Source organism: Gobio gobio (genome assembly GCF_949357685.1).
Source record: "Gobio gobio genome assembly, chromosome: 8".
NCBI lineage: Eukaryota > Metazoa > Chordata > Actinopteri > Cypriniformes > Gobionidae > Gobio > Gobio gobio.
In genome coordinates, this window is record NC_137114.1 from 7,162,158 (window position 1) to 7,306,336 (window position 144,179).

The 144,179-nt window shown below is 38.1% G+C and overlaps 5 protein-coding genes across 7 annotated transcripts; 2 read left to right on the forward strand and 3 right to left on the reverse strand.

Annotated features, from left to right (window-relative positions):
- Positions 1 to 9,817: 9,817 nt before the first annotated feature.
- On the reverse strand, positions 9,818 to 22,487 carry nudt8 (nudix hydrolase 8). 2 transcript variants are annotated; one of them, XM_079823557.1, is made up of 6 exons: positions 22,394 to 22,464; positions 21,815 to 21,955; positions 19,086 to 19,844; positions 14,531 to 14,663; positions 11,779 to 11,856; positions 9,818 to 11,663 (listed from the first exon to the last, which is right to left on the reverse strand). In XM_079823557.1, the coding sequence occupies exons 2-6, from the start codon at positions 21,838 to 21,840 to the stop codon at positions 11,433 to 11,435; spliced, it is 1,227 nt and encodes a 408-aa protein (XP_079679683.1). In that variant the 5' UTR covers positions 21,841 to 21,955; positions 22,394 to 22,464; the 3' UTR covers positions 9,818 to 11,432. The 2 variants fall into 2 exon arrangements, with proteins under 2 accessions (XP_079679683.1, XP_079679684.1); XM_079823558.1 differs by lacking the exon at positions 21,815 to 21,955 and having other exon boundaries at positions 22,394 to 22,487.
- Positions 22,488 to 23,749: 1,262 nt separating this feature from the next.
- ftr86 (finTRIM family, member 86) lies at positions 23,750 to 57,077 on the forward strand. The gene is made up of 10 exons (XM_079823420.1): positions 23,750 to 23,883; positions 31,085 to 31,589; positions 34,860 to 34,955; positions 35,032 to 35,265; positions 43,781 to 43,940; positions 47,437 to 47,532; positions 47,609 to 47,725; positions 52,828 to 52,893; positions 52,983 to 53,185; positions 56,657 to 57,077. The coding sequence occupies exons 1-10, from the start codon at positions 23,873 to 23,875 to the stop codon at positions 56,990 to 56,992; spliced, it is 1,824 nt and encodes a 607-aa protein (XP_079679546.1). The 5' UTR covers positions 23,750 to 23,872; the 3' UTR covers positions 56,993 to 57,077.
- A 2,136-nt stretch (positions 57,078 to 59,213) lies between these two features.
- Positions 59,214 to 106,326, forward strand: pcsk7 (proprotein convertase subtilisin/kexin type 7). 2 transcript variants are annotated; one of them, XM_079823941.1, is made up of 16 exons: positions 59,214 to 59,353; positions 69,403 to 69,862; positions 69,962 to 70,096; positions 72,123 to 72,288; positions 74,262 to 74,352; positions 79,223 to 79,277; positions 79,466 to 79,604; positions 79,786 to 79,886; positions 82,815 to 82,982; positions 85,508 to 85,612; positions 85,745 to 85,847; positions 89,378 to 89,534; positions 89,621 to 89,715; positions 94,739 to 94,832; positions 102,879 to 102,996; positions 105,624 to 106,326. In XM_079823941.1, the coding sequence occupies exons 2-16, from the start codon at positions 69,449 to 69,451 to the stop codon at positions 105,849 to 105,851; spliced, it is 2,169 nt and encodes a 722-aa protein (XP_079680067.1). In that variant the 5' UTR covers positions 59,214 to 59,353; positions 69,403 to 69,448; the 3' UTR covers positions 105,852 to 106,326. The 2 variants fall into 2 exon arrangements, with proteins under 2 accessions (XP_079680067.1, XP_079680068.1); XM_079823942.1 differs by having other exon boundaries at positions 59,217 to 59,353; positions 79,792 to 79,886.
- A 1,208-nt stretch (positions 106,327 to 107,534) lies between these two features.
- On the reverse strand, positions 107,535 to 117,025 carry tagln (transgelin). The gene is made up of 5 exons (XM_079824626.1): positions 116,875 to 117,025; positions 113,925 to 114,116; positions 110,682 to 110,850; positions 108,777 to 108,879; positions 107,535 to 108,688 (listed from the first exon to the last, which is right to left on the reverse strand). The coding sequence occupies exons 2-5, from the start codon at positions 114,102 to 114,104 to the stop codon at positions 108,541 to 108,543; spliced, it is 600 nt and encodes a 199-aa protein (XP_079680752.1). The 5' UTR covers positions 114,105 to 114,116; positions 116,875 to 117,025; the 3' UTR covers positions 107,535 to 108,540.
- An 11,321-nt stretch (positions 117,026 to 128,346) lies between these two features.
- cbln18 (cerebellin 18) lies at positions 128,347 to 138,669 on the reverse strand (the record flags this gene model as incomplete). The annotated part of the gene is made up of 6 exons (XM_079823240.1): positions 128,347 to 128,645; positions 129,209 to 129,340; positions 129,425 to 129,604; positions 129,693 to 129,736; positions 136,258 to 136,317; positions 138,569 to 138,669. 6 exons carry the CDS (start codon positions 138,667 to 138,669, stop codon positions 128,347 to 128,349), a joined length of 816 nt encoding a protein of 271 aa, XP_079679366.1.
- Between the last annotated feature and the right edge of the window lie 5,510 nt (positions 138,670 to 144,179).

Consider the following 144,179-nt stretch of genomic DNA (forward strand, 5'->3'; position numbering starts at 1 on the left):
GTCGATATGTTGTCTAACATCTCCCTTCCCCGTTGGTATGTTTTAGAGTTGTTGATTTTCTTGATTATATGTTTTCCCCCTCGTGGGTTTTGTTTTGTAATTATGTTTGTTTTGTTAATAAAGTCCTCACCTCAGTTTTCCTTTGTGTTGATCGTAATAAAGAATCAATTGCAGTGTAATTGTACAGTAGAAGAAAAGTACTAGTAGAAGTAATATTAGTAAATATATAAAGAACAAAAAGCATAACAGAGGCAAGGTCACAGACAGTAACTACTGTTTGTCAGCAAAAATGCATGACTATCTGGGCCAGCATTCAGTTGCTGCTGTGTTCACACAGACCGAAACAGGGGGTTTCACACTGCATGACTACAAGTGGACGAATCACGGACAACTCTGTCCCATCCACAAACAACGTTTCACAACCAAACACACGTGAGAAGTGAGAAGGAAACAACGCAAGATCACACAAACGTCAGACCATTCTTGCACGAGACTGGAATTGTTATTAAAAATGATAAACTGCAGAAAGTTTGCGATCCAAATTGTCTGTGCGCTGATTTGCAGCGAAAAGGAGAAAATAAAAAAAGATTATGGTTGAGGAGCAGTGTTGGGCACGTTACTTTAAAAAAGTAATTAGTTATAGTTACTAGTTACTTCTTACAAATAGTAACTGAGTTACGTCATTATAAAAGTAACTAATTACCAGGGAAAGTAACTACTGTGTTACTTTTTTTTTTTTTTTTCAAATGTTCAAATATGTCAAATAACTTGGATGCCCCCAATTTTGAATATGTTAAATGAATGAATTGGACACTAAATAGAATAAATTGCTATTATAAAACATTGTACATTAAATGTACACTATTGTAATGTTGCTGTGGGACAATGTGAGAGATACCTATCAAATTCAATATATTATTGTAAATATTATCAGTAGTATCACTACTATAGTGTAAATAGTATCAGTACTTCTTTACTACTCCTCTGGTAGTGGAGCTCACGTTATTACCTGGGTTTTTAGCCAGTAATGTTGTGGCTGTGATGATGTGAGGCTTCATTAGATTAGAAATACTGGCCACCGACGAGGAGAGACTCTTTCTCCCTGGGCATAAGCTGCATGTTACATAAACATTATTACCTTTCACCTCAACGAGGGAAAAGTAGCGCTTATACTTCCAGTTTGCGAAAACTACCTTTGAAGTCGTTGGACTGCCATCGCTGACTGCGCATATGCATGTGCGTCATAGGTGTGTGTGTGTGAACTCAACCTATCAACCTCAACCTTGTCTCCCACCCACCAATCATCATCAGTTATGTGTAGCAACCTAACCCACCCCCCAACACGCATGGCTGGCGCGCGCGCGCACACACACACACACACGCACGTTGCAGGTCCAACTGACAGAGAGCCTGTTGGGATGAAAAACGCTTCAGTGAGCTCAATTATAGTAACGCCACATTTTTTTTCTCAGTAACGCTAACGGCGTTGTAATGGAAGAAACAGTAATTCGTTTGATTACTCATTACTGAAAAAAGTAATTCCGTTAGTAACGCCGTTTATCTATAACGCCGTTATTCCCAACACTGTTGAGGAGACACAGGGAGCAAGGATTGTGTTCTGCAAAGAGAGTTTGAGGTAAATAAATAATTTTGCAATGTGCTACTTCTGCGGCTGGTCTATCATAGGTACTCTTCAACTGTGAGAGACAGAATCTAAAAATCCAGAAAATCACATTGTATGATTTTTAAACAATTAATTAGCATTTTATTGCATGACATAAGTATTTGATCACCTACCAACCAGTAAGAGTTCCGGCTCTCACAGACCTGTTAGTTTTCTCTAAGAAGCCCTCCTGTTCTCCACTCATTAGCTGTATTAACTGCACCTGTTTGAACTCGTTACCTGTATAAAAGACACCTGTCTACTCTACACACTCAATCAAACAGACTCCAACCTCTCCACAATGGCCAAGATCAGAGAGCTGTGTAAGGACATGCTCAAGGCTGGGATGGGCTGCAGGACAATATGCAAGCAGATTGGTGAGAAGGTAACAACTGTTGGCGCAATTATTAGAAAATGGAAGAAGTTCAAGATGACGGTCAATCTCCCTCGGTCTGGGGCACCATGCAAGATCTCACCTCGTGAGGCATCAATGATCATGAGGAAGGTGAGAGATCAGTCCAGAACTACATGGCAGGACCTGGTCAAAGACCTGAAGAGAGCTGGGACCACAGTCTCAAAGAAAACCATTAGTAACACACTACGCCGTCATGGATTAAAATCCTGCAGCGCACGAAAGGTCCCCCTGCTCAAGCCAGCGCAGGTCAAGGCCTTGGTCTAAACTCCACTCGCCATGTTTGGAGGAAGAAGAAGGACGAGTACAACCCCAAGAACATCATCCCAACCGTGAAGCACAGAGGTGGAAACATCATTCTTTGGGGATGCTTTTCTGCAAAGAGGACAGGGCGACTGCACCGTATTGAGGGAAGGATGGATGGGGCCATGTATCACGAGATCTTGGCCAACAACCTCCTTCCCTCAGTTAAGAGCATTGAAGATGGGTCATGGCTGGGTCTTCCAGCATGACAACGACCCAAAACACACAGCCAGGGCAACTAAGGAGTGGCCCATAAGAAGCATCTCAAGGTCCTGGAGTGGCCTAGCCAGTCTCCAGACCTGAACCCAGTAGAAAATCTTTGGAGGGAACTGAAAGTCTGTATTGCCCAGCGACAGCCCAGAAACCTGAAGGATCTGGAGAAGGTCTGTATGGAGGATTGGGCTAAAATCCCTTCTGCTGTGTGTGCAAACCTGGTCAAGAACTACAGGAAATGTATGATCTCTGTAATTGCAAACAAAGGCTACTGTACCAAATATTAAGTTCTGCCACTGCATGAAAAGTGGGATTTTCGTCAGTATGTGGCACTGTAGATTGCAGTGAAACTTCAGGTTTACGACTGTGCACGGCAATTTGCAGGCAACACCGAAAACTGCCGTAAATTGTCGGAAATTGACGTGGGCCTTGCTTGGCAGTTGTCCCCCCATGACCCCCCCTCCCCTTAATTCTAGGGGAGGCTTTAACATGTAAATGAACATGCTGTGAGCTACACAAATGCAAATCAGAGTAGCAGCAGGGGGAGTTTTATCTAGGTTCTGAATTTTTTTAACTAAAACATTTTAAGTTAAATGTACTCGTTTTAGTTCACATTACTAAATTTTTAGGGCAACCAGTTTGCTCCAATTTTTTAAGTAGATTCAACTTGTCCGGGCTAACAGAGTAGATTAATTACTCTGTATGTCATTAGCAATAACCAATGTTATGTAAAAAAAAAAATTCACACAAAATAAAAAGTTACGGTGTTATGCCTATATGTAATTGAAGCACTTTTGCCACACCCATTAACTTAAATAAAGTGAAAATAAATATAATAGGTTTTTCTGGAGCTCCTTGGTGGTCTGAAACCTCAATGAGGTTGAAGAATATAGGGATAAATTAAGCCCCTCTGTGGACTGATTTCCGGACTTTTGTGATTCTCTATCTCTCTCTCTCACACACACACACACACACACACACACACACACACACACACACACACACACACACACACACACACACACACACACACACACACACACACACACACACACACACACACACACACACACACACACACACACACACACACACACACACACACACACACACACACACAAAATACATTAAAATTCTTTTATTTTATTCACCTCTTAACATTCTTTTGTTTCATTTTCTTGTTAATTTAATACATTTCTTAAAATCAGTTTGTTGTTAGACTTCCTTCTTTGTAAATTGTCATAAACTGACTATATCAAGACAATCAATCCTAATCCCATCAAATTTGTGAGCGAGAACTGTAGTCTGTACATGCATGTGGTACTAAATACATTTTCCATTCTGTCCACGAAAATGTATTAATACAGAGTTTTTTCATTAATTCTGGAAAACTTCCTTATAACAATGACCTCGCATGTGATTGGAGGAGCCCGACGAGCTTCTTGCCCTCGTCCAATCACGTGCGAGGTCATGGCCATGACGCGTACAAAACTTGAAGAGGAGCTTTAAACAGATGTGTTTTGGACTCTTTTTTTTATACATTTCCTGTGTTTTTGCTGCTTTGCTTTTTCGTGATCAACAATGACAGGACGCCGTCTCGCCTTCAGCTCCCCTTCAACTCCTTTGCATGGACGCGGGCAACTTTTTTGACTAATTTTCAGATGTCCGGCGTCTTCACAACTCTGAGGCAAACTGCAGGCGCTATGAACCAGAGCATGGGTAATGTAACGTTACGATTTAAGGAATATGCTTTTATTCAGCTGTATAAGGAAATGGATGCGTTAATAGATCCGAGCTTAAAACTGCACATTTTGTTTACACAGACTATCCTCGCCTCATAACGAAGCCGTGAGCTCTTATCTGCTTGGAGCGATTTCCGCGAGTCCAGATTTAACCGCTGATCACGACGACATTGTGTGTAAGTATAACTTATAATGTTTTTCTCATTCCTTGTTTAATTTTACCGTGACTGTTTTTATTAATACCAGTCTCATATAATTGTTCTCCAACTGCCTGTAAGACGTATTATGAATCGACACGCCGGAGCTTCAGATACAAACAACCTGAACTTACATCGCAGGCGGAAACTGCGAGGTTTAGCTCGGAGTCGATCAAGAAGAAAAAGGGTAAGATTTATTATATTAGATCCGTTTTTTGTCAATGTGAGTGTTTTTCAGGTTGCTTATTGTCTTTATGGATTGTATTACAGTTGCTGGAAGCGAGACGAAGTGTGCTGGCTGAGGATGAGATGGACATTTGGAAGTGCGCAACCATTGAACTCATATCTGAGGAGAAAGACGGCATTGTTGACGGGGTGTCTGGATGGATTGTGCGACCACCGCCCTCTCGCAGCCTGGAGCTCTCTGAACTCTGTGCCACTTTGCAATCCAGATTAGAGGCGATACCGAAATACAGGGCAACTCGCCATATACGCCTGTGTTTCCCGAATGTGTTGGGCGCTTCTTTTTGACGTTTTTGGAGGACAACATAAAGAGACATTACTGCTGCACTGTACATAGTTGTGTGTTTAACAATAAAGCTCTTTCTTTGAATAAACGGCACGGTCCGGGCAAATTTTCCCATATATTCCTTGATGGTATGAATAGTGTAGTTCATAGCAAAATAACATTAATATAAAACATAAATTATTACAACATAAATTATATATTTATTATTATTATTATTGGGGTTTACATTTATAATGAGCCAGGGGGACCAATAATGATTGGTTTGCAGTGATCTGCCAACCAATCACGAGGGATTTTTCTTGTTTAAAAGTAGTGGCTTCAGCCAATACTGAGTGAGTAAATTCAAGTCTGGCCGTTGACTCTCTGGTAGAGGTCTTCACGGAGCCCCCGAGACCCGTGGACCCGGGACCCGACCCGGGACCCGTACGGGTTCGGGTCTATATTTTAAATGATCAGCCGGGTCCGGGTCGGGTCCCAATCTATTACTACGGGTCCCGGGTCTGTTTAACATTGTGTGCAATACCCGAGTCGATCCGGACTCGGAGAACACCTGCCCGTGATCAGAGTCAGTCAGCACTGCTTGTGTGTTTTTTGTAACTTGCAACTGTAAAATTAGGATAAGAAAAGTGTGAGCCGGGAAATAAGGTTTAAAAAAAAGAAAGAAGAAAAACACTAGCGATCTCTCTCTCTCTTGCTCGCTCGCCTCACGCGCTCGCTCTCTCTCTCTCTCTCTCTCGCTCGCTCGCTCTCTCTGCAAGCGCACGGTAATAATAATGGTTACCATGAGTGATGTGTGAAAAAAGCTAAAAAACAACGAATATAAAGAAGTTAAACCCACGGCACCTCTTCTGTCCGGGCATCCTTCATGCATATTGTGGACAAACATGAGAAAAAAGTAAGTGCTGTCTACGTGTGACGCACTGTTGAAGTTTGATTTGAAATTATATTTAAATAATATATTTAAAATCAGCAACAAAATCTCAGTTGAACTGTCACAAATGTTTTCTATGATGCTCAAATTGCGTAAAAAAGCTCATATTTCAGGTTGCTCCAGCCACCGCGCATGTGCGCAGTATCAAGCGCGTGTCATTTCTATGGCAACCCGAGCTTCCGCTGTGATTGACTTTAATAATAATATGAATGAACCGTCTTATTTCTTAAAGTTTTGGTGGTCAGGCTCGCTCACAGAGATTATAGCAAATAAATAATGCGGACGTCAGCGGCCACCGAACGAGCAATCGTTATTATAGTTCAAAAAGGCAAACAGTCAAAGTTATTATGCGAGTTAACTCGAGTCGAAATGCAAATCTGCAAAGACGCATTTGTCATCCGTCACCGTGACATAAAGTGGACTTTTAAAGCTGAAATGATGAGTGAATTAAGCATGCTTGGAATAACAAGAGAGGAATAACATGGATTTAACTTTTTGGCAAGGATGTAATGCATCACAAGTAAGGAAGGGAGACGACGGCTAGGTAAGACAAAAAGTTATAATTTTCATAACTTGTTTATTGACTTGTTAATATCAGTTATTGTGGAATATGTGACAAACGGGTCCAGTCGGGTCTGTGTCTTCACGCCGGGTTCGATTCCAGCTTTTAAATAATAGACGGGTCCAGGTCGGTTCCGGGTACTACGTTTTTGGCATTTCTCGGATCTTCACGGGTCCGGGTCCAGCTTTTGAAATAATAGACGGGTCCGGGTCGGTTCCGTTAAGCACATTACGGGTCTCTTCGGGTTCGGGTATGAATTTTTGGACCCGTGAAGACCTCTACTCTCTGGTTTCGCTGCTATTCATATGCAAATTAGAGGTGTCGCACCTCCGCTGTCTCTCAGCGGGGGGCTCTCCACCTACGTCATGGTTCGTTTACGACAATTTGTGGCACAGACGAACGCGACGTTCGCTGCCTCAAAATTTTCGAAAACTGCCGAAAATTAGGGAGATTTCCGGGAGTCTACAGGCGTTTAAGGATTGGATTGTTTCCCCCCGGTGTGGACGTGGCCTAAACACGCTCTGTCTCTATACAATATATTGAAAATCCTTAAATCATGTAGTTTTAGTAATGGCTGTTAATTTACAGGCTATGTCTATGAAGGCCTTCCTGGTTTCACTGAAAGTTGGTTTAAACGTTTTCCTTCCATTGCACGTTTTCCTTCCTTCCATCATGAAGCTTCGAAGCGTTATGAATCAGTGAGTCGAATCATGATTCGGATCGCGTGTCAACCGCCAAACTGCTGAAATTTGGCGATCCAAACTGCTCATTCGACTCACTGATTCATAACGCTTCGAAGCTTCATGATGCCGTGTTTTGAAATCGTCATCACTATATAAGTCGTTATTTAGGGTTTTTTTGCGCACAAAAACTATTCTCGTCACTCCATAAAGTTATTATAGAAACACTGTAGTGAGATGGACTTTGTATCGACGTCTTTAGTACCTTTTAAGGGTCTTGAGAGTGAACCGTGCATTGAGCAAATGGAGGCCTTAAAGAGCCATCAGATTTACACTAAAATATCTTAATTTGTATTCTGAAGATGAACGGAGGTCTGACGGGTGTCGAACGACATGAGGGTAAGTAATTAATGACAGAATTTTCATTTTTGGGTGAACTAACCCTTTAATAATCAAGACATAATTAACAGGTTAAGTAGAATATAATGAATATATAGGCTAATATAGTGCATATATTTAGTGAAAGAGTTCATCTCTCTAGTGAACTCACAGCTGTGGACACTGAACGACTGCCTGAGGTAAATGTGATGCTACATGACATTGTTCTCAAGCTGTTTTATTGACGCCTTTCTGCCGTTGAAACACTGATTGAGCGATTACACCACATTTGATACGTTTCAGTTGTAATGTATCCTCGACATGCCTTCAGATATTAATTCATGTTTATTCTTTGACTATGAAGATTTGATCACCTTCACTCGCGCGCCTATACAGTGATCAGTTACGTCACATTAAAGAGCATCAAAACAGCAATTTATCAGTTGAATTTTGTGATAAAATGGACAGAATAATGAATATGTTCGTATCCCCGGCTGAATTACATACTGTTGAATCCACATAATAACAGTTTAAGAATATATCACTTCAAAATTCACTGTTTCTCATTTTTGACCCCTGCAGAGCACCGTACGGTTGCGCTTCACTGTAATTTGGATGCATTTTAAAGATCTAGGCTGTGTTCGAAATCGCCCCCCATACCCTCATTCACTATCCCTACATTGGTCCACTGATATAGTCCACTTGACGGACTGAATGAAAACGAGTGAGTGATTTCGGACACTAAGTGCACCAGAAAGGCTGCCATTTTTGCAGATTGTGCTTGCTGTTTATTTGAAACTTAGCAAGCTGACAGATCCAGTAATAATGAAAAGATTTATCTTGAACTCTGCCGCGGAAACTCCCATGTATAAACCTTAATCAAACAATATAATAATCAATTAAACAGGAATTTATACCTGTATGCATGATATTGCGCTGGACCAATGCGGTTCGGAAGATGGATGGATTGATTCAGCTGTGGGCACTATTTGAAAGAACAGCCATTTAGTGGTGTCCGAAACCCTAGTGGACGTTATTAAGTGCACTCATTCAATCCCACAATGCACCGCAATAACGAGTTTACAACCGATGTATGCTTGACGGCTAGAGAATACCCATAATGCACTGAGAGTCGCGCCGTGCATTGAATGAATACCTGCGTTTCGCCAGGAGATGGCATCGACCCACACACCTTTTAAGACCAATGATATTGGACCCACTCACTTTTATCGTCTCTTTAAAGGGCACATGTCTGTTTACAAACCCTGAACACTGATTACACGCATTAGATGCTTTATTTCCACTTTTCTAATATTTTCTTAATTTTCATTGAAAATAAATGCCTTTCCAATCTGATATGTGATGGGAAAAAGGAGTAGAGCGAGTTCGGCAAAAGGTGGATTCGAAGGGCGGGTCGATTTGCGTCAAAACTTGAGTTTTCCGTAGTTTTGTCTGCCTCAACCAGACGTTTAGTAAACATGCCGATATATTTGTCCTTGATGTAAATTGCATCTACTTCAGTAAAATTTTTCTGTGAAAGGACCCATCCATGCAGTATGCATATACTATACTATATATACATTATACTATAAAATTTGTACATAAAAATATTAAGTCTTTATTTTTAAATGAAATGAGTTACTTTATTATTCATTACCCTTTCACAGTAAGTTCAGTGCCACACAAGTAAAGAGCTCTAGGGTTAACTTTAAGCTTGTTGGCTCGTTTTTGGAGTAGTGGAGTAATGGAGAATGAGGGTACATAGGGCGAATCGGACAGCGGTAAGTTCATACATTCAGGGCGCGACTCTCACAGTGCGTTGAGAGTACACCGTCTGGTTGAGAGTGAGAGCGACTCAAAAGCATAAGGAGTCTTTTCTTGTTTGCTCTCGCGAGACTTTGCTGTCATACGCCGATCGGTCTGCGCCGCGCTGGTGCATCGAACAAGCATATTCTCCAGCGCGTACATCTACTGTACACTCGTTATTGCGGTGCATTGTAGGGGTGGGAATCTTAAGGCGCTTAACGATTCGATCCGATTCTGGGAGTAACGATCCGATTCCCAAAACGATTCTTAACATACATTTTTGGTAACTAATTATCCTGCTGTGCAAATACATGAACTTTAAATTTTAATGTGTTTTGTTTTTAGTTAGAATATCTGTTTGACAGTATTGCCATATTAAACATGATTATGAAGATTTCTTTCAATACTTTTATTTTATTAATAAAGTTATATTCAAGATTAACAAGCTCTAATCAAACAGTAAGACATACAATTGCAAAGAACAAATCTTTAAAACATCGGCTAATGCAGAAGAAAAACAACTTTAGCACTCGCTGAGAAGCCAAATTCAGTGTGTGCGCATAACATCTCACATGAGAAAACCTGCCGAGCTGCAACAGTCATGTTAGAGACATTTAACCAATCACTCATTAAAACGAAGTGTTTGTTCAAAGTTTTCCATTCGTTTGAAACATTGTGCAGTAGTTCAGCAATATTCCATAAGTCATTCCAAAAATGATGCCACGGATGTTGGTAGGTTTATGTTCCGGCCAACGCATCGGAGACATAGGAGTGTTATTAAGCATTAATGGCAAGGAAAGCGCCTTATAGCCTAGTTGAGCACCACTTCGTTATTTTGGCTCAGAATTTCGTTTGTTGGAAATATGAACTTAATTTAGAAATGCTTTTTTTTAGAAAAACTAAAAAAAAGCTAAATAAATTTTTGAAATTTGGAGGCAGCCGCAGCGAGCGCAGGAGGAGCGACTGCTGTAAGGCATTTGTGCAAATCTGCGGAAAAACTGCATAAAACGTGCGGGTGTTGAACCCTCTCACCGGGAAAAGTGTCCCCACGGGTGCGACGCCCCTGAGCTGGTCGTAGTTTGTCCATTTTATCTTAAACGAGGCCAATTCACCAGCCTATCAACGTTTGGCCGGCGCGCACGCGTTGAATTGAACACAGAATCGATTCTAAATTTTTGAGAATCGATTCTGAATCGTTGGATAACGAATCGCGATGCATCGACCTTTTCTCCCACCCCTAGTGCATTGTGGAATTAAATGAGTGCACTCAAAAACGTCCACTGTGGTTTCGGACACCACTACAAATGGCTGTTCAATGAAATAGTGCCCTATTTAAGAGTAGAGGGGGGGCGTTTCCGAACACAGCCCTACACTTTTATTACTAAAATGCTGAAAAGTATTTACTGAGTGTTCACTGGACGAACAGGTTACTTGATTGTCACTGTAGGGTAATGTACCATATTACCTCAGACATCTATTGAAAGGAGATTTTTGCTGCTGGTGAGAATTTCCTGTGGTCATCGACAGCAACAGATGTTGAAAACTACAGGAGCACAGACTTGTAGTGGTGGGTAAATTTGATAAAAGGTAGAATTGAACCGCAGGAAAATGGATATCCATGTGCTGGATTGAGAAATAAACATTTTAGTACAGTTACAATGAACCTTTAAAGCCTTTTAACACTTTTATTATAAGCATTGGTGTTAAATAAATTGACAGACTCACATTTAAAACAACCATCTATGTTAAGATGATGAAAACAAAACTCAAAATGCTAAATCCCAAAAACACACTCAAGTATGTTGTGTAAATGAACACTCTTCATTCACTGGAGTCATGACGTCAAACAACTTGACACTTTTCATTCATTAACCCTAAAGCCTAAACACAGCAAAGGGTGAATCTCAGAGAAATGGCCGGAAATAAAACCAACTTTAAAGACCCAGACATTTCTTCACAGTTTTCCATGAGATTCTTCCGAAAACGAAATCTGTGATATGACAGAGCTTGCTACGATTAGCAAGCAGCTTCTGTGGTGAAGGTGCTGTGGTCCAACAGTTGCTTTGGCGGCACAATAAGTTTGAGTGCATGATCTAAGGCCACTGCTGTGAGACCCCACACTCGGTACTTAGGACTGTGAAACACAGGGAGTGTGTACCCGTAACGATCACCAGTGCGAAAGTGTGTGTAGCCTCTGTTTTGGGCTTGACATAAGTGCTCAAGTGTCAGGGTAAAAATCTCTTCCACCTGTCAAACAAAGAAGTGGAGTGTTACTCAACCCTTATCTGAAGAAGACAAATACTGGAAGTGAATAGATTGTGATGGGATGTGAATTGTCTGGTCTGCCACTGCTGCACTGTACCTCACTTGGATTGGGTCGAAAAGAGAGCTTCTCCAATGGTCCAAGATTGGCTATTACAGGCGCAATCATCATTCCAGACTGCAAATTAGGAAACACATACAAATAAATAGATGAAGAATTGCACTGATCTTTACTTCAGAAATAGTTCAAAGCTCTAAACTAGGCAAATACACACATGGGTTTGTTGATGGACACACACTTGTTAGGAATTACAGCTGCAACATCTCATAATGTACATCAAACTAGCGTATCCCGAGAAACGTCCTGCTCAAGTCGTCCTTGTGATGGAGGTTCAGGTTGAATAACTAGTTCCTCAGTGTTTCATCATAGGACTTGTGTAAGCGGTAGACCAATCACAACAGACTGGGTCATCTGACCAATCAGAGCAGAGCAGTCCGTGGAAAGGAGGGATTTAGAGAGACTGATTCATCCATCGAGTCGTTTGAGAATCATTGAACAATGTGGTAATGTGCAATGACCTTTAAAGGGATAGTAAAATGGGATGTTTATCTGCTTACCCCCAGGGTTTCCAAGAAATAGGTTGGATCAGTAGAACACAAATTAAGATTTTTACAGTCAGTCATTCGTATAGAGTATGAGAACTATGAGTAAAAAAACATGCACATACAAATCCATATTAAACCCTGCGGCTCGTGACGACACGTTGATGTCTTAAGAAACAAAACGATCGGTTTGTGCGAGAAACCGAACAGTATTTATATCATTTTTTACCTCTAATACACCACTATGTCCAACAGCGTTCACAGCGTTCACTGCATGATGACATCAAGTGAGTGAGGTCAGGACACGATGGACAAACATGGACATATAGCGCCGGAAGTGATCTCTCGTGCGTATTTCTACACTACATCGTGTACAGACCTCACTCACCGGAAGTCATCGCGCAGTGAACACTGTTGGACATAGTGGCATATTAAGGTCCTTTCACACTGGATGCGATTTTGTTTATGTTTATTATTTTCATTTCAATGTTGATTTTTTTTAACTCTCGCAGTGACAGAAAAGGCTTAAACCAAATCACATACAAGGAAACAAAGGTGACGAAATGTCCAGTTGATGTCATTAGCTATTCAATCAACATTAACCTTTTCCAGGTATGGCATTTCTCATGAGATTACAGCAGTAGTTGTAGTTATAGCTGTACAGATGCAGCAGCGTTTGCCCACTGTAGACTACAGACAACGATATCATAACCTTCTGAGTTAAAACTCGTTGATTTTTTTCTAAACCTAATTGACCGTTCGCAAAGACCCGCCCCCTTTAGTTACTGTTGCTATGTCCGACAAGCTAGATGGCGCTCTCACACCACACGTTTTCACGTAGAGAAAATACATCGCGGAGCAAAGAGGACACTGACAACACGCCGACAGACAGGACAGAGCAAGTTACTTTTGATATGAAACAAAGTGTCAACTTTGAAATAGTTTTTAAAGAAATGTAAACAATAAATACCGTTTTGTGGCTCTTTAAAGGGTTAGTTCACCCAAAAATGAAAATTCTGTCATTAATTACTTCCCCTCATGTGGTTGGACACCCGTCAGACCTCCGTTCATCTTCAGACACAAATTAAGATATTTTAGTGTAAATCTGATGGCTCTGAAAGGCCTCCATTGGCACAATGGCACTTTACACTCTCAAGACCCTTAAAAGACACTAAAGACGTCGTTACAAAGTCCATCTCACTACAGTGGTTCTACAATAACTTTATAAAGTGACGAGAATAGTTTTTGTGCGCAAAAAAACCCTAAATAACGAATTATATAGTGATGACCGATTTCAAAATAATGCATCATGAAGCTTCAAAGCGTTATGAATCAGTCAGCCATCAGCCAAAGTCAACAAATTTCAGCAGTTTGGCGGTTTGACACGCGATCCGAATCATGATTCGACTCACTGATTCATAACGCTTCGAAGCTTCATGATGCATTATTTTGAAATCGGTCATCACTATATAAGTCGTTATTTAGGGTTTTTTTGCGCACAAAAACTATTCTGGTCACTTCATAAAGTTATTGTAGAACCACTGTAGTGAGGTGGGCCCATGGCAACAGTTCTTTCGCACACCACCCGCGTTTTGGCCGTGATTCCGCTACTTTTGATTAGCAATCAAACTTTTGATCCGCTGCCTTCACTTTGGGACACAGCTAATGACTCGCTCAATCAGACGGTCACCTGCTGCCACCTACTGGTGAAGTTTCATGTTTAAACATTCTTTCCAACTTTTCTTATTTGTATATTCAAAAAATATTTTTAAAAATCTCATAACATTATTTAATGCAGTTGTAATTTCTCAGTGTAAATAATTTAATTTGATTGGTAACAGCCCTATAGTGTCTTATTCTAATTAAAGTTAAAGATCAAATTTAAAAATATAAAAGGAAAGCTGAAGCATAGCCTATATTTAATAAGATAAGGGGGGAAATACCCTTTATAAAAAGGTAAAAATATCACAAATATGCCGATTTAAATATGTCAAAGCTGATTGAACACTGGTGAGAATATTGCTTCAGAATAAATTACAAAAAAATCAAATTTTTTACTCGGACAAGTGAATGCCAGATTTACTTGTCCGAAGCACAAGCACGTGAACCGGCTTAATGTCGAGCCCTGATACCGGATAATGGAAATACAAACGGGAGAACACAACGAGCGCAGCGCTGGAAAGGGGCGGGGCTACATAAGGTCTAAACTCAAAAGCACATGTGCTGTGCTAACAAAAGTGCAAACTCACCATATCACGCAGCGGTTTCATCACACCCCACACTTTATCTTCAGTGACGTGGATTCCCAGCTCCTCACGAGCTTCTCTGAGAGCCGTATCTACAACAGATCTGTCAGACGGGTCTTTCTTTCCCCCTGCAAAACTAACACAACAGGGATGAGAATGGCATTTAAAAGGCACAATATGTAAGATTTTTGGATTAAAATATTTAAAAACCACTAGAACAGTGTTATATATTTTGTTGACTTGTGTGCTTACATTATCACAAATGTCTCCAAGAATGTTTAAATCCAGAGAAATAAGCAATTTAACCAGGACACGGGCCGTGCGTAGGCCTGTCGTCATAGTCAATAAATCAATTAATTGCACGAGAAAAAAAAAAAAAAAAGAGCTCGATAATTTTTCCGGCTGCGATAATTTCCAGCGTCCGTTTTTATCTCCATTTTTGACGAGGGTTACATCATATGATCACGCTCTTATACATGTAAATGCTTCTGAGCGCGACAAGACACAAGTGAACACGCTGTATGTCAATGTCCTGTCTGTGTGTGTGTGTGTGTCAATGTCTTGTCTGTGTGGCTGCGTCTCATGTCAGCTAATCGAGGGACACTCTGACACACACACACACACACTCGACGCACAGACAGACTCGCGTCAGTCTCCTGCTCACATCGAGTTCTCTTTTGCTCTTGAACAAACAATAACAACAACACAGAGAATTTTGAGTATTCTCATTTTAGGAGTCTTAAATTAGTTAAATAGCTTCTTAAATGAACTTAAAGAGTTGTGAGGAAATGAGATGCGCGAGACAGCGCGTCAGATCCGCGTCATGTTCGTCAGCGGCCGTTCTTAAAGTGACAGTAGCACTGATGATGCCTGTCATTAATGTTCATCAAAGAACAATGGGAACAGAGAATAGTGCAGCTTTAATGATGATTAATCTATATTTCATTTATTATTTATGCAGTTAAGAAATGTGTTTGATAACTATTACATTTCTGTATAACAGGGAAGGCCATGGGTAAAAATAACATTTATTATAATGGGGTTATGTAAAGATTGTTTTAAGTTCACTTAAATTAAAAGTAGTTTTTTTTAAAGTCTAATAAATGTTGAAATTGGGAGCTTTCAGTTATACTGTAATGTAACGTCATTAATGTTTCATAGACATTAGTATCAGTGATACTGGCCTTCATTCATAAAAACATGACAATAAAACATATTTAAAATATGCTGTCAATAAATTGTTTCTACATTAATTTGGAGAGTAACTGAAATTATTTCAATATCAAAACATTAAAAACTTATTAATTGTGATTTATTACAGAAAAAAATGTGATTAATTAGTTAATTTTTTTAAACGATTCCCAGCACTTCCTAAAACACAATCATCCGTTGGAGTTTTTCCAGCTGTTTATTCAAGAGCATTTTTTTGTTAACAGACTAAGAGTCCATTGCTTTTATTGTTTTGGTTGTTTTGTTCATTTATTGTGGATACTTAAAATGCTTTCCGTTTTCAGTGTTAAATAGTCTTTAGAAATCAAAGTTTATTGATCTTTGAAAAGGTGTACCTGCATTATTATGCCATTGTCATTATTTTAGATGAAAATGGTCTTAGAACGACAATATTATCGTTTATCGCAATAATTTCTTGGCCAATTTATCGTCCAGCAAAATTTGTTATCGTGACAGGCTTAACTTGACAGGCGTCGCCTATCAATGACATCATACCCGCGTTACCCTCTGGTTTTATTTTGTAGAAACCAAGGAAACACCATAGATGCTTTAATACATGTTGTGTTTTATTAGACAGGTGAGCAACACAGTTAGTCTTGTTGTTTAAATCTGGTTTTACCATGCCTAATATCGCTCTAGCACACTGCAGTGTGAACAAGTGTCTCAGTTGCTGCAGGGTGAACGCACAGTAGCATTAAATTATTTCAAATCAAAGTCAATTTAAATCAAGTCATCAAGACACGCCTTTGTTTTGAATAAGCGACCTCTAGTGGTGAAAAATTACATACTGTGCCTTTAACCCTCTGGTGCTCTTCGGTCATTTCTGACCGGAAAATTTTCTGTTTTGAAATGTTAAAAATCACAGCTTCATCAGAATGATATGAAACTTGGAGACTTTTCTAGCATTAGGTATGTAAACACACAAAAAAATCGAGGGCATGATTCGAGCATGCTAATTGGTCATAAAATAAATACTCCCACTTGTGCTCTTCGGTCAAAAATGACACCATAGGAAATGAATGGGAAATCTGCAAAAACACAACTTCACAGAAAAAAAAACTATATTTCTAACAAAAAGAAAATTTCTAAAACTTTATAATAAATAGTCTTTGAGATTTTTGTAAATATATATTCAAATAAAAATTTTTTTTAAAAATCATTAAATGTGTTCAAAACAGAACTAGTGAATTCTCCATAGAGGCCTCTAGTGGTTACACCCATGGCCGCATGATTTCTTAAATAATTCCAAAAGAGGGGCTAATCTGCCTTCAAAAACATATATTTTGAAGGCCTGGGGCCCGTTCTTCGTACGTCGCTAACTCAGTTAGCTGGATTTGATTGTTGACGATTTGGCATGATCTCGGATTGTTTGGTTCTTCGAAGCTCATCCTGGACTTGCTGTCATAGCAACAGGTCCGTAAGCTTAAACCTGCTCATGAGCGGCTTATTCCATGTAAACAGGATTAGATTGCATCTTGAGGTGATACTTAAAATCTGTCCCAGCCACTGCTACTTTATTACAAGAGTGCATTACTGAACCAGGGGCAATAATAATAATTTTAAATAATAATATAAAAATGTTATATTGTATATGTACATGAGAATGTATAATGTTGTGTATAATACTATAGACAGCCACTTGATTGAGCGATTTATTTGTGATGGAATAATTACTTTATATAATTTTATTTTTATTGGTTTACATACATGTTGTACAGTTAATCTGAGCCGTGCATTAAGTGATCACGGATATTATGGGAGTGGCTTGATGCAGCGCAAGAGAGGATAATTTGATCTTGACCCATAAGAAACTTGAATACTTTCACGTTACAAATCTGCTTCAAATGGAATTAAAAATTAAAGGGTGTACAAATACTGTATAAAATCGTGAATATAAATAATTGGTAATCATGTTAAAAAAACAAAACATTTATCATTTATCTATTATAACTTTTATGTTGGTTTGGTCGTTTGGCTGTTTCCTTATAAGGTTCAGAAATTCGTGGGTTTTTGTGTAATTTGTCAAGTTTTTTGCCAGGTGGCTTTTTAATTATATGATGTCATTACGTTGCTGTCTTGACGCCAGCCAATCGCTGCATTGCTGATCGTGGTTTCGAGTATCGATGCATCTGCCCTCTTCAGGGAACACAAGAACGCGCAGTGATCTTAGATCATTTAATCCAGATATTTTAATCCAATCTGCAAATTCGTTTGAAGAACCAAATTAGCCTGAGATCAGTTATCACGATTAAAAGATCTGGGATCTGTGAAATCATCTTAGATGTATTAAGCGAGGTACGAAGAACGGGCCCCTAGTCTCTATTTTAACCTGAAATACTGCAATAATTAAAAAATAATAATACAAAAAAAAAATTTGGTATAATTTTCAATGGCAAAAATAGACCATAATTATTGCATAAATATTAAAAAATACCATCAAATCATCTCAAAATACAAAATTAAAAAGAAAAAATATTATTGAAGAAAAATAAATTACATTGGTTTTACTGGGGTGGAGGAAGTTTAGTTTTTAGGTGTCCGGGAAGACAACCAATGCAACCCTTAAAGGAAGAGCAGCAGAGGGGTAAATGGTTAGTTCACCCAAAAATGTAAATTCTGTCATTAATTACTTACCCTCATGTCGTTCGACACCCGTAAGACCTCCGTTCATCTTCAGACACAAATGAAGATATTTTGGTTGAAATCTGATGGCTCAGAAAGGCCTCCATTGGCACAATGGCACTTTACACTCTCAAGACCCTTAAAAGACACTAAAGACGTCGTTACAAAGTCCATCTCACTACAGCGGCTCTACAATAACTTTATGAATCGGCGAGAATAGTTTTTGTGCACGATTTCAAAACAAGGCATCATGAAGCTTCGAAGCATTATGAATCAGTGAGCCGAATCATGATTCGGATCGCGTGTCAAACTGCTGAAATTTGGCGATTCAAACCGCTGAATCGACTCACTGATTCATAACGATTCGTAAAGTTATTGTAGACCCACTGTAGTGAGATGGACTTTGTATCGACATCTTTAGTGTCTTTTAAGGGTCTTGAGAGTGAACCGTGCATTGTGCCAATGGAGGCCTTTCAGAGCATCAGATTTACACTAAAATATCTTCATTTGTGTCTGAAGATGAACGGAGGTCTGACGGGTGTCGAACGACATGAGGGTCAGTCATTAATGACAGAATTTACATTTTTGGGTGAACTAACCCTTTAAATTAAACATTATTAAATCTCAGCGGAGGGCCGACACATAAGCTACTCTCCACACCTTTTAGCATTAGAAACCACCTTTAGAGCTGGACGCGAGGGCCTACCTGACATCCCCTTTGTGCCGACCCTTCAGCTTGGCTGATCTGAGAGTGAAAAGGAGTCCGGGATGCCCGCTCTGAGCACACAGACACACCAGCACAGCGGCCCAGCTCTTCCCTGCAGGCTCGTACAGAGCAGCGTTGGCTAGCAGGGAGCGTCTGCAGCGCGCCTCGTTTCCTGCGGACAGACACTGGTCCGCCACGGTTTGCTGATGGGCGTCTCTGTGCAGCCCGCGAGTTTCAACTGGGAGAACCGCACGGCTTTTAAAATGCCTCGACCACAGGCCTAGGCCGATGTTAGCCAACCACTGGAAGCGGCCTGTGCTATTTGTGCTGCGCTTTAGGATAAAGTGGCATGTTTGACTCTTAATATTGCTTTCAGGAGAATTCTGGCATTTCTCCATTTTGCTTTTGGGCAGAAGGCACTTGCTCCGGTAAGTGTACTGTGATGGAGATCCATTCAAAGAGGCGTGTAAAAACAGGAAGAGCGTCTTTGGTGTATGTATACAGTTCATACTGCTAAAGTTCATGTGCGTCGATAGAAAATGAGTGCTAATGCATATCCGTCTCGGAAGCATGTGTTCGGAAGTGTCCAAAACGACAGAAAACCCAGAATTGGAGCAGAAGTGCCTGTGTTGATGTTCATCTCCTCGCCGGACACTTGAAGAGCGGCTGCAGACGGCCCGAGTGTCACGGCGCATCAATTCCAATCTGTGAAACCTGAGCTGATGTACACACGTCTTCATGTGTGGAGTCCGAAACATCCTGTAAAATCACAGTCGAACATTAACAACATTCTGTGAAGCCTAAACAGGGAAGACACGGGGCCCGTACAATGAACTAACTTAAAGGATTAGTTCACTTTTAAATAAACTTTCGCTGATAATTTACTCACCCTCATGTCATCCAAGATGTCCATGTCTTTCTTTCTGCAGTCGAAAAGAAATGAAGGTTTTGGATGAAAACAGTCCAGGATTTTTCTTCATATAATGGACTTCAATGGGCTCCAAACGGTTCAAGGTCCAAATGACAGTTTCAGTGCAGCTTTAAACGACCCCAGATGATGAATAAGGGTCTTATCTAGCCAAACCATCAGTTTCTGAGAGAAACCCAGCAGTATTTATGCTTTTATTTTACCTCTTATCAGGAGAAACGCGATCGTCTCTGAGCTCAGCCATAATTTTGACCTCACTTAGCGGAAGTTATGGCGGAGCTCAGAGACGATCACATTCGTCTGATAAGAGGTAAAATAAAAGCATAAATACTGCTGGGTTTCTCTCAGAAGCTGATGGTTTGGCTAGATAAGAGCCTTATTCATCATCTGGGGTCGTTTAAAGCCCTTTGAAGCTGCACTGAAACTGTCATTTGGACCTTGAACCGTTTGGAGCCCATTGAAGTCCATTATATGGAGAACAATCCTGGACTGTTTTCATCCAAAACCTTAATTTCTTTTCGAATGCAGAAAGAAAGACATGGACATCTTGGGTGACATGGGGGTGAGTAAATTATCAGCAAAAGTTTATTTAAAAGTGAACTAATCCTTTAAAGGGATAGTTCACCCAAAAATGAAAATTAGCCCATGATTTACTCTCCCTCAAGTCATCCTAGGTGTGTATGATTTTTCTTCTTTCAGACGAATAAAATCGGAGTTATATTACAGAAGTCCTGGCTCTTGCAAGCTTTATAATAGCAGTAATAGTAGTTCTGTTTTTGAAGTCCATAAAAGTGCATCTATCCATCATATAACTGCTCCACACGGATCAGGGGGTTAAAAAGGCCTTCTGAAGCAAATCAATATTGTAGCCAAAACTTTACTTTATAAAGTTTTAAATATGGTTATTTTTCTCACACAAACGGATCGATTCACTTCAGAAGGCCTTTTAACCTCCCGGAGCCGTGTGGAGCAGTTATATGATGGATAGATGCACTTTTATGGACTTCAAAAACAGAGCAACAGTCACTGTCATTATAAAGCTTGGAAGAGCCAGGACTTTTTTAATATAACTCTGATTGTGTGGGTCTGAAAGAAGAATGTCATACACACCGCGGATGACTTGAGGGAGAGTAAATGATGGGCTAATTTACATTTTTGGGTGAACTAACCCTTTAAAGGAGAAGTTCACTTCAGAATGAACATTTCCTGATAATTTACTCATCCCCACGTCATCCAAGATGTTCATGTCTTTCTTTCTTCAGTCAAAAATTATTAAAAGGGGGGGTCTAAATTAACATTCTCATGCTAAACATGGCCAAGTTGGACGTTAAGTATTACCAAATATACTCCTTCAGTATTCAGAACAAGTTTCGGTAGAAACTTAAAGCGCGTGCGGCAGAAAAAAAGCTCCGCCAAATCAAGTCATCAAGACACGCCTTTGTTTTGAATAAGTGATCTCTAGCTGTGAAAAATTACATATTGTGCCTTTAAATATTATAAACACATTTACACAGCAAAAAGAAAAGTGTTGTCCTCAAAAGGGGACATTTAAAAGAAAACATCTGTCTAGGGAAACTAGTTCATTTTTATAGTTCATATTTATAATATGCATATTAAATAATCATCTGCAGAAGCTATATAGAAACAAAGTTTGGGTTTATTTTTAGAAAGACAAAATCTTCCAGTAGTTTTTAGTTTGAGTTCAGCAAAAGCAGAAAACGGGACAAATTGATTGGCTTTATATGTGAAATGAAATGATAAATGGCACAAGGTCTTTCTGAAAACATTGATATTTTCTCACTGTAGCTGATGTAAGGCGTTATCCATCTGCTTTTACGGGTATCTTCTAGTCATTTATGGTGATTTTTAGTTGGTCTGAACTGATCAAAATGATGGATGAGCACAAATAGGACCACAAATGAGCCAGTTCATCTTGATCAAGCTGTTTAGAACCAGAAACAGAAAACCAATCCATATATAAACAAGTTTGCTGATGATATGGGGAGAAACAGTTCAAATGAAATCATTTTACTGCATTATTATAAACATATTAGACTCAACATCTTACATTAACTGAGACCTTGAGGCAGTTGGCATGGGATCCAAACACTTATGTATTGTTAAGGATTAACAACCTTTATATTAATAAGGTTTTCGTTTGAAATATAACGAACACGTGAAGAACATAAAGGGGACAAAAACAGCATCAAGCAAGTCGTTACACGTTAATTGTTGAATAAAATGTATCACAACAAACTCCTCCTGGTCAGTCATTTATATTCATTTAATATAACGTTACGTGGAAACGTAATCATTATAATCCACAGCAAACATCTGTTTTAATTGTGAATAAATTATGATAAAACATTTAAAAACTCACCTTAAAATAACCCACAATCAGTACTTTGACGGTGAACGGATGTTGTGACAGAAACAACTTCTTCTGTGTGTGTGTGTTTGAATGTTGAAGAGGCGCATTTCGCCACCTATTGGACACGGACACACACACACACACACACACACACCACTGCTCCTTACATAAACAGCGACTAAACAAACACATTCTTTATTATATTAGCCTTTTACGGTAAATTATTTAAAAGAGCATGTTTGTGATGTTTACTGCAGTTCATCCCTACTCACAACAACCGTCTTTGTTGCACAAAGGTCAAGACTAAATACTGTTTAATGCCATAACCAGAGCAGCACAACAAGACATATTGTTAGGAGGTGATGTTGTATAAAACAGCACCCTTGTCCTTTTGCTTGTTATAATTTTGTTCTTGTCCTCTGGCACTGTTTCATTTTATTTTACTTTAGTTACTTTGTGTTTTTGCTTTGAATGAATACGCTCAAATTCCCTTTTACTTGTGCAATTGCACAAAACAGAACAATAAAGCTTGAAATCATTTAGCTTGAAAAGTTAGGTTTAGAGTCTGACCATTTCATTTTATGAATGTGATATTTTCCCATATTACCTAATAATTTGTATGAAGTATGCCTTTCTCAATACCATGTCAAATCCACTCAGCTGCAAATCAATGAAAAAAATTGTCTTAATTAAATGCTCCACATCAATCCAAAATATTTTGTATGTAGGCCTATGCAATGGAAAAATAACTGAAAAATAGTTTCATTTTCACCATTACAGAAATGACAAGAGTAATCAATATCTAATTTAAAACGTTCCAGCACACATTTTACTGGATATATTATATACATTATTTTAAAAGAGACTGTTTTACTTTGTTATTAATATAGAAAATCCACTGTTCACCAAGCTTTACGCCAATTCACATCTCCAAACACAGAAGAGCAGAAAAAGCGAGCTGGAGGATAAACAGTGTTATTAAGTATATTTATAATGTAGTTTTTTGAGACTACCTTGTAAAATATTTGTATTACCAATAAATATTTTACCCTTGATATCATAATATAGCAAGACTGGATACTGTGCAGGCTAAAGCTTTCATAACATGACATATTATATTATAAGCATCCTAAATAATATAATCATTATAAGTCAATTATATAATTCTGTTCTTTATTTTTTTGTGTAAAAAAATACTTTTATTCAAATTATTTAAATCATTAATTCATACACATTTCAAATCTTATGATTAATAATTTACTGTTGTTCTCTTTTAGCAGCGTTTAAAGTGTCGTTAATTTTTTGTTTTCATTTCAACGAGTCTCTGCGTTGAGTCTCGAATCTTCATTCGGTTCGATCGACTCATCAAAAAGATCCGAATTCACAGAACGATTCAATGCCTATCAAACGCCTCAATACCTTCAGAAATGCGTTGTTTTGATCGCTGATGTGCTGAATTCACACTCAGACACAACTGAATTCTGCCTCATGACTGCTAAGTAAGTACATTAAAGTGTTTCACATCAGTTAATATCTGTTGATTTTGTAATAGTTAAGCTAACAGCTACACACGTGTAAACATAGCAGACAAAACTGAAGTTAAAACTCAAAATGGTATTGGGGTGAATGGGGTCAATATTGTATATCTATACAGTGTGCTAGCGAAATTTGAAAATGTACTGTAAATATGAGATGGTTTAAGACAAAAAAAAAGTTTTGGGAAGAAGGCCAGTGGGCCGGTGTTGTTGTTTTAAGTTCTTTTATTATATATATATATATATATATATATATTTATATATATATATATATATATGAGGCCATATATTTTTTTTTTTATAATGGTCAGGTCATGAAAAAGACTGCATAGGACTTTTGATATCACTACTATAATATTTATAATAGCTTTTTGCTCATTTTATAAAATTCAGTGACATTCAGAGCCTGACTTTGGTCCAGACTTTGATTTGACCATTTCATCTTTAAATAAACATAATACCAGGTTAATTAGCCTAATATTAAAAGGTATATGTTTTACTGTTTTTTATTTTTATTTTATTTTATTTTTAAGTATTGAAATGACCAGGGGACTTTTGTCCAGAATATGGTTCAGGTTTCAATAAGTTAAATTTAAGATCTTCTTTATTTAGACCAAATTACTTTATTATGAGCTGGGCCATCCAACCAGCCTTGCCCTCAGCCTCTTCTGCAAACGTGTCAAACACGAGACGTCACCATTTTGATGTCCACATCAAATTAAATTGACTAAAGTCATTGTATATACATAATAAAATACAAGTATTTAATTTAATGTTCAAATAAAAACTTTCGTGACAAAAAAAAAGCTCAAAATATGGGTGAAATAATGTTCCAAAGTGTAAAAATGTCAATCGGCATTACGGTTACCATTTTAACTTTACCATTACCATTTCGGTCCAGACTTTGATTTTACCATTGCATCTTTAAATAAACATAATACCAGGTTTAAAAAATATATAGCGGGTCTCTACCTGCTTAGCTAGCTACTCTCTAGCCTTAGTGGCTTGTTCCTGTCTATACTGAGCTTCTCTAACAATGCACAGTACACTCTCAAGACCCTTAAAGTCCCTGTAAAGTCAAAACTAAACATGTGTTCTGAGTTCCTCACACCACAGATAAATGTGTTATTAACCACCCAGCCAAATTTGAATCATAAAAAAATCCGGGAAGTACATAAAATAGCTTATCAAAAACTTGAAAAAATGAGCAGCATTCTCTGCTCTCAAACGCTGGGGGTGTGTCCGCTGTCGGCGCCGAAACCACGCCCACTCGCAGGAAAGCGGCAGTAGCACACAAGACAACACTCACTGATCACGAGCGTCTATGATCACGACGCACCAGATGTCGGCGGGACGGGAGGATGAAGGCCTGGGCGGGGGATAGTCGGTTCTGCAGCGGATTATCAGTGAATCCCAGTTGTCTCCGGTGAAAGTTTGTAAAACGATCCGGTGTAAAGTCACCGCAGAGGCAGGTGTCGGTGATGATCCTCAGCTCTCGGAGCCAGGGGAGGAGCCAGGCTCGGGGGCTCCAGTGCGTCATCGAGCCACCGTTTTAGCCCCGCCCAGAAAATCCTGAATACAGCAACGGTGAAAAACTGTTTAACGGTCTAACTTCTGAATTCAGTACTTCATAGTTCACAGTCTTTGTAATGTGTTTCAGCAATACATTTCTAACATTTATAATGTGTTTAGAAACAAATCTCAGAATTGCCTTTACAGGGACTTTAAAAGGTACTAAAGACGTCGTTACAAAGTCCATCTCACTACAGTGGTTCTAAAATAACTTCATGAATCGGCGAGAATAGTTTTTGTGTGCAAAAAACCCCTAAATAACTACTTATATAGTGATGACGATTTCAAAACACGGCCTCATGAAGCTTCGAAGCGTTATGAATCAGTGAGTCGATTCATGATTCGGATCGCGTGTCAAACCGCCAAACTGCTGAAATTTGGCGATCCAAACTGCTGATTCGACTCACTGATTCATAACGCTTCGAAGCTTCATGATGCCGTGTTTTGAAATCGTCATCACTATATAAGTCGTTATTTAGGGTTTTTTTGCGCACAAAAACTATTCTCGCTGATTCATAAAGTTATTTTAGAACCACTGTAGTGAGATGGACTTTGTAACGACGTCTTTAGTGTCTTTTAAGGGTCTTGAGAGTGAACCGTGCCATTGAGCCAATGGAGGCCTTTCAGAGCCATCAGATTTACACTAAAATATCTTCATTTGTGTTCTGACGGGTGTCGAACGACATGAGGGTAAGTAATTAATGACAGAATTTACATTTTTGGGTGAACTAACCCTTTAATGCCTACACCCAAAACCTACCCTTACAATAATGCAAATACAGTAATTAAATGATGCAGTATTGATGTGCGCATGCCCAGTGCCCCAGTAGTTGTATCCCTTTCTAGTCTTTCCCGTGCACGTCGTGGTATGATGACATCACCGTTTCACAAAATATACGGATTGGCTGTACACACGAAAACGCAAGGGTGTCGTTTTCAGATTTATCCACTCTGGGACCCGGTTTAAAAAAATATCAGTTTCATGCTCCCAAAACGCCGGATCTGTGTCCTTAAACAACCTGGGTGATCTGTAACTAGTAAATGAATAGAATATTTATATTCTAATAGAAATACAATTATTCTGGAGCTCAAAGTCCCACATGAAAATGTTTTAGTTTCACTTTGTGAAGCAGATGAAAAATGTGTTTGTCGGTATTCAGAACAATAATGGAAATTACAAAGGCAAATTATATATGAAAACTCACCCGTAATCATTTATGCACTGGAAAAATATATACAGAGTTGATTAAACAGTCCGATTTGTATCTAAACTGCAGATTCTGCATGACTGCGCTGTGAATATTACGTACCACTCAAGGGGGCGGAGTTCAGGCTTTCTCACGCATAGCCTACCTATTCAGTTGCATCTGCTTGAGTTTATTTGCGATTACAAGAATGCACAAAGAACCCTGTTAAGGTCTTCAAGTCCAAAGGCTTACACATTTAGAAAAATATTGATAAAATATCATGTTTGTCACATTTCTTCAGAAAGAGTGAGCTTTTATTAATTTTCCACAAAATTGTAAATTTTGATAATATAATAATATTATTGTAAAATTATAATTTTGATAACCTGCCTTCTCTTGATACTCCCCTGCTTCACAGCATAGTAATGATATGCTAAAGCTCGCCCACACGTTGACTTGATGGATACAAGGTAGTTAGTGGCGTAAGAAACAGCGAGCGGGTTTTTAACTATATCATATAGAAATATAAGACAACAACTCATACAGGGGGATTTTATTCTCAATATATTGATTTTCGGGGTCCTTCTAACTGTATTCTACTAGCAGTATGTTTTTTGCAAAGCCAGTGACATACTCGCTAATGTCAGCTCGCACATCGTTAAATGAACAATTACGATATTATCGTAGACGATATAGCCTTAAGTCCTCACATATCAAAAATCACTGATCACATATGAGGCATTAGAATCACCCTAGATTGAGGAAATTCAGTGTAGCTATACAATTAAACATTCTGGTTTAACAGAGTCCAAATGTCTATATTTAAGTTTCTATGTAAACATAAACTTACTGACGAATCGCCATTTCTGTGTGAAATGTTTTCCAGAATGAGAGAATTGCCTGTGTAGTGTGTTCCTATTCAGTCAGGATGATGTCTTTTGTCCAAGTCAAGTTTTAAAGGGGTGGTAAAACACATTCTTTTGAAGGCTTGACTGTGTTTGTGGGGTGCACTGTAACATGTGTTCATGCTTCGTTTAAAAAAAAATTGCCTTATTTTTCATATATTTGACCTTTATTCTACACTGCTCTGTCCCTCCTTGTAAAACGGTCTGATGCTTTCCGGGTTGTATGAAGCCAGTCCCTCAAAAATACGCAGTGGGCTCAGATTGGTTAGCTGGCCGCTGTTGTGATTCGCTAACCGCAGTGCACGCCGGAAACGTCACGCCCCTTACCGGAGGCTGTTCAGTATTAGAAACAACGGCGTCAATAAAACCATATGAGCTCGAATCAGACCCAGAACATTTGAGTGAAGATGATCGAGCAGAACCTGTTCAGTCCTCGAGAGTAAAGACTGCGGATCTATAATGATCGCTACTGAATGGCACTTTAACTTTTGTATTTTTAGAACGATTATAGCCAAATATCTGTCGCAAGAACTAACCCAAAACGAACACTAAGCACTGGCTTTAACTAGTAAGTTAGCCAAATCACACACAGAAGCATGTTTAGCAAGCCTGTAGATAAACAATACATAAAAGCTCTAATCAAAGAATCATTTACACTAATGCCAGGTTCGCTGTTGAGATTTTAACGTTAATGTTTGTAACGTTAGGTGTTCGTCGGATAACGTTAAGTATGAATGAGCATTTAACAGACTGGTTTGCAGAACAGCGTTGTCATCTGTTTACTTCCTTGCTACAACGTACAATTAACCTATTACAGGAAAACACATCGATGAAAAATAAATCAGACTTACAGGTTGTGGCCCGTAAACAGCTTCTGTTTGTAAATCCATTTTTCAGGACAAGCCGTTGTGCATATCCTGTATTGAACTCGCGAAGTTTGTGGAAGTTTGTGTTGTCCTCCGTGAAATGTGCAGCGCGCGCGTCGTGCATCCACGCACCGGCAGTGTTTTTTTCACGCAGCTGACGTTGTGCAAATCTGGCATTGAAATCGCGAAGACGGTGGATGTTTTCCTCTGTTAGATGTGCTGCAGGGAGCCCTGCGCGCGCCTGATTCCCCGCTGACTCAAACACACGTGCATATAACATGCTGTATGTTAAACGCTCTGCAACGCACCCCCGTCCCTATGAAGGCTGAACAGAGCAAGTACCCCAGACCTGCAATCCGGATGAATATAACAGCGTTTCCTCTGCATCGCGGCAACAACACTCCAGCCTACTAACCACAACAGCGCCGCGATACAAAATGGCCTCACCCCCCCCCCTTATTTAATATTCTCGGAGGAGGGGTTTATGTAAATATTGAGCCTGTTGATGTCACCAACCCTGGAGGAATGTGTGTAGTCGCCTACTGGCCGTTTGCTGTAGTCCTTAAGGCCAATTTATACTTCTGCGTCGAGTGTACGCCGTAGGCTACGCGTGTAGCCGCCGCCGTCGTGAGCATTTATACTTCTGCGCTGTTGTCTGCGTCAATGTGCAATTCCACATGCAGACGCTAGAAGGCAGTGTCCTCGGGCATGTTGGTGTAATCAAGAGAACAGCCGAAGAAGAAGCAGGTTGTTGTGTAGAATCTGTACATTCATGTCGGAGTATCAGCAGCAGTGAGAGAGCGGCTTTTCTTGCAGCTTGAGTTGTTGTATCTAATACAAATTAAGCATCTCTAGTTGATTAGTAAAGTTAAATAAGGCGATCTGGTGCTGGAATGGGTTTGTGAAATCATGCAGAGCTCGTGGCCGCTGTTTTCAGCAGCGGTGGCTCGAGCAATCGATTGCTGTTGTGGAGACTTCATTCACGAAATATACCCTAATGTGTCCCTGTTCTTGATATACAATTACTGATTAACATCTTTGGTTTTAATGAGAAAATAAATAAACTATACTCAGCGGATCTATGTATTTATTTACTACCATAAAGAATCGCTGGACTGCAAAATATTGTGTTATAGCAGACGTAAGGAACTATCATCCAATTTTTGGACACACACTCACACTCCTATCGCAGATTTTTTATTTATTTATTGACCTGAGGGAAGGGTTCTGGCAGACCAATCACAGCGCTTGCGGTCCGCGTAGAATTGACGCGTTGTTACATTTTTGGAGAGGTGCGCGTCAGGCTACGGCGTAGGGTACGGCGTATCCAACGCGTCTATGCGTAGGGTACGCCGTACCCTCTGCGTGCACTCGACGAAGAAGTATAAATTGGCCTTTAGAAACTGATTTCTTTAAAAGCAAATATCTCCCTTTGCTTTAAACTTTGAACGTTGTAACTTTGCAGATGTTGTTTATGCTCAAGCAGCAACATTACACGCTAGCTAAAGTTAGAATAGTGAAATCGTTGTTTACCACCCCTTTAAACTCTCTTGTCTAGTAGTTTTGGTGATTGTATAGTATAGTATACATGTATAGTATTGAGTTGGGTGTGGTAAGGAGGTTCTGTCATGATAGGGAAATAGAAAAAAAATGCTAGGTTAATAGTTGTACTACTACCAGGCACAATAGGGGCTTTCACACCGGAGGAACCTTTCCTACAACTAGTACCAGGATTTTGGTGTGTTTGTACTGCAGGAAGTAGGAATTTTAGTCCGAGGAACTCCTTTTTGGGAAACTAATTTAGCTCCTACTTCAGAGTAGGGTCTAACCCAGCAGAATAGGAACTACCAGTGATGTAAGTGTACACTGATTGGCCGAACACACACAACACACCCGTACTCGCCATAAAAAAAGCTGTTTACACACACATATTTATTCCAGAAACGAACTCTACGAACGTGGAAAACAATGGACCTCTCAACCTTTACCCTAAGGAGAAAATCCAACACAACATAGAGGGGACCAAGCGAAACATGATTATGTGTTTCTGCTCTGCTAGCGACACTGAATATCAACCACACGGCAAACGCTAATACTTTTTCATAAACTGTCTGCTTTCTTTGTGTAACCGTTCTATCTAATAACGTATCAGACATGCCTGTTAAACAGATCATAAACTAATGAAGATGGAGATGTGTGTGTTCTCAGAGCCATCAAAATAAAGGTCACAACAAACGTGGCTTACATCACTTCGGAGTTCCTACTGGTGGTGCGAATGCAACCAGGAAAATAAACCTAGGGGAAATTTGGTGGTTACCCTGGTGCGAAAGCCCCTATTGTGACACATTATCATAGCATTTTCATGACTTCACACGCATTACAGCATTGTTTTGCTAGCTGTACAGATGCACTTCGAACCCTCCAGATAGACAGGTTTGTCAGCCTTCCTTTCATTTTTTCCCCCACTATGTCATTTTGGCCATGGAAAATGTGCGTGGTGCTTAGCTAGAACCATCCAAAGAACTTGTATTGCTGGTTTTAACCACGCCCGTTCAGGTTTAAAAGGAAATGTACCTCAGTTCGCGAAGTCATCGTCTACTTTTGCAGAAACCTTGGATTGTCCATCTGCCTACAGGATCTCCGGTGTCATGGCTACAACTGCATGGGCTCCAGATGCGTTTGCTTGCCCTATATGCTTGGAAATACTGAAAGACCCTGCCACACTTCCCTGTGGGCACACATACTGCCTCCTCTGTATCCAGAAGCACTGGGACCAGCCAGCGACTAAGGGCTCCTGTGAATGTCCTCAATGCAGGCAACACTTCAAACCAAGGCCCGTCCTAGCCAGAAGCAACGTGCTTATGGAAGCGATGGAGAAACTGAGACTGAGTGGGCAGGATGTCCCAGGTTCTTCTTGGCGTCCAGAAGTGCCCTCCTCTACTGATGCGGTTGGATCTGCGTCCCAGGCCGGACTGTATCCCGCTCTGCCCTCGAGCTCCCCGCAGCTCTGTCCTCTACATCAGCAGGTGCTGGAGCTGTACTGCTGCGATGATAAACTGTGCATATGTGACGAGTGCAGCCTTCTGGGACACAAAGGTCATCAGGTGGTCCGTCCGGATGAAGAACAACACAAGATTCAGGTGCGTGACTGAACATTTTATGAGTGAATCTTACAAAACCTGTCAAAAACAAGTCATATTTCACCCCAAACTTTAAAAAAAAAGGGTTTGATTCTCATTAGACAGGCTGACCAGTCACATAAACACAGCCACTTGTCTTGAGAACTTGTCTGACCAGCCAGTTAGCCAAGAGGTAATCAGTCTTACTTTACAAATTGGACCAGGCTACGTTTCTGATGTGTAAAGGTTAAAAAAATGACTAAATGTAAGAGTAGGTAAGCTGTTTCCTAAATCCAACCAGCCACATGACTTAAAAGATAAGTTCACTTTAAAATGAAAATAACCCCATGATTTACTCCCCCTCAAGCCATCCTATGTGGATATGACTTACATTTATAATGGATGGATGCACTTTTTTGAGCTTCAAACTCAATGGATCAATGGATGTTCATCTGATAGAAGAAAGGGTAACACTTTAGAATAATGGTCATTAGTTAACATTAGTTAACTACATTAGTTAACATGAACTAGTAATGAACTACACTTATAAAGTGCTTATTAATCTTTGTTAATGTTAATTTTAACATTTACTAATACATTATTAAAATCTTGTCAACATTAGTTAATGCAGTGTGAACTAACATGAACAAACCATGAACAGCTGTATTTATATTAACTAACGTTAACAAAGATGAACAAATACAGTAACAAATGTACTGCCCATGGTTTGTTCATGTTAGTTAATACATTAACTAATGTTAACTAATGACCATTATTCTAAAGTGTTACCGAAGAACGTAATTTACACCTAGGATGGCTTAATGGGGTAAGTTTAATTTTAAAGTGAACTAATCCTTTAAAGGATTTCATTTTGTTTTCATTTGCATCCTGTTTTATTTAATGGCTGCTTACCAAATAAATACATAGATGGGCATAAAATATTGATTTGAATATAATTATTATATCATGTGAGAAAAAAGAGCGTGAGAGAGACATAAATGAGAAAAAAATAGCACAAAGTATGAGATACGTTCCAAGGGACAACGAACAAATCATATGTAGTATTATAATGCTCATTATTTGCCTATTTTACACCACAAAACAGAACGAAAACTAGGGCTTGTTTCTCAAGTTCTTAATTATGCTGTTGTATTGAGAAACTTGATGCAGATATGGTATACGCTATACGGCATTAAAGATTTAATTAAATGTGGTTTTGCAGACTAATATTACAGTATGTGCTGTTTATTGTGTGCAAATCAATATGTAGTAAAGCCCAGATATATGCTCATGTTTAATATTTTCATAATTACACAGAAACACATTACCCACAACAAATGTAGACACAACCAACTTGACGACTTCTATATTGCTTGGAGTGATAAGATCATTGAGTTTTCTTAACATGTTATCTAAATCTAAATTAGTTTAAAATAATTTGTGTTTCAGAGCACTAATGTTTTGAGTAATAAGTGGCAGAACTGCAAACTAAACAGATAAACCCCCTCTTTTTTTCTTAAGGCACATTCACACCAAGAACAATAACTTTTAGCATCCACACCAGCGGAAGATATTGTTCTGTTTATTATAAGTGCACTGTAGTTTTGTCGTCTGCCATTTTAAATGCTCGAGCTCTTTAAGTGTCCTTTGTATAGCAGTCCTTAATTGGTCCCTCATGGACAGATTTGGACACGAAGGTCTCAGGTGTGATCCCGTTTCTTTTTTAAATAAATGTATCAATTCATGCATTTATTTTGTGAATTTATTTACCTAAAAAAAAAAAAAAACGTATTTTATGTAAAATATGCTTATTTTTGTTATATTTCATATTTCTTTTGCTCAGACAGCTAAAACCTACATCTGGTAACATATGTTGGTATAAAAATAACAAAATTGCTAAATTATCAATAGCCACTATTTTGCTGTAATCAATGGCTGCATATAGACTGAACTCAATAAACCAATGTTTTAAAGAACGTGAGTAAGTTTTAGATTTTGTCACAAGTTACAATTGTAGAATGTTTTAAAAACCAGTTGTGTTGGGTGAGACACAAGTGCCTGACTAGCACCATTTAAAAAATAATTATTTAAAAAAACTCTGTTATTGTCTCTTTTAAGTTCATGCAATTCCTTTTCTGATATGTGTGACTTTTTATTTGACAAAATAAAAAACACTGTTATAGGCTCATTCATTGGCTTTCAATGCAATGCTTTTGTGTGTGTGTGTGTGTGTGTGTGTGTGTGTGTGTGTGTGTGTGTGTGTGTGTGTGTGTGTGTGTGTGTGTGTGTGTGTGTGTGTGTGTGTGTGTGTGTGTGTGTGTGTGTGTGTGTGTGAGTGAGTGCAACATTGAGAATGTTGTATAGGCTCACCCCTTCATTTATGTGTATGTATGAACTGCATTGTGTTCGCCATTTTTATTTATTGGCCAAATTACAAAATTGCTCTGAATTATAGCATTGCTCATTCAATTCCTATGGGTCCCCACTTTTGTCCACAAAGGACCCGGACTTTTATTGTGGCCAGCCTAAGGCACACCTGAGCAATAATCATGCTGTCTAATCAGCATCTATGCCACACCTGTGAGGTGATGGATTATCTCGGCAGAGGAGAAGTGCTCACTAACACAGATTTAGACAGATTTGTGAACAATATTTGAGAGAAATAGGTCTGTGTACATAGAAAAAGTCTTCGATCTTTGAGTTCAGCTCATGAAAAATGGGGGCAAAAACAAGTGTTGCGTTTATATTTTTGTTCAGTGTATATTAAAAATTTCCCATAACTTTTTAAAAATCATTATTATAACTCGATTTGAGGTCAAAATTACTTCTGTAAATCAAAGAAAACAAAATGGAAGAAAGAGACTGAACACAATCTTGCTGCTCAAACTGTATAGAACATTTTTGAATAATGTTTTGCTCCTTTTGTATTTTGCATTTACTTGTACTTTTACTTTCAATACTCAAGTATGTTTAACGTCAAACAAATACTTTTCATACCTAAGTACAAAAAAATAACACATACTTTAAAACTTTTACTCAAATACTATTCTAAACAGGGACTTTAACTTCTACCAAAGTCATTTTCTGGTAAGATATCTATACGTTTACTCAAGTATGGCGTATAACCACTGTTAGATTGTTGTAAGCAGGTGGAAATGCGTCAACTTTTCCTGAAACTTCAATTTCAAAACCATTTACTGCCACTTGACTCTTATAATAAGACTGAACAATGGTTATTTTGTCTTGGACTTTGGCACATTGACATTTATATAAATGTTTGTGATTATACAGCAAGAGCTGATCGAATTGAATGCCCGGATACAAGGGAGCATTGCAGACAGAGAGAGGGTTATTCAGAGCCTTCCCCAAGCTTCTCAAGCACACAAGGTAAAAAGATTGCTTCATAACCAACTTTGTGTTAATAATGTACTGGACTGTTAAGACCTGAGTTTCTGACTTGCAGAGCTCAATGCAGAAGCTGATCGTGGACAGTCAGGCCGTCTTTATGGATGTGTTGAGGAGCGTTGAGCTCAGCCGCTCTCAGGTGCTGGAGCTGCTTCAGGCACAGGAGAGTTCGTCCTCTGTCCGCATACAGGCCCAAACCTACCAGCTACAGCAGGAGATCATGCAGCTACACAAGAAGCAAGAAGAGCTGAAGAGACTAGACAGCATTCAGGATCCCATCGCATTCTTGAATGTAAGTTCACTTTTAATAATGGCAGATATTAATAGAGCAGGCATATATCAGTGGTCTATGCAAACAGATGTTAGTGTATGAAAACATTGCTCTGCTTGTGTTGTTTAAAATTGCTTCCTCTGGAAGCAAGAAATATGAATGTATACACTTCTGTTTAAAAGTTTGGGTTCGGTACGAGTCTCTTCTGCTCACCAGGCTGTATTTATTTGATCAAAATACAGTAAAACAGTTATATTTTGAAATATTATTACAATTTAAAATAGCTGTTTTCAATGTGAAAATATACGTATATGGGTCAATGACATGACATGTATTTTTGTGTCCGAATTCATTATTTTCCTAAACAATTTTTTTTAAATAAATACATGTCACATATCAAATTGATCTACAAAATTTCATTTAAAAGATACTCTTTTAATCTTTTAGAAAAATTCAATTGACTTTTTGTTGTGGTGTTTCAAAGACCTAAAATGTCAGGTGGTGCGACCAGCAAATTTCAAGATTCAAGATTCAAGAGTTTTATTTGTCACATACACAGTTATATACACAATATACAACTGGCAGTGAAATGTAAACAGGTCCGCTCCATGGACAGTGCAAATAACAGTTACAAGAAATTAAAATAGAAATAGAATAAAATTAGAATAAAAAGTATTAACATAAGTAGAATTATAAATAAATCAAGTAAAAGATAAAAATAGGAAATAAGATAAAAATAAAAATATAAAAATTAAAATATAAAAATATAAAAAAATAAGTGGATATGATAAGTGAGCAACTGTAGACTTAGAAATAAGTGGTTAACATAAATATATATATATGTATATATAAAGAAGTATAATGTGCAAGGTTTATTACAGGTTGTTACGCAGTAACAATAGGAAAGTAAAGTGCAGTGCAATGGCAGTATGTGGATGTTAATGTTTAAACTGGATGTTTATGTGTGTGCGGGGGTGAAGTGAAGTCACGTGACTGAGTTCAGGAGTCTGATGGCCTGGGGGAAGAAACTCCTCCTGAGTCTTTCAGTCTTTGCCATCAGGCTACGGAAGCGCTTACCAGATGGCAGCAGGGTGAAGTGAGAGTTTGCAGGGTGATTAATGTCTCTGATGATTTTGGTAGCTCTACCTCTGCAGCGTTTGGTGTAGATGTCCTGCAGAGACGGGAGAGCTGAGCCTGAGATGCGCTCGGATAAGCGCACCACTCTTTGCAGGGCTTTGCCATCGTGACTGGTGCTGTTCCCGTACCACGCTGTGATGCACTGAGTCAGGACACTTTCTATCGCCCCTCGATAGAAAGTTTTCAGGATGGCTGGTGAAACCCTGAATTTCCTCAGCTGGCGCAGGTGGTACAGTCTTTGCCTGGCTTTTTTCACCTGTGTCTGGATGTGTGTAGTCCAGGTCAGATCCTCGGAGATGTTCACACCCAGGTATTTGAAGCTGCTCACTCTCTCTACCGGTGTCCCGCTGATCATGAAAGGGGAGTATGACCGATGCTGTCTCTTCCTGAAGTCCACAATCAGTTCTTTGGTCTTGTTAACATTCAGAGAGAGACAGTTGTCCTGGCACCATGATGTCAGTTGCTCCACTTCGTCCAAGTATGCCGTCTCATTGTTGTTGGAGATGAGACCCAGGACAACAGTATCATCAGCAAACTTGATGATAGAGGTGGAGCTGTGTGTGGACAAACAGTCATGGGTGTAGAGAGAGTAGAGCAGGGGACTCAGCACACAGCCCTGTGGAGCTCCAACACTCAGGGTGATGGAGGTGGAGGTGAACTGGCCTATTCTCACCGCCTGGGGTCTGCCAGTGAGGAAATCTTCAATCCAGAGGCAGAGAGAAGAATTCAGGCCTAGATCCAGGAGTTTGTGTGTTAGCTTAATGGGAACTATGGTGTTAAAGGCTGAGCTATAGTCAATAAATAGCAGCCTGACATAGTTCCCACTTTTGCTGTCGATGTGAGTGAGGCAGGAGTGAAGGACGTGAGAGATGGCATCTTCAGTCGATCTATTGGGACGATAGGCAAACTGAAGAGGGTCCAAAGTGTCAGGAATGGAGGAGCAAATGTTGTTTTTAATGAGTCTCTCAAAGACCTTCATGACTAAAGATGTGAGAGCCACTGGACGATAGTCATTTAGGCAAGAGGGTTTACTGATCTTAGGTACAGGGATGATGGAGGATCGTTTGAAGGAGGTGGGGACAACAGATGTAGCAAGGGACTCGTTAAATATGGATGTAAAGAGCCCTGCGAGCTGATCAGCACAGGACCGCAGAACACGACCTGAAATACCATCCGGCCCAGCAGCTTTCCTGACATCCACACGTTTGAGTGCCCTCCGAACCTCGTCCTCCGAGACAGAGATCACGTGACCGTTGCTGCTCTGAGGGACTCTCTCTGACGCGTCACTCGCCGGAGTCGCGCTGCCGCGATTACCATCAAAGCGAGCGTAAAAAGAGTTTAACTCGTTCACCAGCAACGGATCAGCTCTCACCTCTGCAGAGGATTTAGTTCCAAAAGCACAGATGGACCTCAGTCCCTGCCACATCCGCCGGGAGTCGTTGAGTTGGAAATGAGATTCCACTCGGTCTTTATAGCGGAGTTTTGCGGCTTTAACGGCGCGCCGGAGGGCGTAACATGAAGCTTTGTACTCCCTCATATCTCCCGTTTGGAGACCGGCATTGTACGCGATAGTGCGCGTGTTAACTGCAGTGCGGATTGAACTGTCCACCCACGGTTTCTGATTAGGGAAGGACGTTATAGTTATTGTTTGTGTGGCTTGCTCTGTCAGTGTGTTGATAAAGCAGAGCGCCACTTCTGTGAACTCGCTGACGTCTTCAGAACTCGCGCGGAACATGTCCCAGTCGACGTCATCAAGAGCTGCCTGTAGCGTGATCTCTGAATGGGATGACCAGCGTTTGACTTCCCTCCTCACCGGGGGCTCTTGAACGAGCCTTTGTTTATATTCCGGTGTGAGGAAAATGGCGGCATGGTCCGATTTGCCAAAAGCTGGCTGTGAACGAGCTTTGTAGGCGTTCTTAAACGGAGAGTAGCAATGATCCAGTGTGTTTGCTCCTCGTGTGGGACAGGAGACATGCTGGTGAAAGTTTGGCAATACTTTCTTTAGGTTAGCTTTGTTAAAATCACCCGCGACGATGAAAGCAGCGTCGGGGTGTTTGTTTATGAAGCCGCTGGTCACATCATGGAGGGCAGATAAAGCCAGCCCCGTGTCTGCCTGCGGTGGAATATAAACGGCAGTGGCGATGACCGAGGAAAACTCCCTCGGTAGGTAGAAAGGCCGGCACATGAGAGATAAATGTTCCAAGTGAGGCGAGCAGGATCGCGAAAGAATGGAGATGTTCCTAGGATCGCACCATTTCTTGTTTATCATGAAACACACTCCACCGCCTTTAGATTTCCCGGCCTCGGCTGTTCTGTCCATCCGAAAAACAGAGAAGTTCTCGGACGGCGTCACGGCTGTATCCGGGACCGCTGGCGTGAGCCATGTTTCGGACAGACAATAGATGTTGCAGTCTCTCATGTCCCGTTGAAAACTTATCCTGGCTCTAAGATCGTCCATCTTATTCTCCAAGGATTGGACATTTGCGAGCAAAATGCTCGGGAGAGGAGGACTGAATGCTCTTTTTCTCAGTCTGTTGCGGATCCCAGCGCGTTTCCCGCGGTGTTTTTTGAATCTTCGCCGTCGACTCGAGTGGCCATTGTTCAACTCGGCGTCCCGGCGAATCTCAGATGGAAGATTGGAGAAAGTGTCCTGAAACAGGTCAGTGTAGCGGTAACCAATTTCCAGAAGTGTTTTGCTGTCGTAACAGATCAAAGCAGATGATCCGTTGGAAAAAATAGAGAGTAAAAGAGAGTAGAATAATAAATAAAAGCAAAGTCTTAGCGGAGCGACCTGAACGGCGACCGAGCACGGCGGCGCCATCTTAAGCATCCATTTTAAATTTACATTTAAAAGTAAATTTACATTTAAAAGTATCAATTCCCACTGCAATTGCAAAATGAAGTAAGAAATATAAATGTAAACCATTATATAATGTGTACAAATAAAAAAAATAAAAAACCAAAAACTTCTTATTAGGGCTGTCAAAAGATTAATCGCGATTAACCGCATCCAAAATAAAAGTTTGTGTTTACATAATATATGTGTGTGTACTCTGTTCATTATTATTTATATATAAATGCACACACATTCATGTATATATTTAAGAAATATTTGCATGTATATACTGTATATACATTTATATAATCTATAATATATATAAATATAAATGTTTTATATATAAAAATAATATTTTTTCTTAAATATATACATGCTTGTGTGTGTATTTATATATAAATAATAATTAATAGAGTACACACACATATATTATGTAAACACAAACTTTTATTTTGGATGCGATTAATCGCGATTAATCTTTTGACAGCCCTACTTCTTATGGAAAATGGTGTTCTGAACACATAGAAAAGTGTCTGTTTATATGAATTGTACTAAAAGGGCAATACATAGAAAAGGGAAAGGGAATTTACCATGTGAAAGGCATTTTACAATGATTCATATGTATATTGTATATTCAATTCAATTCAATTCAAATGTATTTGTATAGCGCTTTTCACAATACACATTGTTTCAAAGTAGCTTTACAGAAAGTGCATTTCATAGATGTACAGTAAAAATGTTAGAAAGACAATGTTAAAGAATAATGTTCGAAAAAGTTAATCAATCGTGTATTAATTTAGGCCATAACAACGCTGGCGTTGAGTCGTCTCTTCACAGGCGTGGAGTCGTCTCATCACAGGTGTCGGGGCATCCGAAGTCTCCATGAGAGGCTGAATACAAACTGGAGCTGATGAACTATTTACCTCAGGACTAGTGTCCCGAGATAACAACAGAAAAGCAGATGGGAAATGATTAGCGTAGCTGCTGTTCAGAATATTATATTAAAGCTTTTGATCCGATTTAACTGTAGTATAAAAAGATAATTATAATGTGAATGCTTGGCTAAAGAGATGTTTCTTTAATCTAGTTTTAAACTGGGACAGCGAGTCTGAACCTCGAACAATATCAGGAAGACTATTCCAGAGTTTAGGAGCTAAATGTGAAAAAGCCCTCCCTCCTTTAGTGGACTTAGATATCCTAGGAATGACCAGAAGCCTAGAGTTTAGTGATCTTAAAGAGCGCGATGGATTGTAGGGCGATAGAAGATCCGTTAGATACACTGGAGCTAAACCATTTAGGGCCTTATAGGTCAGTAGCAATAGTTTGTAATTGATACGGAACTTCACAGGTAACCAGTGTAGAGATGATAAAATTGGTGTTATATGATCATATTTTCTTGACCTAGTAAGAACTCTAGCAGCTGCGTTTTGGACTAACTGTAGTTTGTTTATTGAGGATGCAGGACAACCAGCTAATAAAGCATTACAGTAATCTAGTCTCGAGGTCATGAATGCATGAACTAACTTTTCTGCATCAGAGATAGATAGCATGTTACGTAGCTTAGCAATGTTTCTAAGATGGAAAAATGCCGTTCTTGTAACATATGAAATATGATTTTCGAATGTCAGGTTGCGCTCTAATATAACACCCAGGTCTTTTACTGTAGTGGATAAAGTGACAGGACATCCTTCCAAGGTAAAATTGTATTGCGAGAGGTTTTGTGGGCAGTTTTTTGGACCAATAAGTAACACCTCCGTTTTATCTGAATTTAATAGCAGAAAATTACACGTCATCCAGTATTTAATATCTTCAACACACGCTGTCAGTTTAGATAATTTAGCGTTTTCATCCGGTCGTGATGAAATATATAATTGAGTGTCATCAGCATAACAGTGGAAATTAATTCCATGTTTTCTTATAATATTACCAAGTGGCAGCATATATATTGAGAATAGCAGAGGGCCTAACACGGATCCTTGCGGCACCCCATAGTCTACTGACGTCAGCTTTGATTTTTTCCCCATTTAGACAGACAAAATGGTAGCGGTCTGATAAGTACGATCTAAACCAGTTTAATGCCTGTCCCTGAACACCAGTATAATTTTGAAATAAGGTATATGTATATTATTTTAAAGGAATAAATGGTCGCACCACCAGACATTTTCTGGGTGGTAAAATCAGAAATCTTGTCTTAAGTCTTAAAAGCTCCAAAAAACAATATGAATCAACACCATACATTTTTGCCAAATGCACTTGGTTCATCCAATGTAATTATGTCCATGTCAATTAAATCTAATAAATAAATAAACCATAAATTTTTTGGACATAAAAATGCATTTTTAAACTCTTTTGATTAAAATTATATTATTTTTATTTGTTGTTGACCCATATATATATATATATATTATATTATATATATGTATAGTATAGTATAGTGTAATTTATTCCTGTGATCAAAGCATCATTACTCCAGTCTTCAGTGTCACATGATCCTTCACAAATCATTCTAATATGAGGATTTGATCAAGAAACATTTCTGATTATTATTAGTGTTGAAAACAGTTGCTGCTTGATGTTACCGACCCCAAACATTTGAACAGTACCACAGATACATGTGTATATACTACATTTATGCATTTGGCAGACGCTTTTATCCAAAGTATATACGTATATACTAACACGCGCCAACCCATCAAATGTGCTCCTACTAGACACTTTGGCGGGTTGAATTTTATATATAATACATTTTTCGATTGTAGTCGTTTAAAAAGGATATCTGAAATAATAAACTAAGTGCAATGTAGTGTTGTCAGAAATATAGATTTTTCGATACTGAAATATCTGAAACGCTTCCAAAACTCATTTTCCACAGTGTAGTGACCTTTACTTGATTTAAAAAGTGCCTTGGTCACTTCTTGGGTCGACTGGGGAAATTTTAGACACCTCTTTGTTGAAAACATACAAGTAAAGCCCTATTCGGAAGGGGTTAGTTTTATAAGGGTAGATGGAGTAATGTAATTTTACCACAGGACGTCTATCCCCAGCACGGGATAAGAAATCTCAGTAAAACTAGCAGAAGTGGGAAGGGTAACTCGATTTACACACCGCCGTCTCCTCCCTGTCGTCATGTGTGTATTAATTTGCTTCCTGATATCACGTGCGCAAACAAATATAATCTATATATAACCTATCTATAACAGTTAGATTTATTCATTAAATTAATTCTATTCTGATGGGATTCTGTTGGTAACAGGCACTTACCTAAAGCTAAAAGAAGTTGTGTGCCTCTGACATGTGCTTTCTTTCGACCTTTTTTTATCTGACTGGTAAGCAGAAAACGCTTGAGGTTTGCCACAGACACAAATGAATGCTTCTTCAAGCACCCTTCATACTTGAAAAAACTACATTTAAACAGAAAATGACAGAATATTTATGTCCATATTTACAGTGGGTCTATTTGGACGGGATTAGTATTACCTGAGGTAGTTTTCCCGGACCTTTTTACAGAAGGTAAAAGTCGCCGTAATCTTTACTGACATTAGCCCTATTCGGACGGTAATTGTTTCTCGTGGGGGTCATAAGGTATTTTCATCATTGTCAGTGTTTTTCTCCCACCACCTGCGTAAAAATCCCCGGCCGTATTTCCTACTGTGTTTAGACAAACACCAAGGTCGTGTGGTGATTCAATTGCCGTCCGAATCCACATCTCTGAGTTTAAGAAGAGATCACTTAAAAATTCACTGTTTAAATCCTTTTTGACCACTGCAGAGCACCGTACGGTTGCTTTTCGCTGTAATATGAATGCATTTTAAAGATCTAGCCTACACTTTTATTACTGAAATGCTGGAAAGTATTTACAAGAGCAATCTTTTATTCCCGTTCAAAAGAGAAAGAGAAGAAAAACGATTTGAAATGGGCCGTTATTACGACATTAATTTATGTTATATATGTTAAATTAGCAGCATTATGTTTACCTCATGTAAATAATTGGCAAATTATTTTATTTATTTATTTTTAATCTAGACTAGTTTATGAACAATGTTGAACTGCAGGTAACCATTTGACCAACATGAATAAAGAGTTATTTTTGTTTTTTTGGACTGTTGGCTCAGCACAACCACATTTGGTCTCACTTGTATAGTTAATGGATTTATGAAACCTTTATGAGATAATGTAAACAATTGTTGAATTGTTTACTGGTTATTTGATTTGTACTGATATCACAGGATTGTGTGGGACAGTATTTTTAATGTGTATGGGCCAAAGGATGAAAGCGTCGGGTATCGATCCATCTATCTTGATCTGTTCTCACTTAACCAGGTCTTTCATAGCATGGCATAATATCTGAGGCGACTCATAACCCAGCAAATCCTGTAGGAAATCTCGTTTTCACATGACAATGTTACACATTTATCATGAATAATTGTGTTAATGTCACCTTGGGAATGTGCATTTGTTTATACAAACATTCATAAAAGGAGAAAAGGGGACATAATCAATAATACCGAAAGGTTAAAAGTATGAAATTATCATTGTAATAATTCGCACTGACACCTTCTGCAGACATTCATGGCCGTGGGTTGTACGGATCAGGCTGGAGATGTAGCGATGGACATCCGGACTCCAGAGACGGTGATATCGGGGGTCAGATCGTCTCTGGACGCTTTCAGAGAGGCGGCAGAAAATCTTACCAAAGCCAGCCTGGCCAGTATCTTCAGAGTCGGTGAGTTGTGCATGTTTTGACTGGGCTACAATACTTTCTAGCAAAATAATCTTCCTGCCATGCCGTCAGCATTTCCCATTCTTTGAGGTTGTTTGTTTTTGAAATAATGTCTGTTTAGAGTTAGACCACTGATCTATATAAATGACTGGATTGCTCATGACGTCATAAAAAGTGAAGCCGCCATGTTGGTATTCCCTAGTAAGCTCACGCATTCTATTAAATCAATAGGACATTATATGATTTTACCTGAGAAAACATTCCCTAAGGAGACACCGTTTTCATATCTTAAGTCTCCCTGTACATTCTTACAACACAAACGTCCTGAGCAGGAAAATGGTTATTTGTTTATAGTCAGGAATATCCCCAGCTTATTAAAAAGTTACGTTCATATTCTTTACAGTAGTGAACATCAGCTCGACGGGCGGACGAGACACTTCAGCGTATGTAGGCCTATTACAATTGTCAAAGCGCCCATTTTGAAATCAGAATAAAGATTTATGCCTTGTATCCCGAAATGGCCTTGTACTGTTGTGTTTATGCATTTATCTTGTGCTGTAGTATTGTTTTTATTCATATAGTAGTAGGCTAACTGCAAATGTTTCAGCAATGATTCCCACATGAAAAAATACTATAGTATATTATAGTAAAATTACAGTCTACTCTAGTAAATACTATAGTGTTTTTGAACCATAATATAGTAAAGATACTACAGTAAATTGTAGTATATTATAGTATTTACTACACTTTGTTAATTTACTGTAATATATTTACTATAGTACGGTTCAAAAACACTAAAGTATTTACTAGAGTAATTTTACTATAATATACTATAGTATTTTTTCATGTGGGTTTCGTTAACAGCGTGCATTTTGAAGCAGTTAATTATTTAAACTATGATTTAAATAAATATTTAATTCAACAACATGGCACACACAACACTTATATGCAATACTTATACTCCTATAACACTTATAATATGGAAACTGTAAACAGTCTTTAAGAGTCTAAAATAGATTTTGCTTAATCAGGAAATAAAATACACACATCATAACTTATTCAGCCAGATAACACTGGCTGATTTATTCCGAGATGATGCATGGCTAACTTTGAATAGTGAAATATAGTCCATAAACATTACAGATAACATCTGAAGTAACTATTAATTTACATACATATATCGTAAAACTAATCCTGTGAGACTGAGATGCTGCAAATCGTGTGATTTTAGGTCAATGTTTTGGCTGTACGTCAATGATGCCCTCAGCTGGTAGGGAAGAGTAAGATGGCCGCTCTGATGGCAGTTTAGAACGCGATGAGCAATCCAGTCATTAATACAGATCAGTGGTTTAGAAATTAGTCATTTGAAAGGCGACAAACTCTCTGCTTTCACATAATCATGGTAAAACCCCTATAATGCATGGTCCTTCATAGCTCATTCATTTTAGAGAAATTAATAAATTGCAATAAATAAGTACATACAATTTATTAATAACTAGAATAAAGTTTATGGTTGTCAAGCAACATAGTAATATTGGGCCAGATTTACTAACAGCTCCCGTCAGCGCAAACCCTCTTTTAGCGTTAAAAAACTACTGTCAGGGTTTACTAAAGACACGCAGTGATAGATGAGCGCAGAAGAGCCGTGGTCAGGGCTATTTTTGCGTCTGACCTCATTGCATATGCATTTGTAGAAGTTTCCCTCTTCAGATGCAGTATTTATGGGAGGAGAGTATTTAAATGAATCACGCAAGGTGATTTGCTAAGGTTTGCGCTCGTCATTTTACTGGTGTTTGTGCCATTATTTACCACCCCAAGAAAGCAGATCTTAAACCAGACGCTAACTGTAGATTGTGTTGGTCATTGTGGAAATGATCGTCTGCGTCTGTGTTCATTAATGTGTGTGTTGTCAGTATATCACGCGCAGAACTGTCCACTCCCATCAGCGCTATTATTTTTATTACGCTCTCACACTAATTTGCCCTGTTTAGTAAATCTGGCCCTTTATATATTATTATTACAGAATATGCATCACACACATGCAGTGTTGGGGAAAGTTACTTTGAAAAGTAATGCATTACAATATTGCGTTACTCCCTTAAAAAGTAACTAATTGAGTTACTTAGTTACTTTTTAAGAAAAGTAATGCGTTACGTTTCTTTTTCTCACCTGGGCTGGGCTTGTTTTAGTTTTTTTTGTAACAAAAAATGTATATTTTTGTGCAACGGTAAAGACCTCTTCATACCAAAATTGAAATAGTAAGGCTGAGGTAAAAATGCAGATTCCCGCATGGACACTAGAGGGCGCAGCTCTGGATAATGGAGAATAGGATGCAGGAGAAACAAGTTTTACCAATAAAAACAAAAAATCTAGTAATTTTCATCTTCAAAGGTCAGCAGCAAGACATTGGTAAATTAAATATAAAGGTAGATTATGCATAGAAATAGTTGTTTTATTTAACATTTAATTATTGGAGGTTTGCATAGTATTCAGATTTTACATTTGACTGATTTTATTCCTTTTGAGGAGAACAGAATCTTTATTGTGCAAGTGAGATAAATAAATGCTCACATTTAGTCTAGAACTACAATAACCATCATGTTCACACACACACACACACACACACACACACACACACACACACACACACACACACACACACACACACACACACACCTCTGCACTAACTCTCAACATGAGGACAGGAGAGCTGTCAGTCAAATAAATGTGAAAAAGTAACTCAGATATTTTGTTGTAAATTTGAAAAGTAATGCGTTACTTTACTAGTTACTTGTAGTAATATTATTACGTAACTCAAGTTACTTGTAATGCGTTACCCCCAACACTGCACACATGTATACAGGGTTTGTACAAGGTGCTTGTGCTTCAATTTGACTTTTTTGGGGAATTTAAGTCCTGGAAAACCCTTGAAAACAGACATTTATGAAAAGGTACTTGAAAGTGCTTAAATTATATGTGTATATAGACAATATATGTGAAATTAGTGTTTAATTTTATTGATAAAACAATCTTTTCACACAAAATTAACGCTGCAGCCCATCTGATATAGATATAGATATAGAGCCATTTCGCATGACTATGAGCGTGATATTGCTCATATAAATATCCAAGTATATGATACAGCTTTCATTCTTCAGGTCAATCATATATTCATGAGGAAAATAAATCAGTTTGAATAAGGAAAGCGATATCTTTGTCATATATTTCAATGGTTAAAGTTACCACAGTTATTGCATGTGCTGCACTTTATTTGTACCATTTTGTTTTATTAGTTTATTTTTTAGATTTTGAAAGATAATAACGATATTGTTTGATAAGTGAAATCTCTGATTGTAGAAAAAAGGTACGGCTTGAAAAGTCCTTGAAAGTCCTGGAATTTAATTTTACAGTATGTGTACGAACCCTGTGTATATTTATTTGTATTTTACTATAGCAGAATATAGTGTCTGAATTATTAGTTTTTTTATTCATATCACAGTCAATGATGCGGCCGCAGTGGCACAAACCTCCAGTCAGTCGTGTGATGAAGGCAGGGTCATCTCCAGCGATTCACAGCCGCCCTCACAGAACCCAGGTAAGCACACGTTATTGTTAGTGTACAATGAACTCCTTTTGCCAGACTGTTATTTTTGAAATCGGCTTCTTCTCAGCTTCTCAGAGTACAGAAGTACAGTCTGACCCTGCGAAACCGGATGTTAAACCCAAAGTCAAAGCTTCATCTCCTGCAACACAAGAACATCGCAAGAATCAAGGCCCTGCCAATCCTGGTAAGTCATTTCATTTCATTTTGTGTCTTGCAAAAACTAATTTTTTAATATTATTGGGTGAACCTCACAGAACCTGTCAAGAACATGACCAGGTCCTATTTCACCACGAAAAAATAAATTAATAAATTAATACATATTAAATACATTTAGCATAGCAGAAAATTAAGCTAAACTAAGCACACAGTAATTTTACTTTGCACAATAATCAAGCTATTTTTACTAGTAATGAGAAATACAAAAACTCAAAAGTAAAGCATTTACATTACAGGGACAGGGGTTTTTGCAAATGTATTTGTGACCCTGGAGCTCTAAACCAGTCGTGCGTCTCACAGGTATATTTGTGCCAATAGCCAACAATACATTGTATGGGTCAAAATTATAAATTTTTCTTTTATGCCAAACATCATTAGGATATTAAGTAAAGATCATGTTCCATTTTGTACATTTCCTACTGTAAATATATAAAAAAATTATTATTAGTAGTAATATGCATTGCTATGGACTTCATTTGGACAAATTTAAAGGAGATTTTCTCAATATTTTGATTTATTTGCACCCTCAGATTCCAGATATTCAAATAGTCGTATCTCTGCCAAATATTGTCCAATCCTAACAAACCACACCTCAATGGAAAGCTTTCATTTATTCAGCTTTTCATAATCATAATCTATAAAATCTATAAATGTATAAACCCTTATGACTGGTTTTGTGGTCCAGGGTCACATTTTACAATGCAAAAATCTTAATGGTACTAAAATTTGCGATGTGACGCTTTGAAATGATTCACATGATTTCAGTTAACGAGGGGAAAGTTACTTTGAAAAGTAATGCATTACAATATTGCATTACTCCCTTAAAAAGTAAATAATTGTGTTACTTAATTACTTTTTAAGAAAAGCAATGTTACATTACTTTTGCATTACTTTGGCTTTTTTATATATATATAAATATAACAAAAATGTTCTATTTTTGTGCAAATTCAAATAATAAGCTTCAGGCCGAGGTAAAAATGCTAATTCATAGGTGTGCAGTAGAGGGCCAGCTCAAACAAACCTTTCAGTGCTGTCATTCTGGATAATATAATGCAGGAGAAAAAAGTTTAACACTTACTTCAACAGTAAATACAAATAATCTAAAGTAATTTTTGCTCATGGTTTAGCTGAATCATCGAAGGTGAGCAGCACATTAGTCAATAAAGTGAGATTAGTAAATGCTCACATTTAGTCTAGAACTACAATAACATGTTCACACACACCTCAGCTCTCGATTTCTCTCAACATGGGGACAGGAGAGCTGTCAGTCATATAAATGTGAGATATTTTGCTGAAAAATAATGCGTCACTTTACTAGTTACTTGAAAAAGTAATCTGATTACGTAACTCAAGTTACTTGTAATGCGTTACTCCCAACACTGGTCATAACTATCAAAACATTTTGAAATGCCAATGGTTCGCCATGTGGGGGCGATGATCTCTGTGAATACATGAACCTGTTCTATATATGATTTTTACCTGATCTTATTAATTTGTAGACATTTAATGACACATTTGTATTATAAAAAGGAAGAGTTGTACAGGGCTCTACATAGCGACCATTTTGGGCGCATTTGCGCCTGAAAATTACTGCGTGCGACTGCGAAAAAATATTTAGGCGCACCGGTGCGAGTGACCCGATCGCTTCTCGTGAATAAATGTATAATACAATCGGAATAAAAACTAAAAACATTGACTGACTGAACAACTGCTTTTCATGCCTTCTGTCAGCGGAGCATGTGCAAAAAACGTGTGCGACGGACTACACTTCACAGATTAAATGGTGAAACCACGGTCTATGGATAAAACAGGCGTGACGCGGCCATGCACTTACCAGACACCTCGCGGCTCGCGCTGATGTTTCTTTGCAGCCAAACTTAACTAGAAATACCACATTTGGATTATTATATTCGGAAATTAACAGGGGCTTGGGGCAAAAATGCCACCAAAAATGAATTAATATAAAATAATTTAAAAACGCTCCTGTATGAGTTCTTGATTTAATCTTTATCAGCTGCAGTCCATAACATTTATTGAGTTTAAAAATGACTAGATGCATATGAGTGAGTACATCATGAATCCATTTTCCAAACCGTGTTTTTATCTTACCCTGAATCACTACGGTACACATATAATAAGTGTTTCTATTCTGACTATTCCAGTTTGGTTCGCAGCGCTGTGGAGGAGCACAGTCCCTGCGTGACTCGCCAATCGCCATAGACACACACAGAGAGAAGTAGATCCGGCTGCAGTGTTCTTCCGCAAGATGCACGCAGTTCTGTTTATTAGCGCCAGAGCGCCACAAGTTACGGACTGCTATTGCTCCGACTCGAGTATTGGCATGATTGCAAATGTGATACTGATCTTGTACAAAAGTCCAATAGACAAGTTGATATTAAGTAACAACGTTTTAGCCACAATAATGTTTATTTCGTGAAAATCAAAACAACACCAGTTGTGCATCTCCAAGCGGTTCGATCGAATGAATCTGCGTTTGAACGATTGAATGAATCACTCCCACATAGACTTGACGCCACCTACTGGCTGTTTTATTTTCATATTTATACTTTGCATGGACTTTTTATTTAAAATATAAATATTTTAACTAAGTTTAAGTTTAACTTATACATAGCCTATTTCTAAATTCAAAAACTTATATTTAAAACATTTATACAACATTATTTACCCATGAGCTGCATGTAAATGTATCTAAACACCATTTCAGATAGAGCTTCTGTGCCACTTCTACTTTTGATGCTGATTTAATTTGATTGGTAACAGCCTGGTTGAGTCTTATTGCTCTAACTGAATTTATTGTTTAAATTAACATTTAAAAAAAAAACCTTTTCTATTTTAAATGAAGAAATTGACAAAAGATGATGCATACATTTAATAAGATTAGAAAACATTGCTCTTATAATGGTAAAAATGCCCCTGGACATTAATTTAAAGGGACAAAGATCATCCTGTAATGGGAAAGTTATCAGAAAGTGCTCCTAAATTTTTGACTGTGCTCCTAATTTTTTTTAATTAGGAGCACAAGTGCTCCTCAAGAAAAATGTTAGCGTAGAGCCCTGTTGTAGTTAAAAGTCTCTTATTGTTCTGATTAACCAAGCTCTCTATAAACAAAACAAGGCCTACAATTTAATAAAATAACTAGGGCTGTCGAGTTAACACGTTAATTTGATTAATTAGTTATGGTAAAAAATAAAGTGTTACAATTATTAACACATTTAGCGCACTTGCCCCGCCCCAGACCTACTCAGGTCATCTTACATTTCATACAATTGATTGATGAAGAAGAAGATGCAGGGCAACAGCTCACTGTGTGATGAAGCCTATAGAATGCAGTTAGAATGGCCATAAAATTCAAGATATGACGCAAAGAGTCAGTGGTTGCTTTGAAGGCGAGCACCAGTGCCTTGAGTTTGATGCGAGCAGCTATTGGCAGCCAGTGCAGACTGATGAAGAGAGGCGTGACGTGCGCTCTTCGGCTCGTTAAAGACTACCCTCGCCGCTGCATTCTGGATCAGTTGCAAGGGTTTGATAGTGCATGCCGGAAGGCCCACTAGAAGAGCATTACAGTAGTCCAGTCTGGAGAGAACAAGAGCTTGGACCAGGAGTTGTGCGGCCTGCTCTGATAGGAAGGGTCTAATCTTCCTAATGTTGTATAACGCAAATCTGCAGGACCGGTTGTTGCAGTGATGTGGTCAGTGAATTTTAGCTGATCATCAATCACAACTCCAAGGTTCCTGGCTGTCCTGGACGGAGTTATGGTTGATGAACCAAAGCTGAATGGAGAGATTGTGGTGAAGTGCTGGGTTGGCTGAGACCACAAGCAGTCTCTTTCTTTGCAAGGTTGAGTTGCAGGTGATGTTCCTTCATCCAGGCAGAAATGTCTGTCAGACAGACAGCGAAACGAACATCAACTGTGGGATTATCTGGTTGAAATGAGAAGTAGAGTTGAGTGTCGTCAGCATAGCAGTGATAGGAAAAGCCATGTTTCTGAATGACCGATCCCAGTGATGACATAGATGGAGTAGATGGAGAAGAGAAGCGGTCCCAGCACTGAGCCCGGAGGCACTCCAATTTGGAAGCTGCTCTTAACAGTCTCAGTGCTTCAGTAGACGAGAGCAGGGCGGTTTCGATTGAGTGGCCGCTTTTGAAGCCGTATTGGTTGTTGTCCAGGAGGTTGCTCTATTCAAGAAACATAGAGAGCTGGTTAAACACAACTCACTCAAGTGTCTTTGCAATGAAAGGAAGAAGGGTTTGGAGTTTGGAGACTTATGCCTCTGAAAGAAAAGCAAAGAAGAAAAGAGAAGGTTTTGTACACAGGTAATACACAGTGGAGCTTAATTTCTGAATCTGCGTTTTGAACGAATCGGGTGAACCAATGATTCAATGGACCATAAAGAGAAACATTTACATTGATCATTTTCATAAAGACAGCCATTTTCTTCACTCCTGAATGAATCAGCCGTTTGAACAACTCAAATGAATGAATGGCTCAATGACTTACTCCATTAGGCATTTACCGCCATCTACTGGCAGTTTTAGTTTCTTATTTAGTATAATTCCATTACAAATAATTTCACATTTCCTTATGAATAAAAACAAGCATTAAAGGTATAGTTCACCCAAAAATATTTATTTCTGAAGCTACTTTTTGTAATGTCTATTTGATTTTTTACACAATAATGACTTTAAATTGTCTTTTGAGTAATTTATCAGCCAAATTTTGTGCGTTTAATTTGTGATTAATTAGATTATTAATCGCCACATCTAATTATTTAAATTAAAAATCTTAAACGCGTGACCCATATTGTAAAGACATTTGTAATTGGTTTATAAAAGGTTTTTTATGCATGTTTGGTTGAGTTTTTGCTGCATTTACACTGTTTTGACTGGGAGGGGGGGTTCAAAACACTGAATCGTTTTGCCGGTTCAATTGATTCAAAGTTTTGAAAAGCTTTGTTTGTCCCATCACTACCTAAAATATGCATATATTACGTACAGTGCACACAAGAGGTGAAATGTGACATGTTTTTCATCTTTACTGTGTTTCTACAGTGGAAGGATCAGCATCCTGTTGTCTGTCTGAACCAGCACCTAAAACCAGAGAGGAACTGCTTAAATGTGAGATTATCAGTCGAATGTTAGTGATTTTGTACAAATATGTCCCTCTTTCCTTTTTATAAATATTTAACATGTGTATTTTCTTTCAGTCCGCATCGAGCTTACACTAGACCGCAATACTGCTTTCCGTCAGATTCGTTTATCTGATGGATTTCGCAAGGCGGCTCTCTGCACGGACAACCAGAATTATCCGGATCACCCTGACCGTTTCGTTTACTGGAGGCAGGTCATGTGTGTGGAGCCGCTGGCCGGGAGCGCGTACTATTGGGAGGTGGAGTGGACGGGACAGAGGGTAACTATTCAAACGTTTGGATTTATATTTACAACATTAAAGGGTTAGTTCACCCCAAAATGAAAATTCTGTCATTAATTACTTACCCTCCTGTCGTTCGACACCCGTCAGACCTCCGTTCATCTTCGGAACAGAAATGAAGATATTTTAGTTGAAATCTGATGGCTCTGAAAGGCCTCCATTGGCACAATGGCACGTTACACTCTCAAGACCCTTAAAAGGCACTAAAGACGTCGATACAAAGTCCATCTCACCACAGTGGTTCTACAATAACTTTATGGAGTGACGAGAATAGTTTTTGTGCGCAAAAAAACCCCTAAATAACGACTTATATAGTGATGACGATTTCAAAACACGGCCTCATGAAGCTTCGAAGCGTTATGAATCAATGAGCCGAATGATGATTCGGATCGCGTGTCAAACCGCCAAACTGCTGAAATTTGGCGATTCAAACCGCTGAATCGACTCACTGATTCATAACGCTTCAAACCGCTGAATCGACTCACTGATTCATAACGCTTCGAAGCTTCATGAGGCCGTGTTTTGAAATCGGTCATCACTATATAAGTCGTTATTTAGGGTTTTTTTCCGCACAAAAACTATTCTCGTCACTTTATAAAGTTATTGTAGAAGCACTGTAGTGAGATGGACTTTGTAACGACGTCTTTAGTGTCTTTTAAGGGTCTTGAGAGTGTACTGTGCATTGTTCCAATGGAGGCCTTTCAGAGCCATCAGATTTAAACTAAAATATCTTCATTTGTGTCTGAAGATGAACGGAGGTCTTACGGGTGTCGAACGACATGAGGGTAAGTAATTAATGACCGAATTTTCATTTTTGGGTGAACTAACCCTTTAATGTTTCATTTTTGACGCACAGAATCCTTACGGTCAAGATTCATAGGAGCTGTTGTTTGTATTGGGAACATTTTTACACTTTTTACACAAAGTTTTTAAAAAATCCCAAAGGGTTATTTTACTTTTATCGTGTGTGTACATTGCGCATAGCATAAAGTTGTATTTCTAAAGTGCACCTATTATGTTTTTTTGGATATTTCCTTTAATGCAGTGTGTATTATAGCTGTTTGTGAATGTAAAAGGTCTGCAAAATTGTAAAGCTCAAAGTGCACAACAAATGGTCTCCTAAAATAACTATTAAATTCTAAACTGCCGAAACCAGTTATCAGAAATTCAAGCCTCACTTCCTGTTACAAACCTATGTAACAAATGTACACATTTCCAGCCTATGGTCTTCATTTGCTGCCGGCGAACAACGTCTACTTTTCCCCGCCCTCGAACATTGTAGTTGTAGAGAAGACGCTGTTTTCTGCGCTGAGAATCCACTTTGATGCACTATGAGACTTGCGCTGGAATTGATACGGAAAAATGAACGACATCTTTACTGTTCGTATCAAGTGCTGAGGAAGAGCTGAAATTCACAACTAGTGGTCGGCCGATTTCGTTTTATTGATGGCCGATGCTGAGATCTTAGAGCGCAGGGTGACCAATGGGCGATATATATATTATTTATATTTATTTTAATTAATATTTAATACAAATTTAAAAATAAATATTTAAAATAAATGTCAACTTCTTGATTCTGCAATCATATTACAGTATTTTTCACAAATAAAGTAATTGTTTAAACATATAGGAATGAAGAGGAAGTAAACACTGTAGGCTAACACATACAGACAAGATAGCACTAATTTTACACACCGAACTGTGTAAATGACGTTAATATGACAATGTGGTCAAATGAATATAGCGCAGCATATTTTAGCTGAAGCTGAACTTCGCACGGAGATGCTGATCCGTCACACACAGAAATACATTCATGCAGGCTACAAATGCGCACTTCAGAAGATCTCACGGCTGGATGCGATTCAGTCTGAAAGGATTGTGAAATTAAATGTTTATTGGATATTCAGAGATTTGTTTTAACGGTGTAGATGCGTATGAGCTGAATGTTGACGGTAAATGAGAAACTATTATAGTCTATTCCGTTGATATAAAAGCAAACGCTATACTTTTTCGCAAACCGTTTACTTTCTTTGTTTAACAGGTCGATATAATAACGTATTAGATAGGACTGTTGACTAATAATGAAACTATTAGAAGAATGAAGTGATATTAATGAAGACAGAGAAGAATGTGAGAGCTGTGTGATCAGGCACTGGCGTTTTCAGCGCCACCCGTCAAAATAAAAGTCTGGCACGCTTCTAACACATCGGCTAAAAAGGAAAAAAACGTATATTTTAAAATTGCCAAATATCGGCCGATATATCGGCCTTCGCGATATATCGGTTGACCACTATTTACACTGCGCTTTTTTTACACTTCATTTTCTAACTTAAACATTTTATATTTTAATCTGAACTAAATTACTTGCCCTAGATATTGTTTGAATATGTTCTGATTGTTATTCAGTCGCACACTTTACAATAAGGCTACATTATTTAACATTAGGTCATTCATTAACAAACTGACAATGAAAAATACTTCTAAAACGTGTATTAATCTTAGTTAAATGTAAATTTCAGCATTTAATAACATTAATATCAAAAGTTGTAACTGTATTATTTAATGGACCAGCAGGGGCCGGTTGCATAAACTGCTTAGACTAGTCTTAAAAGTTAGTTGTGTATTTTTTTCTTCAAGACTGTTCTTAACTTTTTAAAGTCAGTTACATTTAAAGTTAGATTGGTCTAATTTGAATCAGAAAAGTTAGACTGATTAACTTTGACTAATTGCTAGTGTGTCAAATTAGTTCTTAAGACACAGTCTAAACATAATGGCTAAGTTTATGCAGCTGTACTAATAACTAATAACTGTAAAAAGGTAGCTATTTGTTGATTTTAATGCATTAACTAGTGGGACCTTATTGTAAAGTGTTACCTATTGTTCTTTATAATTCTTTAGGTCTTTAATCTGTTTGAAACATTTGTTTACTTTATACATTTTTGTGTATTGCTTGAATGTATTTAAATGTTTGGTTCTTTTTGTTATAAGAAAGTTATTAAACCTGTTATAGTATGACAACACTTTTTTTGCAATGAATTTCGATATCGTGATAATACCGTATTCCGCGATAAAAGCTTCAGCAATTAATCGCAACATGAAAATTTGATTCCGGCACATGACTAATTATCACACGTAACACTGAGAATTACAATTATTGTAATGTGCACTTGGGTACGTAGATTTAAATCGGAGAATTTACACAGCGGATCTCACAGATGGCTCTGTTGCCAGTCATGATCCCGTGAGCCACCTCTGGTGCACGCACAGTCTTTCTCCTAAATACTGCTTTTTACCTGATTTTATTCACATTTGCAACCATGAAGGAGTCCAAAAGTAATCAGATTACATTTCTTTCATATTGTAGTGTTTGGATTACTTTTTTTATGAAGTAATTTGTTACCGCGACGGAATGTATTTTTAAAGTAACCCTGTTTGATTGGCTGTCTTCAGGTGACTGTCGGCGTGGCGTATAAAGACATGGCGCGCTCAGCAGCCGAGGACAGTGCCAGACTGGGCCACAACACGCAATCCTGGAGCCTGTACTGGTCCGGCAAGGCTTTCTCTATGTGGCATGCTGGGAAAGAAACCGCACTGGTCGGTCCCAAAGCCAGGCGTATCGGGGTCTACCTGGACCAGCAGGCCGGTGTGCTGGCTTTCTATCGGGTCTCGCACAATCAGGCCCAAGAGATATGTAGCGTTCACACACATTTTGACGGCCCCCTCTTGGCCAGTTTCCGCTTCTGGTCTGGAGTCGGCTCCAGCATCACTATCTGTGAGCTCAGCTAGAGACTGAAAAACCCAGAGTCAAGAGGAAGAATGTCCGCTGTTAAACGCTTTCTACATCCATGAAAATAAAATACGAATGCATCATAAGGTTTTGTGGTATCTGTATTTGTCTGTAACCTGCATTTGACTAAAAGCATGTGAGCATTAAGCACAATTATCTGTACTTTACACTTTTACGGTTCTCTGTAACCACAAAAGATTCTGAAATCAGATTAGATCACAAAATCCAGTCTTGGTTTGGATCTGGATCAAAGCATCAGTTTCTGGTGTTCAAAATGTTAGGGCCTGGATTTCTCTTCGATTATGCCAGGATTAGGACATTTCAGTATCTTTTATAAATGTGCTTTGATGTTTTAAGATATGCTTTGAGTTAAAACAGCTCAGACATGCATCAGTTTAGTCTCAAGCGTTGTCTGTGAAACTGGGGGTTGGTAAGATTGGGATACCTTTGATAAAAAAATTAAAAAAAATCAGGATTATCCTGATCCCAGCAGAAGGTAATAAAATGTAATAAAAACTGTAAATCTGGTCGAAATGCAACATTTGTATCATGTATACACCAATCAGGCATAACATAATGACCAGGTGAAGTGAATAACACTGATGATCTCTTCATCACCTGTTAGTGGGTGGGATAGCACAAGTGCTTCAGGAATGGTTTGAGGAGCACAACAAAGAGTTTGAGGTGTTGACTTGGCCTCCAAATTCCCCAGATCTCAATCCAATCGAGCATCTGTGGGATGAGCTGAACAAACAAGTCTGATCCATGGAGGCCCCACCTCGCAACTTACAGGACTTAAAGGATCTGCTGCTAACATCTTGGTGCCAGATACCACAGCACAGCTTCAGGGGTCTAGAGGAGTCCATGCCTCGACGGGTCAGGACTGTTTTGGCAGCAAAAGGGGGACCAACACAATATTAGGTTATGTCTGTTATGTATAACTATTAAAGTAATAAATTAGATATAAATATTAATGCATATTAATCCTTTCAGTACAGTGAAGACCCCCAGGGGCCGCAAAGGAGTGACAGGGGGTCAGTGGAAAAGTCTAGAGAAAAAACATTTTAAACAACATTTAAATAAATAAGATTAAAATAAGTGTTTAAATATTAATTTAACATGCACAAAAATAAATAAAATAAGTAAATAAATAAATACATTTAAAAATTAATTTCTTATTTATAAATGTGCTTAAAAGTAGAGAAAAGTAAGTATAAAATTAAGTGAATAAATGAATTAGATTCCAATAAATAAATAAATGATTGAAATAAAAATGTAGAAAGTAAATAAATAAATATATGTGGAAAAGCCACATTTTTACAGTAGAGTAAAACTGTGAATATAATAACAATAGATAAATAAATTACCTTAAATTAACGTGTAAAAGTTATATTAAATGATATATTCAATTAAGTACATAAATAAAAAAATTGATTTAAATAAATAAATAAATAAGTGATTACATGTTAAATGAATATAATAAAATATTTTAAAAAAATCAATAATTTAACTATATTAAAATAAATTAATAAAAAATTTGATTAAAATAAAAAATTATTAATCTATTAAATTAATGATTAATATAAATTAATAAAAAAATTGGATTTAAATATACAAATAAATGATGAAATTAGCAGTACATTAGAAAAATATACAATTAAGTAACTTAATAGAAACTTATGTTATGTATAATATTATATTTTTAGTGTTTTAATTGGGTGTTTATAAAAGACAGATGGGGTCCCTCACACCAGGACGTTCATGTGTAGGGGTCCGGGCATCTAAAGGCTTGAAAAGCCCTGAATCACAAGATCCAGTTCGTCTTTCATCAAGATAATCTTTACCTGATGTTTACTCAGTTACCCAACATGCACATTTTTGTCATTTAAAAAAAGGCTATTTCAAAATCTATTTTAACTCAGTTCGCTGCTGTCACGTGATATGTGTTCCTTTTCTCATCGTTACTAATCCATTCACAGTGGATTTAATTGACAGAAATTTATATTTAACCATTATATCGTTATTGATGGGGCAGATTTCCATTTGAAGTCCAGATTAAACGATTCAAATATTATTATTTTTTTATTAGACATTCAAGACACACATAACACATTTACAACCATAACAGGACATCAAAAAAGATAACACAACTAAAAGGAAATGCGTTTACAACACATACAAATAAAATAAATAAAACGAGAGACGTTGACAGTGGCGCACGCCGACCGGATGTGGCGACACCGATGACGATCGCGGATGTTTGGCAGCTCGAGTTATGATTGAGTTGCCGGAGAACGACTCGAAACATCTCGGGAATAAAACACTCACACCATAGCGAAATAAATCATCGTTACTGAAAGGTAAGAGGAGCGTCTAATCGTGTCAGCTGTGTTCATTTCTGTCCTGACGGTTTCTGGTGGCACTTTCTGAGCTCAGTTGTGTTTAATTAGGCCATTGTTTTAGTTTCATTAGTGTGTGTTAAGGGAATTAATCAGTTAGCACTTTAGAAAACGAGCTCATCATGTATTATATTATTAGTATTATTATTAATAAACAGTGCGGCATGTTTTGAAGTCTTCCGGGTTCTCTCTCTCTCTCTCTGTCTCTCTCTCTCTCTCTCTCTCTCTCTCTCTCTCTCTCTCTCTCTCTCTCTCTCTCTCTCTCTCTCTCTCTCTCTCTCTCTCTCTCTCTCTCTCTCTGTCTCTCTGTCTCTCTGTCTCTGTCTCTGTCTCTCTCTCTGTCTCTCTCTCTGTCTCTCTGTCTCTGTCTCTCTGTCTCTGTCTCTCTGTCTCTGTCTCTCTGTCTCTCTCTCTCTCTCTCTCTCTCTCTCTCTGTCTCTCTCTCTGTCTCTCTCTCTCTCTCTCTCTCTCTCTCTCTGTCTCTCTCTCTGTCTCTCTCTCTCTCTCTCTCTGTCTCTCTCTCTGTCTCTGTCTCTGTCTGTCTCTCTCTCTCTCTCTCTCTCTCTCTGTCTCTCTCTCTGTCTCTCTCTCTGTCTCTCTCTCTGTCTCTCTCTCTCTCTCTCTCTCTCTCTCTCTCTCTCTCTCTCTCTCTCAGGTAAACAGTGGCAGTAGAAATGCTAAATTTCTAAAATGGAAACTGAGTTCATTTCCAAGTTCAGTGTCAAAATATAATTGAAATCTCACTTTAGATTGTCTAGCAATTAAAAAAGGGGACAAATTTTTTTTTGCATGTTTTTAAATTGTTGTGGGTTTTTTTTATAACACACACACACAGATATACACAAATATAAGTAAAACATAAAATACGGGAAGAAATTATGCTAATAGATACCTCAAGCATTCATTTATTCCACTTCTTAGCGTAATTGTTTATTTGTATTAAAGGATCAATGTAACTGTCACCAGAAGAGTTAATGTCATTAAAGGGCATTTAATATCAATATATTGAACACTTCTTTTATTCATAGTCCCTTAATAAAGGAGTCCAGACATTAAAAAACTGTCAGTCTAAACACGCGTTTTATATTTTAGATGAGGGAAATATACATGCGTTATGGACGTGACAAAAGTCTCTAAGTTTTAGGTGATGACATATTTATGAGTTCTGTGAATTACACGGCGTAAAGCAAAAGTAATAATACCCACTGAATGAAGAAGTGAACAGGAAATATTCATTTTATTGTATTTTTCGTGTTGGCATTAATGAGGAAAAACAGTGTGACGGATGTGACCGGTCTTAAAGACTGCTTTAAAACTGTCACAGAGACCTCGAGTGGCCATTTAAACCGCCAAATATTGAATATAAATTTATATATTTATATATACCTATATAAAAGGTTTCCCCCACAGTCAGGTGACCCGATTGACACTATTGTTGTGAGACGCACCATCACAGTTTTGTGTCTAAATGATTGTACTGTTTTTCGGCCGGTTTATGCAGTTCAAAGTACAAGTCGTGAATCAAAATGATCGCTTTTTATTTTTTCATCTTTGCATGGAATTGCTGTAAAATAATCTATGAAAGTTTACCAGATTTTATACAATTTTCTCTAGCTCCAAATGCTTCATTACACCCTCATTAGATTTATGTGTAAGATATTAAACACTTTCTAACTGTAATCACTATTGGCATTATTATACTGTATAATGTTATTTTACCCAGGTGAAAAAGACGTACTATCAAATGTATTAAAGATGCATTATAGTATATTTGTATTGTACTAAAAACATACTCAAGTACATTTATAATGCATTTAATAGTACGTATTTTTCACCTGAGTATGTTTAGTATTTTAGAAATATATCGGGTGTAAATCAATGTAATCAGGCTAATTATTTAACATTAAAGGCTCATTTTGAGCACAAAGTACTGTATCTGAATTCTGCAAATGTAATTTTTTTTTTCCATTTTAAACAATATAACAAGAAAAAATAATACAATTATAATTGAATGCCTGTTTTTCCACTAGTTTTTTGTCAAAATTGTATAGGGTCGCTAACGACCCGAGGTGTGTAAGAGTGTACGTATTTTCTTTTTCTGCACAATAATAAATTAATCTATAATGACGAAATAAGTGCAATTCAGTTTTATTCCACAAGGTGGCAATGTCTGATACACACTGATGAAGTGACGTTTCACACAATAATAATTATAATCTGCAAAACTTGAAATGGCTCAGATTTACTGCAGAGCAAGAACTGAACACATTTAAATATTACTGTCACTTGAGGCTGGATCTGGTGAAAGAAGCTGTCAGTGATCAAAATATTGATTTTCAAGATGTTGAGATGGTGAATATGATCCAGATGCAGAATATACTGGGAAATGAGCTCTGATGGTGTAAAACATCTGCTCAAACTGAACCCTTCCAAGCTCCAAACGCTAACGAAATATGCTTTATTTTATTCTTCTGTAATTGTTGCTCTAATATCAGGAGTTTTATGTATTATCGCGACAGGTAGAGATCTATAGATCCGGGTCGCTAAAGACCCCAATATGTACGAATGTTTGGCGAATCATGGCTAAAGTAGCGGCGCGCATCAGAGTAATCAATGTAGTTTGCAGCAGTTAAAGAAAAGAATCACTACAGGACTGCTCTGGTAACCAGAAGGCTATGTTAGTTGGGCTTTTTGGACATTTCCAGGGGACAGGACACTAAAAACCGGGACTGTCCCCGGAAAACAGGACCTGCGTGAAGTTGGCCCCTCACCCAACGCAAAACTTCGGCAAAATAGTCTCAATCGTTTGTGCTCCGTTTGTGCTGGTTTGTGCCATAAAAAATTTCGTTTGTGCTGCTTTGGTTTTTAAGATATAAAAAAAAACATTTTTAGGTCATTCTGAGGTCACTCAGCCCCCCACATTCTCCAAATTCACCTCAAATAGCCTCAATCGTTTGTGCTTCGTTTGTGCCGGTAAAAGCTGCGTTTGTGCTGCTTCCGTTTTTTAGATATTAAAATAATATTAGGGTAGTCATTCTGAGGTCACTCAGCCCCCCGACCTGCTCCAAGGTCAACTTAAATAGTCTCAATCTTCAAATACAATGAGGAAGGAATGTGGCAGCTTGTCATGTTGCACAATGTTTGAGTGAGTTAATCCACCGCAGGGTTAAACCTCATCTGTTTACGGGACTTTAAGGGCCGGATAGTTGTAGCGTGAGTAATGCGGTTAGTTCCTGATGGAAATATGGGATAATTTTTCTGTTTGTAGGTGGATTGAGGTTCTGACAGCCCATCTGCGTTTGATTAGCGTTAACCTCTGTTTCAGTCGGGCTATATCCAGAGCGATGTAGTGGATTGATAAAATATATCATGATGAAATGCGGCATTTTTGTAAATGAATGAGATGTTCTTTATTGTGTACTTTACATGAAGTGTGTGCAGATAAACACTCACTCTCTTCATAGCGTTTGCTGGCTCTGTGACACTCACTTGGACTTTCTCTTACTCTTTGCCTAGCAAAAAATCACTCCTCACTAAATGAAGGCCTGATTATTTCAGTGGCCTTGTCCACTCAAGTCCATTGTTTTTGAATTTCTGTTACGTTTGTCATATTTTCACACCTAAACAATGATTTGGTGATCCTCTTGTACCACGGTCCTCTTTTGTGCTAATAAATAAATAAATCTCCTGACAGTTCTCTCCCAAGTGGTTCAATTGTTGTAAGCATTAAGTCTGGGAATGGTTCAGTGGGCTATAAAACACTTTTAATGGTCAAGAAATGACTTCTCTTACCTGTTGATCAAAAATTGCCTTGAACTTACACCAGAAAATGTTGTTTTTGTTTTATTTAGTAACTTTCAGGAGGGTGTACTCAATTTCACAACATTTGATTCAATGACCTCAACGACCGCCCAATTCTTGATTGAATTGAACGAATCGACTCAATGACTCGCTCATTAAGACGGTCACCTGCGCCCCCTACTGCTGGTTTAGTCTCATCTTTCCAACATTTCTTATTTGTATATTCAAAAATATTTAAAATAATCTCATAACATTATTTAATGCAGTTGTAATTTTTCAGTGTAAATAATTTAATTTGATTGGTTACAGCCTATAGTGTCTTATTCTAATTTAATTTATAGATCAAATTTAAGAATATAAAATGAAAGCTGAAGCATATCCTATATTTAATAAGATTATGGAAAAATGCCCTTTATAAAAAGGTAAAAATATCACAAATATGCATATTTAAATATGTCAAAGCTGATTGAACACCGCTTCAGAATAGATTATATAAAAAAAAAAAAAAAATCCGGACAAGCTAATTTTTTACTCGGACAAGTGAGTGACAGATTTTTTTCAGATTTGCATTTTTGTTTTTAAAGACAATTTTTCAGGTAGGTCTAACATTAGTATTGAGGTAAGAAATACTAAAGACATTTAATAAGAAATCAAATGTAAATTAATATTGGTCTTCCCTGAATAAATTAAATTAGATTAATCCTTACACTTAAGGTTGCAAAAGTTAGTCATTCAAGAGCAGTGAGTGTCATAAAGGTTCATCAAACAACACAAGACAAAGAGAAACTCAGAGACAGCAGCAGTTTATTCGATGCCTGTCACTTTAAGAGCGAACACGGATGCGGTTACAGTTGCACAAATGTTCACTCGCGAGTCACGACGGGGTTTACGTGCATACTCGTTAAGACGGTCATTTAGTAGTTACATTTGTGTGTATCTGACCATTTCAGCGCAATTTGTACTCGCAAGATTTTTGTGAGATGGCGTGTGTGTGTGTGCGCGCGCATGGTCTGGAGAGCGCGCAAGTGCTGAGCAGTTTGAACACTGGCAAGACTTAAAAATAAATGCAAATGATAAACTTTAGTGACGATGCGACACTGCCTCGATTGTGCAAAGTGGCAAATCCTGTGTCAACTGTGCAGCTGGATTTTAGTGCACATGCGATGTGCTGATGTGAAGCCATTTGAGCATTTTGAAAGGGAGAGAGAGAGCACGCGGTGATTCACGCGCGCTGTTTGTGAACTTGCGTACCACAGAAAGTTTTCAAATGTCTGCGTAAGTTATTTAATATAGAAATATGAATTGTACCTCACCTTCAGCATTATAATTATTTTACCCGCGCCTGAAAGAGAATGAGACGGTGTCGCTGCATATCATGCCCTAGCTCTCACAGCAGGTGCGGGTTTTATGTGTCGTCAGCATGCGATCGGTTCATGAGATCGGCCTTTTTGGAGACCGCCGATCAATCATCCCAAAGCGATTATCGACCGATCGAGATCGGTTGCGATCAATCGGAGCACCCCTAGTTTATTTATATTTATAGCATATGATACAGTTGCAACGTCACATTACCAAGAGTGCTGTTTTCCTGAATACCATCACGGTTGAAAACGTGACACTGATTTCATATGACAATTACATAAACAATAACATTAAGTCACTTACATTTTAGATGCAATATTGACTGTTTTTGTTCTATTTCAGCAGCGAAAATAGTTCCAAACAAAGATCCCAGCAGAACCATAACGCCTCTCACAGCAACAGTGTGTGTTACTGAATGATCCAGCGTTTGAGTGAATAGGTTGAATCAAAGATTCAATGACCTATTCATAAACGACTGCGGCCCTGTCCCAAATGGCACACTTCCTGTGCACTTTCGGTCTTGAGAGCACAGGGTGTCCCATTTGTCATTTTAGGTCTTGCGAGCGCCCCCTTTGAGGTCGATATGCGCACTTCTGCCGAAGCCGCACTGGTGTGGGTTACACAGCGGACTTCTTCCCAGCAGTCAAAGCGGCATTACGTCGTGAAAGTGCGGACTGTGAGGGTTTAGGGTGCCATTTGGGACAGGGCCTGCCTGAATGAATCATCCGTTTGAACGAATCGACTCAGTGAGTACGTTTACATGGACAACAATACTCCGATATTAATCTGATTAAGACCATACTCTGATTAAGAAACTACCATGTAAACAGCAATTTCTAATTACCTTAATCCGGTTAAAGCCATACTCGAATTAAACAAAAATCGGATTAAGACATGTGGAGTATGCCTATTTTAGTCGCATTATCTAAGTGCATTGTAGACACGTACACACCTTATCTAACTATTAACGTTGTGTAGGAGTTTTCGCCGCATTTTGTGACAGGACACACACACACCAGACAAGTGCAGAGGGGAGGGCTTTGGGGGCTCGTATAAAAAGTGCCCCTCTAAACAATCATCAATAATATTGTGACAAATAAAACAGAATTTGAATTATAATTAATATAACCGCGCGTACAAAACAGTAACAATGCGCTCAAATTCCCGTTTATCTTTTACGTATCTTTTAGTCTCAAATGTCGTTGCCATGACGTGTTGCTATGGTGCGTGACTGCTCACTCGGACACGGACTATATATTTTTTTCTTTGTGTTGTAATAATTCTGCTCATTGTAAAAGTAAAATACAATAATTTTGGATCTGTAATCCCAGATTCATAATTGTCTGCTTACAACAGCGGTCGGGAACCTCTAGGCTCGCGAGCCATATGGCCATTCAGTGAACGCTTGTGGCTTGATGGTAGAAAAAAAACAATCCAAACAATCACGATTTTGAAACCTTCATTTTCATCATTAATCAAAACTATTATTCGAAATGTAGGCTGTCAAGAAGGAGGCAAGATGGGCATTCTCTTAAAAAAACCTGAAAGACACAATATATAATATATTAAAAAAAATGTATATATATCTCATTAAAAAAAGTATAAAATTCACTCGTTTTTATAAAGTCACACTGTCCAACAGCGACACCCGCAGGTAAAGTTACAGCGGGTTGCCTGAGCCCATTGATTTAAACAGACCCACGAAAGTCACGCTATGATTGGACGCCGGACAGCATAGTGTGGCAATGGGACGTAATGACGTGCCATTAATCGAACTATGTTCTGTAACATGTAAAATTTGATTGGTAACAGCCCTATAATGTCTTCTTCTAATTTAATTTAAAGATCAAATGTGAGAATATAAAAGGAAAGCTGAAGCATAGCCTATATTTAATAAGATTAGGGCGCAAATGCCCTTTATAAAAAGGTAAAAATATCACAAATATGCCGATTTAAATATGTCAAAGCTGATTGAACACTGGTGAGAATATTGCTTCAAAATAAATATTTACAACAACAATATATTTACAACAACAACAATATATATATATATAGAGCTGCAACTAACGATTATTTTTTCTGTCGACTAATCTAACGATTATGTTTTCGATTAGTCGACTAATCTAACGATTATTTTTCCGGATTAATCTTATGATTCTTTTTTCCCGATTATTGTATTTCAAAGAGGGTAGTGAATTTGTATATTATTTTAACATGAAATCAATGAATGATGACAATATTAATTGTATTTCAGGAAGGGTAGTGTACATAGTATGCCATTTTATAATCAAATGTATGAACACAAGAAGCTTTTTAAACATAATATATAATGATACTATTCATCATAAAATGTATACAGAGTAGGCCTAATTAGGAAAAGTTGTTTACTATAGGCTAGTAGTTGAGTATGATTTACTTATTGATTTGTGTCAATAGTAAACGAAAATGCACTTGTATTTATCTGCAAAAGGTTCACATACAGGAGCTTTCAGCATAGTTTTAATATAGTATAACTAGTCGTCTATTTTGAAGATACATGTGCATAAACAACGACTAAAGCTGCCAGAAGTGTTTGCCCAAACTTCAAAGACACATTTAAATGATTAAAACTAGAGGCATATCTTCACTTTAATGTTACTTTAATCATGCAAACTACCTATATACAGCATGTTATTATGCATATGTGTTTGGGACAGAGGGGAACCAGGTCGCATTTACAGCAGATATATGCAGCCCATAATAAATAAAGGCACGAGACGTACTGGGGTCGGAGAAGAACACCGGAAAATGTGGCCGTCTGTTGCAATACATGCGCCACGGTTCAGCTGCGCGAGAGAACACTGGCAGGGTTGCCAGGTTTTCACAACAAAACCCACCCATTCGTTACTCAAAACAAGCCCAATCGCGTTTCGGGGAGGTTCTCCGGTAAACATCGCGTTCGGGGGGTTAAATATGTGTGGTTTTTTAGCAGGGCTGCATGCTAAAATTCTCATTCCCGGGGCTAAATATCACATAGTTGGGATCGCTTCAACCCGCGGACACGAGACACAGTGTACAAGTAGCCCAATTCCGCGGAAAAAAACGGGACTTGGCAACACTGACTGCAGTGTGAAAGCTCCTGCTCTCCACGCGCGCAGTGTGAAACCGCATTACAGAGCGATCAAAGCACAGTTTTATTCGGCTTCTGTTCAAAGTACTCCCACACTTTTGAATGTCGCGGTCTGGCTTTATATGATAAATGATCATTTTCACTATGCCCGGGAGCAGAAGCCGCCATTATTCTAGATCTTCTGTTCTATTCTAGAACGTAAATAATGTGCCGTCGACGCATTTTCGTAGTCGACGTCGTCGACGCGTCGTTGCAGCCCTAATATATATATATATATCTCCGCATCACCACAATATCGCGTTTGTGAGATGAGATGGTGTGAGGTCATCACCGCACTGGTGAAAGTTACAGGAGTGCATATGGTGTGTGATATGCACTATAAACACAATAATCATTGCTTATAATTTACTGTGTTTTGTATTATGTGTCTATTATGTGACACCAACTAGGGCTGTGCGATATTGAAGAAAAATGCGATATGCGATACGATATTGCTTTAAAGTGTGTAAAATCTATTTCTTTCCCCAACTGATATCGTTCACTTAAAGCATAACCGACTGTGTTTACATGAATACTCATCAAGACATAACTGTGTGTGTATTTGACAGTTCGAGTGTGTAACAAGACAAGAAAAAAAGAATGGCTTGTGCGCACGTTTCGGTGCGCGAGACTGCAAGGAGTTGTTTTTCGCAAGTTGTGTTTAATAACTCTTTTTAACGTCAAGCAAGTCACATGAGTAACAGTCGTGTGCTCAGTCTATTCTCTGCTATATGCGTCGACCTAAAACATACAATTTTCACAATGTTGAAGTAGCCTATTAAAATCATTCAGACATTGCGTACCCTTGCGATATGCATATTGCGATATGTACATTTGCGATATTTCGATAATTTCAAACCGGTTTGTGATCTGTGTAAGAATTTCACGAGTGTAAAACATATTTTAATAGAATGTCCTTTTTTACATAATATTAGAGAACGGTTTTATTCAGAAAACACATTAACAGACATTTTTAAAAAGGTTTCTCCTGGAGTAATGTTAGAATTTCTGTCAAATATTAAATTGAAAGATTCTATGTAATTAGTGTTGTTATTGGTATATATAACTGATTTTGTATAGGGATTGTTTTTAGGACAAAATTGTTAAATTATTGTAAACAATGTATTGAAGTGATACTGTTGATTGCCATGAATATAGCCATTGTTGCTGATATGGCATTAAATCATAAATAAATAAATATTTCGATAATTTCGATATATTGCGCAGCCCTAACACCAACCTTTGGTCTGCATTCATGAATTACAACTATTTAAGTTCGAATGGTGCATTTTCAAGTCTATGCCCAAACAGGGGGTCTCCCTGACTCTCTGTACATAGGATTTCACAATCACATGCTTATATTTCATTAGTGATATTGAAGTCCTTTAAAATCTTAACCAGGGCTTGACGCTTACTTTTTCCCCAAGGAGCACCTGTGCTCTTAAATTTAAAAATGTAGTAGCGCATTTAGAAACCTTAGGGGCGCAACTAACTATTTCTGCCTTAAGAAAACCGATCCGCAGGGATTGTTTATTCACACACCTGCTCCAAAATACACTGTACTGTACATGGCCAGCTTTAAATGGAGAGATCCTAGACTTTCCTATTTCTAGACTATTTCATGTTGCATTTATTGAGTCTGTTTATTGAAATGATTTAATGCTTTTCAATGATGTGCTTGTGTCTGTTTCCCATTCAGCTAATCTCATGTGGAGCGTGTGTTTTTCTGACTCCACCTGGCTGACATGGCATCATCCGCCCAGATGTGTCTCGGCCTCTATCCTCTGCTGCTCCTCACGGTTTCACCACTGCACAGCCACTCCTCGTTCTCTCAAGAGCCCGCTTCCTGTGGACCCGGGCGATCCTGGGCGGTGCGGCTCAACACGGCCGCTGTGAAAGCGGGACATTCCCTTGACCGGCTGGCCCAGAATGTGGCCGAGGATGTTGGCCTGGAGAATCATGGGCAGATCGGGCAGCTGGAGGGACACTACCTGCTTTGCCAGGGGCTGGAAAACACAGCGAATGCGGACCCCCGTTCAACAAAATCTGCTCTGGACGAGAACCCTCATGTGGTTTGGCACTCGCAGGAACACATCCTCAGACGCTCCAAGAGAAGCGTGACCTTCAATGACCCGAAATATCCAAGTCAGTGGCACTTGGTGAGTATTTTGTTGCATTTAAGCCAGTTATAAAACGTCACGATTGGCTTGAAGCGCTTCGATTTCAACTGTCTGACTTGTCCACGTTTGCTTTTGCAGCACAACGATGTGAAACAGGGAATGGACATCAACGTGACTGGAGTCTGGGAGCGCAACATCACCGGTGTCGGGATCACAGTGGTTGTGGTGGATGACGGGGTTCAGCACAACTTGGCAGATATTCAGCCCAATTATGTGAGTGAATCACCATCCGACTTCCAGGTTCCAGACCAAAATATTAATTTGCAAGTTATGTTTTTTGCTGAGGTTTCCACTGGCAACCATATAAATGTACATGTTGTGATTTAAAAACTGCGTGCCTTTTTACCGGCATGTTCTGTGACGAGTAGCCCATCATATCTTTTGTTGTGTTGACGTAATGTTATGAGCAAAGTTACAGAGGAAAACAACCTCACTGAGTCTGAGCAACAAAATACACGTCAGGAACGGATGTCAAAACGGAAAAGATCACGCTTTTTCAAAACCCTTATCTTTACACTGCAAAAAATGCTTTTCTTACTTAGTATTTTTGTCTTGTTTCTGGTCCAAACATCTAAAAATTCTCCAAACAAGAAGCATTTCCTAGCCAAATAAAAATTATTGTCTTGTTTTGGGGGGAAATAACTAAATTTTTCTCAAAGAGTTTTTGCTTAAAATTAGCAAAATAATCTGCCAATGGGGTAAGCAAAATAATCTTAATTCAAACAGAAAACAAGATTATTTTGCTTACCCCATTGGCAGATTATTTTTCTTATTTTAAGCAAAAACTTAATTTTGAGTTATTTCCACTTTTGCTTGTCTAGTAAATGCTTCTTAATGTAAGATTTTTTAGATATTTTGACTGAAAACAAGACAAAAATACTAAGTAAGAAAAGCATTTTTAGCAGTGTATCGAGCAACAACACTGACGGCTGTGCCAGCATGAGAGAGAGAGAGATAGAGAGACGGAGAAGTGTCAATGAATGATCTGAGTACTGTAGAAGTGCAGCAGTTCAGTGTCTATTACCTGCACACAACGTGGATAAACCGTAAACGTCAACAGATAAACAGATAAACGTCAGCTAATCGCTAACAAATCTCGTTTTTAATTGATACTGAAATGGATTCTTATCCTCAATATCTTTTCATCTTTTCTGGTACTGCCTGAACTTCACGTTATTTGCAGCCATCCATAATCGCAGGAAGATTTGTACTTAACTGGCACCTTTAAGGCCCGATCAGACAGAACGCGCTTTTTGAACACGTAGGTTTGAAAATGTGAGGCGCACCGTCTTTTTTTGGTTGACGTTTTTTTGATCGTGAACTATTAAAACGTCTCCATGATCTGCTTTTGAAGAAATATGGTAGTAAGGTAAGGTAAGGACTTGATTTTTTGATTTCAGACCTTTAGCCTCAAGATATGCGTTCACCTTGAGAATATCATCTTTGTTTCCTTATGTAGTGATTTCAGTTTTGTCTTTGTTTAACTGAAGAAAGTTTTGGCACATCCAACTGTTAACTTCATCAATGCATTTACATAGAGAGTCAATGGGGCTGTAGGCATTAGGTGATAGGGCTCAGTAGATCTGGGTGTCGTCAGCTTAGCTGTGGTAAGCCATTTTGTTATTTTCCATTATCTGGCTGAGTGGCAGCATATACAGGTTGAATAGGAGTGGTGCAAGAATTGAGTAGTGCTACAGTGCATTCGATCAGATGCAGTTCTGGCGCCTTCATCCCAATACTGTACAGCTCGACGTACATTCACATCACATGCAGTGTATATTCATTACAGATCGAACAATATTGATTTATTTATAACCAATACAATGCCAATTATTTAGCATGTTTATGTGCCTGATAACCGATTTATAGAGCCGATTATAATTTTTAATTATAATTCTGTTTTTGACAATTATAACAACAGCATAAAAACTGGCAAAATACATGTACAAAGTCTAATGGAGAATATAAATAAATGACAGGGCCTCTATCAACTCCCCATGAATATACGCATTCCTTTTAAACTACAGTTTTAAAAGGTTCATGTCTGTTTAATTTAGAGATATATTTTATACATTTTCAAATGATTTATTTAATTTAGTTCAAATACATATAAAGTTTATCGGCTTTATATTTATATCGACCTGTTCTCTAAGATATCGGCATCGGCCGTCAAAAAAACCAATATCAGTCGACAACTATTTATATCATGCATGTTTTTGTTGTTGTCCTGTTCTCCTAGAGTCCTGAGGGAAGTTATGATTTAAACTCTAACGACCCTGACCCCATGCCCCATCCTGATGGACACAATGACAACCATCACGGCACTCGCTGTGCTGGAGAGATCGCAGCCGTGTCCAATAACAGCTACTGTGCCGTCGGAGTGGCCTATGGGGGCAAAGTGGCAGGTTGGTTAATGAAACTCCTCTTTAGGGTGGATTGCGGTGTTGTATTCCTCATTTGTTAGTCACTTTGTGTAAAAGTGTCTGCTAAAGAAATGAATGTAATGCAAATGTAAATGTTGTCATTGATTTAACATACAAACACACGCCGATTTTACCGATTTTAAAACGTATGCAAATAATGAACTTTGGTGATTGTGAGCAATAATAGTGTCCCGTGAGTATAACTCTACCGCTAACCTGTGATGTGAATGTATGTCGTGTTGTTCAGTATTGGGATGGAGGCAAGATAATAGTTAATTAATTGTAGAAAAATAATTAATTAAATGCAAAACCGAAAAAAAATTCATAAGCGCGTATTGAACCGTGAATGCCGTACCGAATGGTTCAATATTATATTGAGAATTGTGGCATCCCTAGTGAGTGCCATGTTTTACCACGACTAATATGATCTCGCTCACTGCAGTGTAAACCAGTGTATCATAGTAGCGAGTAGCATTATAACACAACTTTAACACACTCAAATGTATCTAAGGCTGCGTTTACACTTGGCATTAACATGCGACCTCTATCTGGATGTTGTCCACATACACATTGAAAAGACAAGTGTAAAAGACGCGCTTCTGATGGGAATGTTATCCGATCAGCGTGTCCTGGTCCAGAGGTAGTGGAGGACTCATTGTGATCGGATCTCCGTGTAATGTAAACGCAATCCAGCCATCGTGTCTGCATTCAGTGGGAAACGTCAAATAAATCCCCGCCCAGTCTCTCTGGAAAATAACGGACGCAGTTTTGACACGAAATTAAACATATTTCACCTTGACAATAATTTAAAGCTGCTTTTTTTTACGCTTGCATGATATCCTCTGTGCCATCTTTCGTTTTAGTTGTGTCTGATGACTATCTGAATGAGGTCGTTGTCACACTAAATGAAGAGCTGCTCAGTTCTTACTGCCAGAGGAATAATCGTAATGTTGTATGTTTTAAATGCTTTAGCATGTTAATCTTCCATTTTTGTCTACAATATGCATTGCATGTTATGACTCATTAAACATGGCCAACCCAGTTAAATAATCAACTTAATATTTCTTGATTTAAACAACTTTGATCTAAGACTGGAGATTGTAGCCTATCAGAAGTAAGTGAATGAAAGCAATGCAAGCATTTGTACCATTTTTACTCGTACATCAATAAACCATGTGTTGCATGGCCCGCCCTTGTTTAGTTGTGTATTTTTGTAACGTGTTTTTATGTTATTTCTTTAATAAAAAGGTGATCAGGTTCTGTTGTTTCCTGCATGTAACACATAAATGCTTCCACGCTCTTGCGTCGAAATAAAATGTTTCTTTGTTTCATCGTACAAGGTTAATGTTGGAAAACTGAAAACGGTAGTTTAGTACCCTATTTGAGATTGATTGTATATGAATATATCACTCTTTGGGCACTGCCTATTAATAGAGGCTAAAGCGAAAGTTGTTTTACACGCCGTCAGTTCTAATTTAAATATTTCGCGGGAAACAGAAATCACAGAAATGTGAACAAATGTAAACACGCCATGTCTGAAGATCGATCTGCTTTATCGGATCACGGTAAACCTTCACCTTTGTTTTGAATAAGTGACCTCTAGCGGCCAAACTTACATACTGTGCCTTTAATACCAGTAAACAGTTTACCTACATTTTTACTAAGGCATAATACTTTTTTTTTTTTCTAAAGTGTTACGCAAACTAATTTTGGAATTAGAGGTTTAAACAGCTTGAGCTGATTCCCTAAAAAGTCGCTATTAAAACATCTCTGTTGTGAAGCTAGTGTAACGCTCTTTAGGAAACTTCATGGCCTTAAAAGTCATTGCGATATTCAAAATGTTGGTTAATTTTAATACTACATCGATGATATTTTCTACATTGCCCTGCTGTCTTGCTTCACAAAAACGAATTGATTGCAAATGTGTGTGTGTGTGCTTGTACTCGTACCCTCAGGCATCCGGGTTTTGGACGGACCGCTCACAGACAGCATGGAGGCTGTGGCTTTTAATAAGCACTACCAAGTGAATGACGTCTACAGCTGCAGGTACGTTTACTGTAGCGAGCCCAATCAAGGGTTTGTAATATGATAGATCATTTAAAGGGGTCATGAATTGAGAAATCAACTTTCCCTTGAGCTTTTGATATATAAAAGGTCATTGTGATATAAGAATATCCTGTAAGTTTCAGCTGAAAACTTCCTTGTTAGTCAAAGAAAAGCTTTTATTGACAGCTGGCTCAGCAAACGCTCGATCTGCGAATGCGAGTGCAGTGAAACGCCACCTCAACAGAAGAAGAAGAAGAAGAACGCCTGATTCTGTAGTCCCACCCACCGATTTGCGCATGACATTTAATGGGTAAATAACGTAGGCCTTAGTGAAGCTAAACCGGATCGAACTTCCAAGCAATAAAGCTTATGGCATGTTACAAACATTGAAACATTCCACTGTGGATTCGTTTGTAAACAAGAGACTGGATTTGCTGACAGGATGAGATTAAAAAACAATGCTGTAGTGGGTTCTGGATCTGACATTTATGTGAGTAAAAAATGTGTTTTATGTGTGATAGTATTGCATTGTTACGTTTGATATCTACTGATTATGTACGTGTCTAACTACATAACTTCCACGCTGTCACAGGCTAGAGTATCCTTTGTATTTGAGGCGTTGTTGGTTCATTGTCCTGCGATTCGGGATCAGACTCGGACATGTATGGACCAGGGCTCTTAAATATCTTAAATAGTGAAATAACATTCCTTTCTTGATGTGCGTAGTTCACTCTCTTGACTGGTCATTTGAAGGAAAAATACATTCGTGGAAGTTTTGAACATGCTTTGTCTGAGGGGAAGTTTGCTGATGCACGTGCTTGAATGTTATTGTGTTTGTTTGATATTTTGCGAGCCCTATGGGCAAATCATTCCGGTTACCATTTCTCCACATTTGGAAGTTTTCGAAACAATTCCTCGTAGCTCATTATAATATGCAAAACTGTTATCCAATCATAGCCGTGGGTGTTTACTTCCAAGTCTACAGTGTGGCACGCCCATAAAAACAAAGCGTTCCAGGAGAGAGCCTCAAAACCAAGGCAGAAAATAGCCTATTACTTATTCATTGTGTTTCTAAATGTAAAAACCATGCGGACGTCATTAGATTGACCTCAGACAACAATATAAAAAAAGCCAGTTCATGACCCCTTTAAACAATGTTATCTCATATTTTTTTTAAGCTATTTATTTGCTTTAGTTGATTGCACTTGATGTTCAATACTGTCATTTATAATGTTCATTTTAGTAGGCAGATAAAACGCAGATAAAACATAAATAAGGATAATGCTTTAGAACAAGTCAACTACATTGTTATCATGAACTAACAATTAACAAAATATTTCTGCAGGATTTAATCTCAACATTTTCTATCTTCATGTTAGCATGAATGAGCAGAGAACAGCTTTGCTTTTATTTATTAATGAATTATTGCTGAAACTGCTTGTTCTTAGCTAATGCATGAACTAATGTTAGTGTGGGACCTTATTGTAAAGTGTTGCCACGATAAAGAGCTTCTACTATTAAGCAGCTGTGGGCCTAAAAGTCCACATTTAATTTCCCTGGTGTTGTTTCATCACGTCACCAGTGCTAAATGTGTCATTTGAACTCTGATAGCTTTAATAGTGTTTACTGGTGTGTCCTTTGAGATATTGTCCACCCTGTTTGCCTGTTATGCCTGATACTGTGACTCAAGTGACATCAGCTCTTTTGTAATCAATTCTTCTGTTTTACATGTTTATTCTGTTTTGTAATCTCACAAAATGAAATTATGTTGGTCCAATGTGTAGGATTGGGTACCGAACTCTGCATTTTTAAGGGCACCGAATGAATTACGTCGGTACTACCAAGTTTAATTAAATTAAAAGATTAATTAGATTAATGTTTTATGTCGTCATTTGATTACCAGAAAATACACAACACAGAATTTGTGGGAAATCTTTTCATAGAAAGAAAAATAAATAAATAAATATTATATATATATATATATATATATATATATATATATATATATATATATATATATATATATATATATATATATATATATATATATATATATATATATATATATATATATATATATATATATATATATATATATATATATATATATATATATATATATATATATATATATATATATATATATATATATATATATATATATATATATATATATATATATATATTTTTTATATATATTTGTTTTTATATCCATTTTTGCCTAGTGTTACATTATATGATCACGCTCCTATTCATGTAAATGCTTTTAAACCATCTAAGTGTGGCAAGACACAAGAGAACACACTGTATGTCAATCTCCTGTGTGTGTGTGTGTGCATCGACAATCAGATCCCAGTCTCTTGCACTCATCGAGTTCTCTTGCACTCTTGAACAAACAATAACAACACCACAGAGCATGTTGCCAAAATGGCAGTTTTGTCTAATGTTCTCTAAAATGAGTTAAATAACATCTTAAATGAACTTGAGAAAATGAGATGTGCGTCAGATCCGCATCATGTTTGGCAGCGGCCGATCTTAAAGTGACAGCAGCACTGATGATAATGCCCTGTCATTAATGTTCATCAAAGAACAACAGGAACAGAGAAAAGATGATTACTATATTTCATTTATTATTTATGCAGTTAAGAAAGGTGTTTGATAACTATTAGGCTACATTTCTGTATAAGTCTAACAGGGAAGGCCACAGGTAAATATAACATTTATTATAAAAGATTGTTTTAAGTTCACTTAAATTAAAAGTTTTTTTTAAAGCCTAATAAATGTTGAAATTGGGAGCTTTCAGTTATACTGTAATGTGACGTCATTAATGTTTCATAGACATTAGTATCAGTGATACTGGCCTTCATTCATAATAAGATGCCATTACAACACATATTTAAAATATGCTGTCTTTAAATTTGTGTTTAAAATGCGATTTAATTTGTGCTTTTTTTTTATCGATTCCCAGCACTAATTAATATATATATATATATATATATATAGTTTTTTTTTTATGAATTCAATAGCTAGTATTAGTAGCTAGTAGCCTACTATTTACAGGTAAATATTACAGTAAGCAAACATCACAGACAATGGCAGACAGAGACTCTGGCATAATGTCAATAACACTTCTATAAATGACTTGCAGTTTTTGCAGTTATTGAGGTAAACATCCCTTTAAGTACTGAATTTCAGGTACCGGTTAAAATGTGAAAGGTACCCAACCCTCCCCAATGTGGTCATTATTGAAAATGTAATTTTTATAGTTTATAACTTTGTTCAGGTAACTTTTTCCCCTATCCACCTTATTCCTGACGAGCCGACTGCGTTTTGAATTATGGGTGGCACTTCCGGTTTGGGGAACTTCCATTCAAAAACACTGAAACGAATAATTTCACATCATAAGGTTGCCCTACAAATAAAGCTTATCTGTCAGTGTGACTGAATGAGCTGTCAATTTTCCTTCACATTTTATTTTCAGACATCACGTGAATAACGTAACGCTTGGGATTTTAACATGACATGTTATAACAAGAATCGATTCTTTTCTTTTTTCCCTTTGTATTCCACTGTAATAGTAAAAAGGACGACATATACTGCACACCTGTGGTCTGTTCTCCCGATTTCATTTACAATATATCCCATTAATAATTCACTGAAATGCACAAAGAACATCTTGTTTCTCCTCAAATCCTCACGTCTCTTCCCAGGTTTGTTTTCACAGGTAAATACAATTTATTATCTGTCAAAATGGCGGAAATCACTTTGAAATAGTATCACACAATTTTTGACTAAGGCAACGAATGTTCCATAATACAGATATTACTACAGTGATATTTGACCAGTCCGTTATTGCTGCTTTTGTGGTTATTCATGGTCTGTTGGAAGTGCCTTGTTGATGCGTTTACACTTTTAAATGTCCTTTAAAGCTCGATGGTTGAAGGCTGAGTAGAATAATGTCATCTCATTGTACCCAGTACAAAAAAGGTATTATTGCGTTCATAGAGCGAGCCTTTCACTGAATGTTTGCAGCTTAACGGAAGTTACACCCGTAATTCACACAAACCTTCATCATGGGTCATGGGCGCAGGAATAAGCTGGATAAACAGCATTTTTTATTTCTATCTTACAAATATTCAGAATGTCTTTGTTGTGAATTAATTAGTATTGTTTTAAATAATTAATTAAAAAAATAAACCTAAATCTTAAAAGTAAACAATGAAATGTGATTTTATTTAAATACATTTTTCTTTTCTTATATTTTTTTAATCTCTTGATTCACACACAATTATTCCCAAGTGTTTTGTTTTTTTCCATATAAACCTGGTAGTATTTTGTCAAAGATTAGGCTTTTATGAATTTTTGTATTAGTAATTTCGGTAACACTTTATTTTAAGGTGTCATTGTGACAGTGTAATTATATATTTAAGCACTGAGTAATATTAATTAACAAAATGTTCTAACTATAGGGTTAGGGTTTGATTGAGGGTTAGTTGCATGTAATTATCCATAATCTACTGTTATTACTATGGTAAGTACATGTAACAATGACACAGTAAAAAAATGAAGTATTACCGTAATTTCTTTCTTTTTTTTATTTATTAATTTACATTGTTCTGGTAAATTACAGTTTAATTAATGAACAAGTCTTCTGCTTTCATGATGAAATATCATTTTACCTTTAGTTCCATGGCAAACATTATCATTAGTTTATGCATTGGGTATCAACTAATAACGAACACTACTTTTTTTTCACAGCATTTATTAATCTTGGCTATTTTGTTTTTGAATATGTTATTTCATAAGCCATTAACATATGCAACTTTTCATCTTCAAATGGTTAACCTGACGTTTCTACTTGATCTTGTAGTTGGGGACCAGATGATGATGGCCGTACAGTTGATGGACCTCATCCCTTAGGCAAGGTTAGACAGTCCCAATCATCTGAATATGCATTTCATCAGTGTAATGTAGTGTATGTGTGAGATTCAGAACATGTCAATATTGAATTCCATTACAATATTTTCTTTTCGCACCCCCGGAGTTCAAGCAATGATGGTTTACAAATAGTAGTCTGATTTTGAGACACAATGATATCTTTGTTTTCCCACAGGCGGCGCTACAGCATGGCGTTATTGCAGGCAGGAAAGGTTTTGGTAGCATCTTTGTTGTGGCCAGTGGCAATGGGGGACAGTATGACGACAACTGCAACTATGACGGCTATGCTAACTCCATCTACACCGTCACCATTGGTACTAAACCATTCTCTTTTAGCTATGAGTGTCAAACCGTGTCTGATGAACGCTGTGATTCAGATATCACCCCAAAACCAAAAGAAAATAACTGCATTTCTTAATTGTGTGTCCTGTAAAATTGGTATGGATGTCAGTAATGTGAATGAGGTCATGTAAGAGGGCTGATGTGTGATTGCAGGAGCAGTGGATGAGAATGGCAGAAAGCCGTTTTATGCCGAAGAATGTGCGTCCATGCTGGCTGTGACGTTCAGCAGTGGAAGCAGACAACTGCGCAGTATCGTAAGCATCAGTGGCCTGTTAAACTACACTTTATTATAACACAAGTGAGGCTTATGTATTGTGTAGTCATCTCTTTGATTGTCGATTTAAGATAGAACTCAGTCTAACATTATCATGGGTTGTCAAATAGCCAGCACTGGTCAGGAAGGAAAATTAGGTGTTGATATTTGGATTCAAATGTACATTAGAGCTGCGCGATTTATCGTTAAAAGATGGCGATCTCGATTCAAACACCCATGCGATCTCATTCCTAAATGACAGCGATGTCTATTAAAGGTGCAGTGTGTAATAATTATGAGGATCTATTGACAGGTGTATAAAGACCTTACATAATGATCCGTTATGTCTTTATTACCTTAGAATGAGCTGTTTCTATCTACACACACCGTTCCCTTACAGTGAAGACGCCATTTTGTGCCGTCATGTTTCTACAGTAGCCCTAAATGGACAAACTGCTCTACAGTCATTGAATCATTCACTCAAGAGATTCATTCAAAAACACTGATTCATCCAGTAATGAAACAAGTGAAGTCTTTATGAGTGAGTCACTGAATCATTCACTCAAGAGATTCGTCCAAAAACACTGATTCATCCAGTAATGAAACAAGTGAATGTTTATGAGTGAGTCATTGAATCATTCACTCGAGATTCATCTAAAAACAGTGATTCATCCAGTAATGAAACAAGTGAAGTCTTTATGAGTGAGTCATTGAATCATTCACTCGAGATTCATCCAAAAACACTGATTCATCCAGTAATGAAACAAGTGAATGTTTATGAGTGAGTCATTGAATCATTCACTCAAGAGATTCATCTAAAAACAGTGATTCATCCAGTAATGAAACAAGTGAAGTCTTCATGAGTGAGTCATTGAATCATTCACTCAAGAGATTCCTTCAAAAACACTGATTCATCCAGTAATGAAACAAGTGAAGTCTTCATGAGTGAGTCATTGAATCATTAATTCAAGAGATTTGTCCAAAAACACTGATTCATCCAGTAATGAAACAAGTGAAGTCTTCATGAGTGAGTCATTGAATCATTCACTCAAGAGATTCCTTCAAAAACACTGATTCATCCAGTAATGAAACAAGTGAAGTCTTCATGAGTGAGTCATTGAATCATTAATTCAAGAGATTTGTCCAAAAACACTGATTCATCCAGTAATGAAATAAGTGAAGTCTTCACAAGTGAGTCATTGAATCATTCACTCGAGATTCGTCCAAAAACACGGATTCATCCAGTAATGAAACAAGTGAAGTCTTCATGAGTGAGTCATTGAATCATTAATTCAAGAGATTTGTCCAAAAACACTGATTCATCCAGTAATGAAATAAGTGAAGTCTTCACAAGTGAGTCATTGAATCATTCACTCGAGATTCGTCCAAAAACACGGATTCATCCAGTAATGAAACAAGTGAAGTCTTTACGGGTGAGTCATTGAATCATTCACTCAAGAAATTCGTCCAAAAACACTGATTCATCAAGTAATGAAATAAGTGAAGTCTTCACAAGTGAGTCATTGAATCATTCACTCGAGATTCGTCCAAAAACACTGATTCATCCAGTAATGAAACAAGTGAAGTCTTTATGGGTGAGTCATTGAATCATTCACTCAAGAAATTCGTCCAAAAACACTGATTCATCAAGTAATGAAACAAGTGAAGTCTTCATGAGTGAGTCATTTGAATCATTCACTCAAGAGATTTGGTCAGAAACACTGATTCATCCAGTAATGAAACAAGTGAAGTCTTCATGAGTGAGTCATTGAATCATTCACTCAAGAGATTCATTCAAAAACACTGATTCATCCATTAACTGTGACTGTTCTCTATTTCTAAAGTAAGCACTCAAATAAATGTGTGTGACAAAGTTTCTGCGACCGCTTTCTGACGTGCTATATTACATCAGTGTCTGAATTTCTCGCTTCATTTCGTTCACTTCTTGCTTGTATAGTGCACTCAACTGCCATGCACTATATAGGGATTCAGAGTGGAAGATTAGGCTCTTTTGGAGGCGACTCCCCATCATTATTATTTTGTTTAGTTGTCTATTCAGAATCATGGGAGAATCATAATCTCTATCTTAAACAAATAAAACACGTGATTTCTAATTTATCCAAAATCATGCAGCTCTGATATACATGGATGAATCACATCTATAACGCATTTAGAAAATAGCACTGAATTTTCATTTCACGCCGGCTTTAACAAAACTTTATAGACTATTAAAACTGAAAACGAACCTATTAAGGGCCCATATAAGTAAGGGACATCCGTGGACAACCAATACGTTGGTCGTATACGTTATATGGGCCACAATAATTAAAAAATGTGAATTGAAAGATACTCTGAAAATACTGAGGTGGTGTGCATATGACACAGAATTTACACCTAATACTTTAGACGAAGTGTTTAAGAAATGGATCAAGAAAGGAGTTACAACGCATCACAAATAGTAATATTTTCTTAACCTTTCAAGAATTTAAGAATCGGTTTGAGTTGGGTAGTCATGACTTATTTAGATACTTTCAAATAAGACACCACTTTAACACAACAGTGCATAAGAAGGGGATTTGGGAACAAAATTAATTTGTGAAGATAGTCCTGTCTGCAGTTATGGCTATTACAATTAATAAGGTTATTTCTAAATTTATTAGAAAATATCCAATCTTCCTTCTATTCTGTAATGTTTGTATGACTCCTACACACACAAAAAAACAAAATACTGAAAACTTCACGATACTAAAATATCAACTTGAGTCATTTTTAATTTGAAGTGTGTTAATTCAAGCACTATTAATTCACACTCGCACCAAAGATCATAGACAGACATGAGTTTTTATTTTTACCTCCTGTTTTCCTGAACAGTAATCGGAGAGATAACCGTGATCTGTGGTGTCTAGATGTAGCTGTTTTGTGATTTCAGGTGACGTCCGACTGGAATCTGCAGAGTGGCACCGGCTGCACTGATGGGCACACGGGCACATCTGCGGCCGCACCGCTGGCAGCAGGAATGGTGGCGCTCATGCTGCAGGTGCGGCCCTGTCTGAGCTGGCGGGACGTCCAGCACATCATTACGTACACAGCAACACAGGTATCACATTACTCATCCTGTAATACAAGTCATCTACTCTCAGGGCGTTTCCACACCTGAAAGTCCACACCAAGGTCCGAACCGAAGTTCATGTTTTGATACATTTTATAGATTCGGTTAGTTTTGGTTTGGTTTCACATTGCAGTTATGCGAGCGGACTAAAAAACTGAACATGACACACTTGCGTCCACTCGTCATCATCTATGTGGGCGGCATCTGGACATTGATTGGTTTGTAAACGGATGTGCGTCTGACATCAGCGTCTTTGACAAGAGTGAATGAACGGACGCATATCGTTGCCACTATTGAACAGTGGCATTGCTGGACTATTTTCTTTTCGTTACGTTTAAAAGTGGACATTTCAAGCTTTATATACACATATTTCTCATGTTTGTGAGACGAGTATCTGCTGAGTTTCAGTTTATTTGAGACGTGCTCCAGTTCATGTGTAAAGCATGTGATCCCTCCCGCGATTATTGTCTGCCATAGACTATTTGCTTCTTATTTATTAAATCCAGGCAATTATCTGATTAAACGTTGATTAAAATTAAGATACAATTTATACAAAACGAAATTCACATTAAAGAAAGGCTTTCTAAGCAAAATCATACAAAATTTCTTTCAAAATCATTTCTGATCTTCTGTCTTCTGACATATTGTGCATCTTTTCACTTTTCATAATCAATGTAGTCTAGATGAAATTTAAAAATAACATTATAATATTAAAAATAAACAGGAACTTCCTGTAAATGGTCTGAAAGTCCGAACCATACAGAAAATGCTTTCACACTAGAAACGAACCGAACCTTTGTTCAGTTTGATCCGGACTGAGACGACCTCTTTTCGTCTGACCAGATTTCGTCTGTTTGGTCCGGACCGTGGTCAGGGAAGGTTTCACACCTGTAATTTTGATTCGGACCAAACTGAAAAGTCTGAAAATCCAGACCAAACAAGGTAGGTGTGAAAGCGCCCTTAAAGTCACCCTATTATGGCTTTTTGAAAATGACCTTTCATGTTGTGTGTAACATCGCTCTAAGTGAATGAAAACATCCTGTCTTAAATCTGAAAGTGCACCTTGTATAAAGTTATTGTCTCTCCAAATTATAGTCAATTAAACTAATCGCTTTAAACTAATTGGGACATCAAGACGAAACCATAAGCATTTTTCATTAAAATTTTCACTTTTTGAGGGTGAAAAACGGCACGTTTGTGTGTCCCTTTAAATGCAAATGAGCTGCTACTCACGGGGCGGAGCTTCAAAACTCACGCTGACAGGCAATGAAACTGTTCAGCGTTTTGTGTTCAAACCGGAGTCGGACAATGATGGAGAGACTCCAGAAGAAGAGACAACATGTAGAATTAGACAGGACGTTTCTGAAGGGATAGTTGATGAGTTTGAGTTAACCGTCTTCAGTCATTGATTAGCATATTCTGTCATGATAATCTATAGCTGCGTCTCATTTCGAAGTGTCCTCCGGAGGTCTCATTTGAAGGCTGCAAAGTCATCACGGATGTCTTATTTAAGAAAAGTTACAAAAACAAGTTATTCCTCGTGAGGTGTAAAATGCTGTAATTTATTTCTTACATTGCAATATAATTGTTACTTTTCTTAAATGAGACCTCCTCGATGTCGTATGCACCCTTCAAATGCGACCTCTGGAGGACACAGCCTTCGAAATGAGACGCAGCTTATAAATTCTCAACACATGTGTTCCCGGGGGCGGGGTTTATGTAAATTTTAGGGTTAGTGACGTCACTAACCAGGGAGGAAGCTTGTGTAGTCCCTACCAGCTGTTTGTTGTAGTCCTTAAAAAGCAATTTCTTTAAAAAAATATCTCTTTGCTTTGAACTTTGAGCGTTGTAACTTTGCAGATGTTGTTTATGCTCAAACAGCGACATTACACACTTACTAAAGTTAAAGAAGAGAAGTCAAAATCAACCACCCCTTTAAATATTGAGCAGCAAACTCATTGGCGGCAGATGTGACAGGAACCAATCAGCACATTGCGTTAAGGACTTTTATTTTATTTTTGTTTTGTTTGTTAGGCAGTGGATTTTTTGGTATCGCTTTACAATATGGTCCATTTGTTAATACATTAACTAACATAAAGCTTTGTTAAAAAAATACTTTGTTAATGTTAGTTAATGAAATATTTGTGTTCATGTTAGTTCACAGTGCTTTAACTGATGTCAACAGACACAACTTTGGATCTTAAAATGTTGAGATTAACATGATCTAAGATGAGTAAATCCTGTAGAAGTGTTGTTCATTCATTGTTAGTTCATGTTAACTGATGCTAACAAAAGGAAACCTTATTGTAAAGGGTTACCATTTGTTTAATTATAAAGAAAGTTGGCCATAGGAGTGTAAAATTAATTTCAAAAGATTAAAGAATCTTACACTGGTTCAAACTATAGGCTACTGTACTGTGTATGTTTGATTCATGTTGAAGTGTCATGGCTTTTAACTCTTTGTACTATCTTCATTTGAGTGTTTTAGTGATGTGTTCTCTGCATGTCTTCAGCACGACACACAGGCAGACTGGAGAACGAATGGAGCTGGTTTCCATCACAGCCACATGTACGGCTTTGGGCTGCTCAACGCCTGGAGGCTCGTCAACGCTGCCAAGGTAGAGTCTGCTCTCGTCACATAAAGAAATACAGCGTACATGAAGAAATACAGCGTACATGAAGAAATACAGCGTACATGAAGAAATACAGCGTACATGAAGAAGCTGAGTCTGTGTCTATATGTCTGGCAGGTCTGGGAGTCTGTCCCCTTTTTGGTGTCCTACCAGAGCCCAGTTTTGAAGGCCAATGAGCTCATCCCAGCCTATCCTAAGACGCTCACTCACACTTGGAACGGTAAGTGATTTACATATTTTTAGGATAAACAACAGAACGCAGGATGGCATGTGGGTAGAACTGCTAAAAACATGCAACGTTTCCCCCTGAAAAATAAAGAAATTAGATCAAATTGAATGAATACGTTTATTATTCCATTTACCGTAATGTAATTATTTACTGTTTTCCTATCAGTAATTCAGAGCAGGCCATAAAAAGAGCTACGACAGACAGTAGTGTGTGATGAGCGAGGCTCTGTGAAATGGATCCTTGCCACAGACAGCGTTGTCTGCCCTTACTTGGAAATGTTTGTCAGCGTTTATGTGTTCAAGTATACAGTGAAAGTGAAATGTTGCTTCGCAATTTCGCTCACATCTTTCTCGCTGTTTTCCTTTTGTCTCTCTCTGGTTCTCAACCAACTGATATTTCTTGCTCTATTTGACAGTTGTTCTCTCTCTGAGAAACGGTTTGTTCTTTTGAATCTTCTGACACCGTTTAAGCATGGAAGATATGTGTCCACTAATACATATTTAGAAGTGACTTTTGAGTCCGCACTCCTAGAGCAGCGTGCAGAAAGCTGATGTGGTGGGATTGCAGGCCTAAACACAATCTTAAATTGTCACTGAAGCTTCCCGAACACACAAACACACACCACTAAATATGTTCAACCCAAGCTAAGACTGGATATAGGCTTTATTAGCTTACTTTCATATACACACTGTGTTTCACAGAGTTGCATAAGTTATTAAACAATATTTCACACACACACACACACACACACACACACACACACCGCGTTAGTAGAGCATGTTTTTTTCCGGCGCCCATGTTAACAGATTAGAGCAGATTAAACCGCACGCAGAGGCGTTTAAATGAGTAAAACTAGAGGCATATCTTAACTTTAAGGTTACTTTTATCATGTAAGCTACTTATATACAGCATGTTATATGCATATGTGTTTGGGACAGGGGAACACGGTCACATTCGCAGCAGATGCCCATCATAAGTCAGAGCACGAGACAGACAGTGGTCAGAGGAGAACACCGGAAAAGGTGACCGAATGGACGATACTCGTCTGAGAGTGAACAACGCACATAAAGGAATTTAATGTCACTATTTAAGATATCACCGCCCTGCATGAAGGGCTACATTTTTGTAGCCCAACTGGAAAACACATTAGCCCCGGGATGTCAGGCTAGTGATTTTGCGAGCCCTGAATATACTATTGCAGTGTTTCCCACAAGAGACTGTGGTGACCTGGGGGGGTCCAGGGACATCCACCCCCACCCCATCAGAACTATATCAGGTCTTAAAGTGACCGCAGTCTAATATTCCTGCTGCTGTCTGTCATTAATGTTAATCAAAGGACAAAAGACAGAGAAAATCACTTATTGCACTTCACTGAATACCCTTTTTTTAGCTTTAATAAGGATAAATCTATATTCAGCTTATAATTTACGCAGTGAAAAGCACTGTTTATAAGGTTACATGGGTCAAAAACACCAAAAACAATAACTTTTTCTGTGCATTTCAGCAGGACAGGTAAAAATCTGAACCAGTGGGTTTATGTAAAGTTATATATATATTTTTAAAGCCTATTAAATGTTAAATTGAGAGTGTGCTGGGACTATTGTAATATCATTGCGGCGCTGCACTCATGGTATGACAGCAAAGTTCCTTGATTATTACGCAGGAATGAGAGTATAGTTCCTCGTCATATCGGCCTAGAAAATCACAACTTTTCATTTTCCGTCGGTCCTAGTACATGATGTAACTACACGTCCCAACATGTAAATAGGAAAATGTTGCCGTTATTTTGTCACTTATTTATCAGAAGGCTAGCTGGAGCCGTTTACCTCCAGTCTTTGTGCTAAGCTAGGCTAGCAGTGAGTGTGTCAGACAGAGTTATGGCACGCTCGGAGATGAGAATGGTATGTATGGACTAGGGATGCACCGAATCCAGGATTCGGTTTCGAATTCGCCCGAATATTGGACTTTTTGACGGGGTTTGGTTTCTGCCGAACCTTAGAATTTCTTTACACCGAACCGAACCCTGGGCTTGCACTACGCTGGTCGACGTAATGATGCCAGCGTTGATTACGGGAAGATGTTTACTAGTGTTTACCTCGCGAGCAGGGACTTTCGGAGGGGGACATATTTGCCCGGAACTTCATTTAGACCCTGGCTCCTGCGGTCGAAACACACGAAGTAACATCCCAAAGTCCCTAGTTCCTGGGGAAAGTTCCTGCGGTGGAAACGCAGCTGAAGTGGGCCGCTCGAAATCCTCGAATGCAGTTGGCTGTGAGAAAGTGAAAATGGAGCTTGTGAACAGAAAACGTGTTGTTTGGCAGGACTTTCAGTCAAAAGAAGCTATATGTTCAATTTGCAATGCCCATTTGTCTCGCTGTGGCAAGGACCCTAAACAATAGCCGCTGTTAAAACATTTGCGTATGAAACATTTGAAAGAATACGAGTTGTGCATGAGGGAATCTACAGACAGCAGCCAATGCAGCAACTTCAGGTACGGCAAAGGAAGGACAGTCATCCTGGCATAATGTTGCCTATTCTTTTTTTCTTTTCTTTTTTTACAGTTAAAATAAAAAATACACTGATGTGGACGTTGTTTATTTCTTTTAACTGATTGGAGTATGATTTCGGTATTCGGTTTTGGATTCGGCAGAATCTTAACCAGTGGATTCGGTATTCGGGCGAACCCCAAAAGTCTGGATTCGGTGCATCCCTACCCTAGTATAGACTTATCTAACTCTGGAGGATACGGTGAATAAGCTAAAGTCCCAAAAAGTCTGCGTGTTCCTTTTAAAGGGTGTGTTAGTAATATGCGCCTATAGGCGGTGCACAACATGTGTACACTCTTCATATTACACACACAGGGACAGCAGCAGCAAACACACATTTTTAAATATGAGAAATAAAGGATTCCTCTCTGGAGAAGTGTTCAGTCTTTCCGCTCGCATGTAAAGAGTGAATCCTCCATGGTGCGAGCACAACTGGCTTTTAAAGGGAAAGGGAGATGAGTCTCTGATTGGTTTATTGCACGTTACGCCCAAAACACACCCATGACTCATTAAGAGACTAGGGACAACCCTTTTAGACCATATGCCTGGAGCGCTGACCGTTTTACCCGTCGTTAAACTAGCAAAAGTGGATTTGGACACTTCACCGTGCACTTTAGACCATGCGCTTCGATTGTTAGAATGGGGCCCAAATATTTCTGACTAAAAACCTTTAAGCAATTCAATGCTACACTTTAGAGTTTGTATGTAGATCAAGTGCTACTTGTATGTAAACCTGCTTACTTGTGCTGTGTGACTGCTATGATCTGCACCAGTGCTGTTTATGTGCAGAAGACATGAGATGTGTTAAACATATGCGTCCTTCTCTTTGTAGTTGGCTCATATCAATGGGGAAATGAAAATCAATTCAGGCTTTGAATATGCTTTGATCGTCTATAATGCAAAACAATAAAGCTAAAAGATAAGTACTGGACAAAAATTAACCTTCCTCTTGCATTTAAATCCTTTCATTCATAGTCACGGTATCTGACTTGAGGCAGTCAGGCATGCAAACGCTGGAGCATGTGTCTGTCACTGTGACGATTCTCCATCCTCGGCGCGGGAACATCGAGATCACGCTCGTGTGTCCCAGTGGAATGACTTCGCTGATCGGAGCCAAACGAGCACTGGATGTGTGAGCGTCCAAACATTACACACTCATGCGTTCTGTATGCTGCCAATGTGAGTCTATGATGTGAACCAGCTTTGTTGTTTGAATAGAGATACGACTGGATTAACAGACTGGACGTTTTCCACTGTGCGATGTTGGGGAGAAAGAGCAGAGGGACAATACAGTCTGCAGATCACTGACTACAGTAAGACTATACAATCTACACATCACTACTCGTCTTTAGAAGTGTGTAATAAGTTGCACTTTTTTTTTTTTGTGGAAGACTTCATTTGGTTAGATGGCAAAATTCTTAGGTCTTTGCTACAGTTTTTGCAGTATCCAAAGCTAGCAAGTAAGTAAGTATAAAGGATGTACATAAAAATCCATCCAATGGCAAAGAAACAGCTTTCCTTCTCTGCAAATGATACCAGAGAGAGATTTCATTTTTGCAATAGTCCTCAGCTGAAAAAAGCAACTTTTTACCACACACTAATGCAGTTACACAAAAACACTGCTGTCCAGTTCTGAGGGTCACTGTCCTTCAGAGTTCAGCTCCAAACCCAGTTAAACACACCTGAACCAGCTAATCAAGGTCTTACTATGAATGCTATGGTGCTTTTCCACTGCATGGTACTGCTCGGTTAAATAGTACCACCGCGGTTGAGTTTCCAAACGTGCCGTACCGATACTAAAATAAGAGAATCGTCACTACCAGCGGCATTGGATTTGCGTCACGAAACACCAAACCCGCTAGCAGCTACAGCCACCACAGTATCATTTTTTCGCACAACTTTTTTTAAACGACTTGCTTGAAAAAAGCAATGGCTGAATCGTGGTCAGTAGACGAGGTGCAGACGTTCCTCTTGTGCGAGGAGTGGCTCCAGCGAGAGCTGGATGGGGCGACCCAGAATGAATCGATAGGCTCCGTTGCGCATTTGTTTGTGTTGCGTTTACGATGATGTCATGGCAGTAGAGGTGGCGCAACTATAACGTTCAGTCTATATTCCCGCCCACTTTGAAGCGGTACTAACTAGGGTTGGGTATCAATATATAGGTAAGCTTCAAGGTTCAGCTTTATTTAGCAAAAATATGACCATATTCTCTGGCTAAATATTTTAGAACGCATCACCTTATTGTTTCCACGGCGACGCGTCATGCTTCTCACATAACACACAGCAGCCGCAATAGTGCTGTATGACAGATGTATCGCTTTTATTTAGTTTTTCTTTTTTATTCAAAATATTCACAAACTTGTCACAAACTATCTGATATTCTGATTTTCATGTATATGTGAATGTGTTTTGTCATTTAAAACCCTTTATAATGATCATGTTAGTTGATCTATAATGTGCGATGGGCGAGAATCGGATCTGTCGGATTTACATCACGTAAATTCATTTTCATACATGAAATACATGAAAGTAAGCGAGCGCTGAACTGGGAGAAGAATAGAGTAAACTATATAGTTAACTAATGTGTAGCTGATATAAATAAAACACGTAGTTAAGTTATAACTGTCTGAAAGAATTGTTCTTGCCACTTCCATAGACATTTGCCAGTACTTATGAGCATTTAAATGTCTGAAACCTAAAATAAACATGATGTGGTTGAAAACACTGAATAGTTGTGATATGTGAGCATGTCTATCTCTGGCTCAGTTTGAATTTAAGTGGCACCGAAATCTGCTTTCTGATTCGGTCCGGTTACATACCGGTTATATGGCACCGGGTTTCGGTACCCAACCCTAGTCCAAACCCATGGGCTTCATCACATAGAGACCGTTTATCAGTCCTGTCAGACAAACTGTCCCACTTCACCGTGATCTTCTGATTAATATTTCATCATTTAGTAATTAGGGGTTCAAGCACGAAGTGCTGAAATGCTCCTAAAGCGTTTGCCGTGGGCTCAAGGGTCTTATATCGTTGGAATCCTTGGCTCAAGACGGACAAAATGCATGCCTTGGATTGGCTCGCCCTTCAGGCGCCAATTTCGAGAAATTTTGGGTTTTGTGAAAAACCTACTTTTGCAAACTACTTCCACGTTTCTCTCTGATCGGAACCAAACCACTGTGGAAATGTTCTTTGGAGAGAGACTATCAATAATTGTGAAAAAAAAAAAAATTCAATTGTCACTAAAATAACCTACAAATAACCTAACCTAAAATAAACATGATGTGGTTGAAAACACTGAATAGTTGTGATATGTGACGAGCGCTGAGCTCGTCTGCCAAAGCGCGAAATCACGTTTGAATTTAAATGGCACCGAAATCTGTGTTCTGATTACATACCGGTTATATAGGTTCTGGTTACATACCGGTTATATAGGTACCGGTGCCATATTGGTGTTCAGAAGATGTTCACAAATCTTTCATCTAAGTCTGGAGTCGTTTGTCACAAGTCGACAAAAGTCAGAGTCGAGTCTCAAGTCATTTCGTGTCTTACTAAGAAAAAAAAAAGACCTTGCTATTATTTATGTTTGTAATAAAGGTCCAAAGATATAAATGGACACATCCATCCCGTCACATTATAATCCATTATAATGTACAATACAAAACAATTGTCCTGACAACAGACGAGTAGTCATTTTCAATGCAGTCTCTGAGTGGACACGAGGTGGCGCCAGTCACATTGTTATTGACGACAGACGTTATCAGAAAATATCAAACCGCTGAATGTTTCCAGTTGTTTTAATTCAATAGAAAACCGTACGCATGCTGATTGCGATATGTTAAATTATGCGCTTTAAGTAATAAATGGATTAACATCTTTCTATCTCTCGTAGACACACATTGAGAGAGAGAGAGAAAAGCTGCATATACTACGAAAAAGATTGATAAAAGTAAAACGTAGTGCTAGGTTTAAAGGGTAGATTTTATTCATGTTTTAAAGGGATGGTTCACACAAAAAATTGAAATGACCCCATGATTTACTCACCTTCGAGTCATCCTAGGTGTATATGACTTTCTTCTTTCAGACGAATACAATTGGAGTTATGTAAATATTAATAAATATCCTGTCTCTTCCAAGCTTTATAATGGCAGCCCAAAATTTGAAGCCCAAAAAAGCACATCCATCCATTATAAACGTACTCCACATGGCTCTGGGGGGTTAGTAAAGCCTTCTAAAGGGAAGCCATGCGTTTGTGTACTAAAAATATCCATATTTAACACTTTATAAAGTAAAATATCTAGTTTCTGCCAGACCGCCTTCCGTATTCAACTTACACAAACCCATTGATCCAGTTCAGAAGGCCTTTATTAGTCCCCTGGAGCCGTGCAGAGTACGTTTATAATGGATGGGTGCACTTTTTTTTGGTCTTCCCTTCCCTGAGGTGTTTCAGAGTTAACGCGCAATACACAGACATACATAATCAAATTCTATGACAAGGGTCCGATTTACCACGTCACGTGTATGTGGAGCAGATGTTTTAAAATTCAAATAAAGCAAAAAATCTTTATTTACGAAATCAGTATTTAAAGGTTTAGTTCACCCAAACATTTCATTTGTCATTAATCCCTCGCCCTCATGCCGTTTCCAACCTGTAAAAACTCTGACCCCTCCATATACAGCAATTTAATGAACACTTTCAAGGCCCAGAAAGGCAGTAAAAACCTGTTGAAAAATTGTTGAACAAAGTAGTTATTTTTGTTTGTTTTTGCACACAAAAAGTATTCTTGTGGCTTCATAATATTAAGGTTGAACCACTTGAGTCGCATGGACTATTTTAGCGGTGTTTTTACTTCATTTCTGGACCTTGATAGTGTAATTTACATTGCTGTCTATGGAGTGGCCTGAGAGCTCTCAGATTTCATCAGAAAATATCTTACATTAATAAGGTCTTACGGGTTTGGAACGACATGAGGGTGAGAAATTAATGACAGAAGTCTCATTTTTGGGTGAACTAACCCTTTAAAGGATTAGTTCACTTTCAAATAAATTTTTGCTTATAATTTACTCACCCCCTTGTCATCCAAGATATCCATGTCTTTCTGTCTTCAGTTGAAAAGAAATGAAGATTTTTGATGAAAAGATTTCAGGATATTTCTCCATAAAATGGAAGTCAATAGACTCCAAACGGTTCAAGGTCCAAATGAGAGGTTCAGTACAGCTTCAAAAGGGCTTTAAACCACATCAAATGGTACCAGACGATCAATAAGGGTCTTATCTAGCCAAAAGTTTAAGTTTTATAAGCACAAATGCTCGCCTTGATCTGTTCAGTGATGCACGCTCGTGACGTCACGTAAAACGCAATTGCGTTGAAAAGGTCACGCTAGACGCAGGCGCAAAGGCATTTGAATATGTGGATACGGTCCTCCTTCCGCTCATTTGTAAACACTGACTCGGTACTTCCGCCTGCATCTTGCATGACCTTTTCAACGTAATTGCGTTTTACGTGACGTCACGAGCGCGCATCACTGAACAGAGCAAGGCAAACATTTGTGCTTCTAAAACTGAAACAATATTTATTTTTAAAAAAAAATGGCCGATCGTTTGGCTAGATAAGACCCTTATTGATCGTCTGGTACCGTTTGATGTGGTTTAAAGCCCTTTTGAAGCTGTACTGAACCTCTCATTTGGACCTTGAACCGTATGTTCTATATGTTCGTATGGAGTCTATTGACTTACATTTTATGGAGAAATATCCTGAAATCTTTTCATCAAAAATCTTCATTTCTTTTTGACTGAAGACAGAAAGACATGGAGATCTTGGATGACAAGGGGGTGAGTAAATTATAAGCAAAAGTTTATTCGAAAGTGAACTAATCCTTTAAGGATTAAAGACTTGAGTCCTTTTTGTCAAGTCAATTGTCGATTTCAGGTCGAGTCCTAGTCAAGTCTGAAGTCTCATAAAGTGCGACTCGAGTCCGAGTCCCTAACTCGAGTGCCCATCTCTGGTACTGACTGCAGTGGAAAACTGTGTGTGTTGAGGCAAGCTGGAGCTAAACTCTGCAGGACAGTGGCCCTCCAGGAGCAAGATTGAAAACCCCTGCACTAAAATGAATATTTATAATTTGACAGTGTGTTTTTGCTATAATGAAGGTTGAGGTCCTCTATAGCTCGATTTCATCATGCTCACCTGTCGATCTCTGAACTCTGTATAATTTGAAATGAGCAACGGAGAGATGCTTTGTGAGGTTTAACACATGAGCCCTTGTCTTGTGGCATTGTTGGCGTTGTCCATATTTGCTTCTATAGCAGCGAAGCCTCACCCCTGTGTCTGTGTTTCAGGAGAGTCCACTCTGGCATTGGGCGTTCTGAAGTACTGGAAACTCACTCTGTACGGCTCGTCTCTGTCTCAGCAGCAGGTGAAAGAGAGACAAAGGTGAGCTGCAGAGGACTAATACTCCAAACCAGTGGTTCTCAAACTTTTTTTTGGCTCTCCCAGTACCACCAGAAGCCACGTTTCCACCGCGGGAACTTTCCCCAGGAGCTTGGGACTTTGGGGTGGTACTCGGTGTGTTTCGACCGCAGGAACCAGGGTCTAAATGAAGTTCCGGGTAAATATTTTGCCCTCAAAACGGCCCTGCTCACGAGGTAGTTCAAAGTTCAGGAACTTTCGGGGGTGGGACTTGGGCGCTGAACCTTTAATCATTTAAATGTAACCTTTATCCAAATTGATTTCTTCATCAATTATCAATCTTACAAACCTTAAGAAACATTAATCTGCTTGATCAGGGCAAATAATATATCTTATGTTTGTACAATTTGTATCACTGAAGTAGTAATACAAGAAAATCAAGCTTAAATGGGTAGCTAAAATCTTACGTCTCATTGACTTTGATATTTGTGAGCAAAACAATACGGATTAACTTCAATTCAATCATTGGGTTTTATTAAAACAACTACAGTTTACAAAGCTACGATTCACACGGGGGGAAATATGCATATATATGTAGGAGAAAACAAACAATATGGTACAAACAAGGAAACATGAAACTTAACGAGAGAGAGCGAGACAGAGAGAGACAGACAGACAGAGACAGACAGACAGAGAGAGACAGACAGAGAGAGACAGACAGAGAGAGACAGACAGAGAGAGACAGACAGAGAGAGACAGACAGAGAGAGACAGACAGAGAGAGAGAGACAGAGAGAGAGAAGCCCCACCCCGGCCCCGTCCACCTGTGCCGTCCCAGCAGAGGCGGACCTACGCCCAGGTAGTGTCCCAGCAGAGGCGGAGCTACGCCCAGGTAGTGTCCCAGCAGAGGCGGAGCTACGCCCAGGTAGTGTCCCAGCAGAGGCGGAGCTACGCCCAGGTAGTGTCCCAGCAGCCCTCCTCATCAGCTCAGGAACTCTCCTCCAGTGATGTGGGGGAAATTAAACAACTGCTGCATCTCCTCTGCAACAAAATGCTCAACTAACATGCACAAAATCAATTTATACCACAGCTGATGACATCATCTATATAATTGGTTAATTAACATTCACAACACATTGATTTTTACCATTGTGATTTATTTATTTATCTATTTATTCATTCATTCTTTAATTAATTTTTGAATCCTTATTCATACTTAAGATTTATTTATAACTTAATGGGTTTTACTTATGTTATTCTTGCCCTACTATTACTATTACCTGTTTTCCTTATTTTATTTTACTCTCAATTTATTTATATTTTATTATTACTATTTTTATTTATTTATTTATTGTAAGAGGTTTTTAGTTTTGCCTTCAGATAAACAGCGGTACTTTAATCTCTGAAAAATGTTAAATCTTAGCTTTTGGAATATCCAGGGTTTGTGCTCTAAAACATTTGGATTGAAAAGCACAAACACAGAATTCTTGAATAGCATCACAAATGTTGACATATTGATCCTAATAGAAACCTGGTGTAGATCTGATGTGTCCACTCAGTGTCCAGCAGGTTACTCTGAGATCATACTGCCCTCCGACAAACTCAACTCAGTACATCGTGGCTGAGATTCTGGAGGATTAGTTATGTGGATAAAAAATTATCTTGCCCCTTTTACATCTCCAGTACAGCAAGGCAAAAATCGCATATGGTTAAAACTGGATAAAAGCTTTGGAATTCTGGACAAAGACCTTTTTATCTGTGGAATTTATATCCCCCCATTAGATTCTCCATATTACGACGACGAGATATTTCACACTTTACAGGGAGAAATTCACCAATACCAAACCCAGGGGAAAATTTTGTTATGTGGAGATTTAAATGCTCGTACTGGTTTAGAACAAGATTACATTGATAATTCAGGAGATAAACATCTGTTCACACAAATGCCCCGCGATCTCTTTAATTCCCTGCCCAGAAGAAATAACCAGGATACTGGAGTCAATAGACATGGGAAGGAGGTAGCCTGTCTGTGTCAAACCTTAGGTCTTTATATCCTGAACGGTAGAATCAAAGGAGATCCCAGTGGTCACTTTACCTACAGCTCAAATCTCGGGAACAGTGTTGTAGATTATGCCCTATCAAATCTAAGCCCCTCCAATTTCAGAGCATTTACTATCAAAGTCCAGTCTCCCCTGTCTGATCACAGCCAGATCAATGTTTCCATTAAAGGTGAAAACATCAGACCAAGAGAAATGCATAGAGAGCCGATTCATTTATATAAACTCAACACACCATATAGATGGACTCATAGCACTGCTGAAACATATATTAATGTATTAAAGTCAAGTCAAATAGTCAATTCCATAACAATGTTTAGTAATTCAATATATGATAATAACCGGAAGGGAACTGATTTAGCAATTAAACATATTAATGTCATTTTTGAAAATATAGCAAAATTGACACCATATAAACACAAAAACTCTACAAAACAAAAACCTTCTGAAAAATGGTTTGACCATGACTGTAAAAGAATCAGACAAGAGCTAAGATTAATTTCAAACCAAAAACACAAAGATCCAGTCAATTCTGAGTTACGCTTAAAACACTCAGACCTTCTGAAACAGTACAAACACACACTGAGACAGAAGAAACTGGATTATTATAACAACACGCTTCAGAAGATTGAACACACAGTTGATCAGGGCCAGTTCTGGAGTATGTGGAACAGTTTAAATGCTACAAAGCCACAAGAATTAGCCATACAAGATGGTCAGATTTGGAAAGATTACTTTGAGAACATCTATACCCACCAAACTGACCCTTTAAATAATCCCAACCAATTAAAAATCCTTGAAAAATTAAATGCTCTTGAGTCATGCATCAAAAACAACCAAAATCCACTAGATTACCCAATAACCCCACAAGAACTCAGCGGAAAACTGAAATCCCTCAAATCTAATAAATCCTGTGGCCCCGACAATATAAAGAATGAGATGCTTAGAAACAGCTCTCCTGAACTTCAGAACGCTTTGCTCAAACTGTTCAACTTGATTCTGACTTCAGGTGTTTTTCCAGAGGTCTGGAATACAGGGCTCATCTCTCCCATCTTTAAAAGTGGAGATAAAACAGATCCTAATAACTACAGAGGAATCTGTGTAACCAGCTGTTTGGGAAAAGTATTTTGTTCTATAATCAACTCTCGGATTTCATCTTTCTTAAAGCAGCACAATGTCATCAGTAAATCTCAAATTGGCTTTCTCCCCAAACATCGAACCACTGATCATATTCACACACTACACACATTAATAAACCAACACGTACACCAAAAGAAAGACGGAAAAATATTTGCTTGCTTCGTCGATTTCAGGAAGGCTTTTGATTCCATTTGGCATAAAGGATTGTTTTATAAAATCATTCAAAGTGGTATTGGGGGAAAAACATATGACTTAATTAAAAACATGTATAACAAAAATACATGTGCAGTAAAAATTGGTCAACAAAGAACAGAATATTTTTCCCAACAGCGAGGGGTCAGACAGGGCTGCTGCCTCAGCCCGACTCTATTTAACATTTACATTAATGAACTGGCAGATCGACTGGACCAATCAGAGAGTCCAGGACTACAACTGTACGACACACAAGTCAAATATTTACTGTATGCAGACGACTTACTAATTCTGTCTAAAACACCAGAAGGTCTCCAGAACAATCTAGACATCTTAACTAAATACTGCCTGGACTGGTCCTTAGAAGTCAACTTCCAAAAATCCAAGGTCATGATATTCCAGAAGAAACCCAGAAATCTGGAACATAAACATACATTTACAGTAAACAACACCACAATTCAACACACTTTACATTAGAATTATCTTGGTCTGGTTTTAACACCCACTGGAAACTTCAAATTAGCAATTCAAACATTACTTGCAAAAGCCCGCAGAGCCCTGCACGCCATACGCATGAAATTATTTAAAATAAACATCCCCATTAGAATCTGGACAAAGATCTTTGATAGCGTAATTCTGCCCATTGCACTGTATGGAAGTGAGGTCTGGGGTCCAGCGACTAACTACAGCCATAAGGTCTGGGACAAACACCCTGTAGAAGGTCTGCATGTGGAGTTCTGTAGGAACATCCTCCACGTCCACAGAAACACACCCAACAACGCATGCAGGGCGGAGCTAGGCCGACTTCCCCTTAATCTAACCATTAAAAAAAGAGCCTTGAAGTTCTGGATCCACCTTCACTCAAGTTTTGAAGATCATCTTCATTTTAAAGCCCTACAAACACAGAACAGTCATCTTTGTGTAATGGTGTCAGAACTGATGAATATAGTGTATACCACTGCTCCTGTAAAACATGCAAAAATCAAAGAAATAATGAAACATGAGAAAGAGACATATATGCAGCATTGGAAACATCAAACCAAAGAGCAAAGCCGTCTCCAATGTTATCTGGGTCTAAACAGAGAGTACAGTCTGGCTAACTATCTTGTCTCAGTCAGGAACACAACACACAGAGCATTATTAACACAGTACAGACTGAGTGACCACACACTGGCCATAGAGAGAGGGCGTCATAAGAAGACGTGGCTGCCTCCAGAAGAGCGGATCTGTAGTGAGTGTAGATCAGGAGCAGTGGAGACGGAGGCACACTTCCTCCTCCACTGTGATAAATACACACCCCTCAGAGACTCACTCTATAGGCAAATCCAACACATTATCCCTGAGTTCCAGTCACTCCATGATCCTGAAAAACTAAAGATCTTACTCGGTGAAGGACCTGCTTCCCCTTATATAGCACAGCATATCTATAAATGCCACAAATTAAGATGTACTGAGTGAACACGTCCAGATTAATAACATTATTAATATATGTATATATAAATATAAATGTGAATGTGTTTTATGTATGTATTTGTTTTGCTTTGTGAAATGCTTTGGCAATATGTACCCATGTATGTCATGCCAATAAAGCGAATTGAATTGATTTGACAGAGAGAGAGAGACAGAGAGAGAGAGACAGAGAGAGAGAGACAGAGAGAGAGAGACAGAGAGAGAGAGACAGAGAGAGAGAGAGAGAGAGAGACAGAGAGAGAGACAGCGAGAGAGAGACAGCTTCACAGTCCTTTCGCAAGAGCCCTCAAGGAATTAACAATTAATAATTCAGACAACCTTTTACAAGCAGTTGGATTGTGAAATAGAATGCTTGTATTACTATGGCTTTTCGTGTGAGTGTCTGAGTTCGAATCGTCGGGGAAGTTCGCTAAGGATTTGCGGGTCCAGGAGAATTTCTTTGAAGTTTAGGAAAATCGCTCCAGAAGTCTGCCGGTTTCTCTCTCCGTGCGGGGAGGCCTTCTCTCAGGGTTGGTCTTCCCCTCCATGGCGAAATGCCAAGAGGTCCGTTCCTTGTGGTGGCGAAAATGCAAAGAGTTGATGGTCGCTCCTGTTCTTATAGAGGGGAAGGCAGACGCCCAAAGAGTTCAACGCTCCAATCTCTTGCGGCTACACGATGACGCCTCGGATCTACTCAGCGTAGATGATTACATCAACACACAGGCCCTTTGTTTAAGTATGATTTGATTAGAAAAGTCACGAGGGCTGTGAGGAGTTCAGACTTTGGCCATCCTGCCAGATGACTGATTGAATCATTACTGTTACAATGCTGATTGGTTGAGCTCACCCAGCATTTTATTTCAACCTAAAATTCAGTTGCGTGCAGTGAAAGTCGTTTGCTATTCGAATCAACAGCACAGTTTAAAAAATACGACCGATATCGAGGTTCAGGCTTTATTAAGTTTATTTGAAATCCAGTGGGAAGTCACGTGCAGTCATACATCACCGAATCTTCACAGTACTTTAGACCTCGATAGAAACACAGACAGTGACAGGTCTGGGGGAAAAAAGTTGTTCAGGGTAGTTTCGGTGGAAACGGGGCTATAATGACCAACATTAATATACAGAAGCATAGTAGGCCTAAAGCATAGTAGGCTCAAAAACGAGGCGGTTCATTCCTTATAAAAATAGTTCTTGTCAGCCACTTTAACATTGTAAATACATTTTGAACATTAACACTGCACTGTGCTTGCATACAGGTAAATTAAATAATACAATAATGATTCAATTAAAATGTGTTGTACCTAAAAGTTAAATAAAAACTGTACTATGCTTTAGGGGTGTAACGGTGCACAAAACTGACGGTTCGGTACAGCAGTTTTACAAAATTGTTTTTTATTTATTTTTACTAAACAGTAGTTTAGTGGGGGGAAAAAAGTGTCTGTCCTTAAATTAATTAAATTATAACAAAGTTTATTGAAGATATTGCTGTAAACTATATAGGGAGCCCTTACTTGCTCATTAATATTAAAGGTTAACAACAGAGCCCAAACTATTAGCCTAAATTCAGTTGCTATTTATTTTTCAAACTTCACATAAGGCACAACGTTTTTGCAATAACTTCTAAATCTAATTGTAAAATAGTTTTTTCTCCAATTCGTTGTTGGAATATAATCATTTATACACAGTGTCTGTCATTTTCATGACAGGTTTATTTAAACATACATGAAATAATCAAGACATCCCTAACAGGTTCAGTAGAATATAATGAATATAACGGCTAATATAGTGTATGTATTTAGTGAAAGAGTTGATTTCTCTTCTGAATAAAAAATACATTGTTTAGTTTACAAGCAGTTATATTGAAATATTGAAGTGCTTTCCTGTAGCTCAAACAGTAGAGCATGGTGCTAGCAACTCCAAGGTCGTGGGTTCGATTCCCAGGGAAAGCAAACATTGACAAGATGTAAAATGTGTACCTTGAATGTAATGTAAGTCGCTTTGCATAAAAGCGTCTGCCAAATGCATAAATGTAAATGTAAGTCTTTCCGCCATTGAAACACTGATTGAGCGATTACACCACAGTAAGTTGTAATGTATTCTCAACATACCTTCAGATGTTCATTCATGTTTATTCTTTAGGAAGAGATGATCGATCGTGTTCACAGATGATCGCGTTCGCTTGAACAGTGATCAGTGACGCAACATTAAAGAGCGTCAAAACGCCATTTATCGTTTGAATTTCGTGATAAAATGGACTGAATACTTAATATGTTCGTGTAGGAACTCAGATTGAAGTGTGTTCTGCTCTCGGAAACCGGTGGTTACACGCGTGCACCGAACCGAAAGCCCTGTACTGAAACGGTTCAGTACGAATACGTGTACCGTTACACCCCTACTATGCTTAAAGGATTAGTTCACCTCAAAATGAAATTTTGCTCACCCCAATGCCATCCAAGTTGTCCATGTCTTTCTTTCATCAGTGGAAAAGAAATTAATTTTTTTGAGGAAAACATTTCAGGATTTTTCTCCACACAATGGACTTCAATGGCAACCAATATGTTGAACGTCCACAAAGGGCTTTGAAGAGCTTCAAATGATCCCAGCTGAGGAACAGGGTCTTATCTAGCGAAACCATCTGCCATTTTATAAAACAAATCCAAATGTATATACTTTTTAACCAGAATTGACCGTCTTGTGCTGGGCTACAACGAGCCAGGCTTTTCGTAACACATGTTGAAAACGTCACGCCCCATTGTCTAAAAGTGTGGAGAAGGAGGATGGTTCAAATTTTATTGTATGTTGAATGACATATTTATAATTTAATTTATCATTGTTTTACCTGTTTTGTTAAAAAAGCGTTTGTATTAGTCTTCAAACGTTCGCTTTGTAAACAATGGGGCATAATCATCTTATTATTTAGACATATAGTAAATAATTCAGTATTTTCAGCTTCAGAATCATGAATATGTTTATTCTGGTGTCATTATTGTCCTGTGTGTTGGGTTTCCAGCACCAAAACTATTCATTTCCACCCCCAATGAAATGCCAAATGTAGCCTTTTAATCAACAGGACATTATTTGTGAACCTTTCCTCTTATGTGTTGGAGTATGGTGATATGTATGGCATCATTACATGAGGGTATTGTGCCACCCCTAGTGTAAGATGATTCTCAGATTTGACTGTTGACCATGTTAATATTAAAACATGTGCATGTGTATGAACTTGGCAGAGTGGTTGAAGACGCCATGGGTGGCCAGTATCTCAACAGCAGTTTTGCTCTGCCCTGCCCTCCTGGTATAGATGTTCCTCCTGAAATCGTGAACCCGTTCACCTCGAGCAGCCTGAAGGTGTGTGTAGTTACACAACATCACATACACTATAACTGCTGTATGGCTTACACTTTAAACCGTTTGGAGCAGCTCATAATGTAATTACAATTTACACCAAAAACATGTCATATTTTTGTTATTGTTAAGCTTTTAAAATATACAAAATATTAGTATTCCCTTACAGAACATTTTTAAAATTGCTCTTAACCTGCCTACAAAATCCACCAGATTACTACTACTACTACTACTATGTCTACTATTACTACTACTACTACTACTACTACTACTACTACTACTACTACTACTTCTTCTACTACTACTACTACTACTACGTCTACTATTACTACTACTGCTTCTACTAGTACTGCTACTACTAGTACTACTACTATGTCTACTACTACTACTGCTGCTGCTGCTACTACTACGTCTACTATTACTACTACTTCTACCAGTACTACTACTAATATTAGTACTACTAGTACCATTACTACTTCTACTAGTACTATTACTACTACTACTTAATACTACTACTACTACTAGTACTAAAGATATTTTATTTATGTGTATTTAGATTTTTAAAAATGTATTATAAAGGAGTACCAATGCTTAATGTTTAATAAACATATAATTATTAGGGCTGTCAAAAGATTAATCGCGATTAATCGCATCCAAAATAAAAGTTTGTGTTTACATAATATATGTGTGTGTAATCTGTTAATTTTTATTTATATATATATATATATATATAAATACACACACATTCATGTATATATTTAAGAAATATTTGCATGTATATACTGTATATACATTTATATAATCTATAATATATATATAAATGTTTTATATATAAAAATAATATTTTTTTCTTAAATATATACATGCTTGTGTGTGTATTTATATATAAATAATAATTAACAGAGTACACACACATATATTATGTAAACACAAACTTTTATTTTGGATGCGATTAATCTTTTGACAGCCCTAATAATTATAATAATTGCATGAATATTTAAATGTTGCATTTTGCAGGTATGGACTGGCTCTAGATTTTTAAAAATGTACTGTAAGGGAATATGAATATTTTTTATGTCTTTAAATTCATTACAATAATGAAAATATATTTTTTTTTTGTTGAGTTTATAATGTATTTTTTTCATAAAATAAAAATTATTGCGTTTATGAGCTGACAATTTTATTATATTGAGAAAATTATTACATTATGAACATTTTATTACAATAATAATAATGTAGTAACACTTATTCCCTAATGTGCCGTTATTAGACTTTGAGTTGCTACACATGTTGAGATGCGGTGTTGTGTAGATGAGCTACACACTCTTACTACTATTACTACTTCTCCTAGTACTACTTCTACTACTACTATCACTAGTACTACTTCTACTATTACTACTAGTACTACTGCTTCTACTAGTACTACTATTACTACTTCTCCTAGTACTACTTCTGCTACTATTATTATCACTAGTACTACTATTACTACTAGTACTACTGCTTCTACTACTACTACTATTACTACTTCTCCTAGTACTACTTCTACTACTACTATTATCACTAGTACTACTATTACTACTAGTACTATTACTTCCACTAGTATTACTACTAGTACTACTGCTTCTACTAGTACTACTAGTACTACTGCTTCTACTACTACTACTACTACTACTACTACTACTACTTCTCCTAGTACTACTTCTACTACTATTATCACTAGTACTACTATTACTACTGCTTCTAATAGTACTACTAGTACTACTATTATTACTACTAGTACTACTGCTTCTACTAGTACTACTGCTTCTACTAGTACTACTATTACTATTAGTACCACTGCTTTTACTAGTACTACTATTTCTACTTCTCCTAGTACTACTTCTACTACTATTATTATCACTAGTACTACTATTACTACTAGTACTACTGCTTCTACTACTACTACTATTACTACTTCTCCTAGTACTACTTCTACTACTACTATTATCACTAGTACTACTATTACTACTAGTACTATTACTTCTACTAGTATTACTACTAGTACTACTGCTTCTACTAGTACTACTGCTTCTACTACTACTATTACTACTTCTCCTTGTACTACTTCTACTACTATTATCACTAGTACTACTATTACTACTGCTTCTACTAGTACTACTAGTACTACTATTATTACTACTAGTACTACTGCTTCTACTAGTACTACTATTACTATTAGTACTACTGCTTTTACTAGTACTACCATTTCTACTTCTCCTAGTACTTCTACTACTTCTATTATCACTAGTACTACTAGTACTATTACTTCTACTAGTACTACTATTACTACTGCTTCTACTAGTACTACTACTTCTCCTAGTACTACTCGAACTATTACTACTATCCTCTCTTTAAATTCATTACAATAATGACAATATTAAAAAAAAAAATTGAGTTTATAATGTAATTTTTTCATAATATAGAAATTGTTATTGCGTTTATGAGCTGACAATTTTATTACATTGAGAAAATGATTACATTATGAACATTTAATTACAATAATAATGTAGTAACCCTTGTAATTAGACTGTGAGTTGTACAGATGTTGTGTAGACGAGCTGCAGTAATGTGTGGTGTTGTGTTGTGTGTAGTCTCTCCTGCTGCTGGGCTGCTTCGCCCTCTTCTGGTCTCTGTACTACACTCTGGAGGTGACCCTCACCCACTGGGACTGGCGCGGCTGCAGTGGGGCGGTGAGGGGCAGAGAGCGGGCGCTGCAGGCTGGCTCCATCCGCCTAGAGGACAGCCAGGTGGTGCAGATCCAGCCCGAGATGGACAACGAGTCCAAAGTCCCCCTCATCGCTGCAGATGAGAACACGTAGCACTCAGGAAAACCCTCCCCATGTCTTCTGTTTGGAGTTCAAGTTGCACTTTGCTTTAGTTTGAGCATGTGAGCTAGCGCTCTATAGTGAGTGTCCTCATTCAGTCTCCTTTCATGTGCTCATGACGTCTGAGTGCCTGACTGAGTCTTTGCAGTATTTGAAAGAGTGAGTGAGTGAGTGAGTGAGTGTGTGTGTGTGTGTTTGGTGACTACTATGATATGGAGTTTAATATAAGTACATTTTTTACATATGTTTTTCTTGGTCGCGGCGCATTGAGTGTGTCACGATGGGATGATTCCAGAGTATAAATACCTCTAAAGCTTGAATTGTGAAAGAGACGTTCTGCTGATCTGCTGTCGTTTTACTGATTTTAGCCGGTTTATTTTGCTCTGGTTTGCTTTTTTTTTACTGAAGTGTGGTATTTTTGTGAACAAGAATTCAGATGTGGTTTAAATAAAAACTAAAAGGAAAAGTGTTTCAGTGTCTCGTTTATCGCGGGTCACACACAATTCTCATCTGGAATCACATGTGTGAAGCCTACTTGATTTTGTTGGTTGGTGAAGCCTTTCTGTAAAACAATAAGAGAGATCGGTTGCATCGGCTAAAAAGAAAACACATTTCATAAGTTATGAAAGACTAGTCAAGGCTTAAGCTGGTCTCTGCATGTTTGAGCTGTTTTAACTGAAGATACAGTGGGGCTAAAAAGTATTTATTCAGCCACCATTGTGCAAGTTCTCCCACTTAAAAAGATGAGAGAGGCCTGTACTTTTCATCATAGGCACACTTCAACTATGACAGACAGAATGAGGGAAAACATCCAGAAAATCACATTGTCTTATTTTTAAAGAATTTATATGCAAATTATGGTGAAAATAAGTATTTGGTCACCTGCAAAAAAGCAAGATTTCTGACTCTCACAGGTCTGTAACTTCTTTAAGAGGCTCCTCTGTCCTCCACTGGTTTCCTGTATTAATTGGCACCTTTCTGAACTCGTTATCAGTATAAAAGACACCTGTCCACAACCTCGAACAGTCAGACTCCAAACTCCACTATGGCCAAGACCAAAGAGCTGTCAAAGGACACCAGAAACAAAATGGTAGACCTGCACCAGGCTGGGAAGACTGAATCTGCAATAGGTAAGTAGCTTGGTGTGAAGAAATCAATTATTAGAAAAGGGAAGACATACACACACCTAAAGGATTATTAGGAACACCTGTTCAATTTCTCATTAATGCAATTATCTAATCAACCAATCACATGGCAGTTGCTTCAATGCATTTAGGGGTGTGGTCCTGGTCAAGCTGTAACTGTGTGGGTGTGATAGTATGGTGTGGTGTATATGTAATAAAATAGTGTGTGTGCGTGCGTTTGCTTGTAATATTTGAGAGAGAAAAACTCAACAGCAAATAACAAATCCAGCCGCTGTGTGTCCAGTGGAGGTTTTGCTGCATCTAATGGGGAAAAGTTGGCACTGCGCCCAAACAAAATCTCACTGAGAGCTCATTTTTTCAGATATCAACCTCAAATTTGGAACACAGCTTTTTTAGATTTATGGTTTTGATTTTCTAGAAGTTTTAAAGTTCAACATGTTTCATAAAAAAATGTTATATAAAATATTCATAAATCGTTTTCATAAACTTAAACCTCTATAACTTTTCTTGGTTTCACTTTTTAAACTTTTTTGACTTCAACAATAAACTGCCATGGGTCTTCTTTATAATGAGATCAAACTTAAGTCTATGCTCCCAATATTACATTTTTATGGCAGATTTTTTTGACATGGACATTTTTGGACCTTATGGTTGTTATGTGTTTAATTGATGGACAAGGGTTAAGAGACGAGGGACAACCCTTTTAGCCAACCATTTTTCCCATCGTTAAACTAGCAAAAGTGGATTCAGACACGCCCTAAAGCTGTGTGTCTACCAAAGTGTTTTTCACGCGTCTGGCTGGCGTATTCAATTGTTTTCAGTGGGAGCGCTGTGTTTTTAGAACGGCATTTTTTACTGGTCACCGAGAGTTGAAGAATGTTCAACTTTGAGTAAAACGCAGCGCTCATCACTGTCACTTTTCACCCAGCCGTCCAATCACAGTGGAGGAGGGGCGGGACAAATACAACACAGACCAACCGCCACATTCTGCATGTACAACGTCAACAGATGAAAACGACAAGCATAAAACAAGAGCCGGAGCAAATACTTTACATTGTATCGGCATTTTATATAGAATCTATACGCGAACAAACCATCTGTGAAATGAGATACTAGTAACAAGCAAAGAGTCTCAACTGAAAAAAGCGAGGCATTTTCGGCTGGATAAAAACACTTCTAAGACTCAGAAATTAACCCCCCCGCCCCCTTTTGAATTACAGATGGCAAGTAAATGGGGTTAGTTTTGATTTCATGTCACCTTGCATATTCAGTTTTATAAATGAAATGCGACGGCACAATCGGTCATTTTGCACTCGGCTGAAACACAAAATTCTACAAAGAGCTTTGCAATTTGACCAAATGTGTTACCCAAAAATAGGGATTGACTACAGACAAGGACCCTTATTTTACTACCAACTGGTGTTACTTTTTATTTATATTTATTACACTGTCATTCTGATCATATTCTGAAAGGAACATTCGGAGTCAAACGATTAGGATGTGATGATGGTCAGGGAACCGAGGGAAAAACGTTTGGTTCATGGGTTCATGATCTGTCGAGGTCGACCATAGCCTGTCATGCCAGCCTGGGACGCCCCTCGATTGGATCCCATCTGCAGGCCGATGACATTTTTCCCCTCTTTCATCTGGTCGTCAGAGAAATCTCTCCGGTTCTCCTGAGCTTTCCTGCAATTAGGCCGATATTTCATCAATCAACATCGATAAATTAAACAAAACCATACTATTTAAACCCATGTAACCAGCAGTAACTCACTTGAAGAACCAGTTGGGATCTCCACGGAAGGCGCCGTCATCTTTTGTCACGGCGAGGCTGCCCAGAGCCATGAGTGTCCTCTGCACCGCGGCCAAGTCCTTTCCTGCCATCACAGCAGCAGTTATTAATTTATTCCAGCAAGCATGCAAATAAAGCTTTCTTGAATTTTGAGGTTTAGCAGGGAGAAATCCAGAGTGATTCCTGCATTAATACTGTTTGTTCTAATTGAATTGATTGTTAGTTTTCAACAGTAACTACTGTCTAATGCAATAGATACCAGTGGTAAATATTCCAGAGATACCTGTTGCGTGATACTTGGATTTATGGGTATGGGTTAAGGATTACCTATTGTGGTTTGAATGTAACATTACACCCTGAATAGTTGAAAACACCCTTTAAAAGCAATTGTTACTGTAGCAGTAGATCATTGTGTTGTCTATCAGGAGAGAATCAGTACACTTGTTTCATTCCTTAAACTCAAGCACCATTTTGTCTATTCCAGGAAACTTTGAAAAATTTCTCTTTCACTAAACTCATTACAGGACAACGGTGATCGATCGATGGATGGATCAGTATTACTTGTTAAATAGTTTAATAAATAGAAAATATATTTTCACCACATAATTTAGTCAGTAGTGTTTTACTAAGAACAACAAAAGTGCAATAAAAAGTATAATTTGCCCCTCCATTGCAATGCATCTTTACCAGGTCATAAGCATAAGACTATATCACAAACTATGACTCTTAAATATGTGGGAAATATCAATCATTTTTTTTAACGGGTAATGACACAGCATAACAAAATGAACGGAAGCTGAATGGAAAGAGATGGGTCGAAGATAATTAACTATCAAATCTTAAATGATTTATGCGCTATATAAATAAAGTTGACTATGTATTTCTTAAATTATAATAATTTCAATGAAAGCTAAAAAAAATTTTTTTTTTATTCTATACACACCAGGTGATGAATATGGAAGCTTATGGGTAGCAATATTCAACTTCAAATGTAAAATGACAATGTATTTCTGTATTTAAATGTACCTTTTCCCATACATATGTGCAACGTTTGGTGCAAAATTAAATTATAACATTTACATTTGCCATTTCCTACACTAGTTGATGGATGGATGGACATATTTTATCGCTTTATACGTTGTAAAATTAAAATGTATTGCCCATATTAATAAGATTTGTTTAACATGTTCAAGCAAAAATTGTAGCAAAATTATCATTTAAATGTTAAAACTAGTGTAGGAAATGGCTATTTTAATTTTGCACCAAATGTTGCACATATGTATGGAGAAAATGTACATTTAAATACAGAAATACATTGCCATTATGCATATTACATTTCAAATTGAATATTGCTACCCATAAGCTTCCATAGATGAATGGGGTCATGTACATTTCCAATTAATGCTTTTTACTTTAAATTTAAAAGTTTATTTTCAAATTGATTTTTTATTATAGCGCACTTTATTTATTATTATTTTTTGGGTCACCATTATAGGAGTTATCCAATTTTTTTTATTTTTATTAATTAATTAATTGTATTATTATGCAAAAAAAGATACTATTTACAGGTGATGAATACAATGTAACCAAAGGCAACAAAACATACATATCAACAGCCAATATTCTGTGTGTGTGTGTGTGTGTGTGTGTTATTATAACACACTTTAATCAGTCAAGTCAAATAACATGACTGCATTCAATATCCTGTTAATGAATCAGCTCTTTGTCTCATGTGATACATTAATAATTATTCAATCGTATTTATTTAACAACCTGTAAACAATATTTTTTTAAACAGATACCCTGAACTGTGATATGGGATCTGAAGATGTCTATGAAGAACATATGTTTGTGTGAGAAAGGTCTGTGATATGTTGGCACACTCACCCTCCCACAGATCTACCGTCTGAAACACGTCGGTTTTGACGACACCATATCGCTCCGCAGCATTAAGGAACTGTGACACCTGCTCCATCTGTTTGAAAGCCATACTTGAGCTCTGGATCTTCTTTATGGGCTTGTCCTTACACAGACCATTGATGAGCTCACACAAAACCTGAGAACAGGTAATTACGAATGACATTATAACACTGTGATCAACTGTGTGCCAACTTTGGAGTCTCTGTTTCAATCCCTATTCATTTTGCTTTCTGAATAACCTAGATTGTTCCCTTTTGATGAGAACTCAATCAGCGTGACCGGTGTCTGAAGCATGTGTAAACACACTCCAGTTTCATTGGCTGATGCCATAAGCGGAGCACCTGGAAGTATAAGAGGCGCCCGTAGTACACGTCATCAAGCTTTTTGTCTTCAGAAGCTGTTTGTATGCGTGTGTAATGGTGCGTTCACACCGGACGCGAATGACACGATTCGCGCGAGTGATTTACATGTTAAGTCAATGCAGACGCGAATAGACATTCTGCGGGCGCGATTCGCGCGAATGATGCGAATTGAGCGTTTTGAACGTGTGATTCGCGCGAATTGCTCAAGTTGAAAAATCTGAACTTTGGCGGATATTCACGCCGCGTTAACCAATCAGGAGCTTGCTCTAGTAGTGACAACAATGAGGAAAAAATCTGTATATTCATATCTGGTTCAGACAATATGATTATCACTGTGATGACATTAAATGACATGAAACACAACCCAGTCTCGTTTTGTTAAATGCAAGTTTATGTTTGATCAATAATACAAAAGTATAAGTAAAAGGTATAAGAAGCTATACATGAAATAAAGCAAACAATTCAGTCAAACATTCAAAGTCAGTGCTAGTCGGCTACAACGGTAACTTAAAGTTATAGCCTAAAAATATAAAAGTAATGAAACTTCACTTTGCCCTCAGCCTAAACGATTTGCCAGGGAACAAATTATAGATCAATGAGAGCAAAGATCGCCCGTTACATCAAGACAAATTATAGCTGGAGACGCCACAGAGACATCAGAGCCAGCAGCAGACGGCAGAAGGACTGGCCGAGGAAAGGCTGCTCTCACCGGGGTTAATGAGCGCCGCTGATCCACTGGAGCTCACAACTCCGAAAACACCAGATCACATGTTCAACTCCACACACACCAGATCACATATTCAACTCCACACACACCAGATCACATGTTCAAATAGGTGCTCTCTTTATAAATAAACCACATATTTGAGCTTTAAACAACTACATTATCGCCTGAAAAAGTCTTAAAACTACGTCTTGTCACACATTAACAGTAGATTTTAACAAAAAAGACGTGTAAACTCAGCCCATGTCAGCCATTTCTCAACGAGACGAGCCGCTGGCAGAAGCCCCTCCCATGACGCGAATTCGCGTCTGATGTAAAGTGAATGTCACACGCGAATGAAGCGACTAAACTCAAAATGTTCAAGCGTCCAACTTCGCGCAAATGAAGCGACTAAACTCAAAATGTTCAAGCGTCCAACTTCGCATAAAAATTATTTGCGTCATTCGCGTCCGGTGTGAACTTGCCCTGTGACGAGCGCTACTGGTGGAGCATGTCCGACTCCTTGAGGAAGCTGGATGTGCTCATTATGATGCATTTGAGAAACTGCTGACGTTGGAGTTTTTCCCTCTTTTCCAGCTTGCTTTTAAATTGCCTGTGCGAAATGGTGGGTTCATTATTATTCTTAATGAAAAACACAACAACAAAACAGATGATGTCTGAATACCAGGTGTGTTCAGGATCATTGTTGGAGCGTTGCTATTGTGAGGAACTGAAAACCACTGACCATTGACCAACACACACCTGCTCTAAAGTCAATAGTGCAGTATTTTTTGTGTTATTCAAAGGGTGTGTTAGTAATATGAGCCTATAGGGGGTACACTCTGATTATTACACACACACGCCAAACACACATGGATTATTATTGTGTACATAAAGATACAAATGCCTACATGTCATAATGGACAGTCATTGTATGTATCAGAATGACCTATCTGCAGTAATGATGAATGAAATTGGCTATTTATTTAACCAATCGTGGCTATACACACATGTATTTAAACTGACTCGTCAGGTTGAGGGTGTATATATTCCTCCATGTAAAGAGTGAATCCTCCATGGCGAACTCAACTGGCTTTTAAAGGGAATGGGAGATGAGACTCTGATTGGTTTATTGCACGTTACGCCCAAAACACACCCACTATTCATTAAGAGACTAGGGACAACCCTTTTAGACATTTTTCCGTCATTAAACTAGCAAAAGTGGATTTGGACATGCCCTAAGTGCACCTGCGCTGTGAGCTTCAGACCATGAGCTCAGATCGTTAAAATAGGGCTCAAGGTTTGCTATGCCTGCTATGTTTGTGCATACTCTCACCCCCATTGTATGGAGGAGTGGGTATTTGTTCCCCATAGCTGTCACCAGCCAATGAAATTGTTGTGTATACATGTGCTTCAGATACTGGTCACACTGATGGTGTTCCCCATAGTGTTTCATTCCCCTTCTCAGGGAACCATGGTTACAATCATAACCTGGGATGTTTTTCTTTAATTCTTTGGGTCATGCCAAGTTCAATGCGCCCAATTTCCATGCAACTAGCTTTTCCATGATTTATCATTTTGTTGATACATTTTTTGGACTCATCCTACAGCTTTCATTGGATCTTCATGACATGTGGTTTAGAGGATCCGGATCAGTGGTGGTCAAAATATATTAAAGGTCCCGTTTTTTGTGTTTTTTTGAAGCTTTGATTGTGTTTACAGTGTGCAATATAACATGTGTTCATGTTTCGCGTGTAAAAAAACACAGTATTTTTCTTCATCTTTATCTTCTTTATCTTCAGTCTAGTTCTTATAAAAGTCACCAACTGGATGTTTGGTGTTTGACACCATTCACATGAAAAACGTTAACAAATTTGCTGTCAAAGTGTGAATACTTTGTTGTTCTAAAAATCCCAGAGATGGCTTGAAAAACACTCATAAACCTTATATTGTCGCATTCGTTTGTTTATTGTCTTCATGTTTTTAATCGGTTAAAACGTTTCTCCTGTTTATTCAGCTACAGCGAAAGCTGGATGCCTTTGTCCATATAAGGGGTTTCCTGTCATAATGAGTTATTACTTCTATGAAAAATGTACAAAATTGATTGCCAAAATGATCTGAGAATAACAGACATGCATTACTTACACATCCGTCTTTGAGCCAGGTCTGGAAGCCCAGTTTTCCTGCCTCTGGCTTTCCCACCGCAGGCCCACACTGGGCCACAATCCACTCCACCAAACGCGCCTCTAGTTCAGTGTCATACTTCTGCTCAATCTTATCCTGCACTTGGCGGCTCATCCCATAAGATGGACCTTTGTTGGCCATAGTTGGAGCTCCCTGATTAGATGAGAAGAGAGGAGACTGTCAACAGTGTAGGACCTGACATATCATTGTTCAGTGTGTACTAATCTTTGGAGTAACTATCAAATTAAGCAACATTTAATGTTTCTTAATATATGCTATTCCATGTCCCTTTTATTATATTATGTTATTATTTTGTATTGGTTTTTGCTCCAGTGTAGTGTTGTAGTTTGTCTGAAATATCCCTTTGTTAAATGTTATTAGACATTTTCCACATTTTTATGGATAAAATATAAAACAGGAACGCTTTTGTAAAATGTGTGCCATTTACCTTTCCAGAAAATCCTCTTCTCCAAAAACTTTTATTACATTTCATAAAAAAAGAAATCAGCTATAACAGAACAAAGTGGAAACAGGTGCAACTGCGATGATGCAGCTGAAGCAGCCACAAAGCGCTCAAATAAATTTACACATCATGCGTAGCCTATAGATGTTGTGCAGTGTAAACAGTCCAACATGTTTCCAACGGCAAACAGTTCAGCTCAATTATTATGTTGTGTCAAATGGATTTCTTGAGCTCAACTGTTATACAAAAAGCCACCATGAAGGCACAGGTTCACAGATTCACATGTTCATGTAGTCCTCGGGTGGATGGAAAGAATTGTGGTCAGAGAAGCAGCCATTCTGTCGACAGGATTAGATGAACATGTTCCTCCAGAGCGTTCGTGTAGAAACACCATCAATTACATTCCGACATTTCAGCAGATTGTCTCAGCAAAGCACACACACACACACACTGAGCAGCAGTCACCTGTGCTGCCATTCTGCGGTTTAGGACACCACCTCTGAAGTTCCAACCTTAAATAATGAGTTTCAAGTCATTCAACCTATGAGCATTACAGCAAAAAAGGTGCACTTTCTTATTTCATGTTTTTTAGGGGCCATTGATAAAAATGAAAAAATGGAGGGGAGAGCGAGGCACAACCTAATGCTTTTTGACCTTCTCTTTTTGTGTAAATCCACTTGGGGTTCAAAATATTAATTTTTGCACACGTCTAGTACAATTATGTGATTTTGTTTCATGTATACTTTTTTCTTGATTTACCCTGAAAGAATGGAAGTGAAATGTGACAACATGCCCCATAGGTGAGGTACAATGTATCATGACCGAATGACAGCTTAAAATGTTACCTGATGTAATAAAAAAAAAAAAAAAGACAAACTAAAATATTTTGTCAATAAAATATGATTATCAACTTTTTCATAAAAAATAAGGGCATTTTTTAATAATTAAAAATAAACATATTTTTGAGTTTGACTACAAACACATCGCAAAACAGCTATACAGCACAGTTAAAAACATAATGATAATGAATAACTTCTGAACATTGACTCTCAATCTTTATTCACCTTTATCTCATGGTTTCTCAAAATAATTAATAAAAGTATAGGATATATGGCTCATTGTGACGCAGTGTTACAACCCACCCCATCTGCGCAGATGGGATTTAACCCCGGCTCGTGTCTTCTGCTGTTAGATCAGCATTAAAGAACAATCTCAACTGTTAAATAACAAATATAAGATTACAATAATCAGATTTGTCTTATTTTAAATAAACGCAAAAAACTGTTCAGTGATATCTTCCAAAGATGTTTTAATTTTGGCGCAATTCTTTCTCTAAATAATGTTGATATGGCAACTAGTAAATACACTAAGTCTCGTCATCCTGGCATTTGTGGAAAGTGTTAAAACGTGTGTTACAATTAACCCCGCGTTAGGTTGTGCCCCGCACTCCCCTAATATTTGTTATATATTATAGTACACAATACCAAACCAGAAGGGTTTATTTATTAAAAATAAGTGGGAAAAAGTCTTATTTAATGAAATATGCCTCACTACAACCTAAACAATTCTGGGTTGTTTTAACCCAATTTTGGGTCAAATATGGACAAACCCAACCATTGGGTTAAAAACAATTTAAACGTTTAAGTAAATGCAACTACTTCACAACTAATTTTAGAGTTTCTGTAGACGGTCTGCTTAATATCTGCGAACACTTTATTTTGATGATCCCCAACAGACATTCTCCTGACTATAACTTTGCAATTACAACTTATTCTACTAAACCAAACCCTAACTTGTCTTCTACAGCCTACTGATTTTCTGAAGAGAGTTAGTTGACATGTAGTTGCAAAGTTAATAGTAGTTATAATGTATAACGTTGAACATTGAAATATAGTGTAACCACTTTCTAGGCAACATTTTATTTAAAAAATGAGAAAATCTCTAGCAGAAATATTTTCTAATGCAATGACATTCACACATTTGTAAATGTCTATATATTTTTGGGGAGCCATTGCATTTGGTATTTCTAAACTGTACACCCACTATGAGCATTATTGATTTTTAATTATTATTACAATGATTATATTTAGGTAAGCTTAATTTTATACCTTTTTCCTCACTCCAGTCTGAGTGGCCTGGATAAAAGATAATGTTATCATATGACATTTTACATAGACCGGGAAAGATATGTGGTTGATTACTGTTACAAACTTGGTCACAACAAAGAAGCTCATGCAACAAATTAAAAGTTCAAATAATACTGAAATTAACTATGAAATAAGCTATTTTATCAGGTCTGATTTTTCTTAGTCATTTTTAACTGTAGTACATAGATTGTGCATGAGATGTATTGGTTTACTTCAAGTCATTCACATGGCAATATAATCAGCTAAATAACTGACTGAAAGGTCTTTGGAGCGATTGATAGCATATGAAAAACATACTTACTGTAGTTAAAATGAGGATGACTTTGTCCTTTGTGCAGTCACGCTTCACCCTGGAGTGTGTCTAGATTCAAGAGTTCAGCAGAGTCGTCCCTGTTGCGGTTTCAGGAGTAGATGTCTTTACCATTAGAGAAATAAAGCATTCAGTGAGGAGGGCAGAGAAAAGGAAATTGACACCTTAAAAGGACATGGTCTTTTTCTCAAGCCCACCCTCCTCTCCACTCTGCACTTAAGGTTTATAGTTCGGCCCTTTGTTGAAGCAAAGCCTTATTTGGGAAGAGGCCTGGATGAGGACAGGATCCAAGCCAAGAGTCTTAAGTTTGGTCAGAGAGCAGAATTCTCCAAATACCACATCTCTGCATCAGCAGACAGAGAGAGAAAGAAAGGCAGTACTAATGCCTGCTGGAAGGTATGGTGGAGCTAGGGAAATACGTGGAGGGCTTCGTATAAGTTTAGACAGGGACATAAATGGAATAGTTTGACAGATGTACTGTATAGTTTCACACGTCAGAGAAATCTGTCAGCAGTTTGTTCTGGGATGTAGATGCAGAAGCTCTGGCAGGAAGGAAATAAGAGCAGTAAGCAAAACACTTCAGAAGCAACCGTCAACAAGGCCTTCTATGTACAAAACACTCGCATTCAATATTACATTATCTAATGAGTATGCTATGGCTAATGTTGAAAACGTGCAAAAGTTTATTGAATGACCCTTCAAGGGATTCATTTCATCTACAAAACACTCACATTCAATATTACATTATCTAATGAGTATGCTATGGCTAATGTTGAAAACGTGCAAAAGTTTATTGACTTGTCATCTCAAATGTACCACAAATGTTTGTGCTTTTTTAAATGACAGAATGGCTTTTGTTGTTGTAATGGCAGAATGACGAAACTGGTATCATCTGAATAAGCAGATTGTGTTTATCCCCATTTACTTCTACTGGACCCACAAACACTGCAATACATGGGACAGTGTATTAGCTGATATTTTAGATGACTATGAAATGTTGGGTTTCCATGTTTTATGGGGAATTTCCATAGACATAATGATTTTATACTGTACAAACTGTATATTCCCCTAACCCTAAACCTACCCAAACATTCTGCATTTTTACATTTTCAACACAAAAAAAAAACAAAAAGGGGGACCAAAAAATGTCCCAACAGGATTGAACATTTCTGCTATTACTATACATCTGGGGACAAGGTGTGTTTTTGTGATACAAAAAATTTAACAAAGATTAGTCACATCAGAACCTTTGCACCTTTAAAGTAAAAATTACAAACTATGCAATGCCATTGAAAACCAAAGTCACACATTTCAGAGAGGAAAAAAAACATTAAAATAACTCTATAATTGGATATGTGGCTGTGTTCGAAACAAACTATTCATCAAGCTCATGTGTAACAGTACACAGCTGTCTTCACCTGATGTGTTTCTGGTTAACTCCGTATAAATCTCAGTTGTTGTTGTAAGATTCTTCTGACATCTTCTTGGTTGCATGCTACTACAAGAGCCATGGGCCACAAAGACCTTAAGAAGCATCAATGGAATCTCATTATTAAAAGGGGTCGCTCAGGTGAGGGTTACAAAAACATTTCCAAGGTAATAGACATACCACAGCGCAAGTGTTTTTTGCTAGTTTAAGCCTGATGTGGTTTTCATTTTCACGTCCAGCGCCACGTCGTTTAAATAGCAAATGCACCAACAATGTGCCTGAACACATCTTGTGTTCATGAGCGAACAGATGGCATCTGAAAACGACTGCGCCATTGACCAACACAAACCTGCTCTAGAGTCAATAGTGCAGTATTTTTTGTGTTATTTTAAGGGTATGTTAGTAAAATGAGCCTATAGGTGGTCCACAACACATGTACACTCAATATTGAAATATTAAAAATGAAAGGATTATTATTGTGTGCATACATTTAAAAATGCCTATGTCATAATAGATAGTCATTGCATGTATCAGAATTATCATAATTTGCAGTAATGACGAGCAAAGCAGGCGTCATTGGACGAGCAGATGCGTTTCCTCGCTAGAGAAGCTCGCATATTCCTCCATGTGAATAGCGAATCCTCCATAGTGCGAGCACAACTGGCTTTTAAAGGGAATGGGAGTTGAGACTCTGATCGGTTTATTGCATGTTACGCCCAAAACACACACCATGACTCATTAACCACTTGAGCTCTGGGACCATTTTTGGGGATTTCCGCCTGGATTTGGCCGACCCAAATTGAAAACCTTCCCATACCCACATACAGTGTCTCTAAATACACAATTCTGGTGTCATTTTACAGGAAACCCTTTGAACACTGCAAAAAAAGTATTTTTTCTTTCTTGTTTCCAGTACAAACAGGTGGAAATGGCCGAAATTCACTAGGTGGACTCTAGTTTGGAAAGGTTTTCTTTTTTTTTTTTTGAGTTGCACAGTTTAAGAGGTCACAAAAACCTTCTAAATAAATCGCCCTCGGGTTAAATAAATCTGTTGAATGTTTGTTGGTTACTGTACATCTCAGTTTAGTGCTGTGAAAATTAACAATTAAACATGTCAAGGTGAATCTAGTTGTAAGGCATTTTATATAAACATATTTAAACATTAATGATAGATATTCAACTTTACAGTATAAATAAAAGCTATATCAATTCCAAGTGAACTTAAAACAATCATCACACAAACCCATTATAATAAATGTCTGGGGGTCAGTTGGAACATTTCAAACTTGTGTGGGAAAAGGTTACACAAAAGAGGCTTTGCTACAGTATATTATTCTGAAAAAATTAAATGTTTTCTACATTATTTTCTGAATTCTACACTTTGTCTTGGGTTAGTTTAATAATATAGCCTACGCATCATTGATAACCCCTTGTTATAAATAAAAAAAGGGGAAATTATTAGTAATTCTCTCTAATTGGCCTGATTAGCTAAAAACACAAGACTAGCAGGGCCACCAAGGGGGACCAGTACCGCCCCAATATGTAATGTAACTTTCTTCAAACAAACGTGATATCACAAGCTTTATTAATGTTTTTACTGTAAAGTTGAGCAGTTTAAGGGGGATTTATGGTATTTTTTTTTATTATTCATTTGCCTCAATTTGTAATAATTTAAATAAATACATTTATATATAAAATGGCAACATTTTATGTAAAATCCACTTTTTAAAAAGATCTACATTTCTCATTTTTATTTATAATGATAACGTGAACATGTGCTTTGGTTTAGTGGAGGATTGCTGCCATCTACTGGAAAACAAACACTTTTAAAATTAAAATAATACAAATTTTACCTACAGCCACTATATGACTTGATTTTTGACATGTCTAAAAATCCTTTTTATAACAATAAAAACGACGTATCATTTTTTTTGGGTGTGTGATGAGATATAAGTAGCTAAACATTTAATCTTTGACAATCGTTTTTGATAGACGTATTCAACAACCACAGTAATAATACAGTGATGTAAACTGTTCATATTTTTTAATGGAATTTCGCAATATTTTATTAAAATATGTTATAAGACACGTTTTGCACTTTTGACATATTAATGAATAGTGAATGTGTGCATATTTTAAATAAAATACTATTAGCAAAGAGTTTAGCTAATGGATTACCTCACAGCTAAACTACAATTATAGAACTTTTACCGTTCTTATTTCTTTTTTTTTCTTTATTCCCTTAAATCCCTTTTAATCCTTATTTTATATTTTGTGTATCATTACATGCTTGGGCTGTGTTTTCATTGCATTTACAGTTTTGACCAGCATGGGTCGCCATTTGTGTGTGTTTTGTGTATATCTCGCATGTATTTCTGGATCTGATATATAACGAAATTCCAGCTCTTTCCGGGAAAGACGTCCGGATCATTTTTAGATGACCGTTTATGTTTTATTTTTATATTTATAGACAGGATAATTTCAGGTACGTTAACACAGCTTTATCCATTTCAAAGTTTCTGTTATGGCATCTGTTAAAGTAACAGGTTTTTGGTCAAAATCACAGTTCATCATTCCAGAGAATTTACCTCAAGCACGCACCGATGGAGACGCATTTCCATTGGCTGCAGTCTGCCGGTATTGGCCAATCACAAAAGTCGACATTGCGCAGCCATTATCACAGAATATCCCGCTAAGTTTTTATTATTATATATCATTTAACGTTTACGTGGCTAAAATATTGTAGAATATTGAGTGGATAAAATATAGAAAAACTTTAAATTTCTATTAAAAAAATCAAATTTTTTTTTTTTTTTCAACTGGAACTCCGTCCCCCCTTGAAATTCACTCACCAGACTCCGTCAAGATGCATTTACTAGATAAGTACAATGACATAAGATATTTTTTCTTGTTTTCTTGAAAATGAAATCAAAATGAAGTGAGTTTTTGCTTAAAACAAGCAAAATTATCTGCCAATGGGTAAGAAAAATAATCTTATTTCTGTTGGGGATAGAAACAAGAAACAAGATTTCAATCAGAAATAAGATTATTCTTCTCACCCCATTGGCAGATAAGTTTGCTTGTTTTAAGCAAAAACTCACTTCATTTTGATTTCATTTTCAAGAAAACAAGAAAATATTTTCATTTTACTTATCTAGTAAATGCATCTTGATTTAAGAATTTTTAGATATAAGACAAAATTACTAAGTAAGAAGAGCATTTTTTGCAGTGAAGTTACATAAACCACTGCTTAAAGTGATAAACATGTAAGTATATGTTGTCTGAGCTGTAATATATTTAATGTGTTCTAGCTCAAGCACACTAATGAAGCCCTTGATTAGCTGCATCAGGTGTGCTCGAGACAACACCTGTTTTGCAGATTTGTGCTGTTGTGAGGGATTCTGTTCAGGAGGTTGAACAATTTTGAGACTGCAGAAGTCATTAAAAAGTAGCATTTTTATTTGAATTTGGGGAAACCACTTGAAACATGTTTTGCGTTGAGCTATTTCAATTTCTTTTGTTTGATTTGTTAATTGCAAACAGCTGAATGTTGTTTTTCTGTATTTTTCTGTTTTCTGCCTCGAGATGCCCATAGAGATTACGCCAGCTCCAGTTTGGATCCATCCTCTTTCAGATTTCAGATGACCCAACACACCTGTGAAGAGAGGATGCCAACCCCTGCCAGGATCAGATGACACAAACTCTGAATCAACATGCACCACTGACAAATTGTCTAAATATTGTAATCATTATGATCACAACTTGTAATAACTGCTTTAATGAGATCATTATTTCTGCCTAAATTAATATGCGATGTTGCTTGATTTGTATTATCTTAGAACTGTACATTTCTGACATATGGACATTACTTGGACACAGTCACCTCTCTGATAACAAATCACTCTAAATTGTAATGTAGACACATTAATTTTCTGTAAAGCTGCTTTGAAACGATATGTATTGTAAAAAGCGCTATACAAATAAACGTGCATTGAATTTGTATCACACTTGAGGTTGCTTGTTGTTTTGCTCATAACTGAAGTCCATAATCACAGCTACATGCTCTTAGAAAGTGTTGGATAAGTATTAGGATTTTATTGTCTAATGCCAAGTATTATCCTACTATAGACTGTAGATGTCCTCGCTAGGATTTGCTGGTTTGAGTATTGGTGGGATGTCTTAGACTGAGATCCGATGATTCAAATACTTTTAATGAGTAATTATACATAAACATTAATTATACATATTTCCCTTTTGGGCTAATTTGCTACAATTGTCAGTGTATGACTTTCTAATTTGCACACAATTTTGTGTAGCTCATGTCAGTCAATAATAAATAATCATTCAGTTTTTTTATTGAATTCAGAATAAGGTTTACCTTATTAGTCTCAGATAAACAACAGTTTATTTTTCTTAAAATAACATAACTCCATAATAGTAAAATCCATCTTATTCACTTGCATTCATCAGTCTTATGCACTTTATCCATGTTGTTAATTTAGTAGTTGTTAGTTATCCAAGGCATGGCAACACCTAACAGAGAAAACCTCCACAAATTGGCACAGGACAGAGAACAAAGGGAGATTAAACAGGAGAGGAAATGAGGAGGGTAGTGCAGTCAATCGATAAAAAAAAACAAAAAAACAATTGTAATTAAGGTTTAATTAACATTTATATGTAATTAATTGTGTAATTTTACTCCAATTAAATATATTTATTCAATATATTTTTATATTGTAATAATTTCACATTTAAACTCCAAATTAATGTAGAAACAACATAAAGACAGTAGACTATATTTTAAAGGTGCAGTGTATATCGCTGCTGTTCTATAAGCACCACCCACGGACCTACTATAAATTGCCATTTTCATTCAGTCCGTCTGTTGTTTTTGTTTTGTGCAGATGTCTTCTAGCATAATTTCACATAGCATCTTTGTTTGCATCATGACTAAAATGTAGTGGTTGCCTCTAATTTCAAATGGCTGGCTACATCTATTTTTAGTTTAAGCCCAGATTGGCCTGTTACAGAGCAAATAAACAACAAATACATTTGCTTAAAGAAAAAAGAAAACAATCGGTAACCGGTATCGGAATCAGCCATGAAAAATTATAACCAGAGCATCCTTATAATATTTAATAAAACATTCTTTTTAAAAATGTATATTATTTTTATTTTGTACTATTTACATTTTTGAACTTTAAATATTTGAGTAAACTAATTCATACAATTAACTTGAAAATATCATGTAATCTCACATTTTTAGTAGTGGAAACCTGACTAGCTTTAACTAGCTAATTGAATAAATGCCTGTCAGCATCCTGCCTCTTGTTGTTTGTCTCCGGGCCTCTAGTGGTCCCCTGTGTTCCCCTCTGCCTTAGTTCTTCCTCGTGTGTCCTTGTTAACGTTATCCAGGTCACCTGTGCCTTGTTTCCCCTAGAGTATTTAGCTGTGTTTTTTCACTTGTTCCTCACTCAGTTTTTGAGTCTTGGCTAAGCGTGTCCTGCTATCTCCTCGCTGAGTCCTTCCAAATCTGAGTCCTTCCAAATCTGAGTCCTTCCAAATCTGAGTCCTTCCAAATCTGAGTCCTTCCAAATCTGAGTCCTTCCAAATCTGAGTCCTTCCAAATCTGAGTCCTTCCAAATCTGAGTCCTTCCAAATCTGAGTCCTTCCAAATCTGAGTCCTTCCAAATCTGAGTCCTTCCAAATCTGAGTCCTTCCAAATCTGAGTCCTTCCAAATCTGAGTCCTTCCAAATCTGAGTCCTTCCAAATCTGAGTCCTTCCAAATCTGAGTCCTTCCAAATCTGAGTCCTTCCAAATCTGAGTCCTTCCAAATCTGAGTCCTTCCAAATCTGAGTCCTTCCAAATCTGAGTCCTTCCAAATCTGAGTCCTTCCAAATCTGAGTCCTTCCAAATCTGAGTCCTTCCAAATCTGAGTCCTTAGTCCTTCCAAATCTGAGTCCTTAGTCCTTCCAAATCTGAGTCCTTCCAAATCGTCTCAAGTAAGGTGTTCTTAGTTATTGGTGTTCTCTGGTTTTGGTTTTCTCCCCACGTGGAGTTTTTATTTTCTCCTGTGATTCTTTGCAGTATCACTAGTTTTATTAATACCTCAGTCTGAGAAGAACTTTTGTTGGATTTTTGTGACTTGCTAAGTTCCTTTTTTTTATATTAATAAATCTTCCTTGCCTGATGTGTTGCCTGGAGTGTTTCGTTTGGGTCCAACATTCCGCGTCTGTGGCTAAGTGGTAGATCTCTCACTCACCACACCAGAGACCTGAGTTTGAGCCCGGCTTGTGATAATGCCACCTTGCTAATTGGTTACACAATGCTTTGGTAGCATTAGCATAGCACTTGCTGAATGAGGACAGCAATATAATACATTTAACATAAATCTGTTCTCAAACTAAGCTCATGCTCCACTCGTCACATGCACTGTAAACCTGAACATTCAAATTAATTAAATAGAGTAAGTAGTGTATACTCAAAGTTTTAGAAAAAGTTCTAACTTAATTATTTCAAGTTGGTGTATTATGGTCTTCCTTTTGAGTAATTTTAACTAATATTTTTTGATTAAATGGAACTTTTTTTGTGAATAAGTAAGCATAACTTAAAAACATAAATTAAATACAACTTAATAGAATTAAGTAATTACATGCTAAGAATGATGAAGTCCTGTTATTTCTATTGTTTCAAATAGAGATTATTTAAAATTAAACTTAATTTATATAGCACATGCTAAAATACAATACAATCTCAGTGCTTAACCAAATAAGTAAAATCCATCATAAATAAATTACAACCATAGCCAATTAATTCATTAATTTAATTGGGGCAAACTGAAATGCATTAGACATTAGTGGAAGACAAAATTTATTTATTTATTTTATGTATTTATTGTATTTTTATTGTAATCAGTTTAATGTAGCTTATATATTTTTTTTTATTCAAGTGTTGAGCAGCTCCAGGGATCATTTTTTATTTTATTATCCTGAATGAATGTGATTCAACATCCGAAGCAGAAGGCGGCGCTAATGCATTGCACATACTATGCTGATTGCTATCCTAACCGCTCTGTGCAAAAGAAAAAAAAATATCCCTGAAGAAAAGTTTGTACGCAGGTGGCGGGAAGCAAGCAACAACAGAAGGCCTGCAGAAAGTTACTACCTACGCGGCAGCAGTCAGCATCATTGGACTTACTGTAAGTTTTTAGTGTTAATATTTATTGAGTTTGATTGACAGGCGATCTGACTAATCATAATCCGCCGAATCCGCCATTTCTCTCCGACAAAGCAGTCAGGAGAGTTAGTAGATTAACGGTGAAGGATTTGAACTTGAATACCGGCGTGTACTGACGTCTTTCCACAGATTAAACGACACTCCTTATATTCATTTATGTTTATTTGATGCTATAAATTAACTAGAAGGAAAGAGATGATCGGTTCACAAGCAGCTTTAACTGAGGCTCTACAGCGATCTGTCAAACACATTAAAGAACCACAAAACGGTATTAATTGTTTACATTTTTTTATAAAATGACCAAATATGAAAGTTGAGACTTTGTTTCATATTAAAAGTAACCTGCTCTGTCCTGTCTGTCAGCTAGGGCTGGGAATCGATTCCAAAAATAATCGATTCCTCGATTCCATAGTGTTGGGAATCGAGAGTCGATTCCAATGTTTGGAATCAGGGGAATCGACTCCTCTTTAAGAGCCCCTTTCAGTTCAACAGAGATTAGCATTCATTTGGACAAATTCACTACGTTTTGCACCCAAAAACATAATTTAAGCTTAAGTCGTGAAAAGGCTATGTTGCCCACAACGGTAGGTTTTGAGAGCTGCTTGGTCTACGATAATAGATAGAGATGTGAGGGTCGTATTTTCATTTGAAATAAAATGCTGTTGTTTTTTTTCTATATTAAAAGTAACCTGCTCTGTCCTGTCTGTCAGCTAGGGCTGGGAATCGATTCCAAAAATAATCGATTCCTCGATTCCATAGTGTTGGGAATCGAGAGTCGATTCCAATGTTTGGAATCGATTCCATCAGGGGAATCGACTCCTCTTTAAGAGCCCCTTTCAGTTCAACAGAGATTAGCATTCATTTGTCTCTCGCTCACTAATAATGATTAGAAGTCCATTTAATTTCTGCAAAAGGTTCTTTCAGACAGTTGAAATGAACCAGTTAAAAATAAAGCAATTCTAGGTTAATGGTGTTTATTGTCATTGTTCCTGCATCTTGGACAAGTTCACTACGTTTTGCACCCAAAAACATAATTTAAGCTTAAATCGTGAAAAGGTTATGTTGTCCACAACGGTAGGTTTTGAGAGCTGCTTGGTCTATGATAACAGATAGAGGTGTGAGGGTCGTATTTTCATTAGAAATAAAATGCAGTTTTTTCTTTCTATAATCCAATTATAAAACTGAAAGAAAATGCACCTAGAGCACAGATTAATGGCTGTTTGACAAATAAACTGCAGTCCTATATCATTGTTTTTGTTAATATTGTGGTTATTTTTACGTTCTGTGCAAAAGCACTTAAACAAACTGTCATTTATCTTAACTGTACACATGCATTTTAGACATATCATATATTTTTAACCATGCAATAAATGCACATCCGTGAATAATGTGCTATCATGTTTATTTATTAAATCGCATTTACTGCTGGGCTATGGGCCATTTCAGGAGCATCCATAATTACTATTTAAAATCAGAGTTATTGAAATGTATCTTCATTTTACAAATAAAGTTTCAGCGAAGGATGCTTTCTATATCCTTATATCCCACGGTCACTCCGGGACTAGGCTCCCCCATTAATATTGTAAAAAAAAATTTTTTTAAATAATAATCGACAACAACCCTGAGGAATCGACTCCAATCGATTCTGGAACCAGGAGTCGGACTCGATTCCAAATATTTCGAAATCGACCAGCCCTACTGTCAGCATGTTGTCAGTGTCCTCTCTGCTCCATTTCCATGTGTTAGTTTGTGAGTAGTGTCTCTTTTTCATTCATTCAGGATGAGTCTGAGCCAGAGCTTGATGGTGGTGCAGTAGGCCTCCTTACTGTCATCAGTGACCATGACACAAGTCCAGTTCACTACCACCCTGTGAGAATCTCTGTCATCATTGAAAGTAAGGCCGTGGTCAGCCTCCCCAGAATTGGCAATGCCTTCCTGGTAATCTTTGGACTTATCTATGCACTACACCTCAATTATCCCAAAGCACTGACCAACACTTTTGAATTCACTCAAAAGATTTTACTTTGTCTGGAAAGTGGTAAACTGTCACCCAGGTTGCAGACCCTCAAGAATGACTTGATGATGTAGAAACTCATCTGAAAGAAGGCTGCAGGGTAAAGCATTATAAAAGGCTAGTTCAAAGTTATCTCCTTTTGTCTAAGTAATGCCTCAAAAAGTTACTGCACGTTCAGCCAATAGGCCCAAACTACACAATATGCCTTTGTTCTCATAATGCAAAAGTAACGCTAATGTTTTGTATGTTTTAATGTTTTCCTCAACCATTGTGGGCTGCACAAGTGTACCCACATTTCACTGTGCATTTGATACTGTTGTTTAATGTCTGCCCTGTTGCCTTACCCAGGCTTTAGCCAAGAAGCCAATAGCACACTTTATATATTTAGCTGTAATGAAAGAATTTCATTTTGGTAATATTTATTATTATTTTTCGATTACTCTGATTTATTTTCCTGACTATCTGATTAGTTTTCTGGTCGATATCAGACATTCGTGATAAATATATATTTTTGTAGGGCCTTAAAAAAAATGTCGACAAACTATAAGTTATGAGCTCCACAAAAAACTATTAAAGTAACCTTTATTCATAAAGCCATATACTCCCTTGAAAAGGAAGGGTACATGTTGATTTTGTAATATCTATGACAATTTTACGTAAAAAAAAACAGATTCAAATCCGGATTCACCAGAATAACATCTTTTTTAAAACTGGTTTAATCTCTGATGGAAAGCATTACAATGAAGATCGCTGTGTATGTATGTGTTTACAGGTTTTTTCTCATTACTCAGAGAATGGATAGATCAGGTATCCACTGAAAGTGTTAGAGCCCTGGGTGTCTCCACAAAGCTGTCTGCCTGAGAGCAACTCAACATAGACTTGACAGCCACGTCTAAGCTGGAGAAGAACAGTCTGAGTACTACTATCCTCTGAATCCTCGCGGTTATCTTCCCAGGATGAGGCAATCAGCTGACCATTCTTCATCAACTGCACCTTTTGGTAGAGACGATCTGCATCGCCAACTTTGGAATAAGCCGAGAAGGAGAAGGAGTAGAGACCAGCATGGGGGGCCGTAAATGTACCTGTGAAGAATCAGGTTGAGAATGATGTCTTTGTATGGTTGGCAAACTTATTGTGTTTCTACAAGGATGAATTGAACAAGATGCACAGCATATGGTCATCACATACATCTAAACAGGAGTTTAGCTTGACCTATATTAAGCATAATTTAAATGAGGTGTAGTGTGAATCATTTGCACATGTAATTATACTGAGAACACTATCTATTTGAATACTAGTATTTTTCTTTGTTACATTTGACTCATAACTCGATGATCCATTACACCTACATGTAGTTTTCAAATACTCCTGAAGGACTTGATTAGCTGGATCAGGTGTGTTTAATTAGAGTTAAAGCTAAAAAATACCGATCTGCCTGATTTGACACCATTGTATGAGAACTGGAGATAATGACATCACATTTTTACAACGGAAACAAGTCGACAATAAAATGACTAGCTGGACTATTTTCTTCTAGAGCTGCCCTTACAGCCAAAACAAACTTAGCTGCATTATTTTCCTGTTATCACTGTAAAGCTGCTTTGAAACAATCTGACTTAACTTGACTGTATTTTGTCCTACTTACCCAATGCAGCATTGTACCCATTTCCTTGATTGAGTGAGACAGACTGGTAAGAGATAGACATGTTGCTGGTGAAAGGCCCAAGACATCCACTCATTGGTAGCATTGCAGCGGTGAATGATATCTTGCATCCAGCTTGAGAAAATGACAGAAAGCAAAGAAAATGCTGCAAAATTTGTTTGTTTTATGCAAATATGAGGTGACAATTTTGATGACTACCTGTGACTTCCTCTATTTGGCTGTTCAGGTGAGTCAATCCCTCCCATAAGCCAACCAGACGTGTGAAGGTGGCCTCCTCCAGCTCAAACAGTGGCTTCGCAACACAGCAACAACCCTGCTGTCTCCCGAATGCACATTCACAGTCCCATCCACCACAGGGCAGGGCCCCTGTCCAACTCACTGAATTTAAGAAGAAAAAAAAAACTAACACCTAAAAATCCTGTATCTATTTGAACCTGAAAAAAAAAATCATGATCAAATTACTCACCAGCAGTTTCACGCAGGAGGTCAAAGGGAGAGGCAGCCTCTGCACTTGAGCAGAGACCGAGAATCATCAAAATACATGGACCAGCTAGTGTCTTCATCCTCAGAATCCACAGAATCCAACTGATAATATAAAAATACAACTATTTTACATATTAAAAAACAAACTATATATATATATATAGTACTGTGCAAAAGTCTTTTCACCCCCCAAAATTGGGGTCAATCCAGTTTTAAGCCTTTTGCTGTAGTGTGTCAGTAGGAAATACCAGTTTACATTTCCAAACTTTCATTTTGCCATTCATTGTAGTCGGACAACACCCGGTATGATCTGATCTCACCATCATCAAGTCTGCCTGTGATTACAAGAAGAAACAGAAGAAAGAAACTGAGACTGACTAAATTCAGAAGAACTGCGGCAACGTCTCTAAGAGTCTTGAAGAAACCGACCTGCAAAGCTACCTGAAAAACTATGTGCAAGGGAACCTGGACAAAAGTGGTTTTAAACGCAGGGGGTGGTCACACCAAATATTGATTTGATTCAGTTAATAGAAGGTTATTGATAAATACAATCTATTTGTATTTAACAAGTGCCTAAAACTCACAGTACTGTAGCTTGGTCGGTTTCTTCAAGCGTCTTGGAGACGTTGCCACCGTTCTTTTGGATTTACTCTGTCTCAGTTTTTTTTCTGTTTCTTAATGGAATCACAGGAGGACTCTCTGTTGTCAGACTCTTTGTGAACACATTAACTAGATTATTACAATTAATGGCAAAAGGAATGTTTGGAAATGTAAAGTGATATTTCCTACTGACAGACTTCAGCAAAAGATATACAGTTGTGGTCAGAATTATTGGCACCCCTGGTAAATATGACGAATGATGGCTGTAAAAATACATCTGCATTGTTTATCCTTTTGATATTTTTTATTCAAAAAAAAAAATTTGCAAAAATTGAACCTTTCATTGAAGTAAAATAATTGAATGTGGGGAGAAAATCACACATTAAGAAAAACACACACACACACACACACACACACACACACACACACACACACGCACACACAGTAGGGGGCTAGAGGGCTAGAAGGTCAGAAAATATGGGATTCAAAATCTAATTTAAACTTGAAATGCAAACAAAAACCTTTACAATTTAAAACATAACAAAACAAACAAAAAACAAACTTAAAAAGGAAGAAGAAATATCATGCTCCAGGTCTCTAATATAGAGTCCCCGACCTGGAGGCACACTAACAGTACACAGTTTGGTTGTGTTCCTTGACTTCCGACTCTACCACTGGAGAGTGCTCTCGGTCAACTTGGATCAAATGTTTGCTGCCAGAGTTGTATAAAAGCGAAGTATCATTTCATAGTGTCATAACAGATAAGTCTTAGTGCCTAAAACCACCCTTCTACTGGGATCAGGATAATCCAGATTTTTTTTTAATTTATCCCAATTATAGACAGTTGTTTTTTAACACAAACTGACGATTTTATCCAAATCAAAACCAAGATTGTATTTTGTTATCTAATCCTATCTAATATTTTAGAATCCTCCCCCATCTTAATTTTTAAGATTCAAGATTCAAGATTCAAGATTCAAGAGTTTTATTTGTCACATACACAGTTATATACACAATATACAACTGGCAGTGAAATGTAAACAGGTCCGCTCCATGGACAGTGCAAATAACAGTTACAAGAACACAAGGGGAAATTAAAATAGAAATAGAATAAAATTAGAATAAAAAGTATTAACATAAGTAGAGTTATAAATAAATCAAGTAAGATAAAAATAGGAAATAAGATAAAAATAAAAAAATAAAATAAAAATATAAAATATAAAATAAGTGGATATGATAAGTGAGAAACTGTAGACTTAAAAATAAGTGGTTAACATAAAATATATATATATATTTATATATAGAGAAGTATGATGTGCATGCAATAGGTATAATTGCAAATGGAGTATAATGTGCAAACAGGAGTATGATGTGCAAACAGGTTATTACAGGTTGTTACACAGTAACAATAGGAACGTAAAGTGCAGTGCAATGGCAGTATGTGGATGTTAATGTTTAAACTGGATGTTTATGCGTGTGCGGGGTGAAGTGAAGTCATGTGACTGAGTTCAGGAGTCTGATGGCCTGGGGGAAGAAACTCCTCCTGAGTCTTTCAGTCTTTGCCATCAGGCTACGGAAGCGCTTACCAGATGGCAGCAGGGTGAAGTGAGAGTTTGCAGGGTGATTAATGTCTCTGATGATTTTAGTAGCTCTACCTCTGCAGCGTTTGGTGTAGATGTCCTGCAGAGACGGGAGAGCTGAGCCTGAGATGCGCTCGGATAAGCGCACCACTCTTTGCAGGGCTTTGCAGTCGTGACTGGTGCTGTTCCCGTACCACGCTGTGATGCACTGAGTCAGGACACTTTCTATCGCCCCTCGATAGAAAGTTTTCAGGATGGCTGGTGAAACCCTGAATTTCCTCAGCTGGCGCAGGTGGTACAGTCTTTGCCTGGCTTTTTTCACCTGTGTCTGGATGTGTGTAGTCCAGGTCAGATCCTCGGAGATGTTCACACCCAGGTATTTGAAGCTGCTCACTCTCTCTACCGGTGTCCCGCTGATCATGAGAGGGGAGTATGACCGATGCTGTCTCTTCCTGAAGTCCACAATCAGTTCTTTGGTCTTGCTAACATTCAGAGAGAGACAGTTGTCCTGGCACCATGATGTCAGTTGCTCCACTTCGTCCAAGTATGCCGTCTCATTGTTGTTGGAGATGAGACCCAGGACAACAGTATCATCAGCAAACTTGATGATAGAGGTGGAGCGGTGTGTGGACAAACAGTCATGGGTGTAGAGAGAGTAGAGCAGGGGACTCAGCACACAGCCCTGTGGAGCTCCAACACTCAGGGTGATGGAGGTGGAGGTGAACTGGCCTACTCTCACCGCCTGGGGTCTGCCAGTGAGGAAATCTTCAATCCAGAGGCAGAGAGAAGAATTCAGGCCTAGATCCAGGAGTTTGTGTGTTAGCTTAATGGGAACTATGGTGTTAAAGGCTGAGCTATAGTCAATAAATAGCAGCCTGACATAGTTCCCACTTTTGCTGTCGATGTGAGTGAGGCAGGAGTGAAGGACGTGAGAAATGGCATCTTCAGTCGATCTATTGGGACGATAGGCAAACTGAAGAGGGTCCAAAGTGTCAGGAATGGAGGAGCAAATGTTGTTTTTAATAAGTCTCTCAAAGACCTTCATGACTAAAGATGTGAGAGCCACTGGACGATAGTCATTTAGGCAAGAGGGTTTACTGATCTTAGGTACAGGGATGATGGAGGATCGTTTGAAGGAGGTGGGGACAACAGATGTAGCAAGGGACTCGTTAAATATGGATGTAAAGAGCCCTGCAAGCTGATCAGCACAGGACCGCAGAACACGACCTGAAATACCATCCGGCCCAGCAGCTTTCCTGACATCCACACGTTTGAGTGCCCTCCGAACCTCGTCCTCCGAGACAGAGATCACGTGACCGTTGCTGCTCTGAGGGACTCTCTCTGACGCGTCACTCGCCGGAGTCGCGCTGCCGCGATTACCATCAAAGCGAGCGTAGAAAGAGTTTAACTCGTTCACCAGTAACGGATCAGCTCTCACCTCTGCAGAGGATTTAGTTCCAAAAGCACAGATGGTCCTCAGTCCCTGCCACATCCGCCGGGAGTCGTTGAGTTGGAAATGAGATTCCACTCTGTCTTTATAGCGGAGTTTTGCGGCTTTAACGGCGCGCCGGAGGGCGTAACATGAAGCTTTGTACTCCCTCATATCCCCCGTTAGGAGACCGGCATTGTAAGCGGTAGTGCGCGAGTTTACTGCAGTGCGAATTGAACTGTCCACCCACGGTTTCTGATTAGGGAAGGACGTTATAGTTATAGTTATAGATTTGATCCAATAGGAGTACAACAACTGGGCCCAGGTTATCAACTTAAGTTGTGATGCGTGTCTAGGGCTGTGATCAAACTCTGGTCTTCTCAGGGGTTTTCAAACTGAATAAAAAGACAAAGCAAAAATGAAAAAAGTCTACCGAATATTCTAACGGTTTCATTTCTAAACGTTTCTCTCCTTTATTGATGTATACATACTTTCCAGAATTGTATATGTTTGCTTTGTATCTTTCTAGTGAGTTTTTCTCACTATAGCCCCCTTTATCTCTCTCACTGGTGTTGTAAGGCTGTATTCTTACCGCAGTACGTAAACTGCTTAAATACATTTATTGTGAAAGTTGCATATCCAAATAATTTTTAATTGAAAATGTTCTTCTTCAGGTTTATACAACATTAAGTATATTTCAATTTCAGTTTGGAAACAATATGTTGTATTTATAATGTCACACTTACTATTTATCTAACAGTTTTTTTTTTTCACACATAAAAATATATAAATGGATTTTAGGAATGGGGTCCCTCATAAAAGGTTTGTCATATTTGGGGTTCCTTGGCATCATAAAACCCCCTTTTTGAAAACCCCTGTTCTAGTCAATTGAACTGCTCCTTTACCACTGAGCTATTGTGGATGGCAGACAGCAGATGAAAGCAAGGGCAGAAGAATAACATGCAGTGCTTTACAGGAGATCCCAAGTTCAAGAAGACAAAAAGGCGAGCTTCTAGAGAAAAAAAATATATACAAGAAACAAAAGCTTGGCAAAAGGAAAATCCAAAACTTAGCTTTCTTGGTGAGGATAATGCATGCATAGTAGGCACAACTGATTGAATGAGGCATGCTTAAATAGGCCAAAACACAGATAGAGGTAGTAAACCAATGAGCAGCAACACAATGAATTCTACAGCAGCTGGGGCCACCTAGTGGCTGGGAGAGACATTACAAGCTGGAGCCTTAAGTACATCTTTTGCTGCCTTCACGTGCTATCGGAAATTTGATAATTACGACTTCTGAAGTCGTGATTACGAGCTCATTGCATTCAAGTTTCAGAATATGGGGGCATTCATGTGCAATTTTTACCTTGGAAACTGTTTAAATAATTTATTATTTAATAAACATGTAAACATATAGGCCAGTGTAGGAGAATATTGAAGAAACAGAGAGATGTCTGTTTGCCTTGAAGAATCAATAGACTCGTTAAATTTCACAGAGTAACAAAAATAGTAAACTACAGTGCCATCTAAGGATGACCATGATAACCAAAATCAGAGTAAATACACCCAATCATAAACCAGACATTTGTGAATTATTAATATAAAACTATTACTAATGGGTCACACTTTAGATTAGGGTCCAATTCTCACTCATAACTAACTGTTAACTATGACTTTTGCCTCAATAAACTCATAATTACTGCTTATTAATAGTTAGTAAAGTAGTTGTTAAGTTTAGGTATTGGGTAGGATTAAGGGATGTAGAATATGGCCATGAAGAATAAGGCATTAATATGTGCTTTATAAGTACTAATGAACAGACAATCTCATAGTAATATGCATGCTAATAAACAACTAGTTAACAGGGAGAATTGGACCCTAATCTAAAGTGTTGCCCTAATGTTGTGTCTAACTAGAAACAAGTGAGCCTGTCTCAATAGTCAACTGCCTCAATACTGTTCTTGTTAGCTTTTTACAGTATGTAATCGATGTATATTCTGTTGATTTTACATGTAATTAGATCATTTTTTGTCAATTTATTACTTCAAAGTTGTATGTACAAATAAAATGCACATACAAATGAGCATGTAAATCTTTTTGAAATATAATTTATTTTAATACTCACTGTGATGAAGACAACAGATCAGGTGCAGAAGAATCAAGTCAGTTACAAACCAGTTTAAAAGAGAAAAATTGAGTTGTAAGTGGACCTTTCTTTGCAGCTTTATGCAGTGGGTGGAGTTGGTCACAGAGTTGCCCAGCCTCTGAAGCATCTGATAAGACCAAAAAGTAAAGAAAGAATATGGGACACAACAATGCCTTTTATTTGTTCCGCTTGTATGAATACATGAAAAGGATAGTTTGTTACTGATACCCACAATAATATTTCTTACCAGGATACTTGTTGTCTCTTTCAACTCCTCATGGACTACAGATAATGATATCATTCCAGCTGCTGTGTGATTGTTCACTAGTCATTTGTCTATTCTTGCGACAAATAAAGAATGGGGCAAAATCTGAAGTCCCAATCTAGAGGCAGGTGTAGGATTTGGTTCCCTGATTCTCAGAAAAGGGTGTAGACTAGAGAAAGATGTGAATCTAAGATCATTGTTTACAGTGTTGTCTCATATGTGCCTGTATTTTAATGTTGTCCCAAAGCTTGAGCACAAATTTACGGTGTTTGTTATGTAAGATTAAAGTGATATATTTGCAAATAATCGCTTCTTTTAAACCGTGGGAGGACCATTGAAGTTTTGTAAAATGAAACTCATGTTTGTGTGTCTGCCACAAAGAAAAAATATCCTGAAGAGATATAAGGCTAAAAGCCATTCTTCCATGTGACAAACAAACAGAAAACAAAAAGGAAGCTGCAGCCACCTCTCTGGCAAACTGCCGCACACACAAACACAAAATGTCCCAGGCCTGGTCCTCTCTCACCTTCCACTGTCGTCACTCTTCCTTTTTTCCTTCCTGAGATCCTCCATGGGACTTGATCCTCTGTGAGACAGAGGTCACACATAGGTGTCTCTCATTAGGCTTCATTTCACTGGCATTGCTCTGTTCCCATGCACGGCTCCCATTTTGGTTAATTTTCCTACATTGTAGTTTTAAAACTAATGCAATCAATACAGGCAATGATGTGCAAATGCTGTTTTACATGTCCATATACAGTAAAGGTGAAGTGTCCAAGTTTTATCTGATCAGTTTTGCTTGGGGGAAAACAACAACAACAACAAAAACCCAAAAAACAAATGGTATCAGTCTTAATCACTTGCATGGCCAATATAGTGACCCTTACGAAAAAGAAGTTTATACAATTGTGCAATTAGTATACTTCTTTTAAACTAAGAATAAGAAAGTGTTCGTTCAGTTATTTTTAAGTACTTCTCAGAAATATGCTTAAAAATGCACTTAAGTGTACTAGACTTATACTGACAGAAAGGTCTAAGTATATTTGGATTATACATGAACTCAATCTTTTGATCGATATATACTTAAAAGTTTAATTAAGTATTCTAAGAATACTTAGCTTGTTGTGGTGTTTAAAATTTAGATTGAGCCTATTAAATACTTTTTTCACATAGTTTTACATACTGTCTTATAAACATACATTGTTTGAAAATATTGATTTATAAAGAAAACAGATGTGTTCCTAATTCTGAGTATCTGAAATTTTGTGTAGGCTAGTCCACTGGTAGTGTACATAGGAATTTACTTCAAATCTACTTTACTCTTTTCCTGCTACTGACTGAATTTTCTGGCTAAACATATTTTCACTGTTATATGGTAGGGGGCACTATTACGCATCTTCTGAAATAGGACAGAATATCCAGATCAAAGCACAAGTGAAGAAGAAGCAAAAACAAGCAATGGAAGATTGCAAAGATTGCATACGCAAATGTAAAATAACGTGACCATCAAACAGCATGTAAAATCTGCCTAACGTTACAGAGTGAAATGTCGAACACATGAAGATGAAACGACAGTGAAGCTTTTGGGGGTGTTGATGGAGTCAATCTACTCCATCTCTATTTTGGTCATCGTTCTGAATCGTTGTCTTTGACAAATTGCAATTTTCTCAGCTTTTTGTTTAAAATGTTGCTCTTTTTTTATTAAACTTAAGCCAGAGTTTTATATCATCAATCAATGACGCGTTCATTGACAATGAGCTGCATTACACGCAGGATTGAAATGGTGGCTACAAAGAAATCTCCAGCGCTCATTTTGGTCATGGTTTGTCTTGAAAAATGAAGACAATTTGACGGTCGTCCTAGGAGATGTCACACAGCAGGACTGGGCACCAAATCTTCTGACACTGCCAGAATTTGACCTGAGGTCAAATTTGATCGCAACTGTCATTAATCGGCTGTGGTGAACATGTCAAACTAACGGTCAAATACTTCAGATTTTAGCCTAGGATCAGAGGAATCTTTTAGTACACTATTTGCAAAATTAGTCTCAGACGGCCAAATCGTGGCCAAAATCGCACAGTGTGCACCTGGCTTTACCCACATTCAAGTGTTGAAAAAGGATGCATGAAGCTAGAGCTAAATGTAAGTACAGTTAAAGGTATATTTCAAGTATAAAAAATTAATACCCGAATAGGAAAATGTAAAAATAATATATAAATAGTAAACTATAAGTATAAGTTCCCATTCAGTCAGTCACCTTCAACGTTACATCGGACTGATGTCATGGGGTCTCGCCTGGGATCCCAATCACCTCCAAGTGGTAACTAAATGAACATTGGCCAGTGAGATTTGCCACACCCACCCGTATATATGGGTATAAATATGACTGGCATTACTCACTTAATTCATATTTTGATTCAGAGCCGAGCGGTAGTGAATAGCAATCGCTCATTCCAGTCATCCTTCAACTGAAGAGGGCGCACACAGCAGTGATTCGCATCCTGAAAGGGCTGTGCACGGAGAAGTGCAGCGATTCGGCATGTAAGAGCAGAACATTACAATGCTGTTGATGGCAGGTCACTGGTAAAGCAAGATCTGATTCTCATGTTCCTGAGAGGCGCCAGATGGTTAAATCCTCCCAGACCATGCCTCATCCCAGGGCTCGTCTGTTATTTGAACATGGGACCTCTCGCATCCTAAGCAAGGATCATACCCCTAGACCAACTATCCACCCTGTGCCAATTGCCTGGCGTCAACCGGCAAAAGAACTCACTCTGCACAAGGCTTCGGCGGAAAAGTTTTGCCACTGGCCTCATCTCCTCCAGGGACCTCACTACGGCTCTTTCAGGTCTACAGTCTTCAATCTCCAAATGGAGCCGTACAAACAGGTAATGCACAGGAAGGTTGGCTCGCATGCAGCGCCATTCTCCTCTACCATGGGGATACAAAATCGCCACTAGGCGAACCGTGAATCAAGTTCCTCCAGCATCCTTCGGCAGTCAGTCTGACGCCAGGCCCAGTACTCGTGTGCATGCCCGGCCGGCCAGCCCTTGTACTGGATGAGATGCCCATATGATGTGATTCCCCCTCAGTGATCCCATATGTGTATTGTCCACGATACGGTTTCCTTGTTGGTAAACCTGTGTCTTTCCCTGGGCAGTTCTACTCTGCTCCGTCTCTGCACCGGTAGTAGTTCCTCCCTGGTTAGGCAGGACGCACCGCAGAGATCTTCCATATGTAGCACTGCCCCACGGGTCAGTCCATATGTGTAGCCACCACACGTTACCTCCTTTGGCAGGGTGTGGTTTCTGTAGCTTCCCTCTCCATTGGACTAGGCACTCTGCCCCAGCGTTAACAACACTTGTCATGGCTGAAAACAATGGGAATTGAGACCCGAAGCGCTCTTCCCTGTGAAATGTCACGTTAAAGAAACAGCAGCTACAACCGCCCAGAGTGTGTCCTGTCCCTTCCATCCCGTTTGGTATGGAGGACTACCCTTTAGGCTTACTTGGGGCGTTGGGTAGGTTACGGCATTGTGAGAGCAGTTGCCATTGGCACACCATAACACAGTTCAGTGGCTATGACGCTTTCCATAGGGACCCCATGACTGAATGGGAATGTCTAAGTTCAGAGTTTTTCTGAATTGCTAAAAAATGAACTCTATTCTCTGAACCATTCTCTACTCACTAAAACCCATGTCACACAGTGATACACTTGTTTCAAAGCACTAAACACAGGCAGGCCAAAGTATAACACAACTACAACACAGCTGTCATCGTTTACACACAATGACTCAAAATAGTTCACACTTATTTCTGAACAATGATACCAACAGTAGGAAACGATCTGAAGAGGAGAGAATAAAGAGTATGTGTATGTGGTGGTGGACGAGGAGGAAGAGGATGAAGACAAGAAAGAGCAAGGTGTGAACAGTGTTGTCAAGGCTGGATCTGGCACACCAGAAGGGTTTTCCCTTTGTTTTATTAGCACCACGCCACACCAACTGAGCTAACCGTCCTAGCAACCTGACCGTCGACCTATCAGAAAATCCTGTGAAATGAATAATGAAAACATGAAGCAAAGCAAAACTGTTGGAGATGGACAAGTGGCCTCTAAACTTAGTGGATGCTGGTCACCTCCAAGAACAGCCTTTTAGAAAACAGCGCTTGAAGGCAGGGCTCGTCCGGGATTTCAACTTGGGACTTCTTGCACCCTAAACGAGAATCATACCCCTAGACCAACGAGCCAACCAATGCTGATTGCCCGGCATCAGCTGGCTTCAGAACTCACTCTGCACAAGACTTAGGTGGAAAATAGATGTCAGACTTTCAGCGTCTTCTTTTGCTACCGGCCCTTGGTGGATGTTGGAGACCCTAAAAGGCGGTCCTTCAGAAATCAGCCCTAGAAGGCAGGGCTCGTCTGGGATTTGACCCCGGGACCTCTCAAATCCTAAGCGAGAATCATACCCCTAGACAAACAAGCTACCCTGTGTTGGTCGTCTGGCATCAGAATTAACTTTGTATAGGGATTCGGAGGTGAGGAGTTGTCAGTCGTCCAGTGTCCGCAATTGACAAATGCTTACAGAAGGCTCACATGGGTGCATGCTTGGATTATAACCAGACTTATTTGAGTTGTTGACTTTAAGCAGCAGAGAGTGCCTGATTTCATGCTGCGACCAGGTGATTACTTTATGGTTTATCTTCCCCCTGCCAAGAATGATAGGGTGGAGTGTGTAAGGTAATAGGGCAGACGGCAAAGCAACGGATGAGTACATGAGTCAAGTCAAGTCACCTTTATTTACACAGCACTTTAGATTAGATTAGATTATTTTATTGTCATTGTACAAATAAAAATACAACAAAACTATGTACTTGCCAACGTATATAGTTAAAGTAAAAGAAAAGAAAATTAAGTGTATTTTTCAAACGAAGGCCATTTTGCACAGAAATGAAATCAAGTGCTCATATGCTATTGCACATAATAAATAAATGAAATAAAGAGCTCATAACATTATATTGCACATGCATGGTTCTTGTATGTCAAGAATGTATTGTAGGTGGGGGGTGTTCAGTTCAAAGTTCAGGGGGGTGTTTTCAGTTCAAAGTGACAGCTTTAGGATAAAAACTGTTCATGAATCTTGTGGTACGTGTTTTGATAGACCTATAGCGTTTTCCCGATGGCAACATTTCAAACAAAAAGTACAGTACAATACAGTACAGATTGTTTCAAAGCAGCTTTACAGTGATAAACAGGAAAATAATTATCAATGATGCAAGCAGAATTCAATTGTGTTGTAAAGCAGCTCCTCAAAAGACAATAGTGTCATTATTCAGTTGAAGTTCCATTTCATAACTGTATACAATTCATTGATTATGAAACAAATTTAAATCAGCTATAAATAAAGCAGCTCTGCAGAAAAAAGATAAATTCAGTTCAAGTTTACTTCTCATCCTATAGTGTGAGTGCAGTCAAATCAATAATACCCTTGAATGTTAAGTGTCCCCATTAAGTAAGCCAAAGGCAACAGTGGCAAGGAACCCAAACACCACAGAAATAGAGGGAAAAAAACCTAAATGTAATGGTTTCAACATTTGTCACATCTTTTCACTTATGCTGTTTGGTCCCAACAAAAATGACCAGATTCCCACCAAGATTTGAACTTTGGAATCAGAGTCCAGGGGCTTTTCATTTCACAGGTCCCACATGCCAAAACACAGGATTGAACCAGGGACCTATAGATCTTCAGTATAATGCTCTCTCCCAACTGAGCTATTTCAGCCTTCTTTAAGTCAGAAATGTTAAACAAATGACAAAAATATTCAGACAAATTAATAAACTTTTGTCTAATTTTCGCCTATGTAATGTCATTTATAGGTAATATAATTAACAAACAAGAAATATTAACAAAGCCGTTTTCTTCAGATGAGGCATAGTAATGAATGTGTGCATATTGTGAATTAATTAAATACATTTAGCTACGTAGCTTTCCTGGTAGGCTTCAGTACATTAACATGTCTATGAAAATTATTAATAAAACATATAAATATTAGTTAAACATATGTTTACTGTCTTCACTGACGAAAATGGAAAAACTTTATCAGTCATATCTGCCCACTGACATGGTTTTCAAGCTATTGTTATCTAACTTTTTGGCGTTCAGAATATCTTAAAATGCACATGTAGATCATGGAAATAAAAATTTTCTCGGGGGAGCAAGCCCCCGAAACCCCCCTAACTACCTCACATTTGGGATCTCAGTGATTATAAACCTGCCTACATTGTATGATTAAGGGATGTACAATATGGTCATGCAGAATAAGGCATTAATATTTGCTTTATAAGTAATAATAAACAGCCAATATCCTAATATGCATACTAATAAGCTACTAGTTAATAGTGAGAATTGGACCCTAAACTAAAGTGTAACCATTTTTGTTTCATATCCTCATTGGGGGTTGAGCCCCCCTAAAATGAAAATCCTAGAATCGCCCCTGCTTCAGCGGAAAAGAGCTGTCAGACTTTCAGCGTCCTGTTTTGCCACCGGCCCTTGGTGGACGTCAGACACTCCAAAGAGGTCCATGGAGTTTAAGAGGTTAAATTATTGTTATTATGATTTTGTATATATTATTTATTTTTCTTTTCTTCATGTTTTATTATTATTAGTATTATTATTATTTTGTATATTATTATTTTTATTTTGAGCTGCACTTAATTAAGGTGATTAGTTAGAAGAGTTAGTCAGAAGTTTGTGCCTGACGAAGACCTGTCGGTCGAAACTTTGCAATAAATTGGAGCAGTTATTATCAGTGTGCGGTCATCACATTAGTTTTTTTCTTCAGTTGTCTCCTTTGTCCTGCACCTAATCCCTGTTTGTGTTTGAGGATTGTGCACACCTTTTTTTGTATTTTTTCTCTACATCATAAAACCATTTAATACATCCGTTCATTTCCAAACGTTAAATTTTGCACTGAAAATCAGAACATATTCTAAATACAATATAGTACATACATTTTTACAAAAAGAAAGAAATTGCTTGATTAATAATAATAATAAAAACCTAAGCATCATCTCTTCGCCTAGCTGCGATGTCCTCTCTTGCAAGACAGCGAGGGAAGAATCTTCTCAATGCTCTCCTCAATGGGGTTAAGGAAGGGAGAGTTTGTTGGGTGGTATTGGAGTGAAAATTGTGGATGTTCATGAAACCAGGTTTGGACCAGAGCATATCGGTGGAAAGATGCATTGTCTCAGACGTCATTGTACTTATTTGCTCTGCTCTTCTGCTATGACAATGTTGTGTAGTCGGTCAAAAAATGTGAGTATATGGGCCGTGTTGTAAGGACCTTGGCATGCCGGTGGATGAACCCATTCTGCGTGATTGAATGAGTTGCAGATTGCAAATAGCTTAAATTTGGCTCACATAGCCTACCTCTCTCATTCGGCATGAATCCATATGGATTCATGGGCGGGTTGTGAGCGCGTTGTTGATGTTAGAGCTCCGTCGAATTGATTCATAATCCTTGATTTTCTCCTTATCACTCGCTTACAAACGATTATTTTCTATTATTTACAGCGTGTGAATATATCTCCGATACGATTCTCTATAAAAAACAATCGGATTGCTTTGATATCACTACTTATATCCGAACTTCCGCTACTAACCGTAGCCCGCTAGCATTGCACGCGTGGTAACTTATTTACACCGGTCACCACTGAAACCGACAATTCGTCATCGCAGCACATCTGCTACAATGACGAATAACTCGGATGTGTGTCTAATGTTACCTTTGAGTGCAGGCGAGGACACGTTCGAGCTGCATTCGGTGCAGTTGGAGCTGGAGTCGTTGGAGAAGCAGATTAGCGATCTACTAGAGAGACGAGCCGTGCTGAGAGAGCGACGATCAGCGCTTGAAACATCACGCGCCGATGCGGTTAGTAACCTCTTGACTCCGACCTCGTCTACTCCGTGTGTTTCTCTGCACAGGACCAAAGCACCCAGGACGCGATCATCATCCCTGGTTTCGTTCACTCCGGCGCCGACACGACCCTGGGTGCTTCCACAGTGGAAAACGCGAGCCAGGACCAGAGCTAGGACCTCTCCGCCCCTCCCGGTCTTCGAGATCTCCACCCGGAACCGCTTCTCCCCTCTTCGCGAGACGGAACGCGACGCTGTGGTCATCGGTACTTCCATCGTCCGGCATGTCCACGCTACCTCAGGTAAAGGCAAGGTTCTCACTCACTGCTTTCCTGGTGCTCGTGTTCTCGATGTCGCTGCGCAGGTTCCCGAGATCCTGAACGGTGACGAGCGCATCGGAGCTGTCGTGCTGCACGCGGGGACGAACGACACCAGGCTGCGGCAGACGGAGGTTCTGAAGAGGGACTACAGGAGCCTGATCGAGACGGTGCGCAGAACATCGCCTGAAGCATCGATCATCGTTTCTGGACCGCTTC

Bases quoted from the DNA above. Each gene is read 5' to 3' on its own strand.
- nudt8 (XM_079823557.1), bottom strand. From the start codon at position 21,840: ATGGATAACGCCTTACATCAGCTACA. The intron at 14,664-19,085 runs GTAGGCCCTCGC...CTGTTGTGTTAG, and splicing joins CGGCACAAAGGGGATGTCAG to TTTTGCAGGGGGAAAGAAAG. The intron at 11,664-11,778 runs GTACAGTGCAGC...TTTGTTTGACAG, and splicing joins TTCGACCCAATCCAAGTGAG to GTGGAAGAGATTTTTACCCT.
- ftr86 (XM_079823420.1), top strand. The intron at 35,266-43,780 runs GTAAGTTCACTT...CACCTTCTGCAG, and splicing joins ATCCCATCGCATTCTTGAAT to ACATTCATGGCCGTGGGTTG. The intron at 53,186-56,656 runs GTAACTATTCAA...GGCTGTCTTCAG, and splicing joins TGGAGTGGACGGGACAGAGG to GTGACTGTCGGCGTGGCGTA.
- pcsk7 (XM_079823941.1), top strand. From the start codon at position 69,449: ATGGCATCATCCGCCCAGATGTGTCTCGGCCTCTATCCTCTGCTGCTC. The intron at 74,353-79,222 runs GTACGTTTACTG...TTGATCTTGTAG, and splicing joins AATGACGTCTACAGCTGCAG to TTGGGGACCAGATGATGATG. The intron at 85,848-89,377 runs GTAAGTGATTTA...TTTCATTCATAG, and splicing joins GCTCACTCACACTTGGAACG to TCACGGTATCTGACTTGAGG.
- tagln (XM_079824626.1), bottom strand. From the start codon at position 114,104: ATGGCCAACAAAGGTCCATCTTATGGGATGAGCCGCCAAGTGCAGGAT. The intron at 110,851-113,924 runs GTAAGTAATGCA...ACCTGTTCTCAG, and splicing joins CCTGGCTCAAAGACGGATGT to GTTTTGTGTGAGCTCATCAA. The intron at 108,689-108,776 runs GTGAGTTACTGC...GCCTAATTGCAG, and splicing joins GATCCCAACTGGTTCTTCAA to GAAAGCTCAGGAGAACCGGA.